General features: G+C 44.0%; 9 protein-coding genes across 17 annotated transcripts in view; 4 read left to right on the top strand and 5 right to left on the bottom strand.

Moving 5' to 3' along the window:
* gpr137c (G protein-coupled receptor 137c) overlaps positions 1-3,586 on the bottom strand; it is a 23,722-nt gene extending 20,136 nt beyond the window's left edge. Inside the window, exon 1 of the mRNA XM_012822708.3 lies at positions 2,723-3,586. Within this exon, the coding sequence (XP_012678162.2) occupies positions 2,723-3,109 (387 nt within the window). The 5' untranslated portion in view covers positions 3,110-3,586. The remainder of the gene's footprint in view (positions 1-2,722) is intronic.
* Positions 3,587-3,848: 262 nt separating this feature from the next.
* txndc16 (thioredoxin domain containing 16) lies at positions 3,849-21,784 on the top strand. 2 transcript variants are annotated; one of them, XM_012822983.3, is made up of 19 exons: positions 3,849-4,316; positions 4,688-4,770; positions 4,979-5,052; positions 5,148-5,222; positions 5,578-5,699; positions 6,065-6,155; positions 7,291-7,447; positions 8,482-8,648; positions 9,438-9,498; positions 9,594-9,729; positions 10,156-10,302; positions 10,426-10,485; positions 11,102-11,270; positions 11,870-12,006; positions 12,234-12,318; positions 13,593-13,731; positions 14,401-14,567; positions 18,572-18,765; positions 21,272-21,784. In XM_012822983.3, exons 1-19 carry the CDS (start codon positions 4,127-4,129, stop codon positions 21,529-21,531), a joined length of 2,514 nt encoding a protein of 837 aa, XP_012678437.2. In that variant the 5' UTR covers positions 3,849-4,126; the 3' UTR covers positions 21,532-21,784. The 2 variants fall into 2 exon arrangements, with proteins under 2 accessions (XP_012678437.2, XP_031436395.1); XM_031580535.2 differs by lacking the exon at positions 10,426-10,485.
* Positions 21,785-46,563: 24,779 nt separating this feature from the next.
* On the bottom strand, positions 46,564-51,324 carry ptger2a (prostaglandin E receptor 2a (subtype EP2)). Its single transcript, XM_031580792.1, has 2 exons — positions 50,131-51,324; positions 46,564-47,915 (listed from the first exon to the last, which is right to left on the bottom strand). The coding sequence occupies exons 1-2, from the start codon at positions 50,929-50,931 to the stop codon at positions 47,604-47,606; spliced, it is 1,113 nt and encodes a 370-aa protein (XP_031436652.1). The 5' UTR covers positions 50,932-51,324; the 3' UTR covers positions 46,564-47,603.
* Positions 51,325-55,047: 3,723 nt separating this feature from the next.
* On the top strand, positions 55,048-92,341 carry nid2a (nidogen 2a (osteonidogen)). Of its 4 annotated transcripts, XM_031579905.2 has the most exons (26): positions 55,048-55,356; positions 56,341-56,643; positions 60,223-60,464; positions 60,966-61,486; positions 62,702-62,851; positions 64,416-64,661; positions 65,838-66,038; positions 66,987-67,214; positions 72,948-73,094; positions 74,868-74,996; positions 76,666-76,791; positions 77,113-77,349; positions 77,577-77,795; positions 79,538-79,765; positions 81,441-81,674; positions 82,258-82,476; positions 83,272-83,499; positions 83,668-83,895; positions 86,277-86,507; positions 86,738-86,907; positions 87,727-87,856; positions 88,331-88,502; positions 90,045-90,202; positions 90,629-90,752; positions 91,017-91,129; positions 91,793-92,341. In XM_031579905.2, exons 1-25 carry the CDS (start codon positions 55,153-55,155, stop codon positions 91,126-91,128), a joined length of 5,187 nt encoding a protein of 1,728 aa, XP_031435765.1. In that variant the 5' UTR covers positions 55,048-55,152; the 3' UTR covers position 91,129; positions 91,793-92,341. The 4 variants fall into 4 exon arrangements, with proteins under 4 accessions (XP_031435765.1, XP_031435767.1, XP_031435768.1 ...); XM_031579907.2 differs by lacking the exon at positions 77,577-77,795; XM_031579908.2 differs by lacking the exon at positions 83,272-83,499.
* Positions 92,342-92,728: 387 nt separating this feature from the next.
* On the bottom strand, positions 92,729-98,077 carry rtraf (RNA transcription, translation and transport factor). Of its 2 annotated transcripts, none has more exons than XM_031579913.2 (8): positions 97,882-98,077; positions 97,257-97,381; positions 95,549-95,648; positions 95,067-95,147; positions 94,095-94,192; positions 93,864-93,932; positions 93,678-93,726; positions 92,729-93,242 (listed from the first exon to the last, which is right to left on the bottom strand). In XM_031579913.2, exons 1-8 carry the CDS (start codon positions 97,940-97,942, stop codon positions 93,088-93,090), a joined length of 738 nt encoding a protein of 245 aa, XP_031435773.1. In that variant the 5' UTR covers positions 97,943-98,077; the 3' UTR covers positions 92,729-93,087. The 2 variants fall into 2 exon arrangements, with proteins under 2 accessions (XP_031435773.1, XP_012679238.1); XM_012823784.3 differs by having other exon boundaries at positions 94,095-94,183; positions 97,882-98,076.
* Positions 98,078-98,444: 367 nt separating this feature from the next.
* On the bottom strand, positions 98,445-111,828 carry ros1 (c-ros oncogene 1, receptor tyrosine kinase). Of its 3 annotated transcripts, XM_031579910.1 has the most exons (28): positions 111,508-111,823; positions 111,355-111,400; positions 111,043-111,191; positions 110,715-110,850; positions 110,206-110,413; positions 109,315-109,391; positions 108,790-108,912; positions 108,316-108,491; positions 107,939-108,033; positions 106,761-107,266; positions 106,275-106,478; positions 106,061-106,171; positions 105,650-105,831; positions 104,305-104,496; positions 103,706-103,806; positions 103,382-103,596; positions 102,932-103,116; positions 102,491-102,653; positions 102,317-102,403; positions 102,099-102,219; positions 101,678-101,843; positions 101,481-101,545; positions 101,036-101,165; positions 100,669-100,766; positions 100,364-100,567; positions 99,996-100,130; positions 99,538-99,695; positions 98,445-99,036 (listed from the first exon to the last, which is right to left on the bottom strand). In XM_031579910.1, exons 1-28 carry the CDS (start codon positions 111,592-111,594, stop codon positions 98,546-98,548), a joined length of 4,611 nt encoding a protein of 1,536 aa, XP_031435770.1. In that variant the 5' UTR covers positions 111,595-111,823; the 3' UTR covers positions 98,445-98,545. The 3 variants fall into 3 exon arrangements, with proteins under 3 accessions (XP_031435770.1, XP_031435771.1, XP_031435772.1); XM_031579911.2 differs by lacking the exons at positions 111,355-111,400; positions 111,508-111,823 and having other exon boundaries at positions 110,970-111,175; XM_031579912.2 differs by lacking the exons at positions 98,445-99,036; positions 99,538-99,695; positions 99,996-100,130; positions 100,364-100,567; positions 100,669-100,766 and having other exon boundaries at positions 101,042-101,161; positions 111,508-111,828.
* Positions 111,829-119,315: 7,487 nt separating this feature from the next.
* LOC116223523 (NACHT, LRR and PYD domains-containing protein 6-like) lies at positions 119,316-121,285 on the top strand. Its single transcript, XM_031580580.1, has 3 exons — positions 119,316-119,617; positions 120,191-121,215; positions 121,281-121,285. Exons 1-3 carry the CDS (start codon positions 119,316-119,318, stop codon positions 121,283-121,285), a joined length of 1,332 nt encoding a protein of 443 aa, XP_031436440.1.
* Positions 121,244-126,073, top strand: LOC116223470 (NLR family CARD domain-containing protein 3-like). Its single transcript, XM_031580341.2, has 6 exons — positions 121,244-121,972; positions 122,624-122,797; positions 123,192-123,365; positions 124,096-124,257; positions 124,837-124,883; positions 125,242-126,073. The coding sequence occupies exons 1-6, from the start codon at positions 121,383-121,385 to the stop codon at positions 125,787-125,789; spliced, it is 1,695 nt and encodes a 564-aa protein (XP_031436201.1). The 5' UTR covers positions 121,244-121,382; the 3' UTR covers positions 125,790-126,073.
* Positions 126,074-136,562: 10,489 nt separating this feature from the next.
* The window catches only part of fam184aa (family with sequence similarity 184 member Aa), a 27,927-nt gene continuing 21,611 nt past the window's right edge, over positions 136,563-142,878 (bottom strand). Inside the window, exons 14-18 of one of the 2 annotated variants that reach the window (XM_031579920.2) lie at positions 141,492-141,638; positions 140,318-140,435; positions 139,709-139,813; positions 138,617-138,819; positions 136,563-137,051 (exon numbers count right to left, since the gene is read on the bottom strand). In XM_031579920.2, coding sequence (XP_031435780.1) covers positions 136,970-137,051; positions 138,617-138,819; positions 139,709-139,813; positions 140,318-140,435; positions 141,492-141,638 — 655 coding nt within the window. In that variant the 3' untranslated portion in view covers positions 136,563-136,969. The remainder of the gene's footprint in view (positions 137,052-138,616; positions 138,820-139,708; positions 139,814-140,317; positions 140,436-141,491; positions 141,639-142,878) is intronic. The other variant, XM_012836757.3, reaches the window with a different exon arrangement.

Raw genomic sequence — 142,878 nt, 5'->3', positions numbered from 1 at the left:
TGTTGTATGTGTGTGTGTGTGCGCGTGTGCATGTGAGTGTCCATGCCTATGTGTGTGTGTGTGTGTGTGTCCATTCAGGCTATCTGGGCCTCTTCCTTTGCTGCGTCTTTGTTGTCAGGCAGAGCAGTGCAGCAGCACAAGCCACACGCGTTGGAGACAGCTGCCGCTTAGCCGGGGTGATAATACATGCATCAGGCGGCCGCAGCACACATGCCGCATTCTTTAGGGGAAAGCTATTTCATGCAAACAGTTGATATGCGTGGCACACTAAAGCGTGATGTGCTTCAGCCGCGCCCGAGAGAGCTGCTGAAGCTGGAATCTGAAAAATTAATTGGTCATCACTCTGGTTGTATCCCCTGAGAGAGAGGGGGCAGAGGGGAGAGAGACAGGGCAGGGCTAACTAGTCATGTCAGAAAAGAATTTGAATTTCAGAGAGAAAGACAGAGAGAGAGAGAGGGAGAGGGAGTGATACAGAAGCCACAGAGAGAGAGAAGGGAGGAGAGAGAGAGAGAGAGAGATACACTGGGAAAGGGGAAAAAGAGGAGGAGAAAGAGAGTGCAGAATAACAGCAGAATGAGCAATAAAAGACGGTGGTCCGCACCAACAGAGGCACGCACACCTCAAGCAGGTTTATGGTGTGGATCTTTCATCAGTGCTGATTGGAGGCCCGGCGACCTCTGACCCCATTCGGTAGCCCTGCTCTTCGCCGCCAGCCTAGCCTTCCTGTGAGCAGATGCTATTTCTGTCAGCAGCTCCGCACGAGCCATCAGGGATTAAACTCAGGCCAACAGCAGTCACATATCAACCACTCTCATCTTCTCTTCATACCTAACAAATAAACACAGACGTATCACACCGACCAGCCTGTGGGTGCTCAGCTTAAGTAGTGTATCTAACATGCTTTTGACCCATTTCTCTCATGACTGACATGAGCTTACCTACCTATGTGCTATCTATAGGAGCAGGCTGGGAGATATTTTATTCGTGACAGGTGATGAGGGATTATCACAGCTGCCATTAGACAGAAAAAACAAACAAACACGCACGGCAAAGCCAAGTCTGTAGAGAGAGAACAACAAATCAAGACAGAGCATAATAACACCACCTCCACCTCCCACTCTAGAGGTCATCTCAGATTGAAGGGGCTCTGTGCACAGCGACACTTCTAACAGCAGATGAAGTGCATTGACACTACGTCATCCAACATCAACCGAGTCTCACGTTAAATATGCATCTCTACAGAAGCAGATGAGACTGAAAGAGGATGTGTTTTGTATGTTTGTCTGTTAGCAGCAGCAGCAGCAGTAGGAGCAGCGTCAGAGCGCTTCTGTGCGGAGGGCTGCTGCACGCCCCTCTCCTCTCCTCTCTCTTTGTTGAGATGCACAGTGCAGGACGGAGCCCGGTGGTGATGTAATGCTCTTGCAGGTGATTCTGATTGGCTTGTGCTTTTAACTGCCAACGCCGGCAGCTCTGGGCTGCGCGCACTGTGCTGTGCTGTGCTGTGCTGTGCTGTGCTGTGCTGTGCTGTGCTGTGCTGTGCCATGCTATGCTATGCTATGCAGTGCTTTGCTGTGCTGTGCTCCTTGCAAAGATGCACAGGAGGAAGGAGGAGAGCTGACCCACTCAGCAAAAAAAGCCTCTCAAACTCAGGCCTGCTCGCTTTCCCCCAGCACAGACTCTGAGCAGTGCATCAAGCCATTGCAGGGGGATTCAACAAAGGCCTTAGATACTACAATATAAGTGCTGGTTTCACTGGTTTCAGGGTGATCACACAACTGTGGCACTGATGATGATGATAAGATCTGAACTCAAATAGCACGTAGAATATCCTCAGATTGAAAGGGAACAAATACCAAAAGAAACAACCACATCGCTGTTGTGCATCAACATAAAACCCACAGGCCCGACCGTTGTTTGTCACTAAGAAGAAAGGGTAAGCTAGATTTGATACGCAGCATCACTAAAGGTGACAGTCAACAGGCCTTCCCATCAGAAGCCAAAGGTTGAAAGTCTAACCTAATTTGAATTGTTTCATACAAACTTTAACACATTATCTTGCATTCATGTCGTCATAATCTGTTGACTGAAATCTTTTTTCATAAGGGAGTAGGAGGCTGGAGCCTCTGTGAGGATATGGAGACTATCAATTGTTTGGACCCCTGTCAGATTCAAGCTATGTTGACACAGAAATGTGTCCACTGCACCTGCAATGTTCCTATCCCACAAAAGGAGCAGGGGGCACTTGTTTAAATGGTCTCACAGCAAAGCCAGGCTCAGAGAGGGGGAACTACATGACCTCCAAATATTAGACTGTCCCAGAAAAAAAGGCTATTTAATGGTCTGTTTTCCCATTTACATGCCCACAGCGTTTTAAGGAATTGTTATGTGTTCCGCTGAGATTAAATACAATCCTGTCTGTGAGTGAATCATTTGAATGCAAAATAAACCACAGAGCATTCGAAAATAATCCATAGGATTTTCTCAGTGGCAGCCCAGACACATCAAACGCTGTTTTGCAACTAGAACTATTAGCATATTTTTGTCAACATGAACCCAGTTGTACTGCATTGAATGCGGACCTTTTCGCAACCCGGGGTAGGTAAACACATGTAGTGTAAAAGAATAACGCGTGTCGTATTGAGACTTTCAAATCAGACAGTTGACTTGCATAGTTAATTGAAATTATAATGTAAAGACATTTACAATAATTAAATGATCTTACCTGTGCAAAATAAAGGTTTAGGAGACACAACGTGAAGAACTGCAGGCATACGGGAAAACAATACAAAAGCCAAAAAGGTAAAGGCTGCAACTGGTTCGCTTGAACAACGTTCTTGAAGTAAAAAGAAAATAACGTAGTCCTCAGCGCTGCCCACAGCAAACAGAGAAAAAGAAAGACGCTCTGGTAGCTGAAGCGCTTGTGTCCATAGTGCAAAATGAGCCAAAGTTGCAGATAAACAAATACAAAGAGCAGCGAGTACAGAACAGTATAGACAACGGTGAGTCCTAGCTCCACCGAGGGGGGAACCGCAGCTCGGATCGGTTCTTCAGATGAGTCCGTTACAGACGTGAAAACACTGACGCTGACCTGATTTTCTTGTAACAACATAGCGAATATAACTGTACCGATGCCGAGATAAGAACACTACCAGGGCTTATCAATTCAAAGTAGTGAACGGCCCAAACTTTTGACATATAGACTATATTCGAATTACCAAAGAGATACACCTCAAACTTGCTATACCTGGGAGCTCACTCAGATAAAAGAATAACTAACCGAGCTAACTAACTAACAAGCTAGCTCTAAACACATGAACTTGAGAAATAAAACAACTGAGGTGTACATCTAAGTATAAAAAATACACAGACAAGAGAAAGCCCTCCACAGCAGCCCACAATCTCTGCAAAGCAGCTCCCTCTGCAAAAAAACAACTACAGGAAAAAAAATAGATGAGATGTGGAGGGCGATCAGCTGAGCGAGCCTGCATCTAAAGACCCGCCCCCTTACCAATGAGGAACAGCTGCGCACTGGCGCACTGTTGCCGCCATCTTGGCTCAAATTTTACCTTACTCCAATAAAACAAATTCTCCTGCAGTAGAGAAATATGGGGCAGTTTCATTCTTTTGCGCTACTGGAAATGACTAACTCCGCCTTTTACCCTCTACTGCCTTATCATTGGGGTGTAATGTGCCTTACCTCCAATTATTCTAAAGTTCATTGGTTAAAGATGATGTCAACTTTTTACACCGAGGGTACTTGTTTGTTATTGGTGCGTTGTACGACGTCAGGTTCTTTGAACATTCTGTGCATTTCATTGGATTGTCAGACGCATAAACACTTTTTACAGGAAGAAACAAAACACTCGCAGATCTGTGCATTGGCACCAGCGAGGAGATGGGTGCTTTACATAGTATTCAAGCTCTCTAGACTTGCATATTAATATAATGCAACTCTTAATAATGAACGGGTATAGAGAGCAAAAATTGACTTATTAGATTTCCCTGTGTTTTATTCTTTATGTCCGTACATTAGTTAGCTGGGTAATTTAGCCAGCATGTAGAGTTAGCCTGAAGAGGCTAATACCAGATTATTTAAAAAAATGTTCTCCAGTCATGCCACATCGGAATGCCATTGTTAGTTTGCAGTTTTGTCATCATGACGCACCTCATGTTCATCCTCATACTTACGTTACTTTGCCTGCAAGTCCAGAGATGTGCAGCGGCAAACACGTCAAAGTTGCTGGAGCTTACCCAGGAGAATCTCGCCCAGAAGATGCTGTCTGGAAAAATGTTCTTTGTATACTTTGGAAATCAAGGTAAAAATGACTTTCCATCTTCACCAACACAGGACTTGTGTTAGATAAGCTTATGTTGATGTTATATAAATGCCCCTCTTTTTGTGCTGAATATATTTTCTTAAAGAGAAAAGGAGGAGAACATATAGGGCAGTTCCCATATCTCATTATTTCCCCATTCCCCATTGCCTCTGGAAATGAAAAGCAAATGTAACCACAGCACCTGAAACGTTGTCAAAAGTCATGATACATGGCATGTATCTTGTTTTGTTTTTTACTTCAGAATTACATCAGGCTTGTTTAGGAGTATTGTTTACTTTTTGCCAACACAAAAACAGCTGTTGCAAATACAAAAGGTCACGCACATGATGTAGTATTTCGCTTACATGCAGTGAATCCAACCCTTGAGCTCTTCCTGGAGCAGCTGGAGCTGTCTGCTGAAGCACTTGAGGATTATGGCATTTCAGTGGCAAAGGTAATCACTGCTTGGAACATAAATAATTATACTGGAGAAAAGACTCACCTGAATCTGAGGATCTAAAACTACAGGGCTAGGCCGACATGCCTAGGTCAGACATGCCTGGTCAGATGAATACTCAGTTGTTTAAAAAGTAAAATGGAAAAATCAGAAATTCCATGCATATTTGAGGGAGCGTCTGATAAACCACTGTGTATTTTTTCAGATTAACTGTACAAAAGAAGATATCGCAAAATATTGTGGGGCTGAAAAGCTGATCAAGAAGGCCTATTTGTTTCGGTTGGTATACCTCTCTAAACATAATAGCTTCTAGTCATGTCATTCATTTGGAAGGTTTTGTTTGTGTTGAGCTTTTTCTTCTCTTGTTTGTGCAGAGGCTCAGAGGTGCTGAGGAATTTTGACACAGACACCGTGTTTGATGTCAATGCTATTGTGTCTCATGTGCTCTTGTAAGTAACTTATTCCCTTCCTAAGCAAATTGGCATGGTTGATTTCAATATCAAACTTCACACCACATCGAAAGCTATTTACGTGTTTCTATCATTTGAAAGCTATATGCTGGTCCCTGTTTAAATATACGTCTTTCAGTGTGTCATTCTGTTGTTGCGGTAGACTCTTCCTTTGTTCTTGATCTTGTTCTAAAGGTGAATACATTATTTGATTCGAAGCTTTGCAAGTTTGATAATATTTTATGAGATTCACAGGGTTGTTGTGAAGTAAACTGCAGTGTATCTCTAAATAGCTCTGATGCATGTGCCTGTGTGTGTGTTTGTGCTTGTGTGTGTACTCTGGTTTCTCCCTTAGCACGGTGCTTTTCAACGAGGTGCGTTATGTCCACACTCCCGCTGAGTTGCTGAACATTGAAAGGACAGCTAAGGGCAAAATGGACGTTGTCTTCAGTCACATCCAGGTCCTTGGGCTCCCAGGTACAGTACGGTTCTTCACAGAGCACTATTAGCACTCCCGATACCAGTTAAAAAACAAATAGCTAAAGATCTCAAATGTTTTTCTTAATTTGTGACAATGAAATAATTGGTAACTGATAATTGATAATAACTACTGACAAATAGAGGTCTTGTAAGTGTAATTCAGAAGTTAACATAAGAAATCCATAAACCTCATAATTTCAAATGATTGATGGTTTATTCATGTTCCTACATTCATACTTTTGTTAATAGATGTCTAATGTTTACATCATGTAAATAGATGTCTCATGTTTACATTCACCCTATAATATGACTAATAATCATGATTTAGAGTGTCACACAGAACTTTCTGTATCCTGAACTAGAACACAGGGCTCTGATGGAGACCGCATTCGTGTATGGAGCCAAGTTCCAGTTTGTGTTGACGACTGGAGGTCCTGTGCTGAAACACATGGGGTGAGAATCATGTTTCAGTCTTTGTGATCTAAGCCAATGACAGGCCTGATGATATCTGTATAACGTGACCATCTCTGTGGAGAACTGTGGTGAGCAGAAGGTTTGGATTCCTTCATTGTGCAGATGCATTGTGTGAACAAAGGCTGTGTCTAATTCTTATGGACTCTTTTGTGAGTATACCCTGTGTAGTTGCTTATCACTTATTTAATATCTATCCATCCATCCATCCACCGATTTATCTAGCTTGTTTTGCCCCGTGTAGTTTTCCAACTAAACACCTGGGTTCTTATTTACACCTTGAATTGAAATGGGCCCTGTATGCCTCTGCCTGCGTAGGAGAGAAGGCTAGATAGTGTAGGTGTGAGTATGCACAGCATGCATTACCACGAGGGTGTGATGGGACCAGATCGCCTGTGGAGGCACGGTAGGGTAGATTATGATTGCATTTGAGACGGCAGGAGTGTGTGCAATCCTCGGAGGGGTTTCACCAAAAATGGCCTCATTTGCGTGTAGCATGTTGCATGTGAGAGATGTAATCGCACCCCAGTGAGGATAGAATGGAGACTGAGAGGATGCATATTTATAGCAGGTGTTAACCGAAGGGTGACACAGGATCATTTATCATCTAGACTTCCATATACAGCTAAAGGATGCTGGGAAATGGGGCTCTGCTGATGGTTGTGTAGGCACTGCAGGGTTGTCTGATGAGGATTGTTACCAAACTCTGCAAAAGGATAGACTTCTGTAACGCTGTCATTTTATCAAAAAAGATAACTTCCGAAAATGTTTTTTCCAAAAATAAGCGATCCAGTGACTAGGTGTATATCAGACTGTACACTCTTTTAGTGGGGAAAGCTCTCTCTGAAATATAAATATGTTTTAATATATTTAACAAATGTTTTTTTTTTCAAGAAGTCATTTTAAATACTCTGCTGACTAGCCAGCTCTTATACTCTGTTATGACATGGCTGGTCTAGAATCTAGCTGCCACTAGTGTTGATTCCCCCCTAACTCTCTCTCTCTCACTCACACACTCTCTCTCTCTCACACACACACACACACACACACAATATCTCTCTCTCACACACACTCTCTCTCTCTCTCTCTCTCTCTCTCTCTCTCTCTCTCTCTCCAGTGTGGATGACCCTGCATCTCTCCAGGCAGGCCTGTGGTTCCTCCACTGTAAGGATGTGAGGCGTGTAGCTGAGCCCTGTCCCCACACGGCCATGAGACGACCCCTCACCACCCTCAACATCTACGCCTTCCTGCAGCTCATGGAGGCTCCCCTGCTGGTGAGCAGCCGCAGTGTCTCCCAAACACACACACCTGATGCAGAGCAGATGTATGTTTGGAATGCTTGGGTCACCTGTCTTTACATTCTGATCGTTCTTGAAGCCGAAGGAAGATGAGTCTACCTGGGACTCTTCAGAGCACTGTAGTCATTGACAACTAAAATGTAATGGCAATATGCTGCAATATCTGCTTCCGTAAACTACACATTGAAGGGAGGAGGGTGTACTTGGGTGCGGTGACTGTTTGCAGAAATGCTAATGACTTGCAGAAGCTTTAATATCCTTGTCAATCGAAAACAATTGGATGCATAGGTGGACAGATGTGTCTACTTTCAAGGATGGCAAGACGTTTCCCTTCTTTGATATGTGTGGCTGAAAACCATTCCTCAACTAATCATTTTTATTGACCTAGCAGCATTTCATCCAGTTTGACTTTCTTGAAGCGTACTGACCAACACAATACAATCTGACCAAAGTATTGCAGAATCTATACAAGCATCTTATACAGCACTGAATTTTAGCATGTGAACAGACAGATTCATCTTGTGGATGCTATGATCATATACTGATTTTCTGATATTCATATTAAAAACCCCACAAACAATGGAGCATCATCACTTTTCCTAATCCTGGACTACCCAACTTTTGGCACTATATGTGTCATGTATTTAAATGGATAGAACAAGGTAGTAGCAACACTACGGCTCCACACCAAGGGTGCCCACAAACTGAAAATGACTTCAGATATAAATACTTGCTTAATGAATGAATTAAATACAAATGCTATATATTCTCACCACTGCGCTGACGTTCTGAATCGGGGGTTCCTCTGAATCAGGGGTTCATCTGATCATGAGTTCATCTGATCATGAGTTCAGGCCCTGGGCTCTGTAAAGTGCCTTGAGAAAATGATATTGTTTTGGCACTATATAGATAAAAATTGAATTGAATTGAATCTGGCAGACCCAACTTTAGGCCCCCTACAGCCTCAGCAGTGGTGTTAGTCTCGCTCCTGCGCTGTGTTTCCTCATCAGACTGAAGCGTCGGTGGACCCTGCAGAGGTGGAGGTGGTCTACAGTCACCTCCATGTCCCTCTCCTCTTCCTCTTCACCCAGGCCCAGACGAGGGCCCTGGACCGGGTCACAGCAGAGATGCTCGCCTGGAGACTACGGGGAGAGGTTGGCGTAGTGCTCATCCACAGGTCAGTGGGGTAGCAGAGGACTTAGCATACATATACATAACAAGACATATAATGCATGAATTACAGAAAACTAAACTGTACAACTATTAGTGCCCTAATGAGTTAAAGTAACACTTTGCAACAATGTGACACTTTTTGAGGTATGGGCAACTACTTTTGGTACCATCCTCAAATTCCTTTGGGTAGCATATGGTCATGTGAAGGACAGATAAACCCCTGTGTCTTTCCCACTAGACATCCAGGATATGTCCTATGTAGTTCGCTGTACAGGGCCGGAATACCCTGAAAAAATGGAAGAAAAGCTTTTACAGCATGACATTGCCAGCTATACTGCCAAAAGACACCAGTTAGTGTGTTGGCAAGCTTCTATCAGTGTCAACTGGGCTGTTGGTGGTGTTTGCAAGGTTTTTGCATGCCTTTAGGTAGTTAGCTTGCTAGTTTTGGAACAGAACTCCATATTGCTGCTTTAAGATGGTTCTGTGCTTAAAATGTGTGTGGTGGTGTACTAGTCATGGGTTTAACTCCCTCAGGTCTGTGGCATATCTGAGGACTTCAGTTGAAGATTAGCACATCTGTAGCTCTCCGCATCAATAGGAGATACATGGCCCTGGAAATGACTTGGAGATATAACTACATTTATCTTACTGTTCAGAATCGCTAAATTCCCAGGGAGCAAATATAGATAGTTCTTAAAACCAAGCGAATCACTTAGGTGGGATGTACTGAAAGCATGGTCTTTGTGTATTCCATGTTGTTTTAAAGAAAGTTTCACTTTGTCTTTCCCGCCAGGGATAGCCCTGATGTTAAAACCCCATTAAAGTACAATGCAGCCTTCAAACTCACAGAGGAGGTGAGTGTTTCAGATACAGCGCTTTCAGAACAATACCCGAGTGGCCATGAAACTAGTCATTTTCTCATTGCAGTGCTTTTCTGAATTCTCCACAGGCTGCAATGAGGTATGTCACATTTAACAGCATAGAAGAAGTTGTCACAGTTTTCAAAGAGGAGGTAACTCCTATGGGAGAAGAGGAGGAAGAGGAGGAGGAGGAGGACGATGATGAAGATCAATGGACCACTCTGGGTAACAACGCTGTCTGTATCTTGCAAAGTGCAAAGTCTGTCGCAGTGCTTTAAAAAGAATGCAGGCTGTGGATCATAGGAGTCATTTTGATGAGAGGCATGTTTAATTAAACATTTACAGCATAGGGGAAATGGCAGAGATGATGATGGTAATTAGGCAACGTGTTCCGTTCACTGAAATAGTGTGTATTTTTCTCACACAAGAGAATGATATACACAGATCTCTCTAGCCAGAGTCAACAGTATGGAGGTGTATGTAAATCCATGATTTATTAGATATTTATTCATTTAAATGAAAGCCCCTGAAAGAGCCATATTTTGTCAGTGTGAGTAGCTTCTACACCCTTCCCTATTGCGTTGTGTGTATGTGTGTACAGCTGGAGTGATTTTGGTTTTAACTGGTATGTTGTTTCTCCTCTGTGTTCAGATGTGTTGGATGATGAAGTGGCCGAGTCTGTGTACAGAGACCGGGACCTGATATTGGACTTGGAGCCGCTTTTGGAGCTCACTGCAGACATCTTCACCAGTACACTGGCACAGCATGACCACTTGGTGGTGCTGTTTTATATCAAATGTAAGTGCAGGAACAGGTTTAGCCTCACTCTCACATGTAAGACTTTCACCGAACTTAACTTATGTTGCTATGAAATGCTTGGTGAACTGACCTCATCCAGTAATGAATCTGTGTGTCCATTAGGGGAAGCCGTGTCCATTGCTTTCCTGCATTCATTCGTTGAGGTTGCTGAAGCGTTGGAAGGTAAAGAGGAAGTAATCAGACCTTAACACGCTCATCTTCAGAGTTTCCCATTTTGGTTCACAGACCTTCAGTTCCTTAATCAAAAATACTTATACCATCAAAACCCAAATTATTCCACTAAATCTAATAAATCATGCGGCCTCATAAAAGTTCCTCTTTAACTATTAGTCATCTTTGTTCACATCTTTGTTCGATTTGATGTCTGTTTATGAATTATTTATTAATTTCCCTTTATTTAATTATGACAATGGGAACAATACTGACATGGCCCAGTTCTCTGGTAAAATGTAATAATCCAGTACATAATAACAACATCACCGAAACTTTACAGGTTGTGTAACAAGTGCTGATGCAAACAGTGGTCAATGACGTAATAAAAACTATGGAGAAGTGCAGCCACATACAAAAGCCTGGGGAGTGAGTGTGTGTGTGTGTGTGAGTGTGTGAGTGTGTGTGAGTGTGTGAGTGTGTGTGAGTGTGTGAGTGTGTGTGAGTGTGTGAGTGTGTGAGTGTGTGAGTGAGTGAGTGAGTGTGTGTGTGTGTGTATATAATTAAAGGCCATGTGATTGTGTGTGTGTGTGTGTGTGTGTGTGTGTGTGTGTGTGTTTATGCCTAGGTTTCTCTGACGTTGCTATGGCCTCAGTGGACTGTGGAGAGTGGACAGACATCTGTGGCTCCCAAGAAATCACCTCCTTTCCGACAGTGATGGCATATCACCATGGCGGCGAGGCCCAGCTGTACCGCGGCATGCTGGGAAGTGAAAGCCTGCACAGGTTCATCCTGCTGTGAGTGGCATGCTCATCCTCTCCTGTTCCCTGCACCGCTAATCCCCCCCACATACACATGCCAATTGGTTGTGGTAAATAGCTAGCTTAGCTGCAAGTGCAGCACTTAAGCTGTGTAAGCAAAGTTGCATTGTGGGAATGTTTGAAGAAGAGACATCCGGATCAAATTTGACAGCGCTATCAAGTGATCTTAGTACTCAAAACAACAACGCATTTTTTCCCGAGCTTCTGATATAACCGGGGCAATTAGAGTTTTTGGGGCTAATAAATAGATGGATCGAAGCTTAATTAGCTTAATGTAGATAAATGTTCCTTTCAGACATCCTTCATCATTGGACCTGAGTCCCATTATCCATTATTCTCATAAAGTATCAGATGAACAAGTAATATCCTAATTGTCATAACTCAGTTTAAAGTGCATGAGGAAATCCATTGTTGAGCCATTATGAGAGCAAATGTTTTGGGAGCCTGTTTCATGTATCTGTGGTGTGATTAAGGTGAGAGGCCAGACTCAAGCAGTTGTGTCTGGTGTGTTTGCGTCACCATCTGGTACTTACTGCGGAGATAAAGGTCCTGACCTCATTTCCTGTGTTTACCAGGAGTCGGCTGGGCAGCCCGCTCTGCCTCTCGTCCTCTGAGGAGGTGCAGTCCTTCATGGGCGGCGGGTTGGAGCAGTCCCACACTGCCCTCGCCCCCCTCAGAGCAGTGGGGCTCTTCGGCTCCAGCCAGGATCCAGGTAGGGCCAGCACCAGACTCAGGGGACTCTGGGTCTTTCTCATAATTTTTTGTAGTTTTTTTCTTTATTGTCTCTTTCTGTATTTTGTTCAATGTTTCTTTCTTTCTCCTCTTTCTCTCTCTTCCTTTATTTGTCTTTTTCCTTTTTTCTTTCTTTCTTTCTTTTTCTTTGATACTGTTCCTTTGCCTCTGGCTTTCCTTTCTCTCGTCCATTCTGTCTTCTCTCAGGAGTTGCCTTATTTGAAGAGGCAGCAAGAGGACTGAGAGGGGAGATTCTGCTGGGGATGCTTGTTGACACACCGGCCCAAAATTGGTAAGTTCAGAGCCAGAGGGGTACCGGGACTATAAACACTGCCAGAGGGTTACCGGGCCTATAAACACTGTCATAGGGTTACCGTGCCTATAAACACTGCCAGGGTGTTACCGGGCCTATAAACACAGCCAGAGGGTTATCGGGCCTATAAACACGGTCATAGGGTTACCGGGCCTATAAACACTGTCATAGGGTTAACACTGCCTCTGAAAAGCTCTTACTCTTTCGTCTCCACTGTGTCAAAATCTAATAAGCGTGCACTCAGACTAATCCATATTTAATTCAGGGTGCCAGACAAGATCATCTTCTGCCACTCTTTTCTTGTATTTCACCTCCCTCCTCCCTCAATGCACAGTTATTGCCCATTGTATGATTCGCCAGCTTGTAGTTGAAGCCCACAAAGAACCCTTGATTGGGTGACTATAAATTAAAGGATTTAAAAAAAAAAAGTTGGGTTTTTAGGGGCCGATACATTTAATTAAAGACTCTATTAAAGAATTTATACCTGTGGGATATAAAGAATTCCACCAGATGTAGCCAATCAGATATTTCTAAATTAAAATAGCTTAACTTGAGGTTGCACCTACTCTATAAGAATGTGTCTAATAGCAGACCAGACCAAATGGAAACCAGACCAGATGCCCCAGATTCCTGAAGAGGTGAACAAGCCACTCGTATCTGAGCAGGCCCCCAGGTTACAAACATTCACGCTGAGTCTACAATGGCCATCAGATTCTTGATTGACATGTGGTTCTGTGTGATCTGCACATGGTAAGATTTATGTTCTTGACCCTGCCATCTTTAGACGTCCCTCTGAAGAGTGCAGGGCCGCGTTGATGGTTTGGGTAATCGATTTCACGGTAGAGGAATGTAAACATCGACGCACAGTGATTTTAGTTATTACGCTTAACTACACTGACTTGCATCTGTGTAGCATGTCCTGGTTGTGATTTTTAGTAGGACATTTTTATTGTTTTGGCACTATATAAATACAATTGGATTGAATTAAATTGAAACACTGAGGTGTGGGTGTCCACACCTGGCATTGTGTGTGTGTTAGCATAACGTTGCATTAAGCAATTCCTAACATACCAGTAGTCCTCATTCCTAAGTACAGGACTAGAATGTGCTTGTTGTGTTATGTGTTTGTGACAACTTTGCAAGAACACCACCAGAATAGCAGATGACACACTTGACTCTTGTCCAGAGACAGACAGCTGTGGTTGTTTGTTTAGTGTGTGTCAATGGCAGTCAGTGTGCTGTGCCATCTTCAGGGGCCGTGAGCTGTCCTTGGATCTGCCTGCGCTGCTGGTGTCACGGGGCCCTGAGGTCCAGAGAGAGGTCCACTCCATCCAGGCCTCCTCATTGGAGGAAGTCATTGGACTCATCCGCAACGCAGCGCTAGATCCATTTGTAAGTTTCTCCGTGTGTTGGTGTGTGATTAAGAGAGAGTCTGTGTGTGTGTGTGTGTGTGTGTGTGTGTGTGTGTGTGTGTGTGTGCTTGCACTATGGTTGGAACACAGAATGGAGTGATTTTCTGAAATGTAATCAGTGGAAGAGCAAATCACTCCTGGGACGATCACATGGCTGACAGACTCAAACAGATCCAAACAGAGGAATCTCATCCTTTTTTGGCCTTAACGTCGCGTATTCCTCCCCTAGACAGAGATGAGTGGTATCGCTCTATCCTGGGGAGGCTCCAGTCTGAGTGCTGCGTTTGTGACAGTGTTTACAGCACTTTTGACCGTCTGTTTACTCAGCACCCAACAGGGCTTCATCTCTTTCTGTCTGTCTCTGTCTCTCTCTCTTTGCTTTTCTCTTTTTTTTTCACGTTTTCTGTCTTTTATTCCTTATATTTCACTCATTCAAAATTCTATTTATTCACCCTTTCCTTATTTGCTGAATCTGTATCTGTTCTTTGTTTCACCCTCCGTATCCATTTACATCTCTCTCCTTTTCACTCACTTTCTCTCTCACACTTACTTTATCACTTACACATGTACATGGTTTCCCTCTCTCTTTACTCTGTCCATCTGTCTCCTATCTTTCTCACTCCCCCTCTCTTCCTGTCTCTCCTGCTAGCCTGAACTGACGGTGGAAAATCTGCCCCAGTATCTCGAGCTGGAGAAGCCCCTGCTGCTGCTGTTTGTGGCTGAAGATGGTCCAGAGAGTAGCGCCGCCCTGCTGGAGATACGAGGACTGTTACATGCTGGGCACCTGGAACGCTACCTACCATGCTGGATAAACCTGTGTGTACACTCTTAGTTAGAAAAACATAATTATATCTTTATGAAGCCAAATGTTCTTGTGAAAACATAACTTCATCACATGATGAAAAAGTAGCTTAAAATGGATACCGTAGAACTGTTCATCAGAGGGTTCTGAGTACAACGGTATGGGGTTCTTATGTGGATCCAGATAATCTAGAACTTCTTAATAGGAGCAGTAAAGGGGCTCATCCCATTTCCTGTGTTTGCACCCTTACTGTTATGACAGAAGAATGTTGCACAGCAGGAGTTCCAATTTAGGCCAGGCAAAGTAGCGTTTTTTCGACAGACAAATTGTAAAATAATTTTTTGCAGCTTAGATCATTTCTCTGAGGTGTCCAGAACAACATACTAAAAGTCCTAAGAAATCCTAGTTGAGGAAATATGTTAAATTCTCATCAATCCGAGATGTGTGCCAATAAGGCCAGGCAACATTACACCCCAATGGGGCTATTTTTTTCCTTTACTCCTATCAAAATGAAACTTTACACAATGAAACTACCCATGAAAAGTACATTTTGTTGTATTACAAGTTTCTTTGAAAATTTATTTTAATATGCAAATGAGCTATACACTAATCGAATATCCCCAAAATACACCCAAATAGGCTTAATTTTTTCCTTTACTCCTACCACAATAAAACTTTACATAGTAAAAGTATACATGAAAAGTAACTTTTTTTGTATTACAAGTTTCTTTTGAAATGAATTTGAATATGCACATGAGCTCCACACTTATTGAATACGTCCTAATTTGCATAGGCAGAAACACCATTCATATGTATAACAAATACATCGGCCCAATCTTCATCCAATCATCCTACTGCCAATGGGTGATGGCAATGCTGCTTTTAGACTGGCCTCTAACCTGAAAACTGCCTGGCTTAGTAGTACCTGCCAGGGGTATAACCCCCAGCCGGTATAGTCTTCAGGGTCACAGAGGCACACAAGCCTCCCCACCACGACAAGGTAGCAACAACAGGGGAGGGCTTTTTTTGGTGTTTTTTATTTTATTTTATTTTTTTTTGTTTTTCTTTTTAAAGTTTTTCTTTTTTTTTAATCCAGCCTGGATCCTCGACCCCTTCTCTGTGACTCTTGGTTCTGGCACCCCCTATATCAGTTCCTGGTTTGTTCTTTGCTTAATTCGTCCCCTCTGGGTCATATTCATCTGATAAATCAGGCAACTGTGAGTTTTTGTGCAGCTAGTACCACGACATTCTCTGCAAATGGCAGTGCAAGGGAGTCCATGTTTTTTGCATGTTCATCTCTTTGTGCTGCAGTCTTTCTTGCAACTACAGCGGACTACATCTAGTATTTCTGGTGGTGCCGCATCATTTGGTAAATGACCCGAAGACTATGGAACTTTGCAGCTGTTGACGTTGGAGGGAGAGTTTGAGGTTCCACTGGAGATGAGTTCTGAGTTACTTTATCACAGAATCGCCTGTATCTCAGCATATCCAGTGATTCATCTTTTTCGCCCCCATACAGTGATACTAGAGCTTTTTCACCTGCTGCAATGATGATGCCTTTTCCCACATTTTCCTGTGACTGGCTGAACACCTTAGCTTGTTCGAGAAAGCTAGTGTCATTTTTTACTTTTTTCAGTGCCATTCCCTTTCCTATGCCAAATAGACGAGACGTAGAATCACAGCCTAAAATGGCATGGATAAAGAGGAGATTGTCACACACCTTGGGACCAAGTAACTCCTTCGTCTGCTTTATGCACCATATCCGTCTTGTTTTTGTTGCTTTCTTTGGTTCTGGTGCCAGAAACAGCTCCTGTGCATTCAGATCAGCATGATGCAACAAGAGTACTAACAAGTCTGTGTCATCACCTACTAAGACTGTCTTTTGTTCTGGCAGAGGCAATGGCAGTTTGGACAATGAGCACATCTGTATCGTGCTTTGCATGGTCTGGGATACACCTAGCCTTCTCAAGTTTAGCACTGAGATAAACCAAGAACCGTTGTTTGTTTTCCTTATTGTTAAGGAACTGGTCCTTTTTGGATTGGATGATCATGTCACCAGAGAAGTGTACAGTCACACCGGGAGTAGCACCTGTCCGACGCAGTTGAGTGGCGTCTTTTATTGTTGGTTCTATAGTCTAGTTAGTTCTAGTCTAGTCTTGGTTCTTCATGTCTAGTTAGAAAGGAGTTGGTAACTTAAAATGTTCCGATTGGGTAACTGGCACACATCTTGGATTGATTGCTACCTTGTCGTGGTGGGGAGGCTTGTGTGCCTCCGTGACTCGTCTAACTTGTGTGTGACTTTTGATGAAAACTATACCGGCTTGGGGTTATACCCCTGGCAGGTACTACCAAGCCAGGCAGTTTTCAGGTTAGAGGCCAGTCTAAAAGCAGCATTGCCATCACCCATTGGCAGTAGGATGATTGGATGAAGTTTGGGCCGATGTATTTGTTATACATATGAATGGTGTTTCTGCCCCTGCAAATTAGGACGTATTCAATAAGTGTGGAGCTCATGTGCATATTCAAATTCATTTCAAAAGAAACTTGTAATACAAAGAAAGTTACTTTCCATGTATACTTTTACTATGTAAAGCTTTATTGTGGTAGGAGTAAAGGAAAAAATTAAGCCTATTTGGGTGTATTTTGGGCATATTCGATTAGTGTATAGCTCATTTGCATATTAAAATTAATTTTCAAAGAAACTTGTAATACAAACAAATGTACTTGTCATGGGTAGTTTCATTGTGTAAAGTTTCATTTTGATAGGAGTAAAGGAAAAAAATAGCCCCATTGGGGTGTAATGTTGCCTGGCCTTATTGGCACACATCTCGGATTGATGAGAATTTAACATATTTCCTCAACTAGGATTTCTTAGGACTTTTAGTATGTTGTTCTGGACACCTCAGAGAAATAATCTAAGCTTCAAAAAATTATTTTACAATTTATTCTACTTTTGGCTCCAAAAGGGGTTAGTTTGCCTGGACTAATTCTGCTGCCAGGCTTAAAGGTACAGCATGTAAGATTAAAGGTACAGCATGTAAGAACTGAATACTTCTCCCTTCACAAGCATTTACCAAAGAAGTGTGAAAGGCCCTCTCTAGTGCCAGTGTTTTGGTTGGTCCTTTCTGGGCTATTGTAGAAACATGGCGGACACAGTGGAGAAGGACCCGGTCCCTAAGTAGATATGAGGGGTTCATTTTAAGCTAAATGAAAACACAATAAATTCATAGTTACAGGTGATTATACACTAATGAAAACATAATTATGAATACTATATTCCATTTCTGCTAATAGATCACCCTAAATCCTACATACTGTACCTTTTAAACACTTCTGAGTGCTTGAATGCCCAGACCTTTGTTTTCAACATGTCAGAAGTTTAATCTTCAGGATGCACTTAAAAGGGGCAATCCACATTATTGTGCAAGCTGTCAGCTAACAAACTAAACGATTTCATTCTCCACAAACAAATTGGGGGCAGCATATCACTAGAAAATTGGTTTGTCCACCCCTAGCTCTTTCTTGATTGAAAAATTGGCAGAGGCTAAAGGCTATTTGTAGCGCAGGTTTCTGGGTGGCTATTGGTGTATATAAACACTTATTGATGTTTATATGTTACATTAAATTAGCTGAGGCAAATAGACTATTTGTATTGAGTCACTCAAGCTTTCAAGTTAGCTAACGGGCTAATTGTTAACATTAACTGACTGCAGGATAACCAAACTTGCTTGCATTTTCTTTTTCAATAAAATCACCGCCTCAAGTTACAAATTATTATGAGAAAGCACAGACAAAAGCTAGCTGTCTAGCTTTGCTAGCTTTAGCAGCTGATCTCAGCCATAGCTGACACGTTTTGCATTTCATAACGTTTAAAAAAAAGTTATGTCTTTATATTTGATTGATATTTGTGGTTCATTTCTGAATGTTTTACAATGAAAAGCCACACCTTTTGAGGCTGCCAGGGCACAAGTTGCGTGCTTAATGAGATTTGAGTGTATTGTGATGTCTGCTCTTGCAGTCGTAGGACCCCTGCTGGCAGCGCCGTGTTGGAGTCCTACCTGGGCGGCTCCCCCCAGCTCCCTGCTCTGGTGCTCTCTCAGCTGCAGCACTCTGCTGGAGAGGTGTTCAACTTTCCCCCACGGCGCCCCCTGCAGTCCAGGAAGATCCTCCAGTGGCTTCAGAGTGTTGAGAGCCAAGAGGAAGAGCCGGCAGGTATAAGGAGTTGATAATGTGCGGGTTTTTAGTCCAAGTATGGCAGCCACTACTTCTTCACCCTTCACTGGCTCATCCGTAGAGCTCTAAAACATCAGTCTTATGTCTTCAGATACTGTGTCAAAATGGATTGGTTGTTTCATAATGCCATGATAAAGACATGGAAATGTTCTTTCAGGGTATGAAAAGAAAGTATCCCTCTGGAATTACAACATGCAGTAGTATTTGTAAACACACATACATGCCTCCATAAGACTCCTCTGTCGCTGTTGGTATAGTTTCACAGAGCACTATAAAGCTGTGAAAATTTCCACCAGCTAACACAGCAGGTGTGTGTCATTCAGTCATTTCCCCCCCTTCTCACCATCAAGCATTCTGTAACCATTTGGGACTGGGTAGAGGCACTATTACTTCATCCCTGTTGATGGGTTGAATGTGTGAATCAAAGTCTGATCATAATCCCCACATTGTCACATAGAGGCTCCAGACCCAGTCCAGACGTCATAAAAGGCCCCCCCTACCCCCCACCACTGCTCCACTGCTCCACTGCTCACCCTGGAGGCCCGCTTTCAATCATCTCAACATCTCAGCCTTCCGTGAAACCCTGTCCGCCATACACTACTGTCTGTGAGCTCATCCCCTTTGTCCCTTAGCCCCCCTCCAGTTCTATTCACCCAAATAACACAATCACCAGTGTTTCCCAGGTGGTATTACGCTGAGATGCGGTAAAAAGATGTCCACACTCCATGCTGATGCCCAGTCAGTCATTTAGGTTCTCCTCATAACACCCCCCCCCCCCCCCCCCCCCCCCCAACCCCTACCCTTCATAGCTGATTTCATGATTTCCCCTGAGGTAGGCCTCCTCTTCTCTGCACTCCTGTGATGGGGCTTGAGTGAATGTTTGGGTTCCCTGCAGCAGCAGCCCTGACCCAACGCCAGCTTCCCAGAAGCGACTCCATCTGCTTCCTATGAGGAGCGGGGGAAACCGTATCCCTTAATTGGGTTTCATTGTTGCCAGTTTTTTCTCTCTCGCCCAGGCAGTCAGGCTATAGTACTGGTACAGAGATCACCGATGGTGATGGTGCCAACTCTCTCTCTCCCTCTCTTTCTCTTTATGCCTATCTTTTTCTCTGTCTTGCTTTCATTCTCTGCCAGTGTGCAGTGAACGTTTATCCATCAGCTTTGTAAAACGTCTTTTTTTTATTAGGATAGGAAAAACTGTCGCTCTTAAAGATCCATTATCTCATGCATTATTTTTTTATGGCCAATTTAAATTCACAGGCACACACAGGCACGCTCACATGGTCCTGTCACGATCTCCAAAGCTTCTTTCTCTCTGTTTGTTCTGGGTTGTTGTTGTTGTTTCTGTGTTGTGTTTGTGTTTTGTAATTGCTCTTCCCCTCACTCTGGGCTCTGGGCCCCTGTTGTGTCTGTCTTCACTCGGGCACCACGTGCGGGCCATGAAGCCTGCCCAACATGTGTGTTTCTCCTGGCTCTCCCTTCTCACCTTGATCCGGGTTGGCTCCCAGCACAGTCTGAGGACAGCCCTGTTGTTTGGTTTTATTTTTGGACCTTTGCTGCGTTGCCCAGATGTGAGGAGGATGACAAGGTTGTTGATTGGGGAAGCAGACAACTCTTCTCATCCACCTCAGTGCTGGACAGTGACCTCTTCTCTGCTTTCTCTCTCGCTCTCTCGCTCTCTCTCTCTCTCTTTCTCTCTCTCAAGAGCTTTTGCGGCCTTTTGCCTGGAAATTAAACTCGCCCTGGGAGGCATCCAGACGGTTTTCTTTTCTTTTCTTTTTTGCATCTTGTACTGGAAATTTCTTTTTACTCAATCTTCTACGTATGAGCGCCTCAGCTGCTTCTTTTTTTTTCATTCAAGTTCCTAATTATTCTGTGACGACGAATGTGCCTTGGTTGGCAGAATTCATCAGAAGTCCACCACATCACTTCCACTTCAACCGATTCATCTTTGTTTTATTTTTCTGCAGAATGCACTGGGCTCATTACCCAGGCTGTCCCTGCGGCCCGTTTTAATATGCATTCATGACGTTAGGATCGGTTTGAAGTGAGACTCATGCTGCCCTTCAGACAGTGGGCAGAGCAGCAGGGAATATTTATTCCCATTGACTCGCTGTTATCTCACGTTCCTGGGCAGTTCCCACTGCAGATCCATGCTGCGAATTTCCAATTTTCCTGTGATAACCATGACTGCCGAAGGAATTTTCATGGTAGATCAGATTACGTCTCAACCTTGAAGTTTGCCCTTTTTCCATTAAAAAAATAATGAAAGGCTCACTTCAAATACGCGCAAGATCAGGATTCGTTCTGGGGGCTTGATTGAAACAATGTTGTCTCAAAGACACTTTAGAAGAGCTCCTCCCTTTCCCCCCTCATGTGGCTGTTTTGAACTTTATTTGTGTTTTTCTGTGGCTCATGGATGATGATTGATGAGGCCTGTCAAGGTTCATTGTTTATTTTCCCTTCTCTTCCCTCCTCTCCCCAGGTGTTGTTCCAGATGAGATGTGGGGTCCCTCCGTCTCCTTCTATGACTTCCTGTCCGTCATGGACCAGGAGCTGCCAGGCTACGCTGTCCAGAGGAGCACCAAGACCAAGATGGACGCCGCCACCAGTGAGGGGCGTCAGGAGGGGAAGGCAAACAGGAAGGAGCAGAAGAGGGAGAAGAGAGAGAAGGACCGCGGAGAAAGACAGGGCTCCGGCACTCCGGCAAACCCCCCTTCACCTCACACACACTCTGAACTCTGAGAGCGAAAGGGAAACTCGCCCCACCGGAGACTGTTGGACAGGAGCCTGCCATCTGTAGCCTCTAAAATACACATAAACGTTGCTCAAGAATGAGCTGTAATGAGCCATGTCTGAATGGCAAAGCTGCTATTGTTTATCCCCTCTCCTCTTTTCTAAAAGGGTACCCTATTTATTTTTGTTAACATTTAAGCTGTAGCAAAAACAAAACACCAGTTATTTTACTTCACCCATTAAAGATCTTGCTTTACTGAAATTTCGGCACCTACAAGTGTTTTTTGTTTTCCCCTCTCCTCGTTCCTAGTTCACCTTCTCATTCTTAAGTGGTGGTTGTTTTGTCAGTAAGCGAAACTCCATATGATACAAAAGTGCCTACCCCTCCTGGTGCCCTCAATGGCATGTTCGCCAAGCAGTTGAGCTCCCTATCATGAAGCACCTTCACTAACAGCACATTTCACCTCATTGTTTCCAGAAAGCTCGTAAAGCCAAGGTCATAATGCCTGGGCGGAGTGGGTTCATGTTGTCATCCTGTTGGTAAATGATGATACCGCGGGAGCCATCACGAGCCTGTGGTTTCTCTTTATGTACTCCTGATGCGATCACCATCATCCCCCCCATTCCGCAAGCGCTACGTAATGGAAAGGACACGTCAGGTTTCATCCGATCCATATAGAGCCTGCGTCTCTGGGTTTCACCGTGAAGATGAATAGGCATCACATCCAAATCAGGGCACAGGACAACACATTCCGCTGATCGGAAACACAGTTGTGATTGTTCAAGCCTGTCTCATAAAGGCATGGAGAGCCCGTTCTAATTTTGTGATGAAGTGGAAACGCCAGCCGCTGGTCAGCTTGCCATTGTTTTGATGTCTGAATGCTGAGTTCAGACCTCCGTGTTAATTCCAAACACATCCTTGGCTAATGCAGGAATGACAAGATTAAAAGCTGATTAGCGTGCTTCAGGAGAAGATGGTTAAACCCCCCCCCCCCACACGCACACACACACACACACACACACACACACACAGACACGGCTAATACAGGGAGTAAATGAGTTAATCATTCAATTCAGTTTTATTTTATGTATATAGCGCCAAAACAATAATCCATTGAGTGGCTCCTCCAAAGCAGACACATGTGTTCATTCAGCTCAGTGTTTTACTCATCTGCCCGCCAATCAATCACACACATCACAAACCCGCATGGGAGTACTCTGGCTAATGTAGTGTACATCAAGACACGATATACATATGGATCCACTCTTGCGTAGTTTCCCGCCAGCATCAACTCAGCTTGTTGTCAGGTCAGAGGTCAAGTACAGAACCCTAACCCTCCAGACGCCAACCTATTTTCACCCACATAGATAAGTGTGCTGATAATGTCATTTTTGTGGTGCATCGGTGTATATCACTTCCCAGCAGTATTAGCTTTGCTGAAGAGCAAGAACCCAGCCAATGGAATGGAACACATTTAGTCTAAGGTCTGGATTATTCTCTTTGAGGTTGGTGGATGCAAGCTTGATGTCACCCATACACACAAAAAAAATCCAAGTTGGATTGCTATTTTGTTCATTTCACACTTGGTTGAAAGATTTTTCTTTTTTTATTGTAACAATATTCTTTTTTGTAAACTGACATTAACTTTCCATATGGTTTTACTCTCACACCTCTTTAATAAATCAGGGACTAAGTACTTAAGTAGTGTGGATACTGGAACAAGTCCACAGTGCAATTCCAATGTGTGAGGAAACTTTTATACTCACAGATCTCAAGCTTTTGCACCCAGTAACCTCTCTATTGCAGTTATGCTCACGTGGTTATCGTCCTGATGAAGGTCACTCTTTCTGGACTACATTGCTGCATATGATCTCAACATGATTACATGAGAAAGGACCATATGTGAGAAATCTTATCACACAAACACACACACACACTCACTCACACACACACACACACCCACACACACACACACACACACACACACACACTCACACTTAGACACACACACACACACACACACACACACACACACACACACACACACACACACACACACACACACACGGTGCATGAAGAAATCCTGCGTTCCTTCATGCCATCATAATCTCCCAGTGCTGTAGATACGCTGAATGTGTGAAGTATGTGGGATTACAGCACCGTACCTGACCTTCTGAAGGTGGTTCCCATGAGGCCTCTGGCTTGATTGGGCTGACTGGCTGTTTCCTGCTGCCGTCAGAGGTCTGCCAGTACACCACTCACTAACCCGCTCACTTGTGCACTCGCTCGTTCTCTCGCACACACATGTGCCCATTCAAGTATCTCACTCATTCTCACTCACACACACACTCGCTCACCCACCGCATACAGTTCACTCAGTGACGGGGCTTGGTGCCAAAGCCATATCAGATTGGTCTGTCTCGACTTGTCTGTCTGTCTTGATGGAACCGCATATTGATGTTTTCCTGTTCTCTATTTCTGTCTGTCTCTTTCTCTATCTCTGTCTGTCTCTGTCTCTATTTCTGTCCGTCTCTTTCTCTATCTCTGTCTGTCTCTTTCTGTAGCTGTACATCTTTATCGCCGTCTCTGCATTAGCTTATCAGCTACTTCTTTGCCTGTCTCTCACACTTACAGTCTTCCTTCTTCACTCCATCTCTCCCTCACTTTGTCTCTGCATCTTTTTCTCAACTTTCTCTTCTTTCTATCTCTTGTTCACTTTTCTTTTCTCTATCTCTTTGTATTAGCACCTCACTCTGTCCGCATTGGCTTCTAGACTTTGTGATGTTCACATAAACTAGGTGTTTTGATATAGGTACTGAGAAGTCAGTTAAAGGCTCTCCGGTACCTTTTTATATGTATGCTGGACATAAATCCAGTCTAGCCATATATATATATAAGTACATGACCCCATCTGACTAGAATAATGGGATGAGTAGCAAACACCTAGGCCTTCAAATTAGGAGGCTAGCCCTTTAACTAGAGACGCTCCTGGGTTGACTGAAGGCAGGTGAACGCTCAAAAGGGGGTGGTGGGAATGTGTTTGAAGGGAGTAGTGGCGGCAAGCTAAGGTTTATGAATTATCTGAGACAACTTAGACAGCCAAAGGCCTATTTTTGTTTCAAACTAGTTTTGTTTCTTTATTTATGTTTATTGTTTACATTTCCCACTGAGGTTATTCTCAAGTCCGTTCTAAAAGCATTGAGGATTACCGGAATACGGAAGATTCCTTCCAGCTCGGGAAGCGGTGAGAAGGGCGATATTTCTTTTTTGTTCCTGTTTTACGCATGGTAATGCCTTGCGATTTTTGAGTTAGAAGAGGATTGAGTTCATTTTTGTGGATAACGTTTTGGATTACTGTTACACACGGGATTATTCCTGAAATTGGCAGGTACATTATCGCGGAAGCAGGCCGACACTTGCGGCCTGTCGGAACGCTGGCACTTTAAATACAGCTGGAACAGCTGGGACTTGAAAATACTGGTTTCCGAGAACTTTATGTTACATTTACATTTTACATTTAGTCATTTAGCAGACGCTTTTGTCCAAAGCGACGTACAAGGGAGAGAACAGTCAAGCTAAGAGCAATAAAAAAGCATGGTGTAACAATAAATACTACTTTACATGAGAATTAGAAAAACAACGACCTAGAAAAAAGGGAAAAGAAGTGCAGGAATGTAACTGCTGAAGTGCAAGTTAAGCGCTAGTCAGGTGCCAGTTAGGAGGGGAGGTGCTCTCTGAAGAGTTGGGTCTTCAAAAGCTTCTTGAAGGTAGAGAGGGACGCCCCTGCTCTGGTAGTACTAGGCAGTTCGTTCCACCAATGTGGAACTACAAATGAAAATAGTCTGGATTGCCGTGCTTGCACGGACGGCAGTGCCAAACGACGCTCACTAGACGAGCGCAGCGTCCTGGGTGTAACATTTGCCCTTACAAGAGCATTTAGGTAGGTGGGAGCAGAACCAGTAAGCACTCTGTAGGCAACCATAAGTGACTTGAACTTAATGCAAGCAGCTACTGGCAGCCAGTGGAGCTCGATGAGTGACGTGTGCCCTTTTCGGTTGGTTGGACGCGCCGCCGCGTTCTGGATCATCTGTAGTGGTTTCACCACGCAAGCCGGCAGGCCCGTTAGGAGGGCGTTGCAGTAGTCAAGGCGGGAGCTCACCAAGGTTTGCACCAGCAGCTGGGTGGCATACTGGGTTAGGTACGGCCTGATTTTGCGGATGTTGTATAGCGCAAAGCGGCACGACCTGGAGACAGAGGCGATGTGGGCCGTGAAGGTCAGTTGGTCATCAATAATAATCTTGCTGTTTTGGATGGAGCAAGAGATAAAGAGTCAGTATTGATCTTGATGTTGTGGTGGATGACCTGTTTGGCTGGGAAGACCATCAGTTCCATTTTGGCCAGGTTCAGGTGAAGGTGGTGATTTTTCATCCATGTGGATATATCAGCGAGACAGTCCGAAATCCGTGCCGAGACCGTGGTGTCCTCAGGAGGGAAAGACAGAAACAGTTGAGTATCATCGGCATAACAGTGGTAGGAAAAACCATGCGAGCGGATGATAGGGCCCAACGAGGTGGTGTAAATGGCAAAGAGAAGTGGTCCCATCACCGAGCCTTGGGGCACCCCAGTGGTGAGGCGGTGAGGTACAGACAGCTGACCTTGCCATGACACGTTGAACGAGCGCCCAGTGAGGTAGGATTCAAACCAGGAGTGCGCATTGCCAGAAGTGCCCATACTTGACAGTATGGACAGAAGGATGCGGTGGTTGACTGTATCAAACGCAGCTGATAAGTCAAGCAGGACTAGAGCCGAGGATTGAGCTGCTGCTCTAGCTGTTTTTAAGGCCTCCATTACAGACAACAGGGCTGTTTCGGTGGAGTGACCGCTTTTGAATCCAGACTGGTTCGGATCGAGGAGATTGTTCTTTGACAGGAACTCGGTGACCTGTTTGGAAGCTGCCCTCTCAATGGTTTTAGATAGGAGCGTGAGAAGTGAGACCGGTCGATAGTTTTCCACCTGAGTGGGATCGAGAGACGGCTTCTTGAGCAGCGGCGTTACCCGAGCCACTTTGAAGAGAGAAGGAAATGTTCCAGAATTAAATGAAGCATTAATCACCTGTGTTATTGCCGGTAAGACGGCAGGCGATATGGCTTGAAGGATGTTGGATGGGATGGGGTCCAGCGGGCATGTAGTTGGACGGCTACCTGTTAGGATTTTGGAGACCTCACTCTCGCTGAGAGGGATGAAAGAAGGAAAAGATGAGCTATTGACGGTTGCGCCCTTAGGGGAGGGGGACAGTTGGTCGAACTGTTTCCCGATGGCTGCCACTTTCTCTGTGAAAAAGGAAGCAAAGTTATCAGCAGTGAGGTTAGTAGCTGGGGGGGGAGGAGGAGGGTAGAGCAGAGTTTTGAAGGTGGAGAATAGTTTCCGAGCGTCAGTTGCACCGTTGATTTTGTCATTGAAAAAAGTCTTCTTAGCAGCAGTGATGCTGGATGAGAAGGAGGCCAGCAGTGTCTGGTAGCTTGCAAGATCGTCCAGTGCGGCAGATTTGTGCCACTTTCTCTCAGCCGCTCTGAGATTGGAGCGCTGCGTTCGGAGGGTATCACTCAGCCACGAATGAGACTGGGTAGATCGAGCAGGTCTGGTGGAAAGTGGACACAAGCTGTCCAAGCATGAGCTCAGAGTGGAGCAGAGAGCTTCTGTGGCATCATTGACACCTAGTGAGGAGAAAGTGGATAAAGGTGGAAGAGCAGGAGAAACCAGAGAGGAAAAGTGGGTGGGAGAGAGGTTGCGGAGGTTGCGCCGGAACGAGACCATCGGAGGGGGGACAGAGGGTTGCTCAATGAGCCGAACATCGAAGCGAATGAAGAAGTGGTCCGAGCGATGCAGAGGGGTTACCGTTAGGTTGTCCGTGGTGCAGTTCCGAGCAAGGATGAGGTTAAGCTCTTTTCCTGCTTTGTGAGTTGGAGGAGTGGGGACCTGTTGTAGGTCGAACGAGTGAACCAGGGTTCGAAAGTCAGCTGAGTTGGGATTGTCTAGGTGGATGTTCATGTCGCCAAGGATGAGTGTTGGACACTCCTGCTCAGGGATGGATGACAGCAGGGTGTCCAGCTCATGGACGAAATCACCCTGTTGTCCTGGTGGACGGTAGATAACAATCACATAAGTTTTAACAGGAGCAGTTACCATAATTGCATGATATTCAAAGGAGGCATACCTGTTTGAAGGCAGCAGTGGAGTGAATTTCCAGTTGTCTGAAATCAGCAGCCCCGTCCCACCTCCACGACCAGATGGCCGGGGAGTATGGGAGAAGGCATAGTTGGTGGAGAGTGCTGCCGGGGTAGCATTGTCTTCAGGTGTGATCCATGTCTCCGTGAGAGCTAAGAGCCCTAGGGAGAGGTGGTTGGCATAACCTGAGATGAAATCAGCTTTCTTGACTGCAGACTGACAGTTCCACAGGCCAACAGAGAAAGAGGTTACAGTAGATGAGGTTTGTTGAAGTGAGCGGAGGTTACCCAGGTTGCGCTGCCGTCTGCTGCGCTGTGATCTTTTTTGACAACCAGTGACAACAGAGATGCTACTGTGACACATGGCTATGGCAGAGTCAAAATGAAAAAGTTTACCTTGTTTGTGAACCTTGTTTCGGTGGACTTGTACAGGTAGACTTGCACGTCTTTACCCAAAAAGGTCTTGTACAGGTAGACTTGCACGTCTTTACCCAAAAAGGTCTTGTACAGGTAGACTTGCACGTCTTTACCCAAAAAGGTCTTCACACGAAAAGGGCTGAGCACGAGGGCTGACACTTCCGCTGACGCTTCAGCAACAGCCCTATGGAAGTAGCATGCTCACTGATTGCACCTGGCTGAAGGCCCTCCCAGATCTTGATTACACAAAAGTGGCTGATTGCTGGAGGTGTTAACAACACGATAATATTTTATTTATAAGGTTAATAACCACGCATGTATTGTTGTGTATACGTGTTTCATTGTATGTATTCTCTGCCTAAATGCGTTAATACAGATCTCCCGATTTTATGAAACAGCGAAATGTGACGAGTTTCTGTTTGATGCAAATAGAATTTGTTATAACTTTCTCCCTGTCTCTCTAGCTTTCACCCTCTGCTCCCACTCTCTTTCTCTCTCTCTCTCTCTCTGTTGCACTCTATGCTCTCTCTCGCACTCTTTCGTTCTGTCTCTCTGTCTTTCCATCGGCAGTCCAGCTACCACACTCCATCTCTCTCTTCCCCTCCTCTGTCAGTTATGTCATTTCCTAGTGCTCTGGTCTCTCACAGTAACACTAACAGTATTTAGCCATAATAATAATTCTCCATGTCCACTGCCCAGGTCTCCAGTCGCCATCTCGCATTTCTTATTCCCTAGGGTGCTATGTGGCGTAAACTTCTTTAGCACTTTCCTGGACTCGCCTGGTGCTCCCTGAGGCTACCTCTGTTTAGACCTGAGCTCACAGTGGGGATATCAAATCATGTTAATGGTGGTCTTGATGTTTGTCGCTCTCTCTCTCTCTCTCTCTCTCTCTCTCTCTCTCTCTCATCTCGGCATTGCTAATCTGAACCTGATGTTGGGAGTGTTGGGTGAGTGGAGTTGACACTGGCAGGGCGCTAGTGTCGGGGAGGAATGCTGAGGGAACCTGACCAGCCTTGTGGAGCTACAGGCAGCCATGCCAGAGACAAATCACTGACGGGAATAGTATAGTATAGTAAAGAGCCAATCACATTGTTGGGAACAGCATAACTTTGAAGCACTTTGAGCTGCATTCTTTTGCATGAAAGGTGTTATAAAATAAAGTTAATTATTATTATTATTATTATTATTATTATTATAACTGACATTTCCACTGTTGCCATAGTAATAGACGCACTGCGAAATTTGGTGTATGTCAACACGAAGAATAATATCTGCTTTAGCCTTATTTTTGTGGCTGGGGAAACGATGCTCATACCGTTTGTGTCAGATTTAAACGTGGATTCACTTGATGTACTTTTAATGTATGTTTTACCATCTTCTGTGGAGTTATGGATCTATCCCCATTCATTTAGATAGGAGACTGAATTAGCTCCCGGGAGCCTTTGCCAAAATGGCTGCCAAGTGGCGAGACTATAAGGACTTTTGGCCATGTGGTTTTCTCTCTCTCCTTCTCTCTCTCCCTTCCTCTCTCTCTCTGCAGAAAGCCACTTCCGTCCCATCGATTGACATTTTTTATATCTTTGTCATTTGAGCCAGCTAATGAGAGAATATTTTTTTTTGTTCTATTCCTCTGCTCTGCTCATGTTCTGCTCTGTGCTGCTCAGCAAGACTAGAATGTTCCAGAATCTATTTTATATTCCACAGCTGTCAATGTGATTAGGTGACCTAATCAGCAAATTGAACTCCTGTGTACGCGTGCGTGTTGAGGGACGTGGAAACTGCAGACTTGGAACTTCAGTCAATTTCACTAAGTGGTAGCTCATGCCTCCTACAACAGAGGCATGAAAGAACAGGGATCATAATCTGGGATGATGTGAGTCCCTTAAAGCAGTGATCAGATCATATCTGGTATTTTCAAACAGGATGTGACTGTGGGCAATGGCCAAAACATGTAGGGACAGAAGGAACTCATCTGACGACGGGCCGAGACTCGTGGGAAATGAGAATATGTGGGGGGGGTGGCATATTTTATTAATTTACTGGTGTCAAAGGTCACCTTGTGTTCACTGCATTTTGACTGGGCCGGATAAGCACAAAGCAAACAACCATTAGTCATTCCTTAATAAGATGCTAAGTGGAACCTTTGTCAGAGAAAATCATGTTTTCTCAAAAGCCCAAAACTGACTTCTCCCAATTAACTGTCGTAGCTATTCCGTAATGGGAAAGTAATGGCTTTTTGTGGTTTTGTGTTGCAACATTTGGCAATGGAGAACAGAGATACATGTGAGGTCAGGTTATCGATTTAGTTGCATTTTTGCTCAAATGCAACCCTTGCCAGTTATATCCACATGGGAGGATACATATAGCTCACATTTTATAGTTTGTGGTTTGTGTCCTTGATTAGCTGTGAAGCTAAGTAACTGTGTGGAAAGTAAATGTCATTGCCAACTTCAAAGAATACATTCATAGAGAGACTGGATAGCATTCTGCTTAAACACACATTTTACGTTGCGCATACACTCGGATTTTTACAACTGAATAACCAGAACACCAAAGGCTGCAACACATATTTCTGGACATTTCATTATATTTCTTTGGTATTTAAAGGGTGGATTTATGAAGGTGTAGACATGAGGTTACTACCTGTGAAGCCTGTTAGAGCATCCTGGAAATAACCAGCTGAAATGTATCAGCTGGAGACACCTGGATACCTACACACAGTGTGGGGGCATAGCCAGAAGGACTGGACAGCCCTGCATGAGAGGCAGTTGTAGTGCATGAATGGGAGAACTATCTTTCAAATGTCACTGTGAGCTTGGAGTTAGGCCTTGGCATAAAAAATGCCATCGAAGATGATGCTAATTGCCATGGCGCTATAGAAATTAATTTATTGGTTTATTAATGAAATAAAACACATAAAAAATACACAAGCTGCATTTGTGAAAACAAAGCGATCTCAGTTAGGGGTCAAGAATAAACATTTATGATCATAAAACTGCTCACATTGGGTTTGGCTGATCTGTCTGTTGAGTACATACACAGTTACATAGACGTTCTTTCCTATCCTGTTCAATGTTGCCATGGCACCGCTTTGACTGGCATAGGTAACATTCTATTTTTGTGGTTGTTGTCATGCAGATAGAGTCCTGTGTTCTGTTCTGTTTGCGGTTTGGAAAAAGCGCATGAATCCAGCTTCTCTCTCGTACCTTGTAAGAAATAATGTCGGCCGAGTGTGTGTGTGTGTGTGTGTGTTGTTACCTTTATCCATTATCCCAGCAGGAAAGTTTCCAGGTGTACTGCATCCATGTTCTTTTCACACCACTGCAGTCTTACAGTAGATTAGACTATCCCACCTTCTAGAGGCGATGCAGGCTCAGTTCTCCAGACGCTCCACAAAAAGCCAAATGCAATGAGAGGCAGTTGAGAGCTCTGCCCTCAGGGGAAGACTGCGGCCATTATCAGCTGTGTGTCAAAGGATTCCTGTAAGTTATGACGAAAGGGAACAGGAGCGATCAGGGTGTGTGTGTGTCCATGAAGGAGCTCTGCCATAACTCACTCAGATACTTAGGCTTTCCCTAATTGCCACGCTTGTTCTGGACTCTGTTCTGTATAACTTGAAGCATCACAGTGTGCGTATGAGCTTGTGACGTGCATAGGACTAAGACTGTGTCGAATATATGTGCTTGTGACGTGCTTAGACTGTATCTGCTTCTCGTCTTTGTTTTGTCCATGTGTGATGGTTACACCGAGGTATTTGTTCTGTATGTCTCTAATCAAAATAAACTGTCATATATCAGAAGGCGCCTAACTAGCATGTATCACAACGTTCAAACTGTGACATTACGGCCTTGTCTGGATCTTTGATTCCTGCAATGAAGAGAAACCGAACAGGAAGCGGTTTACTGAAGACACGGATTCAAAACAAACCATCAGGACTGCAATTCAATTCTCGGCAGAGACAACAGCCTCTAATGTTAAAAAAGAAAACGACAGACAAAGTTTTGTGGCAACACATGGCTTTGCGTGGGAGGCCGAGGGGGACTGCACATTGTTGTTTGGAGAAACATTCCTTTCATTTCAAGCTGTGGACTGCAATGCAGGTTCAATTATCCTGCATATGTAAATGACCCGCAAACACATTACAGTTTCATTTGATGGCTCTAAAAGCTTTGTGTTCCATTTTCTGCTGAACTAAAAACTCTAAAACTACAATTGCTTTTTAGTCCTTGTTAATCTTAAGCTGTTTTCAAGGTAATTGTCACCCATTAGGGTAGAAATGGTGAAACAGATTGTTATGGCACTAGGCTATTAGCTGAATCAATGGCTGCCTTTCTATGGAGATTTGCATTGGCCTTGCCACTGAGTGCATCGGTGTTGTTTGTGAGTGGGCGGGACAGTAAAAATCTTGCTGATAAAGCCTTTCCTGTGGGAGCTACACTGGTGCTACAGGTTCCTGGGGAAATAATAATTTCATTTTATCCTTCGAGAGACTGTCACAACAATATTTTAATCTCAAATGCGGTTCCCTCTCTAAGCCCTATCCACTAAGATCCTAAAACAATATTAGATACTGGGAACGCCATCCTTTCAAAGCAGTATATTTTCTTTCTTCTCTAGCCACAATAATACGAGATTTAAAATGGTTTTATCGGACCTAACATTGACGACATTTATCACGTGTGTTTAGTGCCTGCCCAAGACATCGAAAGAAATGCCAAGGAAACTGAGGGCTGTTGCACAAGACACTGTTGCCACATTCTGAAAAATGTTAAGCCCTATTGTTAAAAGAGGAAGTGGCCATAACCACTTAGCCACCAAATCTGCTCGCACACTTTACAGTTTAATCCAGTGAAATCACATCGTAGTCTGATTAGAGCATTCATTTTCTGATATGTTAATCTTTTAATGATATTAACAGTCCAGGATGAAATCGTTTTGTTGTTGTTATAAAACACCATTTCTCACCCAATTCTGTACTGCTAGGTAGGCGCATGCAGCTGTCTGCAGTTTGAACGTTTTTGTGCTCCTTCCTCCTCCTCCCCGGCTCCACCTGTCTCATGCACTCATGGCTTTGGGATGTCTTTTTTATTTCGTTGTGTTCTTCAGCTGCAGCAGCAGCAGCAGCCACCACTAGGTCGGAGGCAGCTGCATCTAAGAGCAGCAGAAGTTTAAGCAGATCTAGTCCACCACGGCTGTGTCATTTACATACATAAAAGCTTTAAATATATTTAAAGAGTTTCTTGACTGAAATATAGTAATGGTTGCAAGACTAATGGAAGACTCAATGTCTCTCAAAACCTACTGGATATTCTTTAACATATCTTTTCAAGTCTAGTTATTTACACAAATGGACTGTGTACAATCATTGTTGCAAAAAAGTGCAATTTCAACAAATAATGCAGAATGTCAGTCTATGAGCATTTGTTTTTTTATCAAGTACATCTGAAACCTTTGGGGTCTGAAAATAAAATGTTATGAGTTATGGCCTTTACCCAAGGGGGGACTTTTGCCTAATCTTGCACCTGTGCCCACAGAAGGGTCACGCCAGCCCTGATCAGGGTGATGAGAATCACACCATATCAACACCAACAAGTGAGTAAGTGAGTCACTGAGCTAGTACACAGAGGAAGATCTCTTCACACAACAGACCTTTGCCTTACATTCAGACACAGTTTTATCTAGAGAGAGTTCGGCCTAAATGGAGGGATTAAGAAACAAATCTGGCAACACCTCTTTTGCATAGTTGTGGGAGCAGTAATGCCAAACCCATCTCGCCATACGGGAACAATCAAAGGACCAAAAGAACACGAAGGAGAACACAGCCTGAAAAGAACACTAATCTCCTTTAATCTCTTTTATGTCTTGTTGATTATTTGAAGCTATTTATTTTCCTCAAACCCATATCATTTAATTGCTTCCATTCCCTTTTAACTGTTTTTGATGACTTTTATCTCTTAGGATCTTATATTGTTCATTATTTTTGTATTACTTATATCTATCTAACATCTTCATCCATTCCATGACCTGCTTTTCTATTCTGTTTTTATCAACATATACCGACATGTTGAAGCACTTTGTATGGCATTGTATACACAAGAGTCACTATGTAAATAGAGTCTGATTTAACTTGACTATGTGCAGTGCAGAGGTGGAGTGTTTATTGGATGGTAAAGATGGAGACCTACCTTACTGTTGTTGTTTTGGGAGAGACGTGCCAAGACCGGCGCAGTGGGGATGCGTACACGGCTGACGTCAGAGTGAAAGCGATAAAACAGTGCAGGATTGCAGCGGTATGGCTCCCAGCCAAGGTCTTCCAGGCGCACATCTACAGGGAGTCAGGGACACGAAGCATGAGCCTGAGAGATGGGGACTTAGATAGAGGGCACTGCTTCTGTTATGAGAGACTGCTGAAATGTAGAGTTCCTGCCTAGGATTGATGTGCTCTGGAAGAGATGACTGGGTCATTCTGAACAGAAGGTCATTCTTAACAGTGCGTTCAAACAGTGAGACTATAATTAACGCTCCGGTGCAAGCTATTGATGATGGTATCAAGATGGATTGCCTGGCTGCTGACTTCCGGGGTCATATGTCATGGTGTTAGCATTTTCCCTCTCTGAACGTCTCTATACCAACAGCAGCAAAGCCTGGGGAGGATCTGGTTAGGATCAAACCCTCGTCAATTTAATTTTGTTTATTCATATAGCACCATTAGCAATTAACATTGCCTTGAGGTGCTTTACAGTGCTCAAAGGGTCTTACACTCATAGGACAAGCACATAGGTCACAGTGGCAAAGGGGAAAAAAAGAAGGAAAAAAAAAAAAATCTTTTAACAGTCCACAGAATCTGGGACAGATCCTGGCCAGATGTTAGCGACAGCCGGCTGCTTTGTTGCTAGAACACTACTGTACACCTTACAGGTGGCAGCACATGACAGGGTAAGTCTGCACATTTGCAACATTGTAAGTAACAAGTGTGACCTTCTGAATCAATACAGTCCACTGTAGTGGCATATCGAAGTAAGGTGTTCGGGATTATTGATCTGGCAACCTGAGCACCTCCCTGGGCCAGTTTGTAGGGGCGCTCCTCAGATTCCACGAGCAGCCGTGTCCTTGACTGGATTCCCCCTTGAGCTGAAATCCAATCGCTGTGCATTCTGATAAATTAGCTCCCTCGCTAACCCTTCAAGGTGACATCATTACATACCACAGCACTGCAGTGCCAGTGTTCAGGGCAGGCCACGTCCTCCCTCATAAATCACTCAACACACTCTTTGGCACTAATCACTTTGCACGTCAGACATCGGAAGGTGCATTGATTTGTGATTTGCATCCAAACTCCTGGTCCTCTGCATGCAACCATCTGCAACACCACATCCTTCTGTCTCCTATCCTCGCCTGCTGAGTTCACACTAACATGCTAGTGGCATTGCCTCATCTCTGGCATAAATGCTTCTTTTCCAGTTTATAATGTGTTAATGATGATACAGTAATTAGAACCCCTGGTGTATTTTGTGAGCTTTTTAACAGAATAAAAAGCTGTGTGAACGGAAGTAAAGGCGTTCTCTCACCACAAACAATAGTGCTGACGGCTGACATATGTAACTGACCTTTTCACACACTACCAAGTCCAGCTGCAGGTGAGGAGTCGCCTGCTTCGTGCCCCACCAGCCAAAATTAGCGTGGCCCACACAACACAGCATCTGAGCCACTGAACACCTCCCATGAGGCATGAGTGGCCATCGACAGTATTATCTGGACTAAAGGTGAGTATGCCTTTACAGTTTCAGAAAGGAAGAACGGCAAAAACTGTACCCTCCCCCAGGAATTTCAGTTAGGGCTGGCTTCCTGAAGGATGTCAGCGGGGTGAAGTGGACACGTACGATCAGAGGGATGTCAGTGGGTTAAAGTGGACACGTACGATCAGAGGGATGTCAGTGGGGTAAAGTGGACACGTCCGATCAGAGAAGAGTCATGGGAGTAAGTGCCGTGATTGAAACCTTTATGGCTGCCTTACTGAATGCTGCCGGCGGGGTAAAGTGTGTGATCAGAAAGGAGTTACGCAAGTTAACACTATCAATGAACCCTTTATTCATGTAAACCTTTTAGTCATGTGAAGCCTTCTTCTGTTTTCTTCAGAGCAAAGAGTGTCATGCTTTCAGGAGAGTGCCTAGAATACCACAGGCACGGTGTCATCAAAGATTTCGAATACTGAGCTCAGCAACAATCCTCTCTGGTGTTGCTTTTGACTGGAAAAAGATGCCATTTTCATGGTTTATGTGGAACGGGTCAACAAATTCTGTCAGGTTTTGCAGGAGAGGACCCAAGAGCACGACACAAAAGTTAATAGAATAACTTAGCTTTTACTTGCAAAATCAAAGCAAGAATAAAAAAAAAAGGCAGGAACAAACCGGTACACCAGAACAAGCAAATGAAACAAGACGATCTGACGAGGACGCACGAACAGAGCAGTGTATAAATACACCGACCAATTACACAGGAAAAACACAATGGAAAACAGGTGAACACAAAAAAATTGAGGGAAACCAATAATGACAGGAAGTGTGCCAGGTGAGGGGCGGAGACAACACATGGAACAACAGAAGCACACAGCGGAACCGTAAACACAGAGCACATGGAGAACAAAGTAACAAAAATGGCCACTAATAGTTTAAATGCCAAGGATATTATTTATATGAATATAAATGTTTATATGAAATACCAGGATGGGTATTTTCTAGGGCTGTCAATAGATAAAACAAAATTAACTAATTAATCGCACATTTTGAAATTAATTAATCGCGATTAAAAGTTTGTTTTTCTTCTTAAGACTAAATCTTATAAATTAACGAGTAATCACTTCATACAGCGTGAATTTTAGACACTGTTGTTTAATTGTAATTTTTTTTTTTTTTTTTAAACACAATGGTGCCCCTCAATGTGTTTTGCATTAAGGTGATAACTTAAAGACGAGCTGCTTCTGTGATAGCTAAATTCAGCTTGACAAATGCTACATACAACTTCAGTTTTGTCGATTGTTCTGTCATTTTGGCTCGTAAACAGAGACTTTCCGCCCAACAATCCCTCAGCTCTCTCCATCTTCAACTACCACAGTGGTTCTCAAACTTTTTCTGTCATTCCCCACTTTGAACAAGGGGGGCTTTCAAGCCCCACCTGTCCCTCATCGCTCCCATAAAATGGTAGGCCAAGCTTAAAATTGTCAATTATTGCAATAACCTCAAGTAAAAACAAATAGCATCTTATTTACTGTAGGTCAGCAAATGTATATTGCTTGGAGTGATTTAATGTTTCATGTTGTAGTGTATTGTTGCTATGGACACGCACACATGGACAGATTATGAAACCATTGGTCAGGACGTGTAACAAAATACACCGCTTCTAACCACAAATAAGAGATACATTTAACCCACTTCTGATATTAACATATACAAAGTCTAAAAACAATTGACAGCAAGCAAAGTTAATAACAGCGACTTCACGCAGAGGCTCTGGTTTAGGGCCCCCCTGAGCTCAGGGGCCCTTGGACCTGGGCCCGTTCAGCCCGTTCGGTAATCCATCCCTGCACGCACACACTATTGTATTTATTTCTGTTGACAGACTTTTACTTTGACAACTGTGACAGTTAGTAACGCACATGTCTAGTAAGCCTCTATTAAATGATGCTTTCCCTTGCACGCTCAAAAACAATGACTAAGTTATTTAGCTGTCTCACACTGTGATAAATATGTTTAAGTGACCTATGTTTAAATTCTATGAACTGTGTTAGTTCGTTGTAAGGTAAAATGTAATTATTATTAATTTAGATACGTTACGTTCTAATATGTGACCGTTAGCACATTCATTACCCAGTTGGTGGCAGACGTTAGCACTTATTAGCCAGCTGTGTTGTAATCTGTTGTTGCTCTGATTCTTGGTGTAATGAATCTAATAGTAACTTGCTGTGTTTCGTTTCTTGTGTATTATTGTTTCACTCATAAATTTTCACCTGACATCAATATAGGAGCAAGGCGAGTTAATCGTAGCCTACACAGCCCTAACTAAACTAAACTAAAGTTAAAAAAAAAAAATAATAAAAATAAATTTTAAGTTGCGTTAACTGCGTTAAAATATTTGATCGCGTTAATCGCGGCCGCATTAATCGCATAGATTAACGCGTTAACGCTGACAGCCCTAGTATTTTCTTCATATCCACACCCAGTTAAACTAATGATGATGGTAGTCTACTCTCAGACCAGAAGTGGCACACCACCAGTGGGCTGCCGACCAAAATCCACCGGTAGACCGATAAATGCTTGCTCCCTAGGTACTGGTTATGTAATGGCTGCATGGACAGCACTGTAGCCTTCAAAGCAGTAGATGCGGGTATGATTCCCAGCAAATGCAGCATGCATGCATGCAGTGTCTGCAAAATACCTGACCTTTACCTTTTTAAGGGGACATATTGTTGATGTTCCAAGGCAAACAGGAAACTGAGTCATTGAAATTTTTTACTGCTCATTAGCTGTAATTTTCAAATAAACAAAGATACCACCACCAATGCAGATTAACATCAGTCTATATTTCAGATGGTGTTTTGCTTATGTTAAATTAAAGTGACAAAGTAACATAATATCTACATAAACTAGCCACTCAACTAGCTCCAGCCATAGGGCATTAACATTGGCTAACCACTGATTTGAGTAATATGAGTATGCCACTGAAAACCTCACTACCCAACACTTTCGGAGATGTGGTTGCGACAGACACTAGCATTCAAGAGATTTAGCCTCCTTGCTAGCATGCCTGCCTCACATGCCCAAGGTTGCGAGTTCGAGTGTGGTGCAGGACTGCACTTGTCTACACAACGCAGGGTACATGTGCAGCCCTGTCCCTGCAATGAGATGCTGAGGTCATGTTGACTGACTGTATCAGTATGGTGATGCACTGATAGCAATAGAGATGTTCCTATTCATCCGTACCTACATGGTCTTTCATTGTTTGCAGGCACTGCTTTAATTCCCATGCCTAAGCCATACAGTTACAATTAGCGGGCTTTGCTGAGCAATCACACTTCACAATTAATTCCCCCCCCCCATGGTGTCTGCTTGATGTCCAGCTGTTGTGGGCACAACAAATTATGCCAAATTGTGGTGTGGAGATTAATTTCTCGCAAACAGGTATTGCAACAAACTAATTCCCAATGAAACTTTTCATGGCAGGCCCAGGGGCGGGGGCATGCCATGAAAAGTTTCATTGGAAATGAGTTTGAAAGATTGAGCCATATTACCTGCAATTTAACTTTTAAAACAGATGCCCATCAGCTGTTGCTTAGCTTTTCTTAAACATTGTTTCTACATTTGAACAGCTAAACATTTTCAATTTCATTTTATCAGTTAAACCTAAATATTCCATGAGTTCAACATTTCAGAGCTCTTGTTTAAAGCATTTAAACATGTATAACTTCTTGCATGTCCATTGTTTTAATAATTAGGCTAGCTTTCCCTTCTAACATATAGGCCCTGACCATATACAGTAAGTACAGGGTAGGCTATAAGCTTATCACAAAATAGGTAAGTTATAGGTTATGCTGTAACAGCACTGCCATACAAAATTTGACCTCTACGTGGTTGTTCCGGTCTCTCGTTACATTTCTCACCCTTAACCCGAGCCCCCCCTGGGGGCCCCAAGCCAGACTATGGGAATCAATGACTTACATTTACCTATGTATTGCAGTTGTTGGTCTGAAACATCTCAGACGGACTTGAGTATTTATTGCAATTGTCCGTCTGAGTGACCTTGAGAGGAAGTCAGATGGGCTCCATAAGAGAGGTTTTTCATGTTATGGTCCTGAATTGATACTACCACATCGGGCCCAGATTAGACTCTGTAAATACTCATACTTGCATCATTATGTAGATCAATGATTAAGGAGCATATCCTGTTTAGCCAAGAACTGACAGCCTTGTATTCTGCATACCTTCACCCAAGTTTTGCCAGAGCTCAGAAAAAAGGCACAATTAGGCATTAGGGGAATGTAAAATGTGTATCTAAATGCATACACTCTGTTGTATTTATCTGGAAATCCTTACGTTCACAGCACTCCACATGAAAAAAATGCTTCAGCCCTGTTTCAGATTGAGTCATCAGCCAGGCATTTGTGAGGTATTGTAAAGCAAAGAGCAGAGGTCTCACTGGGTTTGTGTGGTGAAATAAATCTTACGGAAGGCAAGTATACATTGCACTCGGAGTAAACCCACACAGGTTACAGATCATTGTGTGATCTGTAACCTATGTTCATTCAACCACATCAAACACAGATGTGCAATCAAATAATAATTCAAAAGGCTCTCACTTTTCGAAAGAAGTATTATACAATGAGATGAATGTTTTGACATGGAAGAGACAGAGCTAGAGTTTGTTGGAAGTATTTTGTCTGAAACGGGAATACACTCTCACAAGGGAGAACAGTTAACCCATACACCATATGGGGATGTATGTAAACTAACTCTACCCAGCATGTACATTTCAACATGTAAACTCCCTGCGGACGTGGATTTGATTATGTGTGCGTCCTGGGCTACAGGATGCTATGCTTGTTACACCAGCATCTGTGAGCCATTAAGACGTCTCAAGCATCACACAAGGGAGAGGGGAGAAAAGGGTTCCCAATCCAACTCTATTTCTCTCTGTGTCAAATTCAGACAAAGATAAACACACACCCACACACATGTAGATTCACACACACACACGCACACGCACACGCACACGCACACGCACACGCACACGCACACGCACACGCACACGCACACGCACATACACATCCACACAAATCAGAAAAGAGGGATTACATAGGCTTTTAATTGTTCTCAGTATGATAAATCATACCAAAGCCACATGCTCAGTACATTCTGGTGTTGTTTTCTGGAATTTATGAGACATTTTCTTCTTGAATTTGTGTTCAATACATTTCTTTGAAATCAAACACTCACTCTCTCACACGCAGAGACACACAAACACAGAGGTATGAGTCCAGTCTGCTTCTGGCGTGTAGAGCGTCATTGCCAGGTTTCTGCTGACAAGCTCAGACACAGTTCTGTTGGTTTCCTCCCGCCTCCAGCTCTGCCTGCGTGAAGTTGCATTATCTGTCAAGCCCAGGTAAAACCAGGTAAGACCAGGTAGGCAGGCGGGGGTGGGGCCAGGTGCCAGGCTCTCATACGGAAGACGATAAAACTCCAAACACAGGGAGGTTGAGGTGGAGGTGGGGGTGTGGCCTTCGGCGAGCTCTCAAGCACCCTAGCCGAGTGGAAATACCAGAATAAAGAGTGAAAGAAAAACATCCGTGATCGTGGCCCTGTCCGTCCTGTTTCGTCAAAGAGGGCATAAATCACAAGCTGTTTGTGTGTGTGTGTGTGTGTGTGTGTGTGTGTGTGTGTGTGTGTGTGTGTGTGTGTGTGTGTGTGTGTGTGTGTGTGTGTGTGTGTGTGTGTGTGTGTGTGTGTGTGGGTGGGTGGGTGGGTGGGTGTGTGTGTGTGTGTGGGTGTGTGGGTGCCCCTGTCCGTCCTGTGTCCTCTCAGCCTGGTGTCACAAACAGAGGAAACAAACCTGTTGCAGCCACTGATGGTACATGCACATGATAGAACATGCTGAGACACAGTCCTCATCTGGATATGCAGCATCGCATTATAGAACATGCGCTGAGACTGAGACAGCCCTCATCTGGATATGCAGCATCGCATTATAGAACATGCTCTGAGACAGTCCTCATCTGGATATGCAGCATCGCATGAACATACTCATGTTTCCCATTTTGGTCTCATATTAAATTACTGTTCTGCTGTTGTCAGTGGAGTTCCAGTCTTCATGTCTCTGTGAGTGTCATGGAGCTCTGCAATATAATGTGAACACATCAACTCGGCTACATTTCCTGTCCTCACTTCTCATGCTCCGCCATGATAAATCCTGATTAATAATTCAGTTTCTGTCATTTTGTCACTGTAATAATGAGCAGAGCTGACTCAGGATGACATCATCAGAAAAGGAAGTGGCAGCCTGTTCTCAGAATAACTCTAGGGTTTGGCTCAGAGCTGCTCCACAGTCTGAGTTATATCTCTAGCCCTTTCTCTCAAACTCAAACTCAAAGGTGTTTTATTGGCATGACGAATAGGGAACTAGGACTGCCAAAGCATTCATTCAGTACAAGGAGCAGTGAATCAAAACATAAAAATAAATACATAAAATGAGATCTCTCTCTCTCGCTTTCTTTCTCTCATCCTCTTTCTACCTCAATATCTCTCTCTCTTTGACTCTCTCTCTCTCATTCTCTTCCTCAGCATTTATCTCTCTCTCTCTCTTATTCTCTCTCTCTCCCTCTCTCCCTCTCTCTTGGTCTTTCCGACGTTCTCATGAGCCATCCTGCGGGTTGCTCCTGTGGATAAGTGAAGTCCAGTTTTGAACAAGTTGGGCATTCCATGCATAAACAGGCTATTTTTGGTTTGAGATCTCACCTCCCCACTCCTCCCGCCAGACAGTGAGGCAGTAGCCAATCCACTGAGAATAGGATTGGTCACCACCAGACCACTCATTGTGCCAAAATGGAAAACTTTCTTCATCGTAGTTTTTGTATTATTTCCTAGGGCAATGGATCTTTTCCGTTAGTGGGTGTGTCACCGATAGGTCTTAAGTTACTCTCTGATCTGATGCAATAATGGTGAGGTAATAGAAAGACTCGCTAATGAGCAATTAATCTATGTGGTCTGTAGTCACAGTAGCTTTTTGAGTAGTCCTAATTTGTGTTTAATAACATTCCAATGAGAGTGAACCTCAGAACCTCGGATTTTTTTACAAGGTGTTGTCTGGTTTTCTGTTAACTGAGACCATGTGTTGTACTCGGGTCAGGAGATAAAATTTGCACTTGGATCTGGTCTCTTCTCTTATCCAGCTTTTTTGATTTCATGGTCTGTTATTCTTCCATTTTCCGTCTCAGAGAGGCAAGTGATATCAAAACCAGAGCCTGATATTATAAAAATGTGGACGTCTGTTGAGATACTGGAAGAATGGGGTATTGAAATGTGTCACTGATATTAAGTTCATTCAACCTTAGTGTAATTGAATACATTTAGCCATCCTCGTAGGCATATCTTGTGTTTGTAATGTTTATGCTTTATAGCTTGGTTGATTGACATGGCGGTTATTGACTTAAAGCCTATTCTGAGTCGGAAAGTTGCGAGAATCAAGAGGGCGATGGATCTTGGGTCAAGTTCTCTGTGGAAAATTGTGTGCTTGTGTGAATGTGCCAGATCTTTCTTTCTTTGCCAGAGATTTTGATGTGGGCCCTGGGGTTATTTCAAGGAACTGGAGGAACCCTGAAGTCTCATGCTCATAAGAAAGATTAGCGTTAAACCATCAAGTCCCATGCTCAGAAGAAAAGATTACCATTAAACCCACCATGACACAACAATTGTTTGTAAAAGAGGGCAAAGAACACAAGCTGTTTTTTGCTCTGCTTTGGGATAACTGGACAAGTATGTCTGTCTGTTTGTGTGGGTTTGGTTTCGGGGCGAGCGTGTGTGTGTGTGTGTGTGTGTGTGTGTGTGTGTGTGTGTTGAGTGCGTGTATGTGGACATATGTACGTGTATTTGTATGTATGTGTGTGTGTGGCCACGTATGTCTGCGTGTGCATGTGAGTGTATAATTGTGCACGTGTATTTCTATACGAAGGTGTGTAGTCAGGGCCGGCCCTAGCACATTTGGCGCCCTAGGCGAGCTTCACTCCTGGCGCCCGCCCTGAAAAAAAAACAAGCTTCTTAACAGTTCTACACAGTGGCGTAACGTAGTTATGACGGGCCCAGGTGTAGGCTATTATGACTGGCTCTAGTCAGTGGAGTAAGGCAGTGATTCCCAAAACCCATGTCCCGTACCCTTTTTTTTCATGTTTGTAACCGCTGCCGCCACGGCCCCTCACGGCGCACACATATTCTGCCTATAGCACTTGTCAGTGTAATCTTTGCTGAAAAAACTCTGCCCAGCAAGACTTGCTGGGCGCAGTTTTTGGCGCCCCCCTCTGAGGGGCGACCTAGGCAACCGCCTATGTCGCCTGTAGGAAGGACCGGCCCTGTGTACAGTGGGGTAGGATGGGTGCGTTCCGCGCGGTCACCCCCTCCGCAGGCCCACATGGCCTCTCCTATCTCCTCAGTGGGCTGCATCTGTTTCCTGCTACAGTGGACTCATCCTTTGGGGCCCGGGCTTAGGCACGGATATACTGCCCAGGTCAATGCAATAAACGCACAGTCCACAAACAGAGGCTTCCTCCCTCTGCGGCCATTATCTATACGGACACTGGAGTAATCACATTAAAATAGGCAGCTCTAATGAATGATATGTCACTGAAGTGAATTACGAGGACTCATGGGAGGTCTGAGACAGGCACAGCCACCAGTGCGTCTCGATTGGTCAGGAGTACACAGGAAATGGAGGAAATAACTGGATACATGACACAATGTGATTAATGCCTTCCTGATTCCACATTAACTAGTTCCAGGTGGTTTGGGCGTGATACATCAATACAAAATAATCACATATCTGTTACCTACTGACATATCGAGAGAAGCACTAAGGGAGAAAACCCGTGGCAAACAAGACTAGCAGCTGACCACCTACATAAACAGACAGAAGGACCGGGACATGCTTGTGTCAGTTGTTAGATTCCAAGGCTAGATTTAGACCTGGGGATATGCCATGCTCAATAAGGTTTGAGCAATCTTGCACAGCGGCTATTTGCGACGGATCAGTCTTAGCTGTCGACAAACTGCAATGTCTTCTCTAAATCAACGGAGTTGAAGGCACTTGGCAGAGAATCCCATTCAAACGTTGTTACAACTGACAATGATCTATTCTCTCTAGGAGATAAAAGGCTATCTGAAGCCCTTGTGGCATTAGAAATCCCTCTCTGGTGCCAATAACTCAGATCAAATCAGATTTACGGCCATCAATGTCCAATAGGTAAGCTAATGCTGGTATGCTGCAGAAGATAAGATGCTTCCAAAACAAGGATTGAGGTGTGTGTGCGTGTGAGTGTCTTGTGTGAATGTGTGTGTTTGCACAAGTGGTGCAACGGAAATTAAAGGCTAGCATGTATGATAACACAGACAGTGGTGTTTTTTTCTTCAATTGAGCTAACAGGAAACATAAACGAATGTCATGGATGGACTTAAAACATCACAGTGATCCTCCTAGTTGCTGACTGACAGAACGCCCTGAATATCCAAACTTATCAGCATGACCACACTGACGTTTGAGCAGATAAGCACAACATGCCGGGGTGTGTGACTAACTCAGTCCTTTTTGCCACAGAAACACACATATGTGGACGCAGTGTAAGCTGTGAGATCAAAGTGACGTCATGGATGTGGTCTGTCATTTCTTTTTAAAATGTGTGTACGAGGGACGCTTGGGTGAATTACTATATCTTCTCCCGGTGATTCATTCACTGAGGATATTCATGTTTTTCAATAATGAAAATTGGAGTAGAGAGGGGTTTTCTCAAATCTGTTTTTTGGTGGAACCGGAGCCAAGGCATCAGTCATTGTTTATGCTATCCCCTGTGCAGAGGGAGCGGTGGGAGTTCACTCCAAGCTTCACTAGGCTCACTGGATCTTCCTCCCTGCAGAGGCGCAGTTATGTGAAACTCACTTTCCTCCCCCGCAAAAACAGGGGGTCTTATCAAAGCACACAGCGGCTGTGGCATTTATCCCAAGACCTGAGGTTCCCAGCGCCAACTTTTCAGCACCGATACTTTATGCTTTGACAAGGTAAATGTCAACTGTTGACTAAATGCCCTCATCAATCTCTCACCAGCATATGGGCTTAATTACATGCCATGATATATACGGTTCCTCTTTCAAGCCATATGTATGATGGGATAAATGCACAGCTTTTACTGCAGAGGTGCTTTATGGTGTTTAGAATACTGCCGCAGGTGGAGTGATGTAAGTGCGTTAGTCATGCAAATTACTGACAGGATCTCAGAGAGGTTTAACATGTTTTTATTGAGAGGAAAATCACTTTCACGTGCAGATCAGACACAAGATTTAAGGCAACATACACCATGGCATAAATCATGAGGGATTCATAAACAATACTCTCTTACATAACGTACACATGCCATCTCATTGACAAACTTGACAAAGTCCAGTGCAATCACAACAGTCTCCCAACAGTACGTATGAACTAAGTTACCATCAACAGCAATCACGACTCACTTTACATTACATTCATAGTATCACTACAAAGACATTCATATAAAGCCCCGCATATACACACACACACACACACACTCAAACACACACACATTCAACATGAACCACAAAAGCGGTGAAATTAGCATTTTAAATAATGCACCAATAGCTGCACCAATACACCTGGTAATACTTTAAGTGTCTTGCCAGCGCAAAGACAGCAGACCCCCTCTCTGCATGAGTGGAATATGAGTCTGCTCCTATGGAAAATAATGGACTTTGGCAAAGCACCCATCACACCCCTTAAACCCCCTGAAGTAATGCACCAAAACAAGGAGGGGTTCAAGCTTCAACCGGGAGAGCCTGTGTTTTGACCCCTTTGACCCGAGAGGTCTAGGGCCGCGAGGGTGAACTGCTTCGGTGGGACAACATGTGGCAAGCCTGTCGAGTGGCAAGCGTCTCCAGATACCATGTGCTAGAATGCTGTTTGATGTTGCTGCTGCATTTTTTTTCTATCGAGTGTTCCAGAGGTCGCTGAATAGATGAACGACCTTCTCTCTATTCTCCTAAAGTCTTAAAAGGATCGCATGGGAATTTGAATTCCAGCTTCCGCAGCACACACACCAAAGTCATTCCTCTGGCGGGGAGGTCATGTCCAACAAACATGCTTTTAGTACTGCTGCAAACTCGAAAAGTCTTTTTGAAGACCAGGAAGTCACCCACAGCTTCTATAACCAGGGATGGCACTGTTATTAGAAGCTCTGCTACGTTTCCCTGGCCTCAGTCACCCCGAGTTAGAAAACATTAGCACAGGTCAAGTGTGGCTACCACAGGGGATTTTCAAACCCAACTTAGAGGACACAAAAATAAACGAACAGAATTCCTCCTTTAAAAAAAAAAGCAGCATTCTGTGGTGGTCAGGATAGTAAGGGTGAGGCTTTTACTTTGAAGGGAGTTCCACAGAGGCTTCTAATTGGTCCCCTCTGCCAGGGCTAAATTAAGTGGGTGGTAACCTGCTATGCCTCTATGCCTCGCTTCCTTTACATCTCTTTTACGGCTTATTTACAATCACCTCTTCTCAACCGTCTTTAAGAGGCGTTCAGAATCTGAATCTGAATCAGGTACACACCCGTGTGCATTCTATGCATGACTTCACCCAACTCGTGGCATCTGTGCCAGCTTAGCCCTCTGTGCCCACCCCTGGCTTGGTCACACCATCTGAGCAGACTTCTGCGGGTTTGAGATCTCCGTGATGGCCGTGCACTGGCCCAGCTCCAGCTGGGCCTGGGGGTCTTTGACGACCAGGGAGTTCTTGCCCAGGGAGCTCCGGAAGAGGGAGTCCCTGGAGGGGAGGATGAAGGTCTTGCACATGGCACCCCAGAGAAAGCGCATCACGGACGGGCTGAGGATGATGAAGACCCAGGGGTCGATGATGGAGTTGATGGAGAGGAAACGCAGGGCCACCAGGTCCGTCTTGTGGCTCTCTTGCTTTTGGCTGATGGAGTTGATGTACACACGGACCTGGATGTGAGGAAGAGGAAGAGGAGGGAGATGAGCAAGGGGAGCCAGGTCAAACAGGTGTGTGAGAACCGGCGTGTGCGATACACAGCACAAGCACACACTCACGCAAATGTACACACACACTCTCACAGATGTACATGCTGATGCACACAAGAGACCCACAAGCACACACACTTACAAAAACATACAAAAGTACCCGTGCACCACTCACATGATATCACAAGTTACATCTACGCTCAGTATTAGTCAATGGTTGTCAAACATCCTGGTTCTTCTCAGAAACCCTTTGAATTTTAAGTCAAAACTTTCTTGAAAAGTCAAACAGGTATGTAAAATGAAAATGAAACTTGGCCTTTTTCCAGATGAGGTTAGTCTTATGAGAGTTCTAAGTGCTCTCATAACCACAGAATATCCTGACAGTAAATACCTCTAGGCGCACATTTTATTAGTATTAACGGTTAACAGAATACAAATTGAAAACGTATGGTAAAGGTGGTAGTGTTTAGTCATTTAATAAATCAATTTTATTCTGATTCACTCACTGCTCAGCTTTAGTGACAGACTTGTTCCTTGAGCTCACCCCCAACGCCCACGGCTCTGATCTCCTCGAGCCTGCCACTTCCTTTCTCCTTTCTCTCCTAAACTGCACCCCCAGCTCTGAGCTTCTCAAGCTCACCACCTCTCTTGCCCGCACCCCACCCCGGTTCTAAGCTGTAGCTGGACTTCCCCCTCTGAGTAACGCTTTCTGTCTGAAGCGAAAGTGACTCGAACTGACACCCACTCATTCTCTCACCGGGGAGCCCAAAACTGAAGGAAAGAGCTCACTATGCGGTCAGCTTGTGTACACACACACACACACACACACACACACACACACACACACACACACACACACACACACACACACACACACACACACACACACACCGCTTCCCACTCTAACGGTCCTTCCAGCGCAGTTTCCTGCTCATTTCTGAAGACAACCACAAGAATCCCTCCTCATTCGCTATGCGGATTATCCCAGTGTTGTCAGACATCATATGACACACAAGCTGCAGTGTGCCCTAGTTGTTAACTGCTCTTCTCCTCCAGCTGTTTACTCTGGGTCATTCTCCTGAGGAGAAGCCCAAGCATCACCCCTCCCTTCAGGGGTGTTCGTCAGTCAGCTGACCCTCCAGAGCTCCTGGCTTCTGGGGTTTAATTATCTGTCACACACACACACACACATGTACCTCCCTGAGGATGGTGGCCCTGAAGCCTGGCTTAGACGGTGGATCAATAACACAGCCCTGTGGCCCCCAGAGCTTCAGTGAGCAGTATACATACACACACACACACACACACACACACACACACGTACCACATCTCCTGTGTGTGGTTGGACACTAGACACACAAACACAAACACAAACACACACACACACACACACACACACACACACACACACACACACACACACACACACACACGTTTATACTCAGAGTATGACTGAGCACCACACACAACCATTCAAACACATCCATTCGATACACAACAATCGCTGGGTGAGCCTGTTAAATTATTCATGCTGGCGCCATTGCCTTCCAAGGCTAAAAAGGAAAGGTCGAGGGTCGGGGAGAGAGGACAGGATGTGCGGCCTAAGACGAGATCAGAGTCCCTGTGAGGATTAGACTTTAATTAGGCCTAGATAGTGTAAGAGTCTCCCTCTCTCTGTCCACACGTTCTGAGAAACTCTGGCCCATAATGGATGAGCAGAGGATGCTGTGGCATATTGATTTGATTGATTTTGATCACTTAAGGACATTGTCATCTATCACCATTTCTCCATAGGCATTGTTCTATTGAGCTGAAATGGCCTTGAGTGTGCCTGTTGTCTACAAACAGAATGTGCAGTTGTACAACAGGAGGAACTGATGCGTGAGGATGGGCAGGTTAAAGGTTAACTAAATGGCAGCCCCTATATTTAATTAAGCACTAGCTGGCATGTCAGTGTGCTTTGATGTATAGCTAATGATGTTATATACTAATGGCAGTAATAGTAATAACAAGTCTTGTAGTAATGCTGACCGTGGTCAAAACTAAAAGCTTACCCTAAGCGCCTCAGGACCTGCCTTTTTTAAACATCAGAAAAGACATGAGAAAATGCTCCATAACTTATATAGACATACAATACAAATTATATATATATATATATATATATATAAATATATCTTACCATTAACGGAACTGAGCAAATGACGAATATCACCGTCATGACCACGAGCAGAATGAGGTGTTCGAACTCCTCAGCCATTGAGAAGTATCTGCGGTCTTTTCTACTCCGTGTGGTTATGGACCCACCGTTCATTCTGCTTCGCCTCCGGTACATCAAAACCAGGTGATAGACAACAAAACCATTACAGGCTACTATAGACACTACTACGATGAGCATAACGGTGGCATACACCTCGGCGTAAACTCTATCCTCTGTAGTGCTTGGATTCATATCTATGAAGCACCAAGTCCCGGGGCAGTACTGAACATATGTTCCAAACCCTGCAAATGGCATTAGACAAAAAACAAAGCACACTACATATATTAAAGGCACGGTGAAGTATCCACAGCGCTTGGTGATGTACCGTCCGTACAGGTAAGGGTACCCGATGGAGAGACATCTCTCGAGGGCCATCGCGAGGAGTAGCGACAGAGTTGCCAAACTGAAGAAAGTCATGGTGAACCCGAAATATTGGCAAACGGCGCCTGTCTCGCTCATCCCGATCATGGTCGTGTTGATCGAGTATGATGTCAGTACGAGAGGACTGACGAGGCATGTCCCGGTGAGATCCGTGATGACCAGCGTGGTCACCAGCAAACGGAACAGGGAAAGCCGCTGTCTGCTTTTCTCTTTCCTGCGTCGGATCTCCAGGAGCACGAGCGCCATAATGTTGCCGATGACTCCGGCGGAGAACATGATCGCGCTGATGAGTGGACTGCCGGGCTCCACCGTATCTCTTTGGTGACAGATGTCATTCTCCATATGAACACTATTGTCTCTCCGGCAAACTTTGATCTTGTTTTCTGGGGACGAAGTTACGGCGCCCCAGTCATTCCAAGTCCTCTTGTGTAAGGAGCAACTCTGGAGTTATAACTTTTGATCCCCTTTTATGTCAGAGAGACGACTGTGTAGAACGTTGCTTGACTGCCCAGATTCAACTTCACAGCACCGTCCTACTCCGTGGCATGGTCTAAAAACGCGCGCAGTGTCTGCTCTCTGTTCCAGCACTCCATAAAATATCCACCCCCCTCCCAGATGAAGTGGTGTGCATGCGGCCGCCTTCTGCTATCTCGAGGAATCACAGAGTGGTGGAGCGCGTGTGAGCCATGCGTGCAGTGAATGCGCTGTTCGAGGGCGAAGCTAAGAGATGCAGCGACGTCATTGACAGGTCGACACACCCTCTCTCTCACAGTTCAATATGAGAAGTAACATAAGAACTAGTCGTTTCCTGACTTGTGTTTACATACAATTTGAAGACTCACGAGTTCAAGAACACAGCTTTGCTCTCACAATATTTGTATTTTGCAAGAGTGATTTAACCTGATTTCAAAATTAAATCAGCAACATGAAACTTTGTTTCTGTTTGATTTACAAATATGGGCCCACATAATTAAGTTATTCTATGGAACTTTAAGAAACCTTTCCGAAACAGCATGGAGTTGTCCAGCATCACTGAAGTATTACTTTTGCTCACAGGAGTTTTTGATGTTACCCAAGTGAGCGATTACACCTTTGACACTCTCCCCTGCACAGAACATCCCTCGCGCCTCATAACTAATCTTTTAACATAAATACCCCAATAAACTCGACGATAGAACCTCCCTCGCGCCCGCTTTGCTTTGTTTACTGGGAGTCAGTAAGGAGCCCTCATCCTCTGGTAACTCACAGAGTATGATCTCAACAGAGATTACGTGTAGCAACATGTTTGCTTGAAGGAGAGTGATTTCAGCCACCGCTAATTCATGCTTTGGAATCCCTCGGGAAGACTATTGACAACGAATATCCCATCAGTTTCTTTGAAATACCTTCACCAGAAAACGTATTTGACAGGTCTGGTATGTGACGGGCCTAAAGAGTTTTATGGTGCTACTAAGTAGCAGTGCCTAGTCTAGACAGACTGTGGGCAGAACATTTATGGCTGCATTTATTTCACTAAGACCCAATCAGAAGTGGAAATCTTCTGAATATTTTCCCCTCATGAATTGTTATTTCAGACTTTTTAGTTTGATGCAAACATAGTAACTTTGGTAATTTATTTGTTTGTTAAATGCACACCGTTTTATGTTGTTGAAAAGAAATAATTTCCACACATAGCATAATTACATATATTACAATTTAGAAGAGTAGATCAAAATTCTATTTCCTGATACTGTGAGTTTTGCCTTTGAGTCATCCCTTGATCTAGAATCTCAGTAGTATTTTAAGTCTTGTTTTTCCACCACATTAAAGACCCTTGATATTGCACTTTAAAATGGAATATTGGAACAAAGGAAGTAGACTGTGGCTGACCTGAACAGAGTAGCCAACAGCCCCTTGTGGTGTGGTGAGTTCCTGACTGCAAATCAGGATGATGAGGAGCTCAGCAGAGGCACACACACACACACACACACACACACACACACACACACACACACACACACACACACACACACACACACACATAAAGATACAAGCCTCCTGCCATCAGGTCTTATCCTGGCCAGAGATGCACTGGTATCACTGTCACGCTTGTTTATCCTGATTGTACATCATGCTCAATTTCAATCAGTCTGGGAAAAGAAGCGGAGCACATTACCCAGGGGGCCAGGGGAGGAACGGATCACCGCCGAGGGACCTCCCAGTATTAGTCTTAAAAGGACTGTAAAAGATATGACTGCAATTGGAGCACCAACAGCCAACCATAAATCAAATAAATAAAAACGGAAATAGTAGCTAAAAACAACATTATTTAATTAATGTCATGGTTTTGGGCTTCTTTGTTTACATAGTTTTGTATCTAAAAACAAATAATTCCGATGTCCAAGTTAGTTAGATGGTCAAGACAGATTTTGTCACTCTGCGCTCTCCCTTTTGACTTCCTTAGTGCCAGAATGCCCAGACAGTTTGGGATGCAAGGAGTCAGATGAACAGTCAGTCCTTTTTTTATATATGTATTTTTTTAAATGAATGAAAAATGACTAAAGAATAAAGAAAAAAGAAAACTTTAGGAAAAAAGAGAAAAAAGCAGCATCAAGACATGTCTGGCATAGTGTGTGTTTACAAATACCTGCCCTCTCTCTCTCTTCCTCTGCTATTTGGCTTGGCTGCTCATGGTGCCATGCTTTTTCCTGTGATTGTCACAGTTTGTGCGTAAAACAAGGCTTCTGCACATTTTCGAACAGCTGCAGACCCACAGCCACTCTCTGTCTTCACTGATGGTCCCACGACATCACATTCACCACGCTCCATGCTCTGCCAAGGGTGGGTGCGATTATAACGTTACATTGTGTACACCTGGCAACTGACTGGCATGCAGCCATGTGGATGAATACTTGAAATATTTATATGCTGTATCGAATACTGCTGTCTTAATGGCAGCAGTCCAGTTGCAATGAGAGTTTATTTTTAATGGGGATTAGTGCATTACATAGTCAATGTCATGTTTAATTTCATGCGTACCTTTTGCTGCCATATGTGTGCTTCAGTAAACATTGTTATTGTGAGTTATAGAGAGATCTTTTTAAATACCCATGAATGTGACGGTATCAATAAACTGTCCCCATCAAAGTGTCTGTTTTCTCCAATTGTGTTTTTCACAATAGTGTTATCAATACCAGCCTCTTGATTTGAATGTTTTTATCATTACTAAATCTAGGGCAGATGGGTATTACACAAAGATTTGTCTCTGATTTTCCCCCATTTTACAAGTCATCGTTGACACATGCAGTAGTTCTTGTCACAAAGGTTACCCTCAACAAGTGTTGTTTTCTTTTCATTTTGTGCCCCCTTGTGATCAAATAGATGTATTACAGCACCTGCTTGATGACGAGCGTTAGGACCGGCTCTCTGTTTACTGCTCTAGATACCAGACTGCGCAGAAAATCAATCTACCCCTGCTCCAGGTATACAGTACCTGGGTGTAATTATTATGCTCATTATTCATTAGTATTTTAGGTGTTTTGTAGGAGCCAACTTACTAAGGTCAGCTTACAACCCATACATCCACGATGTTAGCATTTCCTTTTTTTATTTCTCAAACGTGCACTATATTTTGATCTAAAATACGTTTTTGACACATGTTTTGACGCTGCTGTAATAAAGTGGGTAAGAAATAAGAATGATTTTAAGCGCTTTTCTTATAATGCCCACAAGATGGCAGTAAAAGCTGAAGTGTCCGCCTCTGCTGGTTTAGCGTAATGAAAACACAAATACAATTTCTACACAATTCAGCCCGAACATTCTGGTTTGGACTTACGTATCCACTTGTAGGTCTGTAAAACTCTTATTTTGTAAATATTACGATATTAAATAAGAAAACTGCAGTAAGACAAACCTTAATCATTTATGGTAAGTTGGTTGATTTAACCCATTTGGAGCCAACTTCTCATAATTTCCAGTGTGCATATCCATACTAGTTTACCTTGCGCAATTTCAGATGAATCATTAGAGTATTTCTAAAAGTTTCTCTTGTTATCAACATTTCATTCAACAATTATCACTTGTATGGTATAGCAGGTATACAGTCGCAATTAGAGAAGCCCTGCGTTGATGAGGCACGGAAAACGGATCGATTTTAACCTATACTGTAATGCTGTGCAATGCTGGACCTCAAAATCGCAACATAAGCCTTGACACAAAGCCAAAGGCAATCTTAACCCCAAATAACTTTTAACTTTTAATAAATAAAATTGTTCCCCAGACGTAAACCAGCTTGTGTAATGAAACCTTCAATTGTGGCTATTTCTCTAGAATTCGTATTTTCTCTTAATTAGAACCAGATGTCGCTCGGAGCACTGACTGCCTACTGCTATGTCCAATCCCCGTCTCTTTCCGTCCGCTGGGCCCTCCCTCCAAACTTTTTTGAGCGTGTGGGTCAGAGGTAGAGGTTGGGATGGCTTGGAATTTCAGCAGAAATTACCGAACATCTTAGAGCGCTGGCAGTGCCGGGTGAATCCCCTTGTGCGTCTGGTTGATCCATGCTGTTCCGCTCCTCGTAGAATAATAATGACTCGGAACAAGTTTACGATACTTTTTATAAAGCTTTGCTGGATAGTGTATGTGGTAAAAGGCATTCACAGGAAAGACATTTTACCTTATGGGCCACTCAGCGGGGATTTAACCCTGCAAGAAGGGGACGATGAAACTTCGAAAGTGATAGTTTTAACCAGACCTATGCATTTCTATGAAGCCTCTTTCCCCAACCTCTACGTAAGTCCAACCTTCATCATGTTTCTCATCACAAGTGCTTTAAGTGTTTGGTATAATCTTCATACTATTATGAGACGGTGTTTATACATTTTCATATGCATTAATATTATAATAATATTACATTATATGCCAGCATATTCCACAATGGAATATGTTTGTACACAGCATAGTCTGTGATGTATTGATATGGGATATACATTTAAATACCCATTGCATACTCTGGTTCAAAGGTTACTTCAGCAATCCTGAGTATGATGAGTGGGATTCTAGGAGGCAGTGTTATTCTAGTGGGCTTCGTGCCATTTGGGTCGTGCCATTCCTCGAACGCTACGTGCGTAAGGTCTTGTGCGTAGAGGTGTTGAAGTTCGACTGGCCCTACGGCATTACATAATGAAATGCCGATGATGCCTTAGGAATTCACCTTTTCATTTTTAAATCTCGCTTATTCTGGAAATGCTGCGAAATCAAGCACTATCTCGCCTTAATAGTGAAACATGCATTGAACAACCTTTGGGTTTTTGGGACTCATGTATTTGATTAGGGCTATGCATTGTTCATGGCACTTTGGAGGATTTCAAAAATCAGATAACACTGACCAGACAATGTGTATTCCAGTGAATGTCTCAACTCAGCACCGCAGCTTTACCCAAACAGATAACGACCCTGTAAACAACCTACTATTCACTGGCTATACATTAGCTCAGGTTTAAACAGCACTGGAATCTCACACCTCTGGTTATGCAGAACAAAAAGCAAGGGACAATAGATGCAGACAGATAAAGATACAGACAGAATATTTTATTAGCATCCTGGGGGGACAGTTCATTTAGGTTATACATTGATGCAATACCTATATTTAGTTTATATTATATATATTTAATAACATACAGAGCTTAGAGTGTAGCTCCCACAGGCTGTTAGAGCTCTGGGACCTGCTGATTCTATAACCATGGTGTATTGGCTTGTTATTTGCTGGCTCTACAGGTTGCCACCAATGGGATCATCTCAACCTTGGACCTGCCCATGGAGAAGCAGTATGTGGACGATGGGTTCCCCACTGACTTCCCTGTCATCGCCCCGTTCCTGGCTGACCTCGACACCAGCAACGGCCGTGGCACCATCTACTACCGTCAGACAGAGTCACCCAATATCCTCAACCGTGTCGCCATGGAGGTGCACCGTGGTTTCCCTGATGCCCGCTTCAACCCCACCCACGCCGTCGTCGTCACCTGGGAAAACGTCGGGGCCTACGAGGAGGGTTCCCGCAGCATCGGACCGTCCAATAGGGTGAGAGCATTAAAAAGTGTCTCAGTTGTGTGACCTCTGAACCCTTAGGGTGTGGCGTTATACCTCTTGACCCCACCCTGGAGGCTCCGGTTATCAGACTGGGTCATCAGTCTACCCCCCCTTCCCCTCCTCAGACTAATCCTACCCCCTGAGGACAACCTGGGCAAACAATGGGAGCTCTATGTAACAACACATTAATAATGACTCCTAAGGGTATAGATTCGGATTCACTCCCGCCTGAAGAAAGCCCTGCTTGTGCCTTTAGAGTCATGCACACTAACAGTAATGCATGGAAATAGATAAGCACACCGTAACTAAGTCAGTTCAGGACTTGCATCTAAACTAGCACCGTTACAGCGATGGGTCAGAAGTAAATAAGTTGACACGGCTATGTTAAGGTCCGCACGCGGTCCATTGTGCAAATTTTGTCACCAGGATGGTCCGTGCAGCACCAAATTTATGTATGCATTTGGTACAACAGGAAGCGGGATGTTGGTCATGTAGAATGTTCTACCAAGGGTTCCAGAGGGGCATCAGTAGGTCTTCTCAGTGACTTTTCTGGCTTAGATGGCCGGTGTAAACCCCTTCCTCAGTGTCATGCAAGTGAATGACTGTGTTCTCTTATTTATTGTCTTGCTTTAGTCCCAGTACTCCAGAGAACAGCAGACTCTGTCTCTGGCCAAAAGCACTAAAGCCCTCTTTGATAAATAGCTTTCTGGGACAATGGAAGGAATCATACCATTGAATTATGGTCAACAATTCAAAGCGTAAAAACTGCTTATCGTTCATGTTTTACCACATTTTGTTTTGTAATGTTTTTTTTTTCTTCTCTTTTTTTACAGCAGGTAGGAGAATTGAATTCTGAAATGTATCCGTAGCTTAGACATGCTCCTCTTTGTCTTTATATATTTTTTCCTTTCCTCACCCCCAGCAAAGTCTGACTTTTCCAACACCCACAACAATTAAGCTATGTTAATAGCATTACCTAAACTCTTGGAGCGAGCCTCAGGGACCTTTAATTTGAGTGGACAGGCTTCACTGCAGACACACAAGGCACAGAGGAAAGAGTCCTGAGTGTTTCTGCTTGCTTCTAACGATCTGGATCGCACAGGCCTCTCTGTTGTATTGATTTGAGGTGTGTGTGGGTGTGTGTGCGTGTGTGTGTGTGTTGTGTTGTGCTGCTTTGCGTTGTGTTGGGCAGTGGGTGTCTGAGCTGTGTTATGGCGAGGGACAGCTGCGCCTTAAGTCCTCTCTTCTCTTGCTTACTGGCTGTGATTGCAGCGAAAAATGCTTTTTTTGCGAGGGCTCACTTCCCAGCCACAGCCTCAAACCGTGTTCTTAAAACATAACCTTGGATCAGGGCATTTTTTTCAGTCGTCCCAGACTACACATAATTAGAAGTGGATTGTGTTCTTCTGTTAGCAGTGGACCTCACTGACACGAGAAACAATTGCCTGTTGCGTTTGTGTCGTAGTTTTGATGAAGCATCAGAATCGGTATGTAGTCTCGGAAGACAAATTATGAAAGTATTGCGGTAAGAGGTTCTGATCCAGCTCTGAAGAGTCTGGCAGTAAGTAGATGGGGTGGGGGGCAGACTTCTCTGCTCTTTCTACTCAGAGAACCAGATGTTGTCTGGTCTGGTCTGGTCTGTGTCTTTAGTCATCACTGACTCACTAGCAGTCCTGTTTTTGCTCCTCTGTGTTTACTATCATTGATGGCTTTTGTTGACCCGGCACGCATTGACTACAGTGGGAGAGAGCCTGTAATCCACAAGGGACACTGCAGCAGAGGCTCGAGGAAGGAGAGAGAGCTCTCCGGGTTATTCGGTGTTGTTCCATTCCGTGGAGTTCGCCTCGTAGAAAGGGAGGAAGGAAGCAAAGCACTTTGGATGATCCCCTTGTGTTTGCTTTCGGAATTGGATCAGTTTTTATCTGGGGTTGAAGATGTCGCCCCTCCAGATCAATGGCTCTGTGCTGCCATGTTGGTGATGTGTGTGTGTGTGTGTGTGTGTGTGTGTTTGTGTTTGTGTGTGTGTGTGTGTGTGTGTGTGTGTGGGGGGGGGGGGGGGCAGTGGAGATAGACTTACAGAGGTGTTTCTCCTGAAATATATAAGCCGTTGATACTTGGGGCCACGGCCTGCCATTGGCAAGTTGGCAAGGTGCCTGCTGGGTACCATCCCAGGCCCCTCTCCAGTGTGTAGTCAAAGCCAAAGCCAGCCACAAGTGGGAGACTAATTATTTACAATAACATCTTTAAACAATTTTGTTTATGGGCGTGTATCTGGACTGCTCGGAGGCAGTGTGGTCTGGTAATTAAGACTTTGAGGCTGGGGGAGAGAGGGTGTGTGTATGTGTGTGTTTGTGTGTAATTGTGTGACTGTGTGTTTGTATCGGTGTGTGTATGTGGGGGCCCTTTTTGTATGCTGCATACTTGCTTTCGTGCATGTGTGTATGTCGTAGCGTGCGCATAATGCACATGTGTCTGTGTGTCCCTCTAACTGTGTGTGTGTGTGTGTTGGAATGTATGTCTCTCTCTGTCTCTCCCTGTCTTCTTATCTTCTTGCCTTCTCTACATGTTTGTGTGTCTGCCAGTGTGTGTGTGTGTGTGTGTGTGTGTGTGAGTGTGTGTGTGTGTGCTCTGGAATTAGGTGGCCTGGGGGTGTCTCAGAGCTAGATGCAGCATTGTCTTTGTAAGGGTGTGTGTATGCATGTGTGTGTGTGTCTGTGTGTTTTGTGTGTGTGGTGGGTGGGGTGTTTAGTGACAGAGGTGTTGAAGGTGATAGCTCTGCTCAGGATAGCTTAGATCACGAGAAGAGGAGGAGGAGGAGGAGGAGGAGGAGGAGGAGGAGAGGAATTTCACACAGGTCCTGACTGTTAGGGAGCAGAACAGAGGGGGGGATGGGTCTTCTTTTAATATCTTACTTGAAATACCACAGAGATATTTGTGCAGCTACTCTAGCTAACAAATGATTGTAGTTGGCCAAGCAATCTCCAGTGACAGTTAAGTATGAATCCCTCTCGAGGTTCTGCTGTATAGATTCCCAGAGTTCTTTTTTCGTCGTGGCTTAAAGAGGAACACACACAGCCAGCCCAGTCATTTAGCAAACAGCACAAGGCGAGACATCAACACCCCTGTGGCCTCTGTGTCATGTGGCTTGTCTTTAAACAAGGTGTAGAAGAAAAACAACAGCGTGGGCTCGAGAAGGAAGCCTGTTTTAAAAGGAACACAGCCAGTTACGGTTTTTAGCAGGGAGGTGCAAGACAACAGTTTATTTAGTCAGGGAAGGTTTCTCATCCAGGTCTCAGACAGACTCAGTGTGAAGTCTCAGTTTTGATGTGTGTCAAATTATCCTGATGTCCTCTAATTAAAGCATTACCACATTATTGCATTACCGTAAAAAAAAAAAAGTGGATTGTATTGGAAGTATTCTGAAACAGTCAGAATCTCAATCTTGATATGTTACTAATAATCAGGTTGATCATGATAGGATATAAGATTTCATGATCTTGTGATCCTATTATCCTGTGCTTTAAGAAACGTACAGTGTTAGACAAGTACTAATTGAATCTCTTCCTCTAGGTGAACACGTTCCAGGCAGTTGTGGCGTACGATGGGACGGACACCTATGCCCTGTTCCTGTACCCTGAGGACGGTTTGCGCTTCTTTGGGACGCGGCCCAAGGAGTCGTACAACGTGGAGATCGAGCTGCCGGCTCGGGTGGGGTTCAGCCGAGGAGAGGTATCCTTCCTGTTCTTCTCACGCCAGGAGGGACCCTATTACAGCATCACCAGCAACGAGCAGTCCGTCAAGAACCTCTACCAGTGAGTACAACACCAATAAAACACCATTAGAACTGAGGAGAACCCTATTCTAAGGCCTGAAATGCAGCTAGCAAAATGATTGTTGTAGGAAAGATGCCCCGTCCTTTTAAGCTTTATTTGGCTAGGGGCTAGGCTTCAGTTTCTCTGGTGTTATATTGACAGGAAATATACAAGAAAAAAAGAGAGAGTACAATTAAGTATTCTTCAAATGTCTCTTAAGAAAAACACTTCAACTAAAAAGTTAGGTAACCTGTGTTACGAATATGTCCTACAGGGGATCAACTTTACTCAACCTTGTGATATGACTGAAAACTAGAAAGGTTTTTCTAACGGAGTATCTCAAATGGAGGACATACGTAACTAGAACGTTTTTAGGTACCTCTATGGAGACACACTGAAGGAACCTCAGAGTTTTGGCAGATCCAGTAGTATTAAAGACGTGCAGATTTGATAGACATTCGAGAGGTATTTCTAAATAATCTCTTTCTGTGCTCTCGTCAGGGTTGGAAACACAGGTGTGCCTGGCGTATGGCTCTTTCACATCGGCAGCAGCTACTCCTTTGAAAACGTGATTCCAGCATCCGTGGGTGGTGTCCTGGCCACAGGGCCCCCTTTTGACGCGGAGCTGGAACACGCTACCACCCCGGAGTACTCCGAGTACTCAGAATCGGACTACCCCGAGTTCCAGTCCCCGACCCTGCCTGAGTTTGTGGAGGCTGGACCAGATCCGTCCCTCCTGCAGTCCCCGGGTCAACCTCAGGTCCAGCTCTACGGCGAGGACGTTCCCTTCACCTCCAGCCCCGAAATCCCAGAGACCCCCAACTCAGAGTCCGGCCCCAGGGAGTACCCTGCTGTCCCAGAGCCCCGAAACCGGCCCCCAGAGGACTCTGGTCTGCCCCAGCGCCCCGTCCCCGAGCACACCATCCTGGAGGTGTACCCCAACAGGCAGGGTGAATCGCCGCGATACACCCCCAACAGCCAGGTGGACAGTGAGCTGGAAGGTGTCGACATTGACACTGGAGGTGAGGAGCTATTTCACTCAGAGAGCAGTCTTTTTTCTTTCACTTTGCTTTCTTTTCCCCTCTTTTTTTTTGTGTTTGTGTTTTTCTTCTCTCACATCCTATTCCTTTGGTCTCATCTGGGCTTGTTTAGAGTGATCCCCCTCCTCTCTCTCATCCCGTCCCTCTCCCCCTCGCCTTTCCACTTTGACCTTTTGTGAGGGCTTGGTAAAGGGGATGGAAGAGAAAATAAACGTTCCCCTTCTCCGCTTCCCTCTTGGTCTCAAGGCCGTTCCCCCATATGTCACTGGTGCAACCCGTAGCTGTTTATCCATAGGGTCACTGCTGGGAGTAATTGGAAAAAGGTTAACTCCTCCAGCAGCGTCCAAAGCTTCATCATCATCATCATCATCATCATCATCATCATCATCTGGAGGTCATCCTGGATTAGCCAATCAGATACTCATCTGGCCCCGCTGAGAACACAGAGAGTGGGATCCTGTCCAATCAGATTAGAGAATCCTCCCTGAGCACAGATCCCAGAGGTAACTTCTCGGTGGAGTCCTCCAGATGTCAGATATTAGCCTTCTTCTCTCTGGCAGCGTTGTGAGGCTGGAGCTCACTGTGCTCAAACCACTGATTGCAGCTTTTAGTGGCACTGCATGAGGACTCAGGGCTGCGTTCACAGTCTGCAGTCGCATTCGCAGGGATTATGTGTCTTTTCTGGCACTAGCACTCTGTGACTCATCAACATCTGCCACATATTTAGATACCATCTATGCAGTTGTGGAGAGAGAGAGAAAGAGAGAGAAGATGTTTGCACCACTGTGATTTCCAGGCTACCAACTTCTGATTGCACACGCTAGCACTATATAATATATAGCTCTATAATAAAAACTGTATAAAACTATAAATAGCACTTAATTACGTTCTGTGTATTTATATATAAACAAGCAATCATTTCTATTTTCTCTCTTTCTCTACATCTTCCTCTCCATCTACCCTCCCTTCCCTCCCTCTCTATCTCTTCCTCTCGTCTCTCTCTTTCAGTCTCTGTTTCTTGTTCACTCTCTTTCTGTGTCTGTTTATTTATTTCTCTCTCTATGTCAATGTTGGATGCATTTGCAATGTCATGCAAGGGTTCAGTAATGTAAAAATGTTGATACCAGTTCATTAAACCAAACCAGTGTTTTAAACCTCTCTTTCTCTCTCTCTCTTTGTGTCTCCTCTAACCTGCAGTGATCCAGTATAACGCAGGCAGCAAGGACACGTGCGAGCGCTTTGGGCAGCAGTGTTCCCAGAGCGCCTACTGCTCCGACTACGCCACCGGCTTCTGCTGCCACTGCCGCTCCAGTTTCTACGGCAACGGTCGCCACTGCCTGCCAAATGGTGAGTCCAGACCAGCACTGGTCACTGAATGAGGCCTTCTGTAGCAGCAGTGCTGACCGCTAGCCACACACAGACCCACACACACACACACACACACACACACACACACACACACACACACACACGCACACACACACATCACTGACATAGCTACTCAAATAAGCAGCTGCATTTAGTTGTTGTTTATGCGCTTTTGTTGATGTTGTCTCCCTCCTGTCCTGTGTAAACATGGGAAGGGGTAAACTATGCAGGAAGGGTCAGTAAGTTGTGTTTATTTTGTCAACACCAAGGGACTTGAATGGAGCAGGTCCTAGTCTGGTGCAGATCCAATCAGCGCTAAATCAGGGCCAGATCAGGGCTACATCAGGGCCAGATCAGGGCTAGATCAGGGCCAGATCAGAGCCAGGCATTTTAGAGTCAGCCACTACCTGGGAAGGGATGTAGCAAGTATGTTACAACATTCACACTCTCGCATCTGGCACAGCTTTAGATGAGACGTTTGTGCTGCGTGTGTGTGCTCTGTGATGGTAGTCAAACAGATTGAAAATTCACAGGCAGCCCCCCTCCCCCACACTCAAACACACAGACACACACCACACACACACACATCCACATGTTTGGAGATCCCCGGGACGTGAGGCCAGGTCCTTACCCAACCCTGCCTCTCATGTGACAACATCCTCCCAGGAGTGCGGAGACTTAGAGATTTCCTGTCAGATCAACACCTCTGACGCAACCCTTCCTCCTCAGACAAGACTTTCATTACGCTCAGAACTCCACTCTCCCCGCAAATTGCTGATAAACACTAAATATTCTGGACTGTCACTTCTCCCCGCAATGTCTTTGACGTTGTGAGTTGAGTAGTCAGCTGAGGTGTTTGCTTTGCTGCAGTAGGTTTTCAAACTCTACTCCTATCTCTCAGTGTCCTTCCACAAGGCTAGCATTAGCTGTGTCATCATCGGAGATTATTTGGCTACCAGAGACTGCCTGTGGAGCCCTCACCCCACCACACACACACCCCACCACACACACACACACACACATTGGTGGAAGCTGACGTGTGAAAGCAAACCTTGGCTTGGAGTCTGGAGTGCTGACTCTCAGTGCTATGAATACTGTAGAGGAGGAAAATATTTGTCAGCTGTAGTGTGTGTGTGTGTGAGTGTGTGCGTGTGTACAGTATGTGTGTGTGAGTATGTGTGTGAATGTGTACAGTTGAATCTTTGTCCCCATCAGCAGAGACAAAGAGAAAGATGCGAGGAGAAGGAGGAAGAGGGGTGGTTGCATATAGAGCCTGTTGTTCCATGGCTCAGTGATCGAGGACACACACCATATAAAATACCAGCTGGGAAATCTGCATCCTTCAGCCTATAAACTCAAGCCTGGCTTCTCCTCCATCCCCCCCTCACCATCTGCACTGTGCCTTCGCCTGGCCTCTCACTGCAGATGAACTGTGTCTGCTCCACTGTGATCGCTCTCTCTCACATCCTCTTTCTCCATCTTCCTCCTCCTCCTCTTCCTCCCCCTCTCTCTTTCTTTCTCTCTCTCTCTATCCTCCCATCAGGTGCCCCCCATCGTGTAAATGGTAAGGTGAACGGTGTGGTGTTAGTCGGCTCCACTCCCGTGGAGCTCAACAACATCGACATGCACGCCTACGTGGTGGTGGGCGATGGCAGGGCCTACACGGCCGTCAGCGAGGTCCCGGAGCCCGCAGGCTGGGCCCTGATGCCTGTGGCCCCAATCGGGGGTCTCTTTGGCTGGCTCTTTGCCCTGGAGCTCCCCAACAGCCAGAACGGCTTCACCATCACCGGTAAGTGACCCACCCTCACCCCCCCCCAGGTAGTGTCAACCCACTAGAGAGAAGTGGTGTTCTGGCATATTGTCTTGTATTAGTCACAGGTGCTCTGTGTAGGGTGTGTGTGTTCTACGTTAGGAGGCTGTTGTCAATACATGGGAAATTAGGAGTAAGAATGCCAAAACACACTGTGCTCGTGTGTTGCCATACAAAATTATGTAAAATATATGAAGCTTAAGCAATAACAGATGATACGGTTTTGTACACACACACACACACACACACACACACACACACACACACACACACACACACACACACACACACACACACACACACACACACACATGATATCCTTGCTCCCCCACACACGCTCACATACCTTACCAGCATCCCTGGTTAGACCTTGGTGATGTCACCGTCAGGGTTGTTTAATGGTGTTGTGTGTTGACTTAACATATGCCCCCATGCTGGGCGACTTTAACATACAGACATATTTCTGCACGAATGTAACGTTAAGTGCACGGCCACACAGCTGTGTTTTCCCCCTGCACTCTTGAGGGCTGAGACTCTTAGACAGAACAACAGGCCCTCCGCCCCGGAGCCTAATTTAAGTCAGGTGCTCCCGAGCTCTGTGTTTAGACTTGTGTGTGAAACAAGCCAGTGTCACCCCCCCTGCCTTTAGTGCGTAAGACGTGCAGGTTTTCACCAAGCTCCATTACGAGGGCCATAACCCTCATGTGTCTTTGATCTGCCTGAGCAAAAATTAGTAGTGGAACGAGCGCACTTCAACACTGCACTTTTACGACTCACAAAGTGCCAACGAGGGGCTCAAACTAGGAAAACATGTCAGCCAACGTTTCTCTCTTTCCTTAATACCTCTCTCTTGCCTCTCTTCTTTTTATCAATGTCTCTCTCTCTCCCCTCTTTCTCCTCTCTGTATTTCAACACATTTCTGTCTTCTCTCCACTTTTTATCAATCTTTCTCTCCCTGTCCTCCCTCTCTCTTTCTCTCTCTTTATTTCAATGCATTTCTCTCTCTTCTCCACTTTTCTTTTATCAATTTCTCTCTCTCTCTCTTTCTTTCTCTCTGAAATCACTGGCTTTTTTCTCTTCTCCACCCTTTCTCCACATCTCCCTCTCTCTCTCCGTCACTCACGCTCTCCTGTTGCTCCTCCGTCCGTCTCTCAGGTGCGGAGTTCACTCGCCACGCTGACATCACCTTCTACCCCGGCAACCAGCGCCTCTACATCGTCCAGACGGGTAAAGGTTTGGACACGGAGAACTACCTCAGCGTGGACACCCAGCTCCGCGGCAGTGTTCCCTTCATCCCCCCTGGGTCAACAGTGCAGATGGAGCCATTTAAAGTGACCTTCCAGTATTACCCCTCAGGTATACCCCCCGCCCCCCCTTACCACCCGCCCAAACTTTGTTTGGCACAGAGGTGTTTTTTTTTACCCCCAAACCCCCTTCTATTACAGCAGTAAATTTGGAGTATGAAGTTTTAATTTGTTATTCCATCTCATTTTATTGCACATAATCGCAGCATGTTGTCCAATAACTCTAAGCCAGGGTCCTCATGGTGTTGGCCTCATGAAAGGGAATCTTTATTGTACACCATAGCGGGAGGGTTTTTTATTTCAAGATAGAAATGAACACCTTACACAAACACACTAGTAAGAGACTGCTTCCCAGCTATTTTTGATTCCTTCTAAATTCGAAACATTCGTTTTGTCAGAGCATTTGCATCTTGTGTTGTAGATTACTCGGGTGTAAATAAGAGAGCTACAGTTTAAATTCCAAGAACTTTCAAGGACTTTTTTTACAAGTATTCTGTGTCGCCTCGTGTAACTTCAGTCTCCTTATAGCAGGCCAATAATTGGAACTCTTAACAGCGTCTCTTTGGAAGCTGGTGATGTGATAACGGATGGGCATGATCTTTCCCCTGGTATCCAATCTTTCATTTGTGCAAGAGATAGAGATCAGGGGCTATGAGAGTGCTTGGGCTATAAAAAGCAACACGCTATGTGACTCCAGTCACGTCACATCACTCTGTTTCCTTTTAAAGGAAGCTGTGTCTTCTGGGCTTGATGAGTTGCAAATACAGACTATTACTCATTCTAACAACACAGAGCCAATGCCGTTTCTGTTCTTTATTATGGCTGTCTTACAACTAACAACAGTCTGGGTCATGCAGACCACGGATATTGTGTTTAAAAGGGTTATCAGTTTCTTGTATTTTATGACAGTGTAGACTTTAATGTTCACGAGGTGCAATTCTTAGTTTTGATAAAACGAGCCGGTTCTAGTTGTGAAATGTGGGACGCTTTTTTTGTGCAGTGGCCACCTCCACGTCCGTGCGTGAGTTCACGGTGGTGTCGGCGGAGAGCGGTGCCGAGACATTCTCCTTCCAGCTGCGGCAGAACATCACGTACCAGGACTGCCGGCACGGCCCGAGGAGCGGACCCGAGACGCAGGAGCTGAGTGTGGAGCGCGTGTTTGCCATGTACGTCAAGGAAGAGCGCATCCTCAGATACGCCATTACCAACAAGATCGGCCCAGTCGGAGGTAAGCCAACGTGTCTGATAGAGGCACCATTTTTACAGACAGCTTGTAGTTTTATCATCAACAGCAAAACTAGTCCTGTTGGAGGTAAATGGAGAAAATAGTAGACTATCAAACTGAGATAATGGCCCTGTGATTAGGACAATCAAGCAGATGTTTGTGGGAAGACTTTCCACATGTGCAGTTGTTCCCTGTTTATGTTTGACAAAGGTTGCATGTGGTAATGGCTAATTAAAGAATCTTCTGACGTACACTTTGCTGACGTACATGTTGACTTTAAGACTGTGTAAAGAGTCGTGAGAAACACACTGGCCCTGCTGAAACTCCTTCTGTCACACTCTCAGTCCTCTGAGTTTAGCGCTATGCGTCCTGGCACTCTGGCCAACTTAATATCCCTGCGCTTCCTGCCTGCTGTTCTGGTGCGGGGCTCGGCCTCATGTTTGGGATAGTTGCTTTATTAACGTGCTGAGAGACGGGCTGCTGAGGAATCTGGTCTCAGTGGTACGGGGGGTGTGAGCTCCGCTGACTGCTGACTGCTACCCCTGTTATTGCCCCCACCTGCCCCTACCACCCCTCCGCTCTGCTCTCCGTCTCTGGCCTGCCTGTCTGTTTCTCCCACGACCCGGTGGAGGCCCAGAGGAGACTGCGTCGTCACGCCACCTGTTGCCGAGCGCTGTGGCAAAGCACCAACACTCCACCCCGAACCGGCAGCGGACACACACAGCTGCACGATTACTGGATCCTGTCAGTAAATGAGGCAGTGATTTGTGTATATACGATGGCCCATAACTGTAGTTAGATACACTTATATTCAGTGTATGTAATGGATATTTAACATACCCAGTTGGGTGCTGTGTTCACACAAAATTACATTAACATTGGCAGGTTCCTGGTATGATGTAGATGCACTGGAAGTGTTGCGCTCATCTCTGGGTTGGGACTAGAGTTTTGATTCCAATCTGAGGATGGTCGTTTAATGGCTGCCATGAGCGGAATACTATTCGTTATAGCTATGATGTTTTAGAATACTATTAGTTATAGCTATGATGTTTTAGAATACTATTAGTTATAGCTATGATGTTTTAGCATCTGAGTGGTTGACAGGAGTGGTGATGGTGGAAGGGATGAGAATGTTGTGTTCCGTTCTGGAACTAGACAGTAAGAACTTCTGGAAGTAAGCGCAGATGTACTGCAAGAGCACCAAGCCTCACATGACCCCACATCTGACATCATGGCCTCAGAGAAGGAACCCCCGGATGGGAAAGAAAAGAGGGGGGGGCTGATGATGTTCTGTCGTTCATTCCCCCTTAGTTTGGAGAGAGAGAGAGAGGGGGGGGTCAAGGAGTTGAAAAAGAGAAATAGAAAGATTTGAGAGAGAGAAAGAAGAGTGTGAGAGAGAGGTTCAGGAAGAAAGAGAAGTATATTTTGGAGAGAGAGAGAGAAGGAAAGATATAGAGAGTTAGATGGGAAGGAAGGAAGGAGCGAGAGAGTTCTCCCAGCTGGTGTGTGAGACAGTTATGGCGTGTGTGAGTGATGTTGTGAGTGGCGGGGAGCAGACGTGCTGTTATTATGCTGCTTGCGCTGTAACACTATCCCCCCATGACAGATTTACACAGCAAGATGGGGGCGGGGGGGTAAGGAGGTGGAGATGGCGGGGGCCTTGGGGCTGGTTTTGGGGCAGGATGCAGAAATGTCTGCATAGTGATGTCATGGGAACAGGGGGTTATGCTGGCGATGGGAGTGGTGATTGGGGGGGGGGGGGTATTTTGTTGTGGGGGTTGTTCACAGCTGGTGCTGCCTATCTGTCTGTCATTGGGAAAATTGGGATGCTTAAGTGGAGTAATTTGGAGGAAGACAGAGATGTTACCGTTTGACCGCAATATGTTGAAATGTGAGCAAAGAGACAGTAGGCATGCTTTTAGTCTCGGGGAATTTGTCAGTCACTGATATCATCTGAGCTGTGATCATATCCAGTATGCTAGTTAGAGTACTCAGACTGTCAGGATTTGCTTCTTGATGTTGTACTCTGAAACACCAGTCACATTTTGCTCTTTCGAATCTATTATTTTAAGCAGTGCAAAGTGCAAGCGCAGTGAACCGATGTAGATAGCATGTGCACAATAGCATTATGCGAGATCTGTTAGCATATATGTTAGAAATATAGTACATATGTTTATATAGGACACACAAGATTTTTTATGCAATCGACTATGTGTGATGGAAAAACAGCACACACTTCTAAATATATTTAATTGCCATTTTTGCTTGGGCCCCTATGCCATTTGAATCAACCGTGTCACCACCCATCACTCTGAAGGCATCCATTTATTGGTACCATTACACAGTCCTACCAGTCAGCCAGACTGAGCTATAACAGGGGCCTCTGCTCTCTTCTCTCTGCCCGTGTCTGATGTGATGCAGTGTTAAACAGTTCCCTGCCCTGCGGCTTGTGTCTGCGTTGTGTGGGGACATCTGTGTGAAGTGTGTGGGGGTGTTTGGGGGGTGGTGTTGTGGTCTGAGAGTCGGGGGACTGGCTGAGTGAGTCATGGTGGGTCTGTGTGAGTAAGTGGTTCGGCTCTCAGCTGGTGTTTGTCTGTCAGACAGTTCTGGTCTGGACCCTTATGCTCATAGGTTGAGATACAGGGAAGTCCCGCAAACTTTAGACAGGACAGAATCCTCAGAGTGAAATTTTGGATATGGGCCCTTTTAATTGATATGGCTTTAGACAGTGTAAGTCCCTACTTCACACGAACAGCATATGATGACCTGTAAGATATTGTATCGCTGGCATGGGTAGGAAGACCACGGAGCACGGACCTTGGACCAAGAACCAAAAATGTCTCTTTCTTACCTGTGTCCATACGCCATAATGGAAGGGGTTTGATGTTTCAGGCTCAGACATCTTGAGTTGGGAAGTGCCCTGCTGGCCAGACAGAGACCCACTGAAATACTCTCCCACCCAGCCAGCCAGCCAGCCAGCAAAGTCAGCTAAGGAAGTCTGCAGCTCCTATAGCCAGCCAGGCTCCAGATGTTTGACAGGACTGCGTGACTGGCATGGATGTCAGTGTTAGTGTTAGTGCAGAGCGGTGGGCCATGCTGGGGCTGGGTGGTGTATGTCTGTCTGCCTGTCTGTCTGCCTGCCCTCGCCTCTAGACCGCCTGCTGACAGAGATGTGTTCCCATGTCTGTTCTCTCCCGGTGAGCGCAGTTCTTTAACACCTTTAATGGTCTGGAGGTCTTGGAACCATCCTGTAACACAAGCACACATGGTACCATACCACACACACACACACACACACACACACACACACACACACACACACACACACACACACACACACACACACACACACACACACACACACACACACACACACAGAGACAGGCACATGCATGGTATGAGTACATGCTCACATACACTTTTACACACTCACTTATACACACACACACACACATACACACACACACACACACACACACACACACAGGAATTTAATATACACGTTTGTGAGGTGGTGTGAGTGTGTGAGACAAGACGAGGCCTTCCCCTGCAGGCATGACAGAAGTTTCCCACCTGGTGTCTTAACGCTACCCCCACCCCCTACCCAGCACACACACACACTCACACACCTCCCATCTCTCACCCTCCCCTGCACTTTCAAAACCTGGTCTCCACCCCACAGATCTGTCCCCCGTCCAGTCCCTTTAATTATCACAGTTAAAAAGAGCCCCCACTACCCCACCGCAAAACACTCTGCCGTTAGAATCACTCGTCCGCTAGTTTTTCCACTTAACCCCCCCACCCAACACACACACACCCCTCCCCTGTGGAGTGACTCTGAAGGGGCGACCGTCTCTCTTGTCTCTCTCCCTCTCGCACTTCAAACAAAAGGCTTCCTGTCTGCCTTTGATAATTGGCCAAATTGGTCCCTGGCCTGGGGTGAGCAAATCAAGCTGGGTTTAATGTTTAATGTGTGGCGTGGAGGCGTTTCTACAGAGAGAGAGAGAAGGATAGGGAGGGAGAGAGAGAGTTGAAAAGAGAGGACAGAGTGTAAAAGAGAGGGGGGTTGAGAGAGGGAGATAGAGATTGAGGGTAAGTGAGCCAGAGTTGGAAAGAGAGAAAGAGACACAGAGAGAAAAAGAAAGAGCGAGAGAGCGATAGAAAGAGAGAGAGTGAAAGAGGGAAAGAATGAGCGAGAGAGGGAAAAAAGAGTGAGAGAGGGAAAGAAAGACAGAGAGGGGTGGGCTTCAGGCTGTTCCCGGGGATGGAGTCTTCAGATGCTGGCCCTGTGGTGTTGCTTTGGTGTCTCTCCGTAGACGGGCTTCACAATGGAGCCCAGTGTTGTCAGAATCGCTGCTTCCGAGCTCTGATGTCCCCAAGACACACATAGTCACACACACACTCTCACACATTTCCACCAGATCTTACGAACAAGTGGGGTTGTCTTTATCCACTAGCACTAAATCCCCCCCACACACACACCCACACACACACACTCTGACACACACCCTTCCCAGCAGACCTGCTAGCCAGAACATGGCTGGAACAAGTGGTCTCTCCTAAATGCCTTAATGTTGTGTTTGCCCCTGTGTTTTACAGCCGTTTTTAAACATGACTAGCATTCCAGGTCAAGTGCTTTGACCTTCAGGGTCGAGCCGTGATGGACCACTTAAAGAGTGGCCGCACAGGCCCCCATAGGAAGGAAATGTGTTTACACCCCAACCCCCCACCCCACCCCTCACCCCGGACCTGGTGTTAACACCACTCTAAGTCATGGCAAGCATCTGTCACTGTCAGGGTAATGGAAAGCAGCCATGCATTAGCCTCGCCGTTCATCGTATGATTTCCTTTGACGTAGTTGGAGTGTTTTTAAAAGGCCATTTGCTGCGATTGTGTACGTCTCCTGTACGCACTGGCGAAGATTGAGTGCCTGGGAATCAGGTGCCTATGTGGAAACATAGTTGGCGTGTGTGTGTGTGTATGTGTCTGCCGCATATGCGTGCATGAGTGTGTGTATTTCATCTTTATAGTTTAGACGGCGATCATTTTGACCATGCCATGCCTCACAAAGTCACTAAGCGGTGGGTGGGTGGGTGGAAGAGAGGCTGGCTCCGCTCAGCGAGCATTAGCGTAGCTCACGTGTCCCTGCTCTGTTATGACTTTATTCATTATGAATTGTTATGACTCGATTCATTCATAATATTTTGCAGTCATTCTCCAGTTACCCAGTATGTAACCGTGTGTTGTGCTTACAATGAAACATCAAACGTGACGAGAGACGGAGTGTATACACACGCTAGAGTTAGAGGGTTGTAGATTCTGGGGATGTTTAGAAGGAGGTCCCCTTCAAAGGACACTCTTAGGGATAGTGCCTTTGGCCAACCTTTACATTAGGTGCACTGAGGCGCTATGTTAAGCCTTAAATAATAAGTACAATGCTCTAAGTCCAAGGTATTTTGTATATTAAGGTATTTTTACAGAATGTCTTTTGTTATAGAGTGTACTGTTATGGGTTTGAGTATGGGTATGGTTTTGAGGTTATGTTGAGTAACATATAATCATATATTCTTACAAGAGAAATACATAGTATGGTCTATTCTGTGGTTTAGCACACTGTAATAACGATCATCATGTGAAGTGGAACTGTATAGTTTGAGGTGGTGAGTCAAACTCTCTCTCTCTCTCTCTCTCTCTCTCTCTCTTTCTCTCTCTCTCTCTATGCCCTGGCATTTATAGCAGGCAATCCTGACCCAGGCGAGGTGAATCCCTGCTACGCGGGCACCCATGACTGTGACACCACTGCCCAGTGCATACCAGGAGAGGGGCAGCTCTACCAGTGCCAGTGTGCCACTGGTTACCGCGGGGACGGACGCAACTGCTATGGTAGGAGATCAGCAAATGGAGCCTTTCTGGGCCTGTCACTGTCTGTGCATGACCATCTATCTGGCCAACACTGTCCATGTTTATGTCTTTTTTCTTTCTGTCTTTTGTCTATCATCTGCTCTTCTCTCCTCCTCTATCTTTCTCACCCTCACTCCTTATTGCACCCTGTCTCTTAATCTCTTTCATTTTCTCACTATCCTCTCTCAATTTCTCCAGCTTTGTCTGCCTGTCTTTCTTTCTGTCTGTCTCACTCTATTTTTGTCTCCTCCCTACCTCCCTCTCTCTTCCACTCATTAACCCACAGTTCACCTCTCTCTCTTTCTGTCTCTCTCTTGTCTGTTGCTCTACTTCTCCTTCCGTTCCAGTCTTGTCTCTACTTCCCCCTCTGTCCCTCTCATCTCTGAGGCATCCCTCGAGTGCCTGCCAGAGCTTTCACGCACGTGCGCGCACACACACGCACGCACGCACGCACGCACGCACGCACGCACGCACACACACACACACACACACACACACATGCCTCCGCCTCTCTAAAGGCCCTTAACCATCACCAGACTGTAGTGCTGTCCCAACATCACGTAGTATAAGGTCCGTGCTTCCATGTTGTTTATGGAGCGGAAATGCCTCCTTGTGACGTGTGCACAGAATATAGAATGCAGACGCTCTCCATGTAAGAATGTGGTAGAGGGGATCAGGGGTAGCACAGCAATCTCTCTGGCAAGTCACTACCACTTCAGAGGGGGGGCTGTGTGTGTGTGTGTGTGTGTGTGTGTGTGTGTGTGTGTGTGTGTGTGTGTGTGTGTGTGTGTGTGTGTGTGTGTGTGTGTGTGTGTGTGTGTGTGTGCATGTGTTTTGTGTTTGAGATGGGATGGGAGGTGGTTTGGTGGTATGTCTGAATATGTGTGCATTTGTTTTTATTTTAAGGGTGGTGATAGTGGTGTTTCGAGGATGGGGGTCTGTGTGTATGTGTGTGTTTGTGGGGGGGGTGTTTTTGTATGTGTGTGTGTTTTTTTGGTGTGTGAGTGTGTGATGGGGTGTGGTGTACACACGCAGCTGTTGGCACGCAGGAGAGGCCACCTGGGATGTTCTCGTTTGAAGAGGGGTGAGAGCTGAGCCTTAGCACCTTCTCTCAAAGCCACCCCAGTGTCCCTGCAGCTGTCTGGTTGCTCACCCAACACACACACACACACACACACACACACACACACACACACACACACACACACACACACACACACAGACACACACACACACGTACTCACACATAGCTATACACTCATAGGAACATGCACATGTGCACACGTACACACACACACACACACACACACACACACACACTCAGTGTGAAGCTCTCTCTCCCTGACTCACGACCAGGGTGTTACTTTACTGGGATCTGGAGCTCATATCCCGTGGCTGTAGGGCATCCCGAGGGGTCGGGGGTCATGGTGGGGGTGGGGGGGGGCTGCAGCTAGAGGGTTTAATTTCATCACCTGCTCCACCCTACCCCACAGGGCAGGTAGCAGTGGGCCCAGGAATGGGGATGACCCCACGAGCCCCATAATTAGCCCTGATCACATGTCTGTATGAACAAAACACTGATTCTGGACTATGACAATAATGCACTACCTTGATGTTGCGTTGCCATTTTGTAGATGTGTGTATGTACTTTCATAATATGATGCTTTGACTGACGATATGCTTGTCCCCTTTGTCCGTGTGTGTTTGTGTGTTTTGTTTTTGACTATGTTTGTGTGTGTTCTTCTCTCCCCTCAGACATAGATGAGTGTGCGGAGCGTCTCAGCTCCTGCGGTGCTCATGCCCAGTGTGAGAACCTACAGGGTAGCCACCGCTGTCTCTGCCAGCCCGGCTATGAGTTTGGCTTCGACGGGCGCACCTGCATAGGTGAGAGAGAGAGAGTTCCAGTCTTGTTCCAGTCCCTTAATGATAATCATTTCTGATAAAGAATTTCAGTTCTTCGCGTCGAATGAAGACATTTATGTTGAATGAGTTCATGTCAGTGCCAGATAAATGGACACATTCTCAGCAATAGCTCTGTAACTGTTACATCATGTAGAATGCTGATGAATCAGAGATGTTTAAGGATGTTGATATGAGTGCCTTTTTGTGAGATTTCTTGCATGGTGAGTTTGGTCACATGAACGCAGATGTGGGGTTGTGTTTGCTGGTATCATAACAAACAGACAAACTTGGACTTGATCCCAAAAGTGTTAGATTACAGAACGGCCACATAGTATTTGTTTCTTTAAATGTAATCCAAATATTTACAGGAGGGAAGATGATCAATTGCTCCTTTCCTCCTAGAGTTACAGCTGTTGGGAAGTGCACTGTCTGAACTAGATTAAGGCTTGAAGTCTGGAAACTTTCTTAATTTTTCCTGCCAATAAATTAAATGGAAATCATGAATGGCCAGATGAAAAATAGTGGTCTTTGAGACACAGACTATTAGCTGCTAATAGGTTAGTCAAGATAGGATTGGCTAAACAAATAGGAGTTGTGTGTTTGAGAAACGGAAAGAGTGTGTGTGAAACAGAGGCCCTGTGTTAAGGCAAACATAGACTCACTCTTCGTTCTCTCTCTCTCTCTGTCTGTCACTCTGACTCAGGCCTCTGGAGTGTTAGGGCTTTCTGTAGATGAACAGGGGGGGAGAGAGAGAGAGAGAGAGAAAGGGGAGGGAGAAGGAGAGAGAGAGTGAGAGGGAGATAGAGGAATTGTGAGAGAGACTGAGAGAGATGAAGAGAGAGAGAGAGAGAGAGAGAGAGAGAGAGAGAGAGAGAGAGATGGGGGCACTGGGGTTTTCTGGGGGAGGTGGAGTTGAAACAATGGGCCAATGTTTGCACCAGGGGAATGTGTGTAGGAGAACCCCAGCTGAAGGTTACGGAGAGGTCAAAGGATGGTTAACTCTTCCCATGTCCCGCTGGCCCGACAGTCTTTCCACAAGCACAGGCTTCCACAAACCCTTCATCTCCCAGTGTCTCTGTCTGGAGCTGCCCTTGGAGCTTCCACAAACCCCTCATCTCGTCTCTCTCCATTTCTAGCTCTTTCCACCAGTTTATTTATAACTGATCTGTGTGTGTATACAGTCTGCCCAGCTCATAGTCTCATAGCCTCTCTTTCTCCCTAGCCCCTGCTCCTGTCTGATACTCTTTATTGTTTATATATCTCCTCTCTCTCTCTCTCTCTCTCTCTCTCTCTCTTTCTCTCTCACTGTCTCTATCTCTCCCTCTCTCTCTCTCTCTGTCTTTATCTCCAGTCAATGTCCATTGTTGAATCAGTGGATGCCCTCTCTCATCACCTTATACCAATGACTGTATACACTCTATATGATAACTCTATATACATTTGATGTCTTACACTCTCACTCTGCCTCTATTCTTTCCATCCGTCTCTGTCTCTCTCCTCCTCATTCTTTCTCCAGTCTCACATAATTATATAGTGTTACATCTGCCAGTTTGATGCTTCTGACACAGTGCCTCTCTCCTGGAGAGTTCAGGAAAGTTTTCTTTAGGGACACGACTCACGTTTGGTTCCCCATTCTCCACTTTGCTTCCAGATGTTGATGAGTGCCGCTCCCAGCCGTGCCACGCTCAGGCCATCTGCTCCAACGCGCTGGGCTCCTTCCGGTGTCAGTGCCAGTCTGGCTTCCATGGCAACGGCTTCCAGTGCTACCCTCAGAACGGTAAGGTTCCACTCGCTGCGTGAACGGAGTGTTCTGGTGACGCTGAGCAACTTTAGCTAGGTTGCCATGGGAGGCTGCTCAGCTGGAAGTTTTTTCTTGTCGATGTGTCCATAGCACGTCCCTACAGAATCTGCAGTACAGTTCTTAAGTCAAGTTGAATTGACCAGAATTTAAGTTTACCTGAATGCCATTTATCTGAAAATTTTTAGAAATTGGACATGTGAGCTGAATAGAATTGATTTGAATCAAATTGAATTGAATTGAAAAAGCTGAAATAAGTGGAAACTGAGTAATTGAACTAACGGTCCCTTTTGTGCTCAGGAGGCCCAGATCGTCCCAAGACCCAGTGTGAGCATCACAGAGACAGTGTTCAGGGTTCTCAGGACGGCTTCTCTCTGGTGGGCGCCTTCATCCCAGAGTGTGATGAGGAGGGACAATATCGCCCACTGCAGTGCCACGGCTCTACGGGTCACTGCTGGTGTGTGAGCGACCAGGGTCAGGAGAGAGCCGGCACCAGAACACCAGCAGGTTCCCCACGACCCAACTGCGATGAGCAAGGTGAGACTACCTGTCCAGGTCATATACTTACCAATTGCAATCATTCAAGTAGGAATAAACCATGACAAGGACACCTGTCCACATACCATACCTCAATACAGGGCCGGCAGAAGTGGTTCTGTAGTTTTAATTAAATGTAACAAAAATGTTTCTTGCAATCAGATGTTGTGTGTGAACGTGAATGTCAAGCCTAAACCCACTGTCATCTCACACTTCTTCTTCCACAGTTCAGCCGGAGCGTCCCAAGACCCAATGTCAGCATCACAGAGACAGCCTGCAGGGTGGAGTGGGAGCCTTTGTCCCAGAGTGTGATGAGGAGGGACGATATCGCCAACTGCAGTGCCACGGCTCTACGGGTCACTGCTGGTGTGTGAGCGACCAGGGTCAGGAGAGAGCCGGCACCAGAACACCAGCAGGTTCCCCACGACCCAACTGCGATGAGCAAGGTGAGAATTGTGCTTGCACTAAGGGGGTCCAGGCTCTGGGCTCTGTAAAGCACCTTGAGACAATTGTATTGTTATGGCGCTATATAAATAAAATTGAATTGAATTGAATTGAATTAATTGAATACCTGTCCAGGTCATATGCTTACCAATTGCAATCATTCAAGTAGGCAGGGACATGCACAGGAATTTTGAAGGGCCTTTGCTCTGCCCTGGAAAAAAAGGGCAACACGTTCACTTTTGTAACCGCTGCCGCCACGCCCCCTCCCCCTGCGCGCATATTCTGCCTATATCACTTGAAACTGTGAAATTGTCAGGGTCGATCACTAACCGCCGCCACCACGCCCCCTCCCCCGCCCACATATTCCGCAAATTTTTTATCTAGGCCTACATGAAATTCTGCAGCCATTATACTATTTAAAAAAATAATTGTTTCCTTCGGAGGGGCAATTTGATTCGAGGATGGCAGATGGTAGATGCCCGGGCAACCTTAGCCCCCTCCTGTGCACGTCCCTGCAAGTAGGAATAAACCATGACATGGACACCTGTCCTCATACCATACCTCAATACAGGGCCGGCAAGGTGAGAATTGTGCTTGCACTAAGGGGGTCCAGGCTCTGGGCTCTGTAAAGCACCTTGAGACAATTGTATTGTTATGGCGCTATATAAATAAAATTGAATTGAATTAAATTGAATTGAATTGAATTGAATTGAATTAATTGAATACCTGTCCAGGTCATATGCTTACCAATTGCAATCATTCAAGTAGGCAGGGACATGCACAGGGATTTTGAAGGGCCTTTGCTCTGCCCTGGAAAAAAAGGGCAACACGTTCACTTTTGTAACCGCTGCCGCCACGCCCCCTCCCCCTGCGCGCATATTCTGCCTATATCACTTGAAACTGTGAAATTGTCAGGGTCGATCACTAACCGCCGCCACCACGCCCCCTCCCCCGCCCACATATTCCGCAATTTTTTTATCTAGGCCTACATGAAATTCTGCAGCCATTATACTATTTAAAAAAATAATTGTTTCCTTCGGAGGGGCAATTTGATTCGAGGATGGCAGATGGTAGATGCCCGGGCAACCTTAGCCCCCTCCTGTGCACGTCCCTGCAAGTAGGAATAAACCATGACATGGACACCTGTCCTCATACCATACCTCAATACAGGGCCGGCAGAAGTGGTTCTGTAGTTTTAATTATATGTAACAAAAATGTATCTTGCAATCAGATGTTGTGTGTGAATGTGAATGTCAAGCTTAAAGCCACTGTCATCTCACGCTCCTTCTTCCACAGTTCAGCCGGAGCGTCCCAAGACCCAATGTCAGCATCACAGAGACGGCCTGCAGGGCGGAGTGGGAGCCTTTGTCCCAGAGTGTGATGAGGAGGGACGGTATCGCCCATTGCAGTGCCACGGCTCTACGGGTCACTGCTGGTGTGTGAGCGACCAGGGTCAGGAGAGGGCCGGCACCAGAGCACCACCAGGTTCCCCACGACCCAACTGCGATGAGCAAGGTGAGACTACCTGTCCAGGTCATATACTTACCAATTGCAATCATTCAAGTAGGAATAAACCATGACAAGGACACCTGTCCACATACCATACCTCAATACAGGGCCGGCAGAAAGGGTTCTGTAGTTTTAATTAAATGTAACAAAAATGTTTCTTATAATCAAATGTTGTGTGTGTTGACGTGAATGTCAAGCTTAAAGCCACTGTCATCTCACGCTCCTTCTTCTACAGTTCAGCCGGAGCGTCCCAAGACCCAGTGTCAGCATCATAGAGACAGTCTGCAGGGCTCTCAGGGCGGAGTGGGAGCCTTCGTCCCACAGTGTGATGAGGAGGGCCAGTATCGCCCATTGCAGTGCCACGGCTCTTCGGGTCACTGCTGGTGTGTGGACAACCAGGGTCAAGAGAGAGCTGACACCAGAACACTACCGGGCACCCCACCTACCAACTGCGATGAGCCAGGTAAGGGAGCACTCAAATCATTTATTATGTAGATTTGTACCATTTTAGGGTGTGTTTTTTTAGGTTAATTAGTTTTAAAAATATCTTCAATTCATTTAGATTGTATTTGGTCATGTGAAAGGGAGACACATACATTTGTCATTTCCAGTAGTCATTTACTATGTATTTTGGGGTCTGGGCTTGATACTCTGCAATAGTGTAAGAATTAACAGTTGGCATTGTCAAGTATATTTTCAAAATATAACTGTTGCCAACTGTGCCGTAGTTGGTGTGTGCAAGGCAAGTCTGTTTGCTGTTGGTTGATAGCTTGTTAGTTTGCTAGATTTAGCCCTTGTAAACATTGCGGTGGAAAAGAATGACATTCATCCCAGTGTTTCCAACATACCTTAAGGAATTTAGAATTCAGAAACACTCTAGAACAATCAGCCATGCCACAGAACCTTGGTGTTGCTTCCAGGTCTGCTTCTTTTCTGAAAATTCCAAAAGTTGAGGTAGATTTATTTGTCATGAGAGAACATTTGGTTGTTGTGTTCGTACTTACTTAACCTGTGGTTCTGAAAAAGGACCTTGTACGAGGTGGGTATAATAAGCCTGTTCTCCAGGTGTTAATGGAAGTACACAGATGACAAGAAACAGTCGGGTAACCTCACGTGTGTTAGGGTTGGAGTTAGCCTGTTACTGTCCTTATGGATAATCAGAAACATTGTTCCGTGATGGATAATTGAAAATGATGGGAGTTGTCTCAAGGTGTAATTTGGAGAAGATCGGTTAAAAATGACACTTGCACCAGATGGTTTTTGAAGCTCCGGAGCTAAAGAGCAAGAATGACTCACTATGGCCTTGGGTCTTGCCCTCCAGCTCACGTTCATCTCAGACAAAACTAAATCTGTTTATCTTTCAAAGATTTCCCCAGTGCATTTAGAGGTATATGTAAGCCATCCACGAATCATCTGTCATTCTTTGAAAGCTCCATGTGTTGTATATTTATTGTCTGGAAATGCTTATCTGTGTGAGAGAGGCAGTAATTGCCCCATTTAACAGACTATACCATCTGTACAACTTCCAGATGCAGATGTAGTGTAGATCCAGCAGAGCTCTTGAAACCCCCAGAACAAAAAAAATCCTGGTTGGGTAGTGGGGTGAGGGTGACGGTGGGGGAGTAAAAACATGCCTTGACCCTGTGAAGGAGATGTTAATGGAATCCCTCTCCGAGCTGAAATAACACTTGCAGAACTGTCAAACAGCAAACGGATCAGCCTCAAAGTCAAGGGGACCTGAGCTTTGTCTCAACCCCCCACCCGTCCACCCACAATGACTGGAAATACAACTGGTGTGTGTCTGGCAAGGACGAGTGATGTGGACGAGTCTCTCTTCTTTGAGCTCTCCACACACCAACGCCACAGCCAGTCCTCTGTTCGCACACACTCTCTGCAGTCTGCTTTCGTTTCTTTTCATCACACGGTGTGTTTTGTCTCGACATACGTTAAAACCTCTGGGCCGTGGGCTGGCTTGTGTGTTTTGTTCTTGTGAGTAAGCTTCACAAATTTCTGCTACGGTTCTAATGCCTTGATCTGGTTCTTCTGCGTTTGCTTTATGTCTCCTCTGAAGTTCTCTCCACCTCCCGCCTCACCGGTTATTTTAGATGTCGGGTTTTCTGTGTCTGTTTTCCCCTTAGTTCGCCCTGAGCGTCCCAAGACCCATTGTGAGCACTACAGAGACTCTCAGGGTTCTCAGGATGGGTTCCCTCAAGTCGGAGCCTTCATCCCAGAGTGTGATGAGGAGGGACAGTACCGCCCACTGCAGTGCCACGGCTCTATTGGTCAATGCTGGTGTGTGGACAACCAGGGTCAGGAGAGGGCCGGCACCAAAACACCACGGGGTACCCCACCACCCAACTGTGACCAGCCAGGTGAGAATACCTGTCCAGCTCATAAACTTATCGATTGCAATCATTCAAGTAGGAATTACCCAGCAATTACCCAGCAAGGCTGGTATACCTGTGTAGTTCCCATACATCACAGGAGTACAGTTTAACACTTTATAACATTTCTCTAGTGTTCACCACCTCCACTTAAACCATTTCATTTAGTTTCAGCTTTGAAAATGCAGTGGAAAGATAGTGTTCTATTGGTTATGTATAGCTTGTTCCTCCTCCCTTTTTCACTTCAGATATCAGGTAGATGTGGAGTCAGATGTGGAGTCAGGTTCTGCCTTAGTCAGAGTAAGGTTCTGCCCTTTAGAAGGGACCCTTTCCTTGACGCTGTTGTTCTGCTAGGTTCTAGTTCTTCTAAAGTTCCAAGTGAAACCAATTGAAGTAGAATTGAAATGAATCAAATTAAAGTGAGCTGAGCTGATCTGAATCAAATTGAACTGAAATTGAGTGAACTGAGCCAAGCTTGAGTCAGCAGGATTAGGACTGAACTGAAATAAATAGTTAAAGAGGATGAAGTTGGACTGCGTTGAGAGTTCCTCTCTTATTCCGCCCTGCCCAGATCGTCCCAAGACCCAGTGTGAGCATCACAGAGACAGTGCTCAGGATGGTTTCTCTCTGGTGGGCGCCTTAATCCCAGAGTGTGATGAGGAAGGACGGTACCGCCCACTGCAGTGCCACGGCTCTACGGGTCACTGCTGGTGTGTAAGCGACCAGGGTCAGGAGAGGGCCGGCACCAGAACACCACCAGGTTCCCCACGACCCAACTGCGATGAGCAAGGTGAGAGTGTACTCAAACATGGCAGCGAAAAGGAATTCTGTTCATAGCAGGGATTCCGACCTATTCTAAAGAATTTAGATTGTAGAATACTCGCTTAGTAACACATCAGGCCTGTCCACACCTCACTAGGGGGACAGGTAAGAACATCAGGGTTATATTTGACCAAACCAAACACTGATTACTATGCATCATCCACCCGAACACTTCATGGAGAGAAAGGTATCTCCAGAAAAGGTGTCAATGCTGGTTGTTACCCAAATGAGTCTCTGGAACTTCTTGAAATGGGAGAACACAAAAAGGTTCTGAGTCCTAAAATAGTTAATGTAATGGAAAAGTGCCCAGTATCGCCATTGTTATGTAGCATTAGCGATACCAATGCTATTGTAAAGATACCCGACAAAGGTGACCTAAGCCAATGCCAAAACTGGAGAGATATTCAGTCGTAATATTTGCCAAGCAAGATCTTCACCTGACTGTTACTGCGTTCCCGTGAGCTCGGGGCGCATTACAACATGGCAAAGAACCCTACACTCAGAGCTGAAGACCATTCAAATGTCCTGGGAATATCGCCCTGGATTGAGATTGATGGACGGAAGTAGTGACCACCCTATGTTCCCCGTGGCATGAAGAGGATTTATGATGATGATGATGATAAAGAGTTTCAAGGGAAATTCAAATATGCGACACAGCTTTTCCACTCAATCCAGTATATGCTTGCTCCATACGCTTGGCTTCTTCTTGGTTTTGAGTCATTCTTTACTCTTCTTTAATCTTTATCCTCACACTCATCCACAGTTCGGCCAGAGCGTCCCAAGACCCAGTGTGAGCATCACAGAGACGGCCTGCAGGGCTCTCAGGTTGGAGTGGGAGCCTTCGTCCCACAGTGTGATGAGGAGGGACAGTACCATCCTCTGCAGTGCCACGGCTCTTCGGGTCACTGCTGGTGTGTGAGCGATCAGGGTCAGGAAAGGGCCGGCACCAGAACACCACCTGGTTCCCCACAACCCAACTGCAATGAGCAAGGTGAGAACACCTGTTGAGATACCACCCCTTACTATAGGGCCAGCAGAATTTGTTCTGTATTTTTATATATTGAAAAGTCATTGAATGTGAAAATGAACCTCTAATGAGAAAATAAAATGTTGTGTAAAAGATTAAACCCACTGTCTTCTCACACTCCTTCTTCCACAGTTCAGCCGGAGCGTCCCAAGACCCAGTGTCAGCATCACAGAGACAGTCTGCAGGGCTCTCAGGGTGGAGTGGGAGCCTTCGTCCCACAGTGTGATGAGGAAGGACAGTATCGCCCACTGCAGTGCCACGGCTCTACGGGTCAGTGCTGGTGTGTGAGCGACCAGGGTCAGGAGAGAGCCGGAACCAGAACACCAGCGGGCACCCCACCTATCAACTGCGATGGACCAGGTATGAACACATGACCAAATGGCAACCAGCCAATACATAACATAGAAAATGTAACCCTGATGTTTTATATGTCTTGCTCTACCGCTACATGATTTGTTTCTCAGCATTATTTACAACCTCAATAACTAGAAACAAACATCTAGCAGTTGTGACCCTGTGTACTGTGAAGTATTATTCACGTTAAAAAAACAACAATGCCTGAGACATCGGGAAAACATCCAATAGACAGCTCATAAGAATAATCATGTTGAACACCTGGCCTTCCACTGGCCCACTTGCCAATTGCTGTGACCCTGATATGAACTCCCATAGAGTTCTCACCATTCCCAAGGCCAACAGACCCGTAGAGATGTCTCTGTGTCTTGTAAAACGCCACTGTCAAACAGTGTTACAAGTAACCAAAGGAAACCTCCTAGCAATTTTGTGTGACACTGAGCATAGGGATTTCAAACCACTGCCAGATGTTATATCAAAATAAAACAGTGTGGTGAAGCGCAGAGGATCCTCCATGTTGTAATTAGCTAATTAGTTGCTCATAGGACATGCCCGTAACACCTTAATTTGTAGCAAACAAACAGGGCCCAAGCCCAGCCTGTACTTAAGAGACAGAGCGAGCAGGGTGATGTGGTGAAGCCTGCCCACAGACACACACTTCAGGGAGTGTGTACCCTTCACACCCCCCTCCCAAATGCCTTCTTTTCCATCCTCACTCCTTCCCTCGGAACTCCCAGAGGATTTTTCCTTTTTTTTTTCAAATGTGGAAACATAGCCTTGAACTTCCGAAAAAGAAAAAAAAGAGCAAACATAACGTTGTGGAATCAAAACGATTTTGTGAGTTTAAGGGGCAGCACCCTAAAGGGAGTTCTCTAGACTCTAGGGGAGAGTTCCCCGTGTATTTTATATCTGTGACTGTATACGTCCATTACTGAGGTGACTGTATAGGTCCAGCAGTGAGGAGAGAGACAGACCTGTGGGAAAGAAAAGATTGGATTTCCAGACGGGGCAGATTCACTCTCAGGCGTTGTGTATGGGCCAGGTCTCTGCACAGACACAGGAGGATTAGCTTCTGTTTAAATTGGGCTTCCAGCATCTAAGCCACACAGCACACATTTCACCCCAAAATGCCACAGAGTTGTAAACCACCCCCCCTCTTTGCCCCTCCATCCCTGCACCACCCAGGCTGGACCCAGGACAGCTGTTTGGCTTATCTCTCCACAGCTGTCCTCTTTAAGTGCTTGCACAGGCCTCTGTGGACGTCTCCACTGGGCCCCGTCAGGCCCCGGATCCGTGGGGGATTCGCTAATGCAAATATATGACATTCCTCTGGCCAAACATGCCTGGCTCCAGGCAGAGATAGTGAAGGTGTGCTATACAGAATCCCCTGCAAGCCCCTCAACACATCTCACCCCCACCCCATCCCGCTACATGTTACTGTGTCTTAAAATATCTCTTGCTCTCCAGACCTGGCAGATGCTACATTTTTGGCATGGGTACCTTGGTGTAGAGATCCTCCACGCCAATATGTTCAGGTTCAGCTCACAGTTAATAGATAAAGTTAAACTTTAACACAGTTAGCGGATAAGGAGGATAGCTAAAGACCACCATTCAAAAGCAATTACATACTCTGCCAAGCCTACGTGTGCCTTGTGGTTAGTTATGCATGCATGTGGTTACTCTACAACTTTGAGGTAGAGTGGTGGAACTGATGGGTCTGAACGGGCCCTTCTACTCTTTAACCATAAGGTCAAAATAATGAGCAAAGCTACAGAGCGGAAACAAGGTGGGATCTTCAGAATCTGCCCTTTTAAAAAACTTGTGAAAGGAAGAGTGCTGGACATTCACTCTCCAGTAATGGCAAATGTTTTAAATACAGACTCCATGTATAGCATGTCTGTACGCTGTGTGTGCCATTTATTACATATATGGAATACCTTGCTTTAAACCTGTAACCCCAATGTGCTTTAATGTACATTTGTTGAGATATACACACGGTAGCTTGTTAAATGGTATGTCTAAATATGGCACGTCAGGATCATCTGATATACACACACATCCATACATTTACATTAAGCTTTTTTAGCCATGATTTAGTAAACCGTATGTACATTTATGCTAGTCTAAAAATGGATATATTAATAGGAGGTCTACCATGAATTTGCTTGAAGTGTACTGAAGCGTACCAAAGTTGGCAAGTAGAATACAAACAAGTCATGAATTATTCACTTCTACATGATCTATTTCGTAAGTCCCTTTGCCAGATACTTTAAACTAAACTTTACTTAAACATTATTTTTATGTTCTGTGTGTGTGTGTGTGTGTGTGTGTGTGTGTGTGTGTGTGTGTGTGTGTGCGTGCGGTGTGTGTGTGTTGTTAATGTGCAGTGGTAGTGCCCCCGACCCAGCGGCCAGAGACGGTGTGTGAGCGCTGGAGGGCCAGCCTCATCGAGCATTACGGAGGCCAGCCAGACTCACGCCAGTACCTGCCTCAGTGCGACTGGGCCGGCGAGTTCAATCCGGTCCAGTGCTATGGAGACAGCAGCTACTGCTGGTGCGTGGACAAGGATGGTCGAGAGGTGCCCGGGACCAGGTCCAACGATGCTGTGAAACCAGGCTGTAAGTGCCCAAACACGGAAGTAGTCTGACTGTTCTCAGTATAACTCTGATATATGGTTAGACAGAAAAATAACTTTTGCTCAGTTCACATACACCAAAAATTCAGACTTTCTGAGTATGAGTTTGTGTATGAAATACTAAGGATAGATAGTCCTTACCAAATGATATTCATTGTCTATTTGTATTTTTTAACGTCCCGTAAAATATGACCTCCTATGTCCTCTATGTAGGTATCCCCACTGTGGCTCCTCCCACCATGCGTCCACTTCCCCGCCCAGATGTTACCCCACCTCCCGTGGGCGTGTCCCTGCTGTATGCCCAGGGGCAGCAGATTGGTGCGCTACCTTTGACTGGCACCCGCATGGACAAGGACAAATCTTCAGTGTTGCTGCAGCTCCACGTAAGAGACCCGAACTCTACCAAATAAATAAAGTTTGTGGTCGCAGAATTTATAGAGCTATAGTGTTTGAGTTTACAGCGATATAGAGATCTGGGAGTTAGAGTGTATCGAAATATCAAACTATGGAGTTGGAGTTTGTAGGTTTATAGAGTTACAGTGTCATATACAGATACAATGTATAGAGTTCTAGAGTTGTTGAATTATAGTGTTTATACTGTTTATGTATACACAGGATTCCCAGATAGAAACATGGCTAAGAATTGGCATTAGGCTGTTGTGCCTGTGCCAGATCGGCGCCTGATCAAAGCCAAATGTATTTTACAGTCAGTTGTAATCAGGGCTGTTCATCATAGGAATGTGTTATACGTTGAGTATAAACTTGTATAAACTCTAGCATTGGTGAATGAATGTCACGTTGCTGTTGACTTTGCCATATGCATAGACTGTATAGATCAGGTTTGTCTCTAAGACATGACAACTGAACTACGCCTGAACTACGCTGTGTACATTTATTTTGCTCCTGGGATAATGAAAACCATCTGCTAAATGCATTTGTTACTAGCTCTGTATCATTGTTTTTGTTTTTCCTCAATGGCAATCTGGCAACCACCACAGCAACAAAATGACTTCCCTAGCAACACCCTAGTGACCAGCATAGCAACCACTTCAATAATGATAGCAACCACTTTGACTTCTATAGCAACATCCCAGCAACCACTTTTACTTTTACTTTGCATGCACTGGCATTTCCTTCAGGAAATGCATATCTAGTTGTTTTTGTTTGTCCTCACCGCTTTGCTCTGTTTGATCCTGGGGCAGGGCTCTATTGTGGTCGGGGTTGCCCATGACTGTCAGGAGGGGAAAGTATACTGGACCGACATTGCTGGAAGAACCATCAACCGAGCCAGTCTGGTGGCTGGATCAGAACCTGAGGTCCTTATCAACACAGGTAAGGACCACAATACTCAACATTACACACACGCACTTGTCAAACACTTGACATTCAACAGGCCCTAAAATGTAGACAATTTAGAGCTCTAACAGTTAACATATGCAGTCACAGACTGTACACATGTTAGAGGCTTGGCAGCAACACACTCTCCCATACGCCATGGGTCTGGATTGCACAGACACACACAGACACACACACACACACAAACACACACACATACACACACACACATAACACACACACTACACACCCACACACACCACACGCCACACACACACACACCACACACACTTCTGTAAAGCTTACACTGTATATTTCACAGTCACATAAGCAAATAGACCATATTGCAGAATATTGCAAGATCAGTCTCTTTAAATAGAGCATATGATGAAAAATATGAGCATATGATAGAATTAAAAAAGAGTCATGTATTAAGCTGTTTTGTTTGTGTGTGTAATTACTTCACAACAGATCTGACCAGTCCAGAGGGTCTGGCTTTGGACGTGGTCCGAAGAAAGATGTTCTGGGTGGACAGCACCATGGACAAGATTGAGACGAGCAACCTGGACGGCACTGGGAGACGAGTTCTGTTCGACAAGGACCTAGTGAACCCTCGGGCCATCATAGTGGACTCATCCTCAGGGTATGAGTTATTCTGCTATTTGTCATTATAGGTTATGTGTGTGACGGGGATACTGCTCATGTGAATGGGAATCATACACTGAATTGTGTCATTAACAAAAACACAAACTGAGGGTTCCACTTAGTAAGTTACATGTGAAAATATTGCCTGCTGATATAATTATTTGGGTAGAAGATCTCTCATTCTGAAATTCTTGCAGTCCATTCTTACTTGAATACTGCAGTACAGACATTTTCCAAAACTCACTTTAAAATGACCTTCACTTCCCAGAGCCTTGTCTAAATGAACCCTGAAGGCCACATTTTTTGACTTGCTCAACGCAGTAAAAGTATGGGAATGTATGGCGTGAATTTGAAAAAAGGGCGTCTCCCCTCTCTTAATTAATCCCTTAATTAGGGCTGTTAATTAACCCTCATTTCCTGCTCTGGGGTGGCTTCCTGCCCCTAATGATGCCGGGTATGCTGAGATAGGAGGAGGGAGAGAGAATGAGAGAGAGAGAGAGAGATAGAGAGAAAGAGAGAGAGAGAGAGAGATGTGGAGCAGAGAGAAAGGAAGACAGAGGTGGCAGATGAGAGAGATGGACAGGAGAAAAATAGAGAGCGAGAATTACCGATAGCGAAAGAAAAGGAAGGACTAGACTAGAGAGTGTAAGCGAATGGGAAATGAGAGAGGGAGGTGTGTGAGCCTGAGAGGCAGAGAGAAGCAGAGAGTCAGCCTCAGGCTCGGCCCAGATGCTGGGCTCTCTGCTCTGCTCTGCTCTTCTCAGGCTGGCCTGCCTGTGGTCCCGTGGGGACACTGCAGTGTGGGGGCCAGAAACCACACATGCAGCGCCCCCCCCCCCCCCCCCCCCCATCACATCTGGAGGAACTGAGTGCAGAGAGCAAGGGTGGGGGCCCAGACATGTAATGCAAACCTCATGGGGCAATCTGAATCACTGCGTGTGTGTTTGAGTGTGTGTGTGAGAGAGAGTGTGTGTGTTTGTGTGTTTGTGTTTGCATGTGTCTTGTGTGTCAGAGTATGTATGAGAGATAGTGTGTGTGTTTTAAATGGTATGACATGCTTTAGATTAACTCCGCCATCTGGGCCTGGGCCCTGTACATGAGCCCATCAGCCCATCATGAAACCAATGCTTAATCATACGTGCAGCCGTGCTGAACTACAATTAACTCCAGTCAGGCTAACATATTATGCTATTTCTCAGTAACCCAGGCTCACTGCTATGTCGTCACTGGATTGCACAATGTTAACGTGTAGTGTGACATATGACCTTGTGGATCATTACATCAAGAGTCTGGATGAAAAACAACAGGTTTTGAATGGATGGATGGATGAATGAATGAATTAATGAACGAATGAACGAACGAACAAATGAATGCATGAATGAATGAATGAATGCTTGCATGGCTGCACTTATGTTGCACTTTCTAGGAAGTTGTTCAGAGGACCCCAGTGGGCTTCATGTAAACACCCACCTGGATGCCTGCCATTTTTCCCACTGTTTCAAACACCAGTAAGACATACCCTCCGTCTGCTTCTCCACAGAACCCTGTACTGGACAGACTGGAATCGCGAAGCCCCAAAACTCGAGAGCGCCTCGGTGGACGGACAGAACAGGAAGGTGCTGGTCCAGGAAGGCATTGGGCTGCCCAATGCTATAACCTTTAACCCCATCAGCCGTCAGGTGTGCTGGGCAGATGCAGGTACGTGAAGCCGTTGTATACTCAAAAACACAGCACTTACACTGGGGCTTGCCTGGTTTATTGTGCCTGCTAACTCTTAAACAGGACTGCATGTCCTGAAAGCTTTGTTGAGCAAAATCGACTGTGGTAACCGTGAAGAGAGACGATTGAAACACACCAGATCCATAACTGATTGGGGGTAGATCTTTAGCACATCAAGCTCACTGGGATACCAAGACCTCAGCTGCACTCCTCAAACTCTCACTGGTGCTTGCTTTGTTTAGCATGCTAGCTGCTAGCCAAGTAAAACTTTGGACCAGATCAACAACTGACTGGGGGTCGAGCAGTCCTTGAAATAGAGGCCCACCGAGTCCACAGCTGCCTTTATTATACTGTAAGGTGCCTTGTCCCTGACACTGATTGAATCTGTTCCCACCTGCCCCTCAGGTACGAAACGACTGGAGTGCATATCTCCAGACGGGACAGGCCGTCAGGTGATTCACAGCGGACTCAGCTACCCCTTCGCCATGGTCTTCCATGCCAACCACTTCTACTTCACCGACTGGAGAAGGTGGGGATCTTTGCCATGTCCTGCTCATCATTTTGACACTATAACCATCCTAGCTACAGGTTGTATAAACCTGGATTTGTATAGCTGGTATGAGCTGGTATTAGAGCCTACATACAAGTGGAGACTGGAAACTTCAGACTGTATTTGGAAATTAGCTGCTAAGTGCAGAGGAACAGACTCTACAAATATGCCTATTGTTATTCAAGTGCTTCATCTGTGGGTGTACGCTACTCGGGGTGACCCCTACTGTGATTTATATTGCAGGGACGCAATCATTTCCATGAGCAAAGGCACCAGCCAGTTCACAGATGATTACCTGCCGGAGCAGAGGTCACACCTGTATGGAATTGCTGTTGCGTCGCCTAGCTGTCTATAAGGTAACTCATAACCCCTGCCCTCTGTCTGTACCAACCTGTCTTTCTTCCAACGATGTGAAGTCATGTCGGTCTAGTCTATGATGTGGCCTTTAGCCTTCAGGCCCTAGGTTTTCACTCTAGTCTATGGTATGAGCTTCAGGCCCTAGGTTTTCACTCTAGTCTATTTCTGGATTTACACACTGTTTGGTTGATAAGAGGTTGAGGTTGACATCAATTCACCTTTTAAAGGCTTGTACGCATTTAATATTCCTTTAAAATGAGCCGGTACAAGTGTATGTTGTTCCATCACACCTGTAGAAATTGCCCATAATGTAAAATGACAGAGTGTCAACTACGAAGCCTGCTCCAGGGAAAAGTAGTAGGCACCTGCGGCCAAATCACTGTACTTCAGACCACGGTGACGAAATCTAGCGGTTCCTCGCTTCGACATCAAAGCCCTGCCTGGCCACGGAAACCAGAGGCATATGCCCAAAGAGCAGAGCATGTGTTTGTGTAACCACAGACGAGGAGCCACCAGTTTGCTCAGGCTGGGGGTGTAAAGCAAAGAAAAGAAACAAAAAGAGGACAACTTAAGAGAGGTCGGCATGTCAAAGGGGATTGGGTTACTTGAAAGGATTTCCGAAGCAGCTTGTCTTCCCCTAACGCGGCCATTATCTGTTTCAGGGAGAGGGTTAATGACAGAGCTGGAGCCACATGGTGCTATTTTGGGCGAGTCTTGTAGTGCTCGCTCCGTGGGAACTCCTCAGAGGCTCCTAAGTGTGCGCAACGCCAGGCGGGAGAGCTTGAGGCCGCCATGAGCCTCGATGTCCACCGACGCCATCGCCAACCAGGGAGAAAGATTTACAAACGGCAAAACCAAAGTGACTTAATTTTTTTTTATTTGTCCAAATAAGTTTTTTTGTACATTTGTTTTATACCTCACCTCATCCTACTGTATGTTTGTATGTTGTTTTGTATGATTATTTTGTTTTAAAATGAAGCCAAAGAAACTTTGAAATCCACTCTTTGTGCAACAGGTCCTGGCATTTGAGAGTACGTGACACACAGCTGTGCAGCATTTGAGTATTCAGTGCACTAGGAGGAATTAGTATTTCACACGTTTAATTGAACTTAGTCAAAGTGGTTTTTACCCCCCTTCTTCATGTTTTAAAATCCTTTTTTTATCTTTTGTAAAATGTGATATTTATAACAATAAAATGTGACTGAGGACTTGTATAAAATGTGTATCACACATTCTGTGGGTTTCAGTACTGTGTTTTCTGCACGGGTGAGTTTGAGTGTACACAGGTGAGTGTTTTATTTTCTCAGGTACATCCACAGCCACATTTCAATGAAGACTGTTATTTGGCCAAGCCTGATAGTTCTAAGTGTGTGAGGTGCTTTGTTCATCGGTACTTGATTAAGTACTCCTGGCAAATGGAGCCAAGATTATCTGGCAGTGGCTACAGCCAGGCCATCTGAGTGTGGAACAGCTTGGAAATGCAGTAGAACACACTGCTCGAACAACGACCCCCCACCCCCTACACCTCTCCAGAGGACAAATGTGTTGCCATCTCCTCACTAAACACTACAGAAACAAAAAACCAAGACACACAAATGTGCATTTTTCTCAGATATTTCATATGAGCGGTTTCAGCATGTAATTGTCATTCACAGCGTTTAAGGAGAAGAATAAGGCCAAATGAACATCAAAAGTAAGGGGTGGGTGGGAGGCTGAGTTAATCCTACTTGAGACCATTGGTCAGCACTTTCAAACAGAAAAAACACTCCAGAAACAGTCTTTTGATGCAGTGTGGGTTGAAAAAGAAAAAAACAAGTGCATGGTCCTCGATCGCTTTGCATTCTCTTTGGGGGGTGGGGGACTGTCTGTAGTCTCCAAAACTCTTCTTTTGAGCTTGTTGGCTGGGGGGGGGGGGGGGGGGTGTTGAGGAGAGAAAGATCTGGACGCAGGTGGCTGGTCATCTGCCAACCTTCCCCAGGCGGTGGTCTGTTTTGGGGTCTGCGATGATAGCCTGCACCGCCACGATCGCCTCGTTGATCTTCGTCTGTAGCTCTCGCAGCTCCTCGATGTGCAGCAAGCGCAGGATCTGAGCCGCCTCGTTCAGAGCGGCGTCTGCAAGTGGACAGGAAGTAAAACAACTGGGATCTCACATCAACACTCACTTATTGAGGAGAATCTCCAGTGTTATTCCAAAAGCTCGTGCTAGCTTGTTATAAACCACAACTGTTAAGCGAGACACTATTATGAAGATCCGAGGAGAGAGTACAATGGCAAATGTTACAAATATATAAATTGGAAAAACTGGAAAACGTGACCGACAAGACAAAATTCCAAATTCACATGCGAGTGCAAATCTGTGTAATATTACAAATATAACTAGGAAGCTATGGTGTGATTAGTATTAAGATCAGAGGACTACTGTTAATATGTGGTATATGATGGCCTGGCCATTGAAATTAAACTGCCCATTCACATTACTGCCATATTCTCTCTGGACAGCTAGTATAAGTATAACTCCTGTATGAATAGGTCACATCAGCCACTTACCTCCTGTATCAAAGCCTAGGATATGCTTATCCAGTGCAACTGGCAAGCCCTGCAAGGAACCACAACAATACAACAAACGCATTACAGATGGACAAATCCTAGTATTAGAAATATAAATATATAACTAACAACTTCTGGATACATATGGTAGAAGGAATTTAGAGTGAGTACTCAACTCTAGCTTACCTCTTTTGACTGGTTTGCTTTTGCGATACACTCTGGAGTCAGTCGATCTTGAATAAGAATTCTTATAGCCTGCAAGACCACAAAGAGTTAATGGGCATCATGGAGAATCTGGGACTGCTCAATCGGATCTTTTCTAATTGATCGATCAATCAATCAATCAATCAATCAATCAATCAATCAATCGATCAAAAGTCTCAGTCCCCCAGTGCTGAATCTCTGTGCTACACGTACCTTCAGCATCACTAAATAGTCATCATGACGCTGGATCTGAAGGAGATTGGACAGGGCAGTGACACCAGCCTTGAAGTCAGGGTTGCTAACTAGAGAGACAGAAAAAGGCAAAGAACAAAATATTCTATAGTATTCTATGAGCAACATACACTTGATCAAAACATACATTTGAAAGTCATTTATTATGACCTTGAAGTGTGAGAAGGGCGGATATAGAAAACACTATACTTCTTTATTCACAACCTCCTTTTCTAGCGTTGCCAGTGGCCTTTTGTGGACAACATTAACCACTTGACACAGGTAAGCTATTCAACAGTCAAAGACTGGTTGAGGAGATCGAAGAGAGCATATGAGAGATATCTCCAGAGATTGACGTACATCCTTTTCCATGTTCTTCACAAGACAATGTCATGGAAGTGGAGCTCTATGTATTATAGAAATGGCTTGGGGAAATGGCCCTGGTTGTAGGGAGGGTCAACTCCAACTCCCAGCAGCCTCTTTGCTCTGGGCAGCTGTGAAGTGGGTGAGCAGTCATTCCAGCGGTCAAGACAGACGTGGTTTGGGGGAAGCCACTTCAGTGCATGTTCTGGTTTCTTTAATCAACCACTTCCATCAGAAAACACTGAAGCCGTGGGGAGGGGGCGTTAAGGGAAGGGGAGTGCAGAGACAGGAAATGCAACATACAGAGGAAAGGGGAGGGGGACGGAAAAGGAGAGAGAGACAGAGAGTGGGGGAGAGAGAGGGAGACTTGAAATGAAGGAAAAGAGAAAAAAAAGAGAGAGAGATGGAGGGAGAAGAGAGAGGCAGAGAAGGAGAGTAGCAGAGAGAGAGAGAGAGAGTTGAAATGAAGGAAAAGAGAAAAAAAAAGAGATGGAGGGAGAAGAGAGAGGCAGAGAAGGAGAGTAACAGAGAGAGAGAGAGAGAGAGAGAGAGAGAGAGAGAGAGAGAGAGAGAGAGGGCATATACACTCACTGTCCAGGTTGACGAGAGGATCTGTGGGCTTCTGGGTGTTGTTGGCTGCTTCCAGAGGGGGGCAGTTCCTATACTTTTCCACTGTGACAGGGGGGCAAAAGGTCAGCAAAGGTCAGAACACCACATCTGTATTAGGTAGATTAGGTATTTGTTTATATCGAATATGTAGAAAGCCATTCATATCATCAGACAAGTTCTGATATCTTTGGGTAAATGCCTGTAGTAGGTATATATATTCAAATCTTCTAGCCTGATGTACACAGCTTAATGTTTCCAAGAGAGCCATCATAATGTAAATTGGAGAGGCTAAATGTGGGACACTTGCGCCATCTAGTGGTAAAAATATATATCGCTAGATGAACAACAAAATGTGCAGGAGTCACTGACATAATCAAATCCTTTGTCATATTGACACCTGTGCAAAATGTTAACTACCTTTGTATTATTTATTACTAACAATCACAAAAAATTGTATAACATACCATTATCACCGTACTCCAGACGAACAGCAAGGCCAAGCAACCAGTCTATAGCCTCCGGTCTCTCTTGGACACTAAATGGACAAGTTACATCTTCAAGATACTGAGGGCAGATAAAAGTAGGATAAGTAGGTTTAGTACTTAAAAATGGCTATATGAAAGCTGAAATAGACCTTTATGTTAGAGTGCTGTTAGAGACTTTGTGTCACAGAAAGTTAGACAAATTAGAGGTATGGGGTGAGATCAGAGAAAAGTACAACAGGGCTCTCCTATTTTATGAAACCCAAAATGGTCTTACTTCGCCGAGTGGTCCAGACCAACCTTACAAAAGTATCTCTTGCAGTAGAAATACTTAGTTAAGGACATTCTGGGAAACGCATTAAAACGTTAAGGTAGTGTATGACTTACAAATTACGAACCGTTAAGTAGGCTTTGGGACACCAATGATCATTGTATTTTTAGGAAACCTAGTCCACTCCCATGACGACATCTCACCTAGTGAAATGTCCAACTAAAACAGGGCAATATCAATCATGTATCAAGAGATCAAACATTATGTTCTTATCAGGGGCGTAACTATTGACAGTGCAGCCAGTGCGGTTGAAAAAATTCAAAATCTGAACGTCAAGACCGACAGGCTGACTGAGCACAGCCAGAGGCACAGCACACCTGCAAGCCGAAGAATGCCTTTCAAACATAAAAGTGGTGATGCATGATTTGCTTTTTCAATGGACAGGATAGCCTGCGCATTCAGCCTCTCCTGCCCCTCAGATAGGTCTTAATGAGTTTCAATTTGGAAAAGGATCGCTCAGCTGTTGCCATGGTCACAGGTAAAATCATAAACAAAAGCAGGGCAGTGCAAACCTACACAGTGATAATCCACAATCAGCATCTTGGCACATTGGGAGACTGAGGACTGCTGAGCAATCTCTGCTCTAAAACAGGCCCTGAATGATAGGAGTTGTGCAGGAAACGTTATTGTCATGTTCTTGTTGTAGTGGTCAGACAGACATTTTGCCTCGTCATATAGCTCATCATCGCCTGAGAGCTGATGACAACAGGTACAACAGGGACATAGCAATAACGTTTCCTGCACAACTGCTATCATTCAAGCTGCCGTGCCCCTATTTAACAGGTTGTTATCATTTCGGTGTCAGGTCGCGGCCAAGCGCCTGTTTCACTATGTGTTTTCCAGATGTGGGTTAAACTGCTGTGTGTGCCGCCGTACCAAATCAAGCCTTTCATCAGTGTTTTTAAGAACACTTCAACACTTTGACCGTCTGTTTACGTTACCGCGAGTCAGAGCGCTATCCATGTTTCTGATAGCCTTCTCTTTGACCCGTCTACTTTCCCAATACAAAAGCCGAAGTAACTAATTCGACCGTAAATTCCAACACATTGTTGGTAAAATATATATACGCCTAATGGTGTGTATGTGTGTGTGTGTGTGTGTGCCTAGTATAACTAGTAACTAGCATGCACTAGGGCCCCTCATAATAGCATGCACTAGGGCCCCTCATAATAGCGTGCACTGGGGCCCGTCGTAACTACTTTACACCATTGGTTCTTATCTATTAGGACAGCCCCAACCTAGGCTACACCGTGTCATTTTGTGTAACAAAACTGTCTGCATCTGAAAAACGTACTGCATGTATGGTAGGGTGTACCTTACTGTGCAATCCCCACCTGTGTGTATGCCATGTCAACTCACCTTTTCAAAGTATTTAGGCCACTCAGAGCTGGGGATGTTGCGCAGATTACCCCGGTCTTCAATCTTGTAGTGCCTTACCTTTTGATCCTCAAGCCACACAATGAAATTCCTGAACTCCGTTTCATCTGCAGACAGTGTATAAGAAAACTGAAGTTGAAAATGACACAAGCTTAAATATTAGAACGTCTAACTCTGCCTTTAGGCTTTACACATCGACGTTAATATCCAATCTCGCCTCGCCAGATAATGTGTATGTCGGGACGTGTGGAACAAACTAAGTCTCAATGAAATGACGATCAAACAAGATCCCTGACAGATGGACAGCTCAGTTCACAGGAAAAGACTAGGCACCTCGTCAAGTGCGTTGGCTAGTGCTGGATGATGTAAGCTACCAATATCGGTAAGGGCACTTTATGCTGAAGAAATGTTTCAGTGATCAGTCACACAGACCCGACATTCACAAACTCGCAAATTCTAGTGGATTAATCTTTGAAGAATGATGAAAAAATCATGTTATGTTTACTTGACAAATGACAAGTAAGGTTAGCGAGCAAGCTAACTAACTAGCTAGCTCTGCTAACTGGACAGAGTACCACCACGTCAGCTCCTGCAACGTAATTCTTACCTTTGCAGTCAAAGGCAGAGGGGTTGTGGTAATCCAGGGCAGTAAGCTTCCTTTTAAACATTTTAACACAGATATATCCTTGTGAATGTATGACTAATAGTAGTATTAGTTGTCTAGCAGTTGCATATACCAATCTCACTGTCGCCTTTTAGGCAGGTCTGGCAATAGCCGAAAAGTTTGTCGCATATATATGACGTATTTTGATAGCGCCAGCACTTGGACAAATGTGCGACTCCACAGGTTCTCTATTTGCACAGCTGATTCAATTTAGACCAAGCCATGGCATATTGTTTGATAACATTTTACCCATAATGTCTCGTCCCCGCCACTACCTGAAAAGTGTACACTGTATGTTGTATAGTAGAATCATCACTGAACTGCTCAAAAAGGGTTTAAAATATATATATATTTTTAAACCCATTATTTTATGTCAATTGCATAATAGCAAGTAGGCCTAATGGCTTTTTAAATGGCTAAGCATATTTTGAAACCATGCCTGAGAACAAAGTGAATTGTCTTACAATTGCAAGTAGCCACTTGACTCTAAGGAAAAACGTCATACAAATTGAAAGTATTTTATTTGTGTATTCCCCAGACATGTGATATTTAATGTTGATAAGCATATATATTCTATGCTTTGAATAAGTAGTTTGTAGCCACATAGTCAATCATCCGTGGCCTTAGGCTCTGCCTTAGCTTTTGTCAAGTATGGCTTTTCATCTGTGGCTTGGGTTTCTGTAGCCCTGAACATCAGGTAGTTTGGTCCTTGTTCATTACTGGGTGATACTAAACATGAATGTTCTATGGCTTTCTCTGTGCCACCGTTGTCAGCCATGAGATATGGCCCTTCCCCATTACTGGGTTCAATTGAATGGGGCTGGTTCCTGTTTTCCATCAAGTCTTTGGCACTGAGCACCAGGTAGTTTATTCCCACTTCCCTGTTGCTTTCTGTTGGGCCTTGTGGTGTGGTCATGGCCTCTTCATCACTGGAATTGGACAGTGGATGGTTAAGTGTCTCTTCAGTAGGCGATTGTGCCGGCTCAGGGTCTTTGTCGTCAGCACTGAACATCAAGTAGTTAAGTCCCTCCTCGCTGAGCACGTGGGTAAGGCCGCCTCCTGTGCTCTCGTCCTCGTCCACAACACTGCACTCCTCATCTGAAACAAACAGGGCCATCAGATAGTCTGCCAGAGACATGTAGGTATAATCCATGGGAAGTGGTGTATTGTGTTGATCCAATTGTTTTAAATGGGAAGTGGTCCTTTTATGGGCTAATATTGTTATATGATGTAAATGGTAATGATATAATGGCCATGTGGGCAGAAAAACAATTGAAAGGTTTTTGAGTGCCCACTCGGTTTTGAGTTGCAACTTAATTTTCTTCCACCACTCTACGTTTGGAGTCTGCATCTGAAAGCGCTCTGTTTGGAGGGCCATCAGAGGCGCTAGATAAACCCCCCGATCCCCCCCCAAAAACAGGACACCTTACCATACGCGAGAGCATGCAAATTGGAGGGGTACGGCCAAAAGGGGAAATTGGGATGGGATGGGATCATACCATAGTGTTTTTCAGGATGCCACCCACTCCCGAGTAGTACCCTGGTATCATTGGTAATTCACTATTAATATTAACTCTATTATGTAGGACTCATGCTCACCATCCTGGAAACCATAATTCACCATTCCTCTTGACGTTTGTTGTTCCTCCCTAAGTTGTTCCCCCTTCTGTCTCAGCTGACTGATTTGTTCCTCCAGGCGGCGAAAGCTTGGCCTCTCCCATGGAGTGTTTGACCAACATGCCAGCATTAAGTTGTATCTGTCAGAAAAAAAACAGCGATGACTCCAATGGTAAGTCAACAACACTGCTGTCCTTCATTTCAGCATTAAGTAGAATTCATCATCCAGGTTGTTCCCAACTAGTTATCAGAAAGAGACCAGTTCAATATGTATCTGCCAGAAAAGATAGGTAATAGCTCCCATGCTTATTTGCTAACTTAACACTTCACTCCTTTTGGTGGTATTGATTGTAGGAACAGATAACGGTTTTCCAGCGTATTAGGTTCCTGTTATTAGAGATCATGTAGGTCAGTGTTACCCAACCATGATGAGAACTCACAGGGTCTGAGGGCAGTCTGTTGGAGCCAGAAGTCTCCCCCCTGAGTTGATGTGATGCAGAACCTCGAGGTTGGTGAAGGCAGGATAGGGCAGTTTGCCCAATGTGACAACTTCCCACAGGAGCACCCCAAAAGCCCTGGCACAGAGTAGACAGGAGTAAGAGAGATGTAGTGCTGGAGGAAGCAATACCCTTCAACCAGATTTTCAACCTGTTCGCACTCTTTCTGTATGTGTGGTCTATAGGAAGTGCTGGCCCTGATGGATCTGTTCCTGGGCTGGCTTTTGTAAAGGTGATGATACATGGGGCAATCATATGACTGGTGATTGCATTAAGCTGCCAAGATGCATCACAGGCCAGTCTCCACTCACCATACATCTGAGTGCCTACTGAAGATGCCATCTGTTAGACTCTCAGGAGACATCCAGCGAATAGGCAGCAGCCCCTCCCCTCTCTTCTTGTAGTAGTCGTTCTTGTAGATGTCACGGGACAAGCCAAAGTCTCCTATCTTAACAACACGCTTGGGGTCTGTGTAGTCTTTGACAGACACCAAACAGTTCCGTGCAGCGAGATCTCTGAACAGAGAGAAAAAGTGTCACAACCGCAGTGACTTAGATTTATTTACTAATTACTTATTTATGATTATTTTTAATAATTGTACATATTGACATCATACCTGTGTACAAAGTGCATTTTCTCTAAGTAAGCACATCCCTTAGCGACATCCAAGAAGATGTCTAGCAGATCACACAGATTAAGCAGAGGCCCATGGTCCTGACATCCATGAATTAAAGAAATAATGGATAATACATTAGCATAACCATATTCATAAAAATAAAATAATTAAGAATGAGTTAACTTTCAAATAATTAATCCCCGTGATGTTCTTACCCAAGGGGAACCTCATCACAGGAATGCCATACTCATTATATATACTCGTGCATATTCATTTTATTGATAATCAGCCTTTTAAAATTGCATTTCATAATTAAATAAGATATAATAAATAAGATATAACTTTAAATGGTTTTAGAGACACTCACAGGTGCTGGGCGCGCTACCATGAGGTAGGAGCGCAAGTCCCCCCCCTCCATGAGCTCTAAGATGATATACTGAGGCTCATTCAGCAGACACACACCCAGTAGACTCAGGATGTTAGGATGGGTGAACTGACTGGAGAAATGTGTTGTTTACATGTGTGTGACCATTTATAAACTCACACACACAGATGCACATGCAGGTAAAACACACACACACACACACACACACACACACACACACACACACACACACACACACACACACACACACACACACACACACACACACACACACACACACACACAAAACACACATGCATATACACAAACACACACACACACACACACACACATGTTCCCATAAATATAGTTGCACACATTTATTATCTTATTAAAACTGACCAAAAGTGAAACAGAAAATAATATCACAACAGAAGGTTCCTCCCACCTCATCAGATGTGCCTCTTTCAAAAAATCTGTTTTCTCATCATCTGTGGCTCCCTTCTTCAGGGTCTGCCCAATCAGAAACATGGACATAGTCATGGTTACCAGAGATCATTCAAAAACATGCTGACACTACTATAGCAAAATGTACCATCCAAGCTCTTCGGATTAGATGTAGAAATGTGTTATTAAACGTTTCACCTTGACAGCTACCCTTGTGTCTGACTTCAGGTCCACGGAAGAGATCCCTGTCGCAATGCCTTCAAAGACCTCCCCGAAAGCACCACTACCCAGAAGTCTTTGCAACTTTAACTGGTCTCTGGGAAACACAGGAAGTGTGCTTATCTCACTGTGAATGGGAAGGGTTCTGTAGGAAGAAACCAGTGATGTAAAATGTTAAATCATTTTTTTAGGATTGCAAAGGTTGAATGATAATGAGGCAGAGGAGTCTTCTCACGCTCCCATAGCAACCATGAGCTAGGTTTATTACATGTGTGCATGATACATGCATGTCGACAGTCCTCCATGGCAAAGCCAACTTCAGTCCACCCTAAGGTTGGCAAGATTTACAACTACAGCTGTCTCTTGTGTACCAGCCTGAGTGTATGACATTCCAGCATACCTGACTGCATAGCAGCCGTTCGCTAATCCAACCAGACCCCTTATTTCCTCCAGTTCCTCGTCAGGTTCCATCTGGATGCTGGGCAGGGCGCTCTCTTTTTTAGTTCTTCGCCTGCGCCAAACTAAACGCAGGAGAGAATAGCAAAAATCAGCTGAAGCTTATCTCTCCATCCTCTTCCACACAATTGCTTGCCTCTCAGGAATGATCTTGTTACTCACTGAAAGCGGCAGTGATTATCATAGCCAGAAGGACACCCGTCAACACGCCAAATGTGATTATAACTGCATCTGTGTTTGTAGATCGCCCTAGAAAAGACAAATGAAATGTCAATAGTCTGAAAGATTTGAGGTTTCTTGTATTATACCATATAGCTTTAAAAGGATAGCCCTTACCTGCATCAGGTGAGCGGAGGACTTGATAGGTGGTGTCTCCTTTTCCCCAGTAAGTGTAAGGGGTTATAGCCAGACTGAATAGGGTATTTGGAGGGAAGTGCCTCACCTCCAAAACTGGCTCAGTTAGTGTGTTTGACGGGGGACAGAAACCTTCAATACTGTTCTGTAGATTAGATGATTTTGAATAAGGGCATTTTCTTTTCATTAATACTTTCTAAAATACATTTTAAATACATTGTAAAAAAATAATACATTTTACATGTATTCATTTAGCAGACACACATCCAAAGTGACTTCCAGTACAGATACATATATTTTGTTATGACATTGTTTTCTCCCAGAGTGTTGATTCTATTACCTGGGCTTTGATCTACCAGTTGAGCTACTTGAACACATTTATTCTCATGTTATTCGACTGCACTTTCAGAGACAGATAGTTACCTGTTCATTCTGGTCTGTTACTTGAAACTGTAAAACTTCAGATTCAACGCAGTAAAACACAGAGCCATAGTTGACAGGGCTACTAGGCTCCCATGTGACTCTGAATACAGTGGAGTTCCCCACCAGATAGACAGATGTTTCTGGAATCGCATGAGGTATCACAACAGGAGGGAGCAGAAATCCATCTGGAAACACACACACACACACAGAGAGAGATTGAGAGCGAGAGATACATACACACACATTCACAAATACACGGGAAGCGAGGGGGGGGGGGGGATAAATTGAAGTAATTATCCATCCATATCAGATGAGCTTTTTCAATCAATAAACACACACCATATTGCTCTATTAAATAAAGTTACATTTTAACACACACACATGCTAGATAAACAGATGTGAGATGACCATGCCACCCTACAGGCACCATAAACACCAGAGACAGCTAACCTGGCAGGGGTTTGAGCGTGCTCTGTATCAGGGTGAAGCTGGTCAGTGTGTGGTCAGGTGACATCAGCACGCTCTCTGCCTGGTCCACCTCCTGCAGCCGGAGTCTCTGGTCCCCGTCCAGCCACAGCAGACGGTTGCTGTAGAAGACCAGCTCAGAGCAACACACCACAGAGACACTCCATCTCTCTGTCACCGTGATACTGGGATGACCTAACCTGAAACACACACACACACACACACACACACAAAACTCACATATTAAAGAAGGAGGTTCCCGGTACTTTGTTACTGGTTTCATAAATAGAGAATATTAAGAATTCCAACCCGTCTTTGAGCAAATTTGTCCTGTACAGGTGCAAAATTAGTCCATCCTGCACGAGCCAGAAGAGAGCGCCTTCAGCCATGTCAAGGGTTATTCCAGCCACCTGAGAGGGGTGAAAGGGAAAGCATTTACAGACAACAAACCCAGAATTACATACATTTGCACTTACAGTAGTTACAGTCCTGCACTTTTTTCCAACTATGTAAAATAGTATTTATTGTTACACTAGGTCTCTATTGCTCGTAGCTTGATTGTTCTCTCCCTTGTACGTCACGTTGGATAAAAGCGCCTGCTAAATGACTACATGTAAATGTAAACATTTGTAGAAATCCACCTGTTGTTGGATATTTCACCGTATGAAATGAAAACATATAAAGTAATTTAATCACAGAACTGTATCATGCAGTGCTTCCGGTGTACAAATTCACAGCATTTGCTGTCATGACTGAGATCAGGTCTACTGTTTCACTGCATATAGGTTCTCCTCGTTAGCATTAACATACTTATTTGAAACTCATGGTTTTTCATTTTATAACTGGCCGCAGTGGCCTCATGTATACAGTCTGTGTTGGACGTGATGGTATTTGAGGCCAGTCTCTACCTGTCTCCCAGAGAGCACGTTCAGCTCTTGTATGACGAGGCAGCCCTCTCCATTGAGCCTGGCGCCCTCCACAGAGAGAGCTGTGCTCCAGTACACGAAGGCCTGCAGCGGGTCCACCAGCAGACCGGTGATGTCACGCCGGCCCTGCACCACCACTTCCTGCGCTACAGAGGTTGGACTTCCTCGGCAGATCTGTAGGGAGAATGTATTACTCTTTCATTTCCTTAGCCTCTGTTCCCGCATTTCCACCCCAGGCTCAGATGTATAACGCTGCATTTAAGCAAGACAACATGGCACTGTGCTCCCATATAAGAATAGCCTTATGCTTCTCCCCCCACCCAAGAAAAACTTAGTCTATTTGTCATTTGTAATTTCCTGTTGCTGCAGCAGCTGCATCTGCAAGGCTATTGCTGAGTTGGCAGAGAGATGCTCAGTGAGAGACTAGACAGAGCCCGGATTACATCTGCCCCCAGACCTGCCAGTATTACTGGTAGAATTAAGAACTAAGAATAGCCTTACACTCCTTCCCTCAAATAAAGATGCCATGGTATGTCATTCTCTGTTCATTTCCTGTTGTTGTTCAGGTGCTGAAGCAGGGCTTTCAGTGAGCTGGAAAAGAAGCATACTATATACTAGACAAGGGCCAGACTACAGCAGGGCTTGTAAACTGATATGACTCAGGATCCCACCTAGAACTAAGGATAGGCTTACATATCTTCCTTCATGTAAAGATGTGCTACGGTTTATCGTTCACTGATTTTTTTCCTGTAGATGCAGCAGCTCTGCTAGAAGCGAAATAGCTACTGTATGACCGTAGAGGCGACCCAGACTACAGCTGAACTCTGAAATAGACCTGACCCAGTGACTCTGTTGGGGGAGACATACTGTATGTGTGTAGAATGAAGAACTGAGACTAGTCTTACATTCCTTCCCTCACATAGATTCCACTGTATGTCATTTGCTTTAAATTTCCTGTTGTTGCAGGTGATGTGCTGGCAGAGAGATGCACTGTGAGGCTAAGTGTCCATATCGCATTTTGTTCGGAGCGCCAGCGTCTTTTTTTCGTTTGTTCCTAGTGTTTGTGGTCCAATAGAGAAAAAGCGCTGCCCCCATCATATTTCTTTCCGAGCGCTCTGCCTTTTTCGGTGCAGCCGCTCCGAGCACCTCTAATTGAAAATCTCGGAACTTTTCTGCCAGAGAAAAAAATGCTGTATGGACACACACCCTTAAGGAGTAGACAGGACCTGCACTGCATCTGGAATGGATCTGAGTCTGTAATGCATCTGGCCCAGTTCTGGCCCTGTTCTGGCCCAAGTCGGCAGCTACATGCACTGACTTACTGTACCTGAGTGGAATTACAGTTCCAGTACAGCTGTCTGCCCAGCCAGTCAAACGCCACGGCTTCGGCATTCATCACTCCTGGCACCACAGTGGCGTTCAGACCAGACTTGCCATCCTTCAGCTCCACGTAGCTGATGTGTCCACTGCTGTCTGTCCAGTAGATCGTGCCATTATACCAGTCCATATCTGTGAGATACCAAAGCATACTCTAATTGGCAATGTTTGCCTAAAGCACGTAAATCAGACTCTAAATACTAGAGTCTATACTCCAAAGGCATAAAAAAGCAGCTTCTATAGAAGTACTCCAAGTGCTTAAATCTGCATGTGTCAGCTCTAATGAGTTATCATAGATGTGCAGGGAAAATGACAGAGTCAGCGTTTTTCAAATGTGTGGGTGTGTGTGCGTGTGCACTACCTCTCACTGTTGTGATGTTGTAAGCCAGCAATTCTGTGAAGTCGTAGCCATCCAGTTCTTGTTTCCAAAGGCCGTTGTTGCTCGCTGCAACTATGTATGGAATATTGGTCTCTGAATAAAAAAAAAAGAGAAATACAAAAAAATCAATAAGGAACGTCCCAATTAAATATTTCTTTCACAGAAGTTCTCTGATATTCCATTTTAGACAACTCACCGTTCTGTAGTGTGGTTCCCTCAAACAGAACCGCGGCAGATTGGCCTCCAGGTGACTCGGCCCTTACCGCTAGCGTGTAGCGCTGGGAGCTCTGCAGATCGGTCACCATCACCTGCCTAGTGTTGATATCACTGTAGGTCCTGACAACAGAACCGTTCATGGATGCTGTGACGGTATAAGTCCAGTTCTGCCAAGCTGATGAGCCTGATTGATCCACAACAAGCAGAATTAGATAGTAATGTAACTAACAATTAAAAAGTGTTTACTTCTGTGTTCAAAATGAAACAACAAGCAATAGTCCAACATAATTTAACTTCAAACTTGTGTGAATCCAAATATTATTTCATGAAAGAAACAAAACAAACTCAAAATAGAAAAGGTGTAGCATCTGCATCCTCAACATCAGTTTCTCTCAAGTGTACCAGAGGATACTGTTGTACCTAGGTAGTTTTCACTTCACCATTTACATTATTTAACTTCACTCACTTGCTCCCATTCTTAGTTCTGGTTCCCTCCACTTCAAGCAGACCCTCCCAGAGCCGAAGTGTGCGGTGACGTCCCGAGGCCTCCGGGGTACTGGATAGGGCTGTGAGGATGGGCTGCTGTAGAGGAGGTGGTCAAAGCCCCCAGGGGTAGGGTGACTGAAGCTACAGTCCATCAGGTACTCGTTAAAGCTGACTATGTCATCAAGACGCTCCTCCTGGTAGAGTTTTACTCCATCAGTGAGCACGACTTGGTTGTCCTCGTACGCCAGACTCTGCACAACGTCTACAACGGTGATGTCCGAGCGCAGGTCGATGGGAGACGAGCCGTCCAACGACACAGCGGAAAGGGCCCGGCTCTCCTTCAAGAAGTACACCAGCTTCATGTTTCTGACACTGACCACAAAGTCATGAACTGAGCTGCCGTTGACTACCAGGCTTATGTTCTGATTGTGTTCCCCTGGCAACACAGTGCGATATATCCCATCATGCAACAACAAGAAGAGCCACCTGAGAACAAGAGAGTAATTTATATTATATAATAATTAAATACCAATTAAATGTATAAATAGTAATATATTACATATTAGTATATATTATATTTCTTGTACTAATGAATAGGTAAGTATATTGCATTTCTAATATGAGAAGGTTGTTATTGGATGTATTTCCTGGAGATTAGTGTAAGGATTAGGGTTTGTAATTTGTAATTGTAGTAATAGTTATGTTTCAAGATAATGTAGACATAGCAATAATGTATTATCCATCAGATAAAGCAATATGAAGACAAACATTAGATTTTGATAGAAATACCACCTGATGTGTCCTTCATTAGCTATATGATACATTCCATACTATATGGCGAATGTGTGTTTTGGGTGCTAGGATTACGATGAACTCCTGCAGAGAATGGGGTAAATGGCCACAGCTAGTATGTCCTTATTACTGATATAGCTGCTGCTGCTGATGATGGTGGATATGATGATGGTGATGGATATGATGGTGGATATGGTGATGGATGATGATGGTGGATGATGATGATGATGATGGATGATAATGGATGTGATGATGGGTACGGATATGATGGTGGATGATGATGATGATAAAGGTGGTGGTTGTGATGATGACAAATGTAATGATTATAGTGATGCCAGTGATGATGCTCTATCAGCATTCTCTTACCCGCTATATGGATCTGCTATGATTCTGGTCGGAGGGCCCGGAGTGGAAAGCTGTAATTGTACGGGATCTGAACAGTCCTCACTGCAGCGATACACCTGTGCCCAGATCAGTTTTAAAGACGGGCAGAGAAGTCAGTAGAGAAGCATAAATCTCTTTCTAACACACACATAAACCCACTTATCATTAGATACAAATACTGTAGCCATACAATTAAGCACCATGTAGCATACTGAAATAATTGTGCAAGGTAACAGGTGTATGTGTAATAAAGTTTTGACCACAAAATCTTACTTTATTTGTGCTCTCAGAAACCCTAATCCTATAAGGGTGGGATGATGCCTGTAAGCACTGTGCAAATGAAGAGGACTACTCCTTACCTTCCCACCAGAAATGAAGTAGAGTTTCTTATAGAGCCAGTCCACAGACGTGCCAGTGATCTGTTGGGTGGAGGTGTACAGAAGTCTCAGGTCAGAGGGGTCACCTGCAGCTGTCGCCCAAATGTTTAACCCCTCGGAGAAATACACCTGCCCAGAGGCCTGAAGGTTGGACACACCTGTGACAGGTGTTTCAATCAAATACAAACAACATGATCACTTTCAGATGTATTCAAGTAATGCCTTGAAGAATAACAAGACTTGATAGATATCCATTATACTGCACTGCAGACAGCAACATATCAAGAGTGTTTTACTGGCTGTCTCAACCGTTTTCACATTCTGCTATCAGTTTGAAGACTACTCTGTAACAAAATAGGGAGGAATAGACAGAGGTAGAGACAAAGACAGAGAGGAGAGAGAGAAAAGGAGGACACAGAGAGATAGAGAGTGAGAGAGAACGAGGGGTGCGGAGACCTGTGATATTAGACTCTATGAGCCCATCAAAAAGGCAGTCTGCTGGTAAGTAAAAGTCATCGGCCTTCTTCCTCCTGAGGGACTTCATGCTGGATGCTATGATCCAACGAGTGCCACTCTGCTCTGCAACAGAGAGCAAGACCCAAATGACCTTCTGTCTCTTTAGGCTATTCTGAAATCAATGCAGATTATCAGATTGGTACAGATTCTCTTCAGGCTATTCTGAAATCAACACAGATGATCAGATTGGTACAGATTCTCTTCAGGCTATTCTGAAATCAACACAGATGATCAGATTGGTACAGATTCTCTTCAGGCTATTCTGAAATCAACACAGATGATCAGATTGGTACAGATTCTCTTCAGGTTATTCAGAAATCAACACAGATTACCAGATTGTTACAGATTCTCTTTAGGCAATTCTAAAATCAACATAGATTACCAGGTTGTTACAGGTTCTCTCTAGACTACAGGTTGAACTCAGTGCTGATATTGTTAGTTCATTTATTATATGCCTCTGCTCACCCTCTTTCTCTGGAGTTGTGACTATGGTCTGTGCAGGTGGACCCTGGCCCTCCCTGTTCACCGCAGCTATGGACACCCTTCAGCAAACACACACATGTTCATTTCAGTCATTCACAAGCCATGATCACGGTCAAAGACTCTTTAAAAGAAAAGTTTTAAATATTGGTGTGTACTTTCCACTTTCCTGCTTGGACTTTTTGTTATTTAAATAACTGTTGTACAAATGTGCACATAGTTTCTAGAAACAAGGTGGTCTGTTTGCTTACTCTGTCCTACCCTTTCCTCTTTTCCTTGTGTCACTGTTCTCGCCCCTTGTGTTACTTCCTGGTTTCTTAGTTCATTGTATCACTGGTTCTACCTGTGTCTGTTCATCTTTTTTACCTTGTTTATTGTCTGAATTGATTTCTTCTGCCCCTCGTTGTTTTCTTCCTATGATCTGTTTCTCTAGGAGGGTATCCGAGTTCGTGGTTTAGAGACAAACCTGGGTAAGTACACTTAACCCATTAACTTCATTCTCCTAGCAAAACAAATCCAAAGGGTTCTTCTTTTAGAAGACTTAACACTTACTCCGAGTTAACGTACCTAGGTTTGTCACTAAACCATGTAGTTGGAATACCCCCCTGATTATTTTCTCTGTGTATTTAAACCCTTGTGTTTCTACAATTGCTATGTTGACACTGTGTTGTTCCCTGTAATCCTGTTTCTTGTGAGTAAAGATTCCTCATTGTGTTTCAAGTTTGCCTACGTGTTGTGCGTTTGGCTCCAGTCCCTATAACAGCATTACACGTGGACTGTATTGTCCAATCTTATTGTTAGCTAGGAGAAAATGAGGGGGAAAAAAACAGTTTGGGTTTAGACCATAGATATAGTTACAATAAAAAAAACATCTACCTGTATGTTGTGTTTGGAGTGGTAGGGAAAGCAGTGGCGGTAAAGACGTCTCCTCCTGTTGTCAGGCTGAGAGTACCCTCATGGCTGGTAAGGTCGATGTTGTAGCCGACTACAGGCCCTCCAGTGTGCCCCGGAGCAGACCAGCTCAGCTCCACACTCTCGCCTGACACACTCTCAACACTCTCAATCACTGGGGGGCTGGTTGGGGCTGGCCAAGAAAGGGATTTTTAAATAACTGTGTTGTCAATATCACAAATGCAATGCATGTAGATGGCACTGTTGCTAAACTTCAGGAAACCATTGCGAGAAATAATTCATAGAAGAGCTCTACAGTCACTGAGAATGCAGGGATTGAGACACACTAGACTGCATTGCAAAATTTCCCAAACTATTTGTGACATTTTCACAATTATATTTGTACAAAAATGTGTGAGTTAAGTTTAAGTTTAAGTGGCTGCAACACTTTCAAGACTCCATTCCTGACATAACATAACAAGAAAACTGACTACCTCCATATGGTTCTGTCTGATACAAGGGGCTTTCAGGAGAGGAGATGTGCTGCTGACAAACCATCACCCAAATTCTGAACTTATACCACGAGTAGGGCTGCAGCTTCTCCACTGTGAAGTGTGGTGCTGTTGTATTCTATGAGGTATCAGATACAAACAAAACACATTAACACTTAGTTCACAGTAAACTTGAACAAAAAAGTGTAAAGAGTGGCTTCAATGCTTTGTGTTACATTGCTACTGTTGATATATTACCTTGTTTTGGGTGCACTCCAAATAATTACATGCAATACATTGTATTGTGACAAGAAAAATGTGTTATCTAAACCTCTTTGTATGTCCAGACTCCTGATAGGCTGGGGCCTGTCCACTGTGGTATGTACACCACATCGGATTGGTTAAGAGGCTCCCAGGACAAGGTGATGTTCTGGGCTCCAATGGCGAAGGCAAAGGGAGCTGATGGCGGACACACAAATTCTACAGAAGAAAAAGGAAAAGAAAAATACGTAATTTTTCCCAAAACAGCTCACAGTTCTTGTTGCCAATACTTAACATGGAACAAATATTTATGAATTATAGTGAAGGCCTGGTTAACGTAGAATGTCAGTCAGTGAAATTCTCATGACATTTCATCACTCACCAGAGCAGTGTGTTTCTTTCCCATCTTTGCAGCCATCACTGTCAGTCTAAAAGTCAGAGTACCAGTTTTCAGTCAAAAATATATAAAGTAATCTTAGATGTAATCAAACCCTATCAGAGAGATCTAAAAAAAAAAACTCTACTTCATACTTACCCAGACATTTTGAGGAGAAGTTGTTTGGCCTGACACACACTCAAAATGAAGGCAAAATAAGAACAACAGCACATTGAAAAAACACATTTCTCCTAGTTATGTCCATTTCATGTTACGCTTTGCCGCGAGAAAATACAGACCGACCACACAGCGACTCAGCCAAAACTGTGGCAATCAGTGTATTCCTATGTAAAACAACCCCAGCTGAATGAAAACCTGTCTCGACAGATCAAAGCTGCTCTGATGTAAGTGTATCGACTAACGAAGCAGACTTCCCTTGAAGTGTGAAGGCTGTCACTGCTCAGCACAGCCAGCATAAAAAATAGAAGGAGTGAACTGTGGACTTAGTGACCGAGTGAGCAAGGAAGTATTTATCTTTATGACTGTAGACATATGATTCAGTATGAAGGTGTTTCTGTTTGTTCATGGGTTAAAAAGTAATTGGCTTTGTTAGCCAAAAGGCCATATGACAGGTCTAATAACGACAAAGTAAAGCCCTTCAACAGCAGAGCAAAAGGGAAAGATGTTCTGTCACGGTTAAGTTAACATCTGTTTTGACACTAGAAGAAAGATAAAAGGGTGTTCCTAATTTGTTATAAAATTAAAACTCCTCAGCTAACTTTTATAGAGATATTTTTACCTCTATCTTTCACTACATTTCCATTTTCTGATGTGCTGCCACTGTCAGCTGTATCCTCTGTTGCACCTATTCCTCTGAATGTGCCATTTCTGTTCTCTGAACATACTCCCTTGTATACTTAAACTTAATTTAGGTCCATCAAGAAATGATTCAGAACACACAGGACTTGCATTAGGTTGACTACAACAATTCAAGCCCAAAAGAAAACATCTGAGCAATGTAGGCCTAGTAGCTGGATAGGTACTACTGTATGTATTTTGCAAATAAGCCAGCTTCTTATGTTGGCTATATTACCAAAATGTTCACATTTAAGAAGCCCCAAAACACATAATCTATATGCCATCCAGATACAGAAACCATAGGTCTCAGTCAGGAAGATTTGAATTAAGCAAAATTCAGAATTTCACATTAGGCCTACACTGTTGGGGAGCAATCAGCAGGGACTGTGACCACTGGGGACATAAAAACCTCATGTAGCCTAGGGTACTGCCCAGAACCTAGGGAAGAATGGGTGATAGGGGGCCGAAACGACTATGGGTCTGAGTTTGGGGCTGACAACGGCTGGCAGAAACTAAAGAGGCATGCTCACTGTTGCACAAAGAAAGATGCTTCAGAGGCAAAGGTGGGCTGAAGTTAATTAGTGAAAGGTTTGGTTAAAGCTGACCAATAGCATTGCCGAGCAATCCCTTTAAACTGAATGAGTCAGACAAGATTACAATGCAAGAAGATGGCTATATGACCATGGGTTCTGGACATTGTTCACCATGGGCTTTCCCAAGGAATAAACTGTACTGCTCTTCTGTTGTTTAAAACAATTTAATTGATTGGCACATAATTGTAGCTTGTCAGACTTGTTTTAAAATGCCCAATCTCTTTGAACTGCTCGAGATCGAGATAAGTATAGCCCATTCCATAAGTGCACCCATTCTGGAGAATTTATAAAGGCCTAGCATTTAAAATGTATTACATCGTAAAATGTGATACATATTCATTTTAATCATCTAAATTTGTCTAATGGAACACATTTGCAACTTCGGAGATGGGTACTGAAACGGTAAAACGGTTGTCCATCAGGTTCTATTAAATTGACTCTCTGGACTTTGTTGATGGCTTCAACCTTGTCTGGGTCAGTCTGTAGGCCTTCCTCACAGATGATGTGGCCCAGGAACTTTACAGATCCGCTTAAGAACAGACATTTCTTCGGGGCCAGCTTTAAATTATGACAGGAGAAGACCATTTCTAGGCATTGGAGGGCCACAGGCTAAAATGGATCAAACGCCATTAAGTCAATTAGATAGCAAAGAACACTAATGAAGTTTTCGTCTTCAAAGATGGACATAAATGTCATCCTCATAAATGTGGCTGGACCGCTGGAGAGGCCCTGAGGAAGTCTGTTGTACTTGTGCAGGCCAAAGGGAGAGGAGAAGGCTGTGTACTTATGCAGTGAGACGATATAATAGCCTGACGTCAGGTCCATAATTGGGGAAAAAGGCGTTGCCACCTACAGCAGCTAACACATAAGACTGGTGATGAGTGTCTGATGGGGCGATGGGTAGGCATTTCTGACTGTCCGTGCATTCAGCCACCTGAAGCCAGTACAAATCTTTAAGTCACCGTTCTTTTTCCTAACCAATACGAAGGGAGATGCATAATCACTATGCGACTTGTGGAAGAATCCTTTCTCCTCCAGTTGGTGGGTGCAGCACGCGGGTGGTCAGGTGAGAGACACTCGAAACACAGCCTGTTATCTTTGCAATGTGACAGAGCAGAATGTGAAGAGTCTGAACACACTAAGTAAGGTGTGTCAATAAGGCCTTGAATCTGAGGCAGGCTACTCGTCTTCCTATTCACTGGTTTGGACTGGTTATTCATGAGAAATGGAGAACTCGAGCATATCAATTGCCCTTTCCAGAGTGGAGCGATCAGTGGGTTTCGGCTGTGGTGTAGACTGAGTATTGCACAGGGGGGCTGGGCTGGGCTGGGCTGGAGTTAACCTCAATCCTGTTCACAGCTATTTCCTTCTCCTGGATAGTCTTTCTCTTCCCCTCCCCTGGGGATTTCTGAGAGTGATGCTCAGTCTTCTTGCACTTCACAACCTGACCATTTGTCAATGGTTTTAGAATGAAATGGGACGGCCAGATCTGAATTTGTGCTGCTCCCAATGACCTTGCGTGTGACCTCAATGGACAGGGTCTCGGCACCACCGTAACCAGCGTTTGTGTAGACCAGCGCTGGCACTGTTTCAAACTGGACTTGAACCCGTTGCCATTGTAACGTGCAATGTGTAGGTCCCACACAGTCCCACGTTGATAAAAGTGAATGGGTCAAATACTTTCATTTCCATATTCTTATGTTGTGATTGTATAGTGGGGTGAACTCAACATTAAAAACATTTAAATATAAAGTGAAATAAATTACCACTCCATATATGTTCAATGCCATTCACGCAAAACAGTTCTCATTAAACTGTAAACATTACACTCTAGTGGTCAAAAAAGGAATTACATCTAAAAACACAAGGCTTTACCGGCTTATTTTGATCGAGAACTTGTTAGCCATGCCAAGGAGTAATACATGTACAAGACGTACAATTCGATGAACAATATTTGTTACCTGCATAAAGGGTCAGCAAACACAAGTGTATGGAAAGGGCATAAGACAACGTGGTCTGCCTAAATAAAATATATTTACATAATATGTTCACCCTGTGTAACCCTCAGAGATGCTGACTTAAAAACCAGTGGCGTAACTAGCCCCCCCCCCCCCCCCCCCCCCAAAAAAATAAAATAAAAATATATATATTTTTGATTTTGAGATTGTCAAATTTAACTTATTTTGTTTAATTTTTAGAGTTAGAAATAAAGTAGCACAGGAATCCCGCCTGTTTGAGACTGTGGTGTCAAGCGCACGGCTGTGTTTGGTCGTGAGTGAGCAAGCCTTGCGAGCGTGCAGACAGACGGTGATAACGTCTAGTAAATAGACTGAGCGACCGTCAGACCCAAGCTGGTGAAAGCTGCCATAATCAGCTGCTGGATATAAAGGTATAGCACATGAAGTTTAAAATAGTAAAAGAAACGAAATGTTTAAATCATCAATCACGAGTTAATTATAGCCTAGATGTCGTGGCTCTCTTTTTTCATGGCAGTTCATTGATCCTGTGGGTATGCTAGCCTACTCAGTAGCTCAGCCAGCTATAACTAGCTATTGAACTCTAGCCTACAACGGTAACCTACTCACTCTAGCTGCAAATCCCTACTATTGGAAATGATTGTGCTACAGTGTAATTAGCACCTATCTCAGCAGATGTCTTCAATATGTTTTATTGTTGTGCCATATTTCTAAATCTTAATTACAGTGCATGAAATGCCCTGTATTGTTATTCCTTCGTTTCTTATACTTCTTATTATTCTTTGTACCGACTTCTGCGCTTAATTCAGCTCGAACCACGTAGAAACTTTGTTCAAACTTTGTCGCGTATGTCTTGTAAAGGACACTTATGCTATGTATTTTTCTAAACTCTAAACTAAACTTTATACTTTTTAAAATATTAAAGAAAAACTAATACAATTTCTCCCATTGACTTACATTGGGCCATTATGACATCATAATAGGGTCATTAAACTGGCTTGCACCTGTGCTTCACTGACACCTGCGCCAAGGTTCCAAGACTCCTCTTCTCTCTGTCCCTCTCCATTCAACTGTATAACTAGGAATATTAAGAGACACCTTCCATACTCTACTTTTTTTTCTCTCCATCTTTCTCTCTATCCCTCTCACTCCACTTTTTCTCACACTCCATCTCTCTGCTTCACTCCATTTTCGCTCCTTCTTTCAATATTTTCCCTCTTCACTCTCTCTTTACTGTCTTCATCCAGAGCCACTCTTGTTCACTCTTCTTTCCTTTCTTCTTTCCTTCTTTCACTTCTTTCTTTTCTTCTTTCCTTCTTTCACTCTTCTTTCCTTTCTTCTTTCCTTCTTCGACTCTTCTTTCCTTTCTTCTTTCCTTCTTCCACTCTTCTTTCCTTTCTTTACTCTTATTTCCTTTCTTCTTTCCTTCTTCCACTCTTCTTTCCTTCTTTTACTCTCCTTTCATTTCTTCTTTCCTTCTTTCACTCTTCTTTCTTTTCTTCTGCCTTTCTTGACTTTTGCATTTCATGCACTGGTATTTCACAAGTCACAAGTTACAAGTCACAAGTCTTTTATTGTCAGATGCACAGAATGACACAGGGTCAGACTGGGCACTGAAATTCTTAGGACAAGGCACCGTACAACAACCTACCATAGCATAACATAGCAAACATAATATAACATAACATAACATGACATACACTCTGTACAAGTACTCTGAACATAATTTACATGTAATAACATATAATAACCTTACTAAATATACAAGATAAATATACAATACAATATGCTAAAACATATACCAACCTATACATATAATACTAACATATATACATATAACATATAATACACATATAGTAACATATAATAAACTAAACTACAGACAAATGGGAGTAGCAGGTAGTGCAATAATTCTGATAAATATGTATTTGTCGTGTAAGAGACAGTATGTAAGTGTAAGTACAAGCAGTAATTTGAAAGTGACAGTGTATGTAAGTGACGAGTGCAAAAGTGTCGATAGTGTGTCAATGTCTATTTAGCAGCATGATGGCTCTCGGGAAGACACTGTTCTCCAGTCTGAGTGTGCGAGACCGGATACTACGGTACCGCCTTCCAGAAGGCAGCGGGGTGAAAAGTCTGAAGGCTGGATGATAGCAGTCCTTTAGGATCCTGCCAGTTTTCGTGAGGCATCGTATGCGGTATGTGTCCTGCAGGGCTGGGAGCTCCCTACCGATGATGAACTCCGCAGTCCTGACCACACTACGTAGGGCCTTGCGGTCCTTGGCTGTGCAGCTCCCATACCACACTGTGATGCACCCAGTCAGGATGCTTTCTATTGTACATCTGTAGAAATTGGTGAGGATGACTGAATCCATGCCAAACTTCTTCAGTCTCCTCAGGAAGAAGAGGCGCTTCCGGGCCGCTTTGACCACCTTGTCTGTGTGAGCACCTGTGGCCTCCCCGTCAGGAAGTCGAAGACCCATTTGCATAGGGAGGTGCTTAGTCCCAGGTCTACGAGCTTCGAGACGAGTCTGGAGGGGATGATGGTATTGAATGCCGAACTGTAGTCAATGAACCGCATCCTCACATATGTATTCCCTTTGTCCAGGTGGGTGAGGGCGGTGTGCGTGGTCAGGGCTATGGCATCGTCTGTAGACCTGTTGGACCGGTATGCAAACTGCATAGGGTCCAGGGTGGGAGGCAGCAAGGAGCAGATGAATGATTTGACTAGCCGCTCAAAGCACTTCATGATCACAGAGGTCAGTGCTACCGGGCGGTAGTCATTCAAGCAGGTGACCTTGGTGTTCTTGGGCACAGGGACGATGGTGGTCCGTTTGAAGCATGTGGGGAGTACAGACATGCTGAGGGAGAGGTTGAAGATGTCGCTAAAGACCCCCGCTAGCTGGTCAGCGCAACCCCTGAGGGCCCTACCTGATATGCCATCCGGGCCAGGTGCCTTGCGAGGGTTGATCTTATTGAAGCAGCGCTTCACCTCGGCTACAGTTATAGTAGGCACACCACTGGTTGGGTTCCTATTGGGTTGGGTTGTATTTCCTTCAGGAAATGCATTTTCTAGTTTGTAAATTATTCTTCCTAAAACCACTAGAGGACACTATTTAAAAGGATATTTTCAAAAATGTCTTATGGGGGACCATGCCCCCAAACCCCCCTAGTTTTGCTGGGTCAGGAAAAATATTAGGTTTTATCCAGGGGCTTAGCCCCCCCAAAAGTGGGAACCTAAATTCGCCCCTGTTCAAAACAACAAAAATTGATTGGCTCACACTCCATTACAGAGGGTGGCAATAATGAGTAATCTACTACCTTCTACCAATCTACTACTAGCAAAAAATATAAGGAAGAAGAAGTTCAAAAAAAGGGAGGGAAAAACCTGTGTTTTCATTTTGGAGCAACAGTCGATCATTTTAATAGCTCTATTTTTATATCATTTCAAAAGATAATCATCGGGGTGTCAAGGACTTTTTATTCGCCTTTATTCCGTAGACGGAGAACAGACTATATATTTTAACTAAAATATAGTCACTTTATTGAAGATCGAAGTAACCCCAATGGACATCAGCTAAAGATCCCGAGGATATGCTAGCCATGGTGTTAGCTTGTACTGCACTTTAAGAGAGAAAATACTCCTTGACTAGGTATGTTTGTTACCTTATAACTACTTAAACTAGCTCCATGAAACATTGGAGGATATGAAGTTTTGGCTTAGGCTATTTGGCATATTAATATATTATGGTTTGGTGTATGTAGCCTGTCTGTGTATGGGAATATTGAGATTGAACAGCCATTAACTGAAGATTAATTCTCTTTTGCAAATATTTTGATAGTTTGATTTACTATTTGGAGCGAGAATTAGAGTTATTGCATGTACAAAATATGTGAGTTCAATTTACAAAGCCACCTTAATGTAAACAAATATAAGTGATTGTTCATGGGGTTGTGACTGGCTGCACATTGGTCGTTACCACCTATGTACTTTATATACATTATGTTAGAAGAAAGCAGTTTGATCATTGAACATTACTCAGCACCACAATGTTGTAGGTATGGGATCAGATTATCTGCTCCAGTAATTGCAGTGGAACTGAATTGTTGTGGAACCGGTTCTCAAATTCTACCACCACTAATACTCAAACCTGCAATTACAGCTACAAGCCTGAAGTTGCTTTTATGAGAGATTGTTGTGTACTCAACTGTCAAATTGAGTCAAACCTGCGGTGGCTTACTCCTTATTCATTGCAATTAATAAGTCAATTTCTGATTAGCGAGTTAAAAGCTTTGTCTGTTCAGTTCATACTCATTTGGAAAGCCTGGGTTGTCAGTCGAAATTATAATACAACACATGGAAAGAGATCTTAATAAAAAAAGATATGCACATAAATTGAATACATTGAAGAACTGCACACCAAATCATCTACCATGATACAAATTTTAGCCAATGTGATGGGAGTAAAGTTCATTATTATAAATGATCTATGCAGACCAATCCTAATAAAACAAAACAATTATTTTTCAGGATTTCACCATGAATGACGAATGTGATGTTCTGTTCTATGTTCTGGATCAACTGGACGAAAAGTCATTGAAGCGGTTCCGATTTTACCTGTCTGGTGCATCATCAGTGGATGGTTTGAAACCAATTCCAAATGGCACGCTTACCTCAGATGTAACAGACACTGTGGAAAAACTTTTACAGACTTATGGCAAGGAAAACTCGCTGAAGATAGTAAAAGAAATCCTCTGCAAAATTGGCCTGAACAGCCTTGCAGTTGAAGTGGACAATTGGATGAAAAGAAAAGATCGGTATATGAATCAAATGGTTGAAAGGTAAGATGTACATTAGATCCAGAGTTCAATGAACATTGAGCTAAAAAATTGAAGTAAATTCAATGCAATTGTATTTATATAGTGCCAAAAAATTAAATTGCCTCATGAAATGCATTTTCACAGAAATGTCTCACATGGTGATTCACTCACCCAAAAGTTCTCTTATTACACTATATAATGTATCCTAAAGGTGAGGTCCTTGACTATAAACTGATGCGCTTTTTGTCAAATTCAATGAATTCTCCTCACATTCCTCTCACTGTCCATCCAGTGTATGCGCTCAAAACAAACTGGTGTCCGTGGCTCTGTAATTGAGAAACAATGTGACTAGTTACGAGTCATACACTGTTGTAGCCAATCAACAAGGGGCGCCAATGTTGCTTCAGGGCCACGGAATGGCTGTTTTTGACTGGCTGTTGATCTGGATTATCAACATACTTTTGCCAGTATTGAGGAGAACTATTCTAACTATGTAATGATAATATTTGTAGAATATTATATCCTTTGATATCTTCATTTATATTATAGGTTTAAGCGGTATAAATTCTAAACGTTTTATTTCTTTCTGAACAGTGATGAATATCAGGATTGGATGAGAGTCTCTGAGCGTCATAAGGCTGCCATGAAGAAAAGGTTTGAATATGTATGTGAAGGAACTGTAGAAGGAAAGAAGAGCAAACTCAACAAGATTTATACAACACTTCAGAATGTGAGGGGAAGGTGTGAAGGAGTGAATACTGAACATGAGATTATGGAGATTGAACCACAGTCAAGGTCACTGAAATGGCAGGATACTGAATTTGACTTCAATGACCTCTTCAGTCATCGTTCATGGTCTAAGGGAAACACTAAAACAGTGCTGACAGAAGGTATAGGCGGCATTGGGAAAACGGTCTACATTCACAAGTTCATTCTTGACTGGGCAGAAGGAAAATCCAATCAGCATATTAACTTTGTGTTTTTGCTGCCTTTTCGTAAGTTAAATTCGATTAAAGATGAACAATGTTCTCTACTTAAACTTCTACAGAAATTGTACCCTGAGCTCGAAGATCTGAAGGATCAACGTGCTTTTGAACATTGTAAAGTGATGTTCATATTTGATGGTCTGGATGAAAGTCAGTTGAAGTTCAATTTTGAAAACACCTCTCAAACTGTGGATAAAGAGATCACTAATCTCATAGAGGGAACAGCTCTTCCTTCTGCGAAAATATGGATAACCTCCAGACCAGCAGCATCTAGACAGATTCCCTCTGAATACATCAATCAGGTGATCGAGGCACAAGGATTTACGGGCCCTCAGAAGGAGGAGTACTTCAGGAAGAACCTAAATGATATGTCTCTAGCCGAGAAAGTCATCAAACATATGAAATCAATAAAGAGCCTCTTTATCATGTGCCACATGCCACTTTTCTGTTGGATTTTAGCCACGGTGTGTACGAATTTGGACAGAACCGGCAGGTGGAGTAGTCAAGAGTTCCCAACAACCCTGACGGAAATGCTGATCCACTTCCTTTTTGTTCAGATAAATGTAAAAAATAAAAAGCAATATAATAAGTATGAGGACAACAAGCTTGAGCTTTTGAAAAGACACAACAGAAGTGTTTTGAAATTGACCAGACTGGCACTGGAACAATTATGTAAGAACAACTTTGTGTTTTCAAAGGATGACCTGGACAACCATGGGATTGATGTCAGAGACGCGTCATTGCACTCTGGCATATTCACTGAAATCAGTCAGGAAGACGGCGTCTTTTTTGAGCGTAAAATGTACTGCTTTGTTCATCCCATCATCCAAGAATTCTTCGCCGCTCTCTATGTACTTCATACATATACAATTTCGAACATAAATGAGTTTAAGTTTTTACTCAGACGCAGGTTTAAAAGTGTACCTCCAAAGGTACCGCTGCATGAGATTTTGAACGGTGCTGTAGATGAAGCTTTGGAAAGTGCTAATGGACACTTGGACCTTTTCCTCCGCTTCCTCCTGGGATTGTCGGTAGACTCCAATCAGGAACTCTTATGTGGTCTCCTGCCGCACAAAGTACCTAGTTCAAACAGTATCAAGGAAACGTGTCAGACCATCCGGGAGAAGTTCAATGAGAATCTTCCTCCTGAAAGATGCATTAATCTGTTCCACTGCTTACTAGAAATGAAAAACAACACCCTATACAAAGAAATTCAGGAATATGTGACTTCTGGCGGTATAGACCTCTCCCCAGCCCACTGCTCAGCATTGGCCTCCATGCTCTTGATGTCAGAGGAAGCGCTGGAGGAGTTTGATCTCAGGAAATACAAAACGTCAGAAGAGGGCCACAGAAGACTGGTTCCTGTGGTGAAATGGTGCAAAAAAGCATTGTAAGTACACTCTTAAAGTACTCTCAAGTGTGAAAAGGTCTTATCTTAAATGTTATTTTTGGGGTTGCAGGTTTGTTTTCAATTCTCTTGTTGATTTATTGCGTTTTCTTTCTCTTTCTCAACACATCAGACTATGATGTATGATATTTGAAATTCGTGAGATTTGCCATTGACGTGAAGTGACAAAGTAACATTAAACAAGCCTTGGCAGTGTGATGTTCACCACACATTAATGGCAAACAGATGCTTCAACTAACTTTATCTAATGAAAAACACATTGTCTTTATTCCTGATTCCTCATAGTTTGTCTAAAACTAGCGTGTTAACTAATTTAGGTAACGTCAGACTACACCAACTAAAGCACTGATGCTTAAACAAGGTGATGTATACAAATAATTTGGACGTGCGGAGATTAATGGCTGAAAAGTATTTTGCTCCAAGAGCTGGAAATACAGTCAAGTCATCAATTACAACTCAGGCGGGCCACTTTTCTCAAAATAAGATTATTAATCTAATTAGATAATGTACATAGATGGCATATTGCTAAAAAAAAATACACATGTAGGGGGTATGCAAAAGCAATAACAACAACTAACATAAAACATTTTTGTTTGGAAGATGGTGTAAATCCTTTTTTGTCATCATTCACAGGCTCACATGGTGTAAACTCACAGATGTCTCGTGCAGAACAGTTGCCCCAGCTCTACGGGCAAGAACTTCACACCTGACAGTATTGGACCTCAGTTGCAATGATCTTCTTGATTCAGGGGTGAAACTGCTTTCTGAAGGACTACTTTCTCCACATTGCAGACTGGAAGTATTGAGGTTAGTGAGTTATCTGTTAAAAAAAGCTGTGATGGTGTTCTACATTTTCTTAATCACTAATGAATGATTATAGTTTTTCCACAATGACTAGTAAACTACCGCACAATACATTTTTCATGTTTGCTTCTAACCTGACTATTCATGCCCTGTATGTACCCAATCAGTCTCTCCTAAATTATGCTCTATCTACATCTGTTGCTGATCATCTCACAAGACTTGTCTTTTACTTTTAAATATTTAATGTAGAATATAGAAATGTGTGTGCTATTCATTAATACTGTGTAGGTCTGGTAATTCATAAGATAGGGACATACAGTATTTACTATTGAATTGCTCAGCATGAATTTTGGACAAAAAAAATCGTGTTTGTTATATACCCTATAATAATGTCTAGACTTGCTGGCTGCGTACTGAGAGAAAAATCCTGCAAGAGTCTTGTACCAGCTCTCAAGTCAGAAAGCAATCATTTACTCGAATTGGATCTAAGTGGGAATGACCTGAGTGATGTGGGAATTCAGCAACTTTCGTTCGGACTCGTGAGTCAGAACTGCAAATTGAAATCCCTGAGGTTGGTGCAATGTTGCATGGCAGTTTTTCAGTGGCTAATGGAATATGTAACTTATGTGACCTATGTACGCTTTCGATATTCACTACCTTTGGCTATCTTTGTGGACGAGGACTTGCAGTGCAGCAGCATTCGGTTTTTGCCTCTGAAGGACTATATTTATTGGGGCGGTTCTTGTGTATTTGTAATGAAAAACAGTTAGATAAACATTATTTTTTTTCCACATTTGTCACTTTCCATAGTAAAGACAGTAATGTTAGTTACGATTGCTAAGTTACAAAAGGACACTGACAATTAGATTGAATATTTACGAGGGCTTGAATTGAAATTTCAAAAGTCATCAAGTAATCCAGAAATAACAGCAGCTATCTAAACGTTGTTCATTGTGCTTTTGTTGTCCATTTGAACTTTCTTCACATTTGGTAAAGGTATGCTTTTGAGCTTCGGCTAAGTCTGACTAAGTTAGTGATCGTAAGTTAGGGTTTATAGTTGCAGCTCATAGAATCACAGACCCTGAAATTATTATATTATTATTATCTCTACGTACATAAAAAAAATGACAAAGTTGTTTATATGCATGTATAGTATACATTGTGTTATGTCTGATGTTATGCTTTCTGACTCGCACTTCACAAAAAAATGTTTATGCCTCATCAACACTCACTTTGCCACCCTGTCACTCATTGTTTCTCTGCTCCTGTCCTCCTGTCCCTCTGGTCTGTCTCTGTACCAGGCTCTCAGGCTGTCTCGTGTCAGAGCAGGGTTGTGGCTTCTTGGCTACCGCGCTAACATCAAATCCTACCCATCTGAAAGAGCTGGATCTGAGCTACAACCATCCTGGGGAGGACGGAATAAGACGGCTATTAGCGTTACCGTGCAAGCTGGAGAAACTGGAGTAAGTTGTTGAGAATGTGTTGCAAGGCTGGAGGCTCGCTTTGACATTCTCTTAGGTCTTTCCGCTCTTTGAATCTGCCCTTCAGATATATGTTTGCCCTTCAGTTGTATGTTTGCAATATAACAGTTTTATCACCGCTGTGAGTTCAAAGTGAATGAAGATGTTTGTAGTGAAATGCACAGGTAATGATATTAAAAGGCCAATGGTAATGAAGTAATAGTTGACTTTGTCTGGGCCCACATCACCAACATTCTTATTTCTTATCTCAGTCCTGTCCTCATGGTCAGGCTACCTCTAAGATACCTCGCCAAAAGACAGAAAATACCCCCTGTCTGGCCATCATCGTCTGCCGGTTGTGTCCTTGATCATAGTTTGAAGTCTCAGTACATATGCCCTCTAAAAACACGTTTCTTAGGCAACTTCATTTCGATATTATAATTGTGGTTGCACTTTTCAAAGAATCAAGTTAGCTAGGACATCTGATTCTCTAACTGATCTTGGATATGTGATACTGTCTCGTATTTGATAAGCAACACTTGTTACTGTTTGACTGACAGCATGTGTAATGATGTCTTACAGTGACAGTTATGGTGGTGAGAGCCGGTTAAAACAAGGACTGAGGAAATGTAAGTAGTAATGTGGATCAGTTTGGAAACTTCGTCACATAAAGTAAAACGTGTGTAAACCAAGGTTTTAACTCCTGAAAAATTGACATTTTATTCATCAAGGTGTTTAATAGGGGCTGGGCAAAAATAATAATATAAAATATATATTATGTATATAATAGATATTTTTCCTCTTTTGTAGTAATTCAGACATTCACACTTCACACATCGCACATACACAACCTGATACAAATATGTAAATGCCATACATCAACTCAAATTCTACACTTGAGGTGACAGAAACATTTAGGTCCTTTGAGGTATGCTAGGTCCACATGTTCATCTTAAATTCCCTTTCATTTTCTCATTCTGTCTGCAGATGCCTGTGAACTCACACTGGATCCCAACACCGCTCACCAAAACCTCAGTATTTCTGAAGATAACAAAATGGTGGCACATGTTCCTAGAAAAATAAGCTATCCTACTCACCCAGACAGATTTGAGTACCTTGAACAGGTGCTCTGCAAAGAAGCGATATCTGGACGGTGCTATTGGGAGGTTAAATGGACAAAGTCATTTGCTGGGGTGCGTGTGGGTGTAGCATACAAAGGAATTGAAAGGAAAGGATGGAAGTGTGACAGTAGACTTGGAGAGAATACGATTTCTTGGAGTATGACTTTAGCTAAGGACCAGGCCACTGCCTGGCACAATAACCAACAGACTGCCAGACCAGCAGCACATCATGCTGAATCTTCCAATACTGTAGGAATCTACCTGGATTCGGTAGCTGGTACTTTATCATTTTATACTGTTGACGGTGACAAATTAGTCCACCTGCATACATTCCATGACCAGTTCACTGAGCCTCTTTATCCTGGGTTTAGAGTTTGTTTTGGAACATCAGTGTCCCTCTGCCCGATTGCTTAGCCTTCTCTGTGTTGTCTGATATGCTGGGGTTCTCTTACATACAGAATTGTGGTGTGTTTCCAAGAGCCTTCCTAATGCTATGTCATTTGTAAGTTATACCGTAAGCTGTACATAAACTTTTTGATGCGTTTCCCAGCGCAATCTTAGCTAAGAAATACTTTCTTTTAAGAGATACTTTTGTAAGATTGGTCTTGACCACTCTTAGCTTTACCTTAAGACATTTTTCAGATTAAACAAATGTTTTGGAGTGTAAAACTGTTGTCAGTGTCATGCTTTGACTGCGATTTAAGACCAAGATATGTGTTGTGTTACATTGCGTGTTTAATCAAATTAAAAGAAAAAAGCTTTAGTATGAATTAACCATTAATCTTTAATCCCTTGCAAATACAAATCTATGAGTACCATCTATCCTACAGCCCTCTTATATTTGTATTTTGACTTGTTTTTATTGTTGATGTTCTTCCTAATAATGATCACCTGCTCTCCAATCTGTGTCATCCTCATCTCATGCATGCTCAAACCTACGTCAATGTCCATAATCAATAATCAATGCCAGAAACATGGATTCAGCTTCTTAAGGTACAAATAGGAATGTTTCTCTTAGGGGAATTGGGAATGGATTGGGAAACACTCATAGAACAGTAAACAACTTTAGTAAGGTATACCTTTTGAATCTAAGTAACGCCCTAAGAGACACCGCTATGCCTTACCTGGGAAACGCACCCTTGGCTATTTTTTTGCAAAGACAAACTATTTGTCTACCTTTGCTGTCACTTTTATGTTACTTGAAATTAAGCATACTTACTTAACTCTGGGGATGTAAGCATGTATGTTAGTGTGTATGTTAGGCTGCTGTTACCTTTTAAATATAAAATTTATTTTATACTTTTGTATTTTATACGATGTTATGTTTTATTTTATTGGAAATGGTATAGCCATTAACTACACATCGCATCATTAGCAAGGTTTATCATTGAACTCTGGCATTTTTTCCCTTCATTAGCTCTGGAGTGTCTACTTGTGTCTGCTCATTGTAGTTGGAAGTCTTATGGTGGCCTCTTGGAGGCAGTACAGTCACTGAGTTCTTACTGTGGTATTGTGATTCTGTGGAAGTGAATGGAGTTCAGTGAAGGTTAAGTAATCTACTGAAAGCTCTCCAGGAGTCCAAAGATGCTTTTTTCTGAGGTAAGCCTTTATTGAATAATTTAGTAAACCAATGAAGGGGCCTAGGCCCTACATTTAAAAGGGAATACTCCTTTAAAAGGATTTTTCCTCGCTCTTACTGTCTGTGGTTTTCTCCAGTTTATTGGACCAGAAAGTCCTACTAAAGTGCTGTCTTTGACAGCTTGTTTATTGTTTGTGAGAGGATCTCCTGAATCTAACACACTGCGCTGATGTTATGTGGTGGTTTTGTATGAATGATGGATTCTGCCTCTCGTTGTGTATGTAGCGTAGGGGGTTCTGCAGTTAGCTTTAGACACACCTACTCGCGTGTGGAGGGAGGGGAAAGAACAGATGTTTTCCCAGTGGGGTTTACTTTTGCAAATGTGAAATGTAAGCATATAATTCCATAACAAATGATAGTCTTGAATGATGATCTATATGGTATCTCCATTCATTGAGTGACTGCAGAAAATTTTGATTTCAGTACATTAAACATAATTCTCTTCATAAATGGATCTCGCAATGTCCTAAAATCAGAGGCCATTTTATTTTCATTTCAGCTTTTTTCAGTATAGCTTTTGTGAAAAAATGGACTGCAGTAAGATGGCCTGAATGAACGTGGAGTGAAATGAAACAGATGATACAGTGTGTATGGATCATCGACTGTATATAGAGTCATTGGTATGGATATTTCATGACGGTGACTATTACCTGGGTCTATCCATTCCATACCATATGGATGTTGGGTGCTTTTTTTAGTGTGTCGACACTGCACACTCCCATGGCAGCTGGCCTCTGTGGAAGTGACAATGAGCTGTGTACACTTGTTTATGTACTAATCGGATGCTACCAAGTGATGTTCTAGTGGGTCCTGATAAATAACAGATATGCTTTTCTTTCCACTGACCAGGGCCAAGTTACATTACAGCTGTGCTAAATATACTTCACCGTATCACACACACACACACACACGAGTGGAGGGGATCAGAGGCATCTCAGACAGTGTCGACTGCCCACATAGGAGTCTGGGACAGATCTGGCCCCAGTATTCTCTGGATCTGGCTCAGAACTGGCAGGTTCAGTCCAGCTTTGTTTCACTCGACTGCTGTTTAAAGCAGCCGTAAGGAATTTTGGTTGAAAAATAGGCCATCTAAATACTGAAAAGGAATGTAAAAACCAAACAGCGCAGCTGGCACTGATAAAGGGCTTGCTTGGATGTTAACTCATGTTTTTTGGGGATATAGTTGGCAAGGTCATTCTGTGAAAGCTTTTTCTTTTACATTTTCGTGGAGTGGTATGACCCGGACAACAGAACTGCACAGTGCATAGCCTAGGCAGCTAGTTGGAATGTTTATCTGTCCTCCACCTGACCAGATATCATGAACATTTATTTGAAGATGATAACAGTGCTAGTAGCTTATAAAAAAAACATACTTCAAAAAGTGCCAAATTGTTGCCTATAGTCTCTTTAGGATGATTTTCCCAACCAATATGCAATACAATTTGCATGAATTTTGCATAAATTATGTTCTTACCCTGTTGTAAGGCATACTAAACCTTTCAGGTATTATTTTATATAAATCACCAACAAGCAGCTGTGAAATGACAGTTTGATAGTTGTACATCTCCCATTTGTTCAGTAAAGCAAGATCAGGCTATTATGTTGTGCCATTTAGTCTGTGCTTGTGTGAATAGACACACTATGGATCCAGTAAGCCCTTGGGCGTGTCCACAGAGCATAGCCATCATTTCTGACCGCTCGATGTGTCACACACGAATGTGGGGACTCTGAAGTAATGGGCACAAAAGGAAGGTTGGGTCAGCGGAGGTGCTGGAAAACACCCTGCCGCCCTGCAACCGCCACACCCCCCCCGGCGCTCTTGAATAGCTGACTTTTTTTAATGAGGCCTCCAGGCTTAAGTGCAGACTTGCATGCCTTCACCCACATACCAGATGCCACCCCCAAACAAGGACCAGGCGCTCTCATGGTCCATTATGTCACTTGGTGAGTCGAAGCAGCTCAGACACATCAAAGCCATTGTGCTGGGTTCGCCGTCTTGCTGTTCGACAGTTTGCACCAGTTTTCAGCCTAATCTATGACATGCCTCTGTTCATAGCCTGCAGCATTAAGAGTACCAAACACAACACAGAGCACCTGCTCTCACTTGTAAGGGGGAGATTTCAGAGTGAGATTTGGGGATGAGGTGAGAGTGGAGGAGGGAATGCAGGAGAGAGAGAGAGTCTTGTGAAGAGCTCTTTGATACGCAGGAGGGGCAGAGACCCACAGCAATGTCAGGATTGCTGAGCTGGTTTTATTTAGAGTGCCGGGGATTTGAGAGACTAAAGGGGAATTTATTTTGGGAGACGTTTTTAAAACAGACCCCTCGTTGCCCTGCGCTTGACAGTGGCACACAGGAGAATCCTCAGTTCATCTGGGGCCTCTGGGTTTTTGAAAATTTAAATGTGTGCTGTCAAGCTGATTTGCATTTTTTCTTAAAAAATGTCAACATACCCTTTGCTGAAGTCAAATGATTGGTTTAGTAGTAGTCTTTTGGCCTGATGTTTTCACTTTGACTTAAGTTGCGCTCTGCCATCAGTCGCTATTCATTCCCCCTAGGCAAATTAAACTACACAGACTCCAGTGATTCCACTTGCTTTTGTCTGTAGGAAATTAACGTCAGCATGCAAATTTGTGGAACTGGGTTGTGTGTTGGATGTATTAATGTGCCCTTAACCTGACAGAATGCAGTGAATGTGCACACAAATAGCACAAGGCACCCTCCGTGACAGGCCACTCTTAATCCTTCAAAGTAGCCTCTAATTTGCAGAGTTGTGAGAGCCTCTCTGTCTTCTCAGAACTCGGCAGGGTTGAAAGGCCTTAATCTTCTGGGTTGTCGCTGAGTGTCTCTGGAACCCCCATTAATAACCTCCAAAGCAGTCAGTCTTGGGAACCTATCCATCACACCAGACACCTGCCTGCTCAGGTGATGAGAGATGACAAGTTTTGATTGCTAGCGTCGCCAGAGGCTGGCCGTCTATCATTTTCCCAGGTGAGGTGCAGACTTGTCAAAACGTTTGTTAGGGGGCTGTTGACGATGGAGTCTTTGTTGTTGTGCTGCATAGGTTTGTCAGCTCATCTCTCGCATAACAAAGCTAATCTGCTGACAATTCCCCTCTCCCACAAACACACATACACACATACACACATACACACACACATGCACTTTCAACACACAACACACTTTCAAATACACACACACACACACACACACACACACACATACACAAGCACAACCACATTCGTTCAAATAGACATACATCCGTGCACACACACACACATACACACTCTCTCACACACACCTTTACCGTGCCCACCATCCTGGATGACTTACACATCCAGTGTGTAGTATCATCCCGGCCCATCCGACAGACCGGCCCCACTCCTTATCTTGTGGAAAACCCGCACCTTTGTCTGCCCCGGCAGCCTGTGTTCAGCCCACCATCAATTACAACCCTCAGGTGTTGACAGGACCCAGCAAATGATGCACTGTGTCATTCTTACCATAAGGGGGTATCAGTTTGCATTCTGGGGTGAAATGGGAATGCAATTCAACTCTGTAATGGCATAATTGGGTTACATAATTCAGAGGAAGTGACAGTTTGTGAGTATTGAACAGCATCGGTAAATAACTATATAACTATATACAAGAGCAGTGGAGATAGCTGTTAGAGTCTTTGTAGCTACATCAACCATAACACTTCTTGATTTTTGAGGACAGTCACTCAAAGGAATTCATTACAAATGAATAGATATTTTAAACGGAATGTAAAAGAAATTAAGAAAGAAGTAGAAACAGAGAATGCAAAAATATGTATAAAACTGAGAGCCGACTTGAAGTGGGCAAAATAAAACTCAATGAGTGGAATCGTTTCCAAATGTCCCACTTGAGATACCCTTGTCTTCTCTACGCTTCAGGCAAGGCAGGGAACTGAGAGCAGGACAGAGCAAGATGGAGGAGGCAGAGTAAGTAGGATAGAGGGAAAGAGAAGAAGAGTGTCAGGGAGAGAGACAGAGAGAGACGAAGAAAACATTGGCGTGTGTCAGAAAGAGATGGATGAGCAGAGGGCGTAAAAAACACAGGATAGAAACAGTTTGAGTAGAGCAAGGGACAGAGCAGAAAGAAGAGAAAGAAAGAGGGTGGTAAAAGAGAGAGAGAAGCATAGCAGAGATAAACAGATGAATGTGAGGAGAAATAGAGCGGAGAAAGGAAAAGGGGGTTAAACAAGAGAGAGAGGGGCTCGCACAAGAGAGAGAGAGGGAGGCTAAAAAGAAGAGAGTGAGGCTTGCAGCAGAGAGAGAGAGAGAGAGAGGAAAAGCCTGTGCTCAGGCAGGGCTTAGCATGGTCGTGTTTGCTGACGCGTGTCATTAGCCCGTCACCTTCTGGTCCCCTCATCTGCTCTCATTATGAAACGCCACTTCGCACCATGCAACGCCGCTACGCCGCTACTGGGGTTTAGCCCCTGGCATCCCACACTTGTGCTCACGCATAGCCGGGGAACAGCAGGAGCCCAGACTGCCTGCCACCACCAGCCTATTATGCTACAGCCAGGACAAATACTCTCTCTCTCACACACACACACACACAGGCTATAAAGCACCGTAACACGCATAGAGCAAGCATATATGCACAGGCACACACACACACACACACACACACACACACACACACACACACACACACACACACACACACACACACACACACACACACATTCACACAGACAGACCAGAATCACAGTCAGAGCTAAGATGTACTCATACACCCACACAATAACAACACATCCAAACCAAGCTCACACATTTACACATGCAGTATACACAGGATTAGTATAGTAAGCAGGGAGTAACGGCATTCAAATGTGAAATGAAAATGATAAACTCATAAAAGAACACAATTAAAAAACGATTGAAACTAAGGCTTGTCCAAATGATCCCTTTATCAGGCTGCATTAAATGATCTCTTCTGATGGCATCCCACCATAGCCCTGTGAATGACTCATAGCCGTTACGTCATGGCCATTTTTAATCACACAAACCTTCTATGTGATTGATAGCTAGTGGACATTAGGTGACAACGGACTAATTTCCTGTTGCAGTAAGCCTGCACGGAGCGAGTGTGGTTATTCGCTGTTTGTAGCAGCTGTTGCGGAGAGAGTGGTCAAACCTTAACCAAGCATTACCAGTGGTTGGTCATCCTAGTTTCTCCATGATTACGTAATGACTCACATGCATTACTGTCATTAACCGAAATGGGGTGGTAGATTGACGAGGGTGATGTTTTTTTGCCCACATTTTTCCGGTGAGGATGGCATCCTCCCACATTCCCGCCTCAACTTGAGTCCTGATTAACAGCCGTGGCGAGGCATCAACCAGGCATTACCAGTCCTTAGGTTTCTCTGATGGTCACCGCACTGTGTGTAAAAAAGTCCTGTTGTGGAGAGTAGTGAGGGATTACTCTGGCGTCTTCAGGGATCAAGCTTGTCAGGCAGTAAACTAGCTGGAGCCGAGGTTAGAGTGCCTGGACTGACTCACCACCATGTAAGATCATACCCAGAGTCAGAGCAGGGACACCAGTGCTCATGGGGGGCCCTTTCAGTTTCAGCGCAGACGGCAGAGGGGAGTTGGATTAAGTAGCTAACAGATAATGAAAGCTTAATTATTGTCCCTTGAAACCACAGTCTCTTGCTGCTATGGCCTCTCGCTTGCACTATAACAGGGCTGCTTGAACAAAACAAAAATCACTGACTAATGACTAACAAAACAATGAGTAATATTTGCACGCGTGCCGCTTGATTACATCTGACAGAGGGAATGCCTGAACAGGATGGATGAACACTATATTAAACACACTGAAGTAATCACCATACGCTTCCTTTTATGAAGGATCTCAATGCAAAGATCAGCCCCTGTCCTGCTGTCTTTCTATTTAAGGGAAGTGATGTGGGAGAGGCTGTTGCAGGCCATCATAATCTCCTCCATGACTGGAGTGTCATCATAACAAACATGCGGCAGATAAAGGCTAAGGGCCTCTGAGGGATGTCACGTCCTGTTTCATACGGTCAAACCATGCTGTCAGGTGGCCTTGGGAAAGGGGTGTCTCTGCCGCCATACTAAGAACACAGGAAAACACACACACACACACACACACACACACACACACACACACACACACACACACACACACACACACACACACACACACACAAGTTTACAAACACTGCACACATACACTAACACTTTTCACAATAATACATACACAAACAACTAACCAAACAAACGAATGCACTCACTCCAAACCAAAGTAACATGCACTAAGCGCTAGATTATATCCGCTTGCGGGAGCACACACGGACAGTTGCGGACACCACAGGCGTGTTTTTGTAACATTGGCCCTAAGTACAAACACACACACACATGAGAAGAGACACACACATACACACAAACAAGAAAGGACACACACACACACACACAGTCACACACACCCCTCCTCCATAAGCCACTGATGGTTCTCCCCACCCCCTGGTATTATGCCTATAAACTTTGAAGCATGCACTGCGAGACTGGCAGGCAGCATCACCCACATCTCCTCCTCAGCTCAACCCTGGTTGTTCCAGAAGAGTCGGCCCAGAGTTAACCCTCACCCTCGAGGTAAGGACAGTGTGATTCTACCGCTAATGAAATGGTTTACAGGTGAACCTGTGAAGTTCCCACTGTCGGGTGGCACGTGAAGTGAGAAAGATGTAGTTATGGAGGGGGAAAAGTTTTGATTGACTTGGGTTTGAAGGATGACAGATTTCATGAAAAGAGTCGTTCTCACAGTGCTGCCTCGCCGCTGACACGGACGCCGTTCAACGGGCTCATACTGTCTCACACACTATTCAGAGTGGCTAGAGAGTGTAGCTACACTCAGACTAGTCTTCTCCCCTTTGCTTTTAGCACAGACACAGCAAATGGCAGTCAATGCAAAGCAGGTCTGTGAAAATGGAGGAATTGTAGCTGACCTTCGGCTGAGTTGTCATCTAGGGGAACCCGTATTTGAATGATGTACGGCTGCTTCTCCCTCATTTGCTTACATTCAAAAAGGGGTGTTTTTTTAACAGGCCTTGTTTACAGGCAGAGCTGATAAGCAGAGATGTTGTCCTCTGTTTTTATGCAATTATAAATGTGCTCCTGAAAGAGTCTCTTCACAGCACTGCGTGCTGATCTGTTTGACATCCAGTAGCTCTTAGACTCTGTGGTGGAGTGCGCTCGGGGTTGTTCTGGGAGAATAATGATCCCGTGTCTCAGTTTTTCATGCAAGTTCAGCTTTTCTGTCTCACTGAGTGCCACAACACAGAGACGAGGAATGAAATAAAACAGCCTGGAAATGAACCCAAATATTCAGGAGTACTGAATTCTCTGAAACAGCTGAGCAGTCAAAAAGCCCACCACTGGCTAATGTAAAATGGAGAAAATCCGAAACCTGTTGTGTAACTGTGAGAAAATGAATTTGTGATGCCATTGTCATGATGTTGGGATCAAATGAAAAAAGAATGAAAGGTAATTCTAAAAATAAACAAGTGGGGAATCTCAAGGCTCCTCAGTATCTGAAGACTTCACCAGTTTTTTTTATCACAAATCGCAAAAAGGTTCTAAGTGAAACTTTGAGTTTGAGTTCTAGAAGAATCCATAAAGAACAATTTTTTTCCCACAAATGAGATAAAACGCAAACTTGAACTCAAACCTACAGTAAATGTACAGTATGAGTGCTGAGTGAATTTCACTCTGACAAGATCTCAGGGACAGTCACTACAACACGTCTGTCAGTCCCTGTTATCACACATCCCTCATGGGACCGGAGGATTTAGCAGCTGCCAGAGGCCTGGAGAGCCGCGTTATCAAGTGCTCCCACCTCACCGAGTGCTTACAAGTGCTATCTATGGCTCCATAACACCAACACAGAGAGGGACAAAAGGCTCGACAGGATCCCGATAACAAAAAAAGAATCTCCCGAAAATAGAAGATGAGAGAAGCGTTGCAAAAGAAAAGTTCATCTAGGGAGCTTTTAAGGGCTTTATTTGTTCCTATTTGAAGTAATTGGTAGGTAATACATCTAATTGTGCATTATTACAAATGCAACATGACTTCCTGTTTGGGGACAGTTTTGCTGTAGCCTATATTACTTCTAAACCTTTTGCTGTTGCTGTGCATTTAACTCACTAGCTGTTTAGTCTTCTACTTGTGAAGTCTGGCTCAATGCATCTTCATTCATCTCACCCAATTCTTAAATATATGTTGATGGGGTCAATTGACTTTGTACTTGGGACTGTGGAGTATAAAGACTCACCGAAAAGTTTTATGCTCCAAATAGGTCAACTTACAATACTGTGTTCAACCATGTATCAGCACATCATATAGTGAACACTGTGGTAGTAGTATATATTAATTTAAATGTATATATATATATATATATATATATATTTGGATTCACTTGAAAATACCTCATGTCTTTAACTTGTGGTAAAATTGCTTTTGTTCGCACAGCTAAATCATTCTCTTCTTTATTACTTAAGTTCCAAAGCAGTTGGGTCAGCACCACCAAAATCACATCACCCCTTCGGAATCTACTGGTCTTTTTTGACATTGACCTCCCATCACCACTAGTTGGAGCCCTTGAGCCCGCGCCGGCCACCAGCAGTCCACGCTAGACAGGGAGAATGGAGAGAGTGCAGCACATGACGCGCTCCGCCATCCGCAGGGCGTCCAACATCGAGATAAACCCACAGACCAAGCGTAACCTGCAGGAGCTCTTTGTCAACTTCTCCCTCATCCTTATCTGCTTGCTTCTCATATACATCATCGTGTTGCTCATGTGACGCCATCAGTTCACGGTCACACATACGCTTCCAGACAAACAATTACAGGTGAACTGAAAAGATCAAGCCAGGGCATCATTTGGAATTGGGAAAACATGCGGCAAGTGTGTCTGTGTGTATGGAGGGGGGGGGGATAGAGAGCACTCATAATTCACCATGAAAATGCTTCACTGGGAGACAGATCATAAAAAATGTGTGGTGGCTGAAATAAATTACGCAGGGTGTTTCTGTATTTTGGTAAATGAAGTACGCTCTGTAACACCGCTGTATACATTAGAGAGGGTGGAATAATTTTTCGTTTCAAACAAAAAACATCACGACCATACAAGCTTGTGTAGCAGCCACTCAGCCAGTCCCAAACTATCGTGCTTCTATTACAGGATGGGAAATATATAACCTTAAAGGTGAAGTAAAAAGGTATTTGTATGTATTTGGGTATGTGTATCACAGTTTCAAGTGAAAACGCCACAGGCGGTTACTGGGATGAGTCTTTTGATGATGTAAGGGGGGGATGGTTCGCACACCATTAGACATGATCTATGGCATCACCTGTACTTTCAGTCATCCGTGGTGTTCTTACGTAACCCAACTGACGTGACATGAGGTGACCAGATAAAAAAAACACTGGTGTCTCGTCATCCACACCTACTTAAGATATTTTGAAAACTTTTAAAAAGCACTGTACAAACCAAGGTCTGACCAGGTTTTTATTACTCATAACAGACAGAGGATTAATATAAATATATATTTATATATAGTGCAATTTGTTCAAAAACTGGCAAGACATTTTTCATTTTAAACAGTAATGGTCCATTAAATCTATTCAAATGCAGTCCAATCAACATTTATTATAAGGACATCCTGTATGCCAGGTGTCGACAGGAATATGCATGTTTATGAGAAAACAGCTCATTGGATTACAAAAAAGTGAATGTGCATTACTTGTTCTTGATATTGCATAAAATCCAAAATCAAAACAAAACCAATTAAAGAAATAAAATCACAGTGAATGGCACACTGAGTGATGGTGTGTGTGTGTGTGTTGCCGGTGGTTGGTTGCTTGTGATCACATGCGTTTGAGTTGACGGCCGTACGAAGGGTCAGAAAGAGAAGTACTGAGAGAAGAGTTCAGGCTGCTCCGACTCTTTTGGGGTCACAGCTGGGTCTTCCATTTCACGAGGGCTACAGGAGAGAGGGGGGTAAATGAATAAGAGCATACACACACACAACACACACACACACACACACACACGCACACGCACACACACTACATCACAGCAGCAATATGATACCTGTAAATATCAAGAATCATTTCAGTTCTTAATGGGACAGAATAAGCACCAATTCAGAATATGCACTGAATTTACATGTGATTTTTTTGTATTATAATTAAGTCTCATTGAAATGTGCAAATCTTTACAGTGCTGCGACTGGTCATGGCACAACGACAACAACCATACTTAATATATTGGTATCCCATAATATGTCATTTAATACGTTCAGAAGACAACGGTAACAGAACAGGCTTGACTGTGGTTAACACAAGCATCTTTGCAAACAAAACTGGCACATACCCTTCAGCATAATATAACCTGTACAGCCCATGTCATGCCACTGTGCCACTAAGCTATCCAAGGGTTCAAATATATCCATATCCATATCTATAGCACCACTACAAGCCTCCCAAAATTGATATTATCTTCAGTCTCTGGGAAAATATTACGCAGTGCAAACTGCCCAGCACTTTCTATTGAAAGAGCAGCAGGCTCAGGGAGAGAAATGAATGTACAGTATAGCGTACAATATGTCCAGATACCGAAGCCATAATGACAACCAAGGCTTTACATTGCTTGCCATGCACACTTTCAATCGGACAGAAATAATTTAGGGGGGTTACTACAGTTCAATCACATATATATCTATAGAAACTGATGAATATGCAAGGAATTATAGAAGTATCAGAACAGTTGAGAGACTGTCTCAAGGAAGAGGTGATTTATCGGCCAAAATAAAAACGGCTGGACAATACAGGCATTCACGCTAACACACACAGCTCAACTCATACTGCACCATTAGATGGATGTTCAAGACCGGCGACCTTTACGGAAACATGCATTTCACCAGAGCAAACTGAATGTGATGTTACAGAACATGCTTTCGTTTGCATTCCAATGCCATTCATGAAATCTAGATAAACAACAGAGATATATTAATGAAATATAGATAAATAGAATCAGCCTATCTTTTCAGAGGGCCAAAATAATCACTCGATTGTGCTTAGTGTATATGGTGAGGGTCTAACTCATAAGCATGGCATGATTATAAAAGAAGTATGCAAGATCATACATGCATATCACTAATAAAAACAAAATGGGAGACAAACGTATTTGTGTGTTTTATTCAGCGACAAGATGCATTGGAAAGTGACAAGCACACCCACGTTTCACTGTGGACATACACCACTGATTAATTAATTAGTTCTTAATTTTTAATTTTTGAAAATGAAAATCTGAAAGCAAAAGGAAATTAAGAGAAACAAAACCCCAAACGGACACTGTTTTTTTTTTGTTCAATGACTGCTGAGGTACAGAGATAAATGTGCACAGACAGAACTGAGACAGTGAGACCAGACCAATGGCAGACAGGGTTCTTGTGGTTTAGGCATGTCTCTTGCCACGGTACGGTGTGGTGGTGTGCGGACAACAAAGGGTTAACGACGACGACGACGACGACGAGGTGGGGCTCACCTCCGAGTGGTGTCGGGGTCTGTCGGGGGGGTCGCTGGGGGGAGCGGTTTGTTTGAGTGGAGCTCAACCTGCCGCACTGGGGGGGAGTTGGGGGGGACAGACTCTAGCCTACTCCCCAAACTCGTACCCGAACCCCCCTCCGCTTCCACAACACTTAGGTTTGGAGAGCTGACGAACCTGTTTGCTGACATATTACCCTTTTGCTACATCGAAAAAGGACACAAACAAAAAGGTTTTGGGAGGACTACTGAGAGTGAGCACTGACTAATTATAGTTTTTTTGTTTAATTATTATTATTATTATTATTTTATAATCTTTCACTTTGAAAGACTTGAATCAAATGAGCAATCTCTAGAGGCAAAGTAACTGAAATTGTTTGTGACAAATAATGGCTTGGAAAGCAAAGTAGAATCCGTCATGGATAAATAATAATCACAAATAATGACAAACACACACACACACACGCGCGCATACACACACACACACACACACACACACACACACACACACACACACACACACACACACACACATACATACAGCTTACATTGCACCAACAAACAAAAACATAGCTGGAGTCAGATGAACCATAGGGGAGAAAGTAAAGGAACGTCATGCAGAAAAGTCCCATTCATTTTACTAGGGCTGGATACATATGCATTTAGATAGAACACCTTCTCCATTATGCACAAATCTGGAGGGTTGTTTATCACTAGAGAAAAGTCTGATAAAAAATCCTTACAAAAATAACACACAGAAGCACAGTGGCTCAACTGGAGTAAACTAGGCCATGGTGACAGCAGGTCTTTCCACCTGGGATCATTTGTGTGTGTGTGTGTGTGTGTGTGTGTGTGTGTGTGTGTGTGTGTGTGTGTGTGTGTGTGTGTGTGTGTGTGTGTCAGTGTGTGTGTGTGTGTGCATGTGTGCATGCATGTGTGTGTGTGTGTGTGTGTGTGTGTGTGTGTGTGTGTGTGTGTGTGGTGTGTGCACTGACACTGTGTGACATTATTGAAGTGTTTAAATGTGAACGGTGAGGAACTCTACAATGTAGATTCACCTCGGGCGAGAGGCTGTGTGGACGGACGGCCTTACCTTAATGAGAGGGTTGATCACGCCCACGTTGGGGCTGGCGTTGAACACTTTATTGAAGCCCGTTTCTCTGTTCACCAGCTCCAGCTGGTAAAACTTCTTATCATCCTGTACATGAATACACAACACAAAAAAAACACAATCAAATAATGCTCAGCGTATACACTGATACGGGGAGGACTGAAGAAAACAATACAAAGCGCTCTCTAGCACAGACAATATGGAAATTAGCTGCGGTCTGCGTTATGCTACCGTATGTGTAATCATATGCGTACTTGTTCAAAATGAAAACATCTGGTACTTGAGTTTCATACGCCATTGGCCTACTTCCGAAGGTGCAATAGAGAGAGCACTGAAGTGGGACAAGTAAGTATACTTTCGGTGCCCTACTTTTTTATTGGGGTTGTTGTGTTTTGGGTTCAGAGAAACGGATAAATACATGTCTTCAATGTTTTTACTGGTGGCTTTAGGCCAAAAAACATCTGGATTTGAACAACGGTAAAATACTCCCAGTGATTTGTGTACTTGTGTATGTTACCTTACCAGATAGTAAGACTCGATATGGTCCTGTTCTTCTATATTTTATAAACTGTGCTCAGTTTGAATACCTACTACCAGTTTCTTCACCAGAGCCTCCCTCTCGGCCACCATCTGCTTGAGCTCAGCGATCACCTGCAGGTCTTCAGGTCGGCTCTCGCGGTTCCTGAACTTGTCCTCTGTGCCCCCCAGCCTAGACCCCACAAATCATGATCACAGTTTATGGTTCCAGCGGTTCTAACACCAAAAATGAAAAAACATTCTTAGAGCTGACAGACAGAACTCCTGAGACAGCAGGAAGGCATATGTGGAGCTGCAAATTCAGCTTAAAGGGGTAGTGTGTAGGATTCAGTGGCACCTAGTGGCGAGGTTGCAGATTGCAACCAACTGAATACCCCTCTGTCACCCCTCCCTTTCCAAGCATGTAAGATAAACTACAGTGGCCATCAGTTGCCATAAAAATGCAAAAGGCGTCTCTAGAGCCAATGTTTTGGTTTGTCCACTCTGGGCTACTGTAGAAAAATGACGGCGCAACATGGCAGACTCCGTGGAGGGGGACCCGCTCCCTATTTAGATACGAAGGGCTCATTCTCAGCTAATGAAAACACAACAATTCGCAAATACAGGAGATAATCCTTGTAACTATGCAAGACTATAATTATAAATACTATATTCCCTTTCTGCTAATAGATCCCCCTAAATCCTACAAACAAAGCAGACAACTAAAATGCAGGCATGTTAAACAGGTCTCCTTGTGTTATCTGCAGTGCACCATTATCGCCACAAGCCATTACAGTTATACATATGCCACTGTATAAAAGCTATTGTGCAACCAATTGTCACTCAAATCGTACAGCTTAACAACAACAAGGTGTCCAGCTTCATTTGGGAGCACAGTTTTATTTGTTTACCTTCTTCATTTGGTGTAGGCTGCTCTTGGATATAATCAATTTGAGAACACTGTAAACTAAGGTTCCACTTATTGACACAGGGTTAATATTAATAAAGTAATTTCTATGGTGCTTGATGGTGTTTAGAGTTTTCATAATGCTGAATTTAATGTATAATTATAATGAATAAGTATAAGAATAATTCCCAAATCATCTCCAATATAAACAATGTAATCAACTCCAGCATTTATCATTAAGTTCATTAATATTGAGATTCATGGTTTATTCAGGTTAGACAATGCATGAAACTAATGTACTGTCTTCATACGAAAAGTGAAGCAACAAAATTCAGCACTTACAGGATCTGCAGGGCAGAGATCTTGTCCTTGAGGACCTCCTGGGCTTTGTTGAAGTCGGACAGCATGATCTGCTTCTCTCGGCTGTGGCTGACGCTTATTTCGCCCACCTCCCTCTCATGCCTCTTGGTTAGGTCCTGCTCATGAGCTCTAAGCAGACATAGAAACACATTACCATTAGTTATTGTATTTATAAAAACATTATCATTTGTTATCGTATCTATAACAAAATCATCATTCGTTATCATCTCTTTAACAATAATATCATTTGTTATCATCTCTATAACAACATTATCATTTGTTATTGTCTATTCGTCATCAATTCTTTAACAACAATATCATTAGTTATCACCTCTATAATGACATTGTTATTCATTCTCATTCAAATAAGTAGTACTATTTGTTTTAATCACATTAACATTCATTATTGTCTCAGTGACAACATCCCTATTTGTTATCTTCGCCATAACAGCATTATCATTATCATCTCTATTTTTTACCATTTACCATTTGTTATTGTCTCTATAACAACTTATTATGTTGTGTTTTACCGTCTCTAAAATGTAGAACTGTAAACGCACTTCTTTATAACGTGAAAGCTGGTTTATTTATTTGCATGCAGCTTCTGGTTTGCATCAAAGATCGTGTTGTAATTACCTTGCAATATTTTGCTGTGTAATCAAAAATGGCTCCTCTCTCCATAAGAGCACAGTGCAGTCTTGTGTGCAGTGTTGTTTCATTTATTAGAAATTATATAAATATTATTTATTCCTCTGAAGTCTTCCTCCTCTGTCTCAGGAGGGATATATTTATATCTGGAGAGGAGTCCTTAGAAGGATCTTTCATAGATGAAGCTGAGTCACTGTGTCCTGAGGGGACGTTTTTCGCCCAGCAGTATTAGCTTTTCACACTCCTTTGCGCCTGCATTAGCATCAATATAACCACTGCTTTCAGACAGCTTAACCCTTTAAGTCTCCCTGGTCTTTCACATCAATCTAGATAACTGTTTATGAATTATATATGCTCTGACAGTAATTCCCCATGTAAGAAATGAAAGTATTCTTTGCTGTTTTAAGTCAACTAAAGACCTATGTACCGAAAAAAAAAGAACTGCAGACTTGTGTCCAGTGAAAATGTAATGAGCCGAGATTGACTGACCTTTGACTGATAAGGACTTATCGCAAGGTTGGCACACTGTGTGTTTCATGTGTCCAGTTGGAAATAATTAGCAGCAGTGTGAGGGTACTCCTTTTACTTTCACGGTACTCTTTAGTGAACCACGTCACTGCTAAGCGATCTCTTTTGTATTCTGTCTTTGCTGGACACTCCTTCACATAAAACAGTATTAGAATGGCAACTCAAATTAATATCAAGTGCGCTGAGAGGCCTG

The sequence above is a fragment of the Clupea harengus genome, chromosome 14 (genome assembly GCF_900700415.2).
Source record: "Clupea harengus chromosome 14, Ch_v2.0.2, whole genome shotgun sequence".
Taxonomy (NCBI): Eukaryota; Metazoa; Chordata; class Actinopteri; order Clupeiformes; family Clupeidae; genus Clupea; species Clupea harengus.
The sequence above is the reverse complement of the archived record's forward strand: the minus strand, read 5'-3'. Positions and strand labels throughout refer to the sequence as shown.

Coding starts and splice junctions, on each gene's coding strand:
- txndc16 (XM_012822983.3), top strand. CDS start 4,127: ATGCCATTGTTAGTTTGCAGTTTTGTCATCATGACGCACCTCATGTTC. Junction 4,317..4,687: donor TGTATACTTTGGAAATCAAG/GTAAAAATGACT, acceptor GCTTACATGCAG/TGAATCCAACCCTTGAGCTC. Junction 5,223..5,577: donor ATTGTGTCTCATGTGCTCTT/GTAAGTAACTTA, acceptor TTTCTCCCTTAG/CACGGTGCTTTTCAACGAGG.
- ptger2a (XM_031580792.1), bottom strand. CDS start 50,931: ATGGAGAATGACATCTGTCACCAAAGAGATACGGTGGAGCCCGGCAGT. Junction 47,916..50,130: donor TTTGCTCAGTTCCGTTAATG/GTAAGATATATT, acceptor CCTCACATCCAG/GTCCGTGTGTACATCAACTC.
- nid2a (XM_031579905.2), top strand. CDS start 55,153: ATGACTCGGAACAAGTTTACGATACTTTTTATAAAGCTTTGCTGGATA. Junction 56,644..60,222: donor GCATCGGACCGTCCAATAGG/GTGAGAGCATTA, acceptor CTCTTCCTCTAG/GTGAACACGTTCCAGGCAGT. Junction 77,796..79,537: donor ACCCAACTGCGATGAGCAAG/GTGAGAATTGTG, acceptor CTTCTTCTACAG/TTCAGCCGGAGCGTCCCAAG.
- rtraf (XM_031579913.2), bottom strand. CDS start 97,942: ATGTTTAAAAGGAAGCTTACTGCCCTGGATTACCACAACCCCTCTGCC. Junction 95,148..95,548: donor TCTGGAGTACGGTGATAATG/GTATGTTATACA, acceptor CCCCTGTCACAG/TGGAAAAGTATAGGAACTGC. Junction 93,243..93,677: donor CCTAGGCTTTGATACAGGAG/GTAAGTGGCTGA, acceptor GTCCACTTGCAG/ACGCCGCTCTGAACGAGGCG.
- ros1 (XM_031579910.1), bottom strand. CDS start 111,594: ATGTGTTTTTTCAATGTGCTGTTGTTCTTATTTTGCCTTCATTTTGAG. Junction 108,913..109,314: donor CACAACTCCAGAGAAAGAGG/GTGAGCAGAGGC, acceptor TCTCTGTTGCAG/AGCAGAGTGGCACTCGTTGG. Junction 107,267..107,938: donor ATAGCAGATCCATATAGCGG/GTAAGAGAATGC, acceptor TCTTGTTCTCAG/GTGGCTCTTCTTGTTGTTGC.
- LOC116223523 (XM_031580580.1), top strand. CDS start 119,316: ATGAATGACGAATGTGATGTTCTGTTCTATGTTCTGGATCAACTGGAC. Junction 119,618..120,190: donor ATGAATCAAATGGTTGAAAG/GTAAGATGTACA, acceptor CTTTCTGAACAG/TGATGAATATCAGGATTGGA.
- LOC116223470 (XM_031580341.2), top strand. CDS start 121,383: ATGTACTGCTTTGTTCATCCCATCATCCAAGAATTCTTCGCCGCTCTC. Junction 121,973..122,623: donor AAATGGTGCAAAAAAGCATT/GTAAGTACACTC, acceptor CATCATTCACAG/GCTCACATGGTGTAAACTCA. Junction 123,366..124,095: donor TGCAAATTGAAATCCCTGAG/GTTGGTGCAATG, acceptor TCTCTGTACCAG/GCTCTCAGGCTGTCTCGTGT.